Source organism: Musca autumnalis, unplaced genomic scaffold (assembly GCF_047663935.1).
Source record: "Musca autumnalis isolate F117 unplaced genomic scaffold, ASM4766393v1 scaffold_4, whole genome shotgun sequence".
NCBI lineage: Eukaryota > Metazoa > Arthropoda > Insecta > Diptera > Muscidae > Musca > Musca autumnalis.
In genome coordinates, this window is record NW_027411977.1 from 23,522,777 (window position 1) to 23,641,127 (window position 118,351).

Consider the following 118,351-nt stretch of genomic DNA (forward strand, 5'->3'; position numbering starts at 1 on the left):
TGATCCAAAAGTTATACTATGATCCACTAAAGTGACTAGTGGGCGCTATATCAATCGAAAAGAAATGAACCCCAACTTTCAAAATGGACTATGTCTGTCCATTCCTTCAAGTACCTCCTCCGCAACATTTTGAACTTTAATCCTTATCCACATTTTTGTCGGCAAGTTTAAATGTCCAAAAAGAGCCACAAAATTCTGTACATAGACGAAAGTTTCGATTCATATAGGCTGAGGGTATATCTCTGTCGGCAAAGCCGATTGATACTTTTTTTACTTGTTTATTTCCATATTTATGTCCTAAAATGGGATATTTTTTGTCGATTCGGAGGGAATATTCCATAATTAAATGATACTAATAGTTTTCAACGGGGTAGCCACCGTGGTGCAATGGTATGCACGCCCGCCTTGCACGCAGAAGGTCGGGGGTTCGATTCCCCGGCCAGGCAACATCAAACATTTTTCAACGGTGGCAAAATACCCCTCAGTAATGTTGGCGACATTTCCTGAGTATTTCAGCCTTGAAAAACTTCTCCACAAGTGGTGTCTTAAGACACGCCGTTCGGACTCGGCGATAAACAGTAGGTCCCATATCATTGAGCTAAATATGAATCGGGGTGCACTCATTGATATGAGAGAAGTCTCCCTTGTCCCGTATGGGATGTTGTGGAACAATGTTTTTGTTGTTTTGTTAATAGTTTTCAACGATTTAAAACATTGGTTTTAAATGAATTTAATTTTTTTAACATTATTTTCCGTGCGAAAAATTCCGAGGGAAATATTCATGATGGCCCTGTATATATAGTTTCGATTGTCTTAGAATCTGTTTGTGTTCTAGAAAGTTGTTTATTGAAATCTTAGGTACATTTTTGTAGTTGACTGTATCCTTAATTTTTGGGCCGTTCGGTATCTGTGGACCGGAATCGGAGAAAAAGTATAAAAATCTAATATTTTCAATTTAAGAACCGATCATAGATATTTCGTATGTTCCAGAAACTTGTTTGCTGATATATTTGCTACATTATTGTGGTCCATTGTTTTCTTGAGTTTTGAACGGTTTAGTATCTATGGAGCAGGAACCGAGAAAAGAGGATAAAAATCGCATTTGATTTGCTATTTTGACCATTAAGAACCGTTACTGCAGAGTTCGTATGTTCTAGAAAGTTGTTTACTGAGATCTAAGGTACATTTTTCTTTTTGTTTTTAATTATTTCCTCGTTGGAATCGAGCTTGATGATCAATGAATAATGCAAGTGAAAAAGGAAAGCCACTATGTGACATGACATGTTTCGAATTTGGTAAAGTCTCCTCAGACATATCGGATGTGCAGCGGCTTCGATGTCCTCGAACTTTTCTTCTTTCAAATGCATTTTGTTTTGTTTTTTACAACAACAACAATGGGGATTTTCCCATTTAGTTGTGCTTTCATGACAAACGCTTAGCGCTGCCTTTGAAAGTAATGAGTTTGGCTCTGAACGCTAACACGCTTGTTTGCTTCAATTTTGGTCGGTTTGATATCTGTAGACTAAAATCCGAGAACAAATTAAAAGGGAAATTTGATCTTGATGATTTTGACCTTGAAGGTGAGGTTGAATGGATTTTATGTATGAACAATTATTATTCTTTAAGACAAGAGCTACAACTTTTCTTCTACGAGTAAACCCAAATTCTTAGCGGTTTAGTCAAAACAAATATTTTTTATTTTTTATAAAATTGTATATTTGTTTATTTTTTTATTAATCTTAAAAATACAATAGAAAACATTATAAAACAATGATTAGATTCTCCATTTCTTTTTTACATTAACAAATAATGATAATAATACAAATACATTCATACATACAACAATTTTTAGTCAGGTAATACGGACTTAATGTGGTTAGATGGTGGCGAAATGGCAAGTGTTTTGTTTATTTAATGTTTTTTTACACGAAATATTTGGCTATAAATATAACAACTAAAACTAATGACAAGCTGCGAAGGAAAATATTCCTATGGACACTTCTATGACTGAGACTAGTTCCTGAGCTAGTTGTGGTTTCCAGGGCTGGTAGGCGGGACATGGCGGTAATTTGTTCTTCATTCAACGATGGACGATAATTCCAATCGATACGATTTGTTTTACAAATGTGAGCAAAGACACGGGCCGATATTTTTGGTGTACGTTTACGTTGGGGGTCGGTGAAATCGACATGATACAAACCGAATTTTTCACTAAGGGAAGAAAGGGTTAATAAATGTATTTAGTTTCCATTAGAGCAAAATTGGGTATTTTATCTGAGAGTAAAATAGGGTATTGTATAGCAACAAATCCAGGAATACGCATTAATTCAATTTTTGGATCCGTTACAATTTTTAAAAATGTAATATTTGGTGTCCAGTTGTTCGTTGTTATGTACAGAGAGCTTTCAACAAACACATATATTTTTGCAACAACCATATATTTTTTTTAAAGAATATATATTTACAATACCCTATTTTGCTTTCAAAGTGTAATTGTTTTAATAATATTCCATATTTACGTGTAGTTTTCTTAATACCCTGGTACTTACGTAAAGCCAGCCTTCCATTCATAGCTATCCATCAAACTCCATGCAATATAGCCCTGAACATTAGCACCATCTTCCAAAGCATCCAATACAAAATTCAAATATTGATTATAATAATCAACACGACCATAGTCTTCAAGGCCTCCACGATCACTGACACCACTTTCGGTTACGATAATGGGAGGATTATTGTATTCCTTTTTGACCCACATCAGTAGATTGTAGATGCCCTTGGGATATACCTTTAAAATAATCAAAAACAAAAAGATCATAATCTATAAACTACTGTTTTTGGAATTCCTCAAAATAACTTTGAAAAAAGTAATAAAATGATTGTACATATAACATTGAAAAGTAGCTGTACATGCTCTGCAGGTGTTTCCTAATTAAAAATATATGGTTGAAACAACATTATATATTTTCAGATTTTTAAAATACACTATTTTGTTCTTAGAATATGATTATTCCAACAATATCTCTTCTCTGTGTGTACCACCATCCAGATCTTAGTTGGGCGAAAACAACTCTCGCCTGTCTAGGCACATGTGCCTCTTCCGCTGCCACGGATAGTGGATGATCTCCAAGGACAGTATTCATGTGCCAGGCTCTTATAGCCTCGGCGACAGTACTAATATCCCTCATACCTGCCTAAAAAATTGTTGACCCTTATATTCTCATGAAGATCTGCCTGTGCGGGGGTACCTGTTCATTAAATGGTGATTTGGATGGCTCTGCCTATAACATCCAGCAAATATTGCATCGGCAATATCCTGTTGTGCCGACGCGCCGCAAGGATCTTAGAATCCTCTCACGTAACTAGTTCACTGAAGACATGAGGAGACATCCTGTTGCTATTCTCAGAGCTTCATTCACGCAGAGAAGAGATATTGAGGGAGCAATCGTATTCTAAGAGCAAAATTGTGTATTTTAAAAATTTGAAAACATATATTATTGGTGAAACAATCTATTTTGTGTCATTACGTTTCCTGGCACAAAATATATGGTCGAAACAACAATATATATTTTAAAATTTTTTAAAATACACTATTTTGTTCTTAGAATATAATTGCTCCCACAATATCCCTTCTCTGTCTGTTCTGGCAGGTTTGTAAGTATTCCGTATCCCTTAAGTGGCAAACCACACTGGCGCCGCATAGCTTCCCGCGAATCAGCCTTTCGTGTTGTATGTCCTTAAGAAGGTTTCTTTATTTCCCCAAGTGCTACCGGCTATGAACTTAAGGACCTTGTTCCTGCTTCTCATCTTGTCGTAAATAGCTGTTACATGCGCGGACGACTTGCACGTGCTATCGAATGTGACCCAAGAACTTTGGGGTAGTTTGTGATGGAAAATATTGACACATCCATATCCGGTGACTTAGTGGGAGATATTTTCATATTCCTCATGGGAGAACTCTACAAGATCAATGGGATAGGCGTTTAGCCGGACACAAATATTATCAATGGTTGTTGTTGTTGTAACAGTGTTTGTTATTATGTTTGTATGTTCGTTCTTTTGTTCAATCTGGCTCTGGGTCTATCTCCAGTTCCAGGAAAGTGGCTGCTTCGATGGGATGTAACCACAGATCCACTGGAGTTAGATGAGTAGGGTTTGCTGGGCAGTTGAAAAGATGTTTTGTGTCGTGCGGGCCCATGCCACATACCGGGCAGATGTCTTGCACGGCGCGGTCGATTTCCGCCCAATAAGAATTTAGGCGACTGCAATATCCCGAGCGTAGTTAAGGCAAAACTACTCTAGTTTGTCGTGGCAGCTGACGCTCTTCAGCTGCGATATATGGGGGATGTATTTCGAGTACTTTATTCACACTATATATGCTTAAGGCTTTGGCAACTGCATCCGTGTGAATACCATTTAAACCTGCTTGATACGCTTGTTGATCTGGGGATTCTCTCCTGTATCGTTGGACATCTCCCTCTAGAGCATGTATATACTTCCTGATCTGCGTGTATGTGCCGGGCCTACCCACAAGATGGTGATTGGGATGGCTCACACGGTAACATCCTAGCAGGTACTGCAACGAAAGCATCTCATTGTGTTGCTTTACTGGAAGAATCTTTGCCTCCTCATGTAGATGGTCCACTGAAGATTTGAGGAGGCACCCTGTTGCTGTTCTCAGGGTGGCATTCTGGCAAGTTTGAATCTTTTTCCAATTCGTATCACATAATCTCGGAGACCAGACTGGCGCCGCATAGCTTACCACAGACCGACCTATCGCGTTATATGTGGCCAACAAGGTTTCTTTATCTGCACCCCAAGTGCTGCCGGCTAGGGACTTGAGGACCTTGTTCCTACATTTCAGTTTATCGCAGATAGCTGCGGCATGCGTGGCCGACGTGAAAGTGGTGCCGAATGTGACCCCTAAACTTTTGGGGCAGTTTGTGGTCGGAATTCTGCTACCGTCGACCACGTCATTCAATTCTCTTCCAAACTGCGCTGTCCATGTGGTGAACAGAGTGGCTGTTGATTTTGTGGCGGAAATCTGCATATTCCTCGAATGGAAAAAGGTGGTAAGATCGGTTAAATAGTTGTTCAGTCTCTCACAGATGTCATCAGGATAGGTACCCGGCGCCAGGATCGTGCAATCATCCGCATACGTTACGATCTCGATGCCGTCTGGAGGGGGCGGAATACAGGAGAGGTAGAGGTTAAACAGTTCCGGAGATATCACCCCACCTTGGGGGAACTCCCTGTTTCACTCGACGGGGTTTGGACTTCTTGTTCCTGAATTCCACGTACGACTGGCGTCCACACATATAATTGACTATCCAACGTTTCAAACTTGGCCGGAGGGTTGTCTGCTCAATGTCCTCAAACAGCGTGGAGTGCCTGACTGTATCAAAGGCTTTTGATAAGTCAAGCGCCACCATCACTGTTCTATCGCACGGCCGGCAATGGTTGAGTCCTTGACAAATATGTGTGGTAAGGGCGTGCAGAGCAGTTCTCGTGCTGTGCTGCTTACGGAATCCATGCTGATGATCGGCAACTTGATAGCTATTTCTGATACTGGGGAAGACTAAGGCCTTAAGGGTCTTTGCTACGGGCGACAAAAGCGAAATCGGCCAGTACGATTCACTTTTGCTGGCATCCTTGCCGGGCTTCCGTAGTGGGACCACCCTGCCCATTTTCCAGACTTCGGGAACAATGAGGGTGCATAGCGACAAGTGGAGAACTTTAGTGAGATACTCCACTCCCGGCTCATCTAGCTGCTTCAGCATTACCATGGAGATTCCATCAGGGCCCAACGCTTTGGATGATTTAGCGTTCCTGATGGCATTGGCAACATCATCCATTGTGAACTGTGGTAGTTCCTCCTCGGCAGGAAGAGATCTAATGCAACGTAATACTCTTCTATTCGCCCTGTCACTCCTGGGGGTGCTCGACAAACTGTCGATTGAAATAACTTGCGCACCTCTTCGGGTCAGTCAACGTAACGTCGCCGAACGTGACTGAGGTCCTATCTTCCCTTCTTCCAGGGTTCGAGAGTGACTTAACCGTTGCCCATAATTCACCTATACCGGCTCCAATGTTGCAACTCTTCAAATGATTTAATCACTTGTTCCGCTTGTGCTCGCCGACCAGCCTGTTAACTTCCAGTGTCAGCTGTGATGATGTCTCGGAACGTCCTTTCCGCTACCCGAACATCAGAAGGATTGGGCAGTTCTCTGAAGCGGTGATTGGTGAACTCTCTGAAACCCGGCCAATCAGCTTTCTTATGATTGACGAATAGGCGGCGTTCAGAGGTAATGAAATCGGGTGGTCTGCTAATGGAGACAATTATGGGGAGATGGTCTGATCCAAAGGAAATGACGGGTTTCCAAGTAACGTCATTTGTCAGACAAGGTGACACAATGTTTATGTCTGGCGAGCTGTGACACTCTCCTCTAATTCTGGTAGGGGCATCCTCATTGACCGTGCAAAACGTAGAGCTGACAATCTGCTCAGCCGGCGCTGTACCTCTCAGGTCGTTTCCGAGGGCCGAATGCCACATCTCATGATGCACATTAAAGTCCCCCAGGACCAGACGATTATGACCTTCCAAAAGCGGGCTAACGTTAGGCACGTAATCTGAGATACAGCTATTTCTCGGCGGGATGTATACGTTCAGCAACTCTATCTCGGCAGTTCCACACCTGACTGCTACCCCCATACATTCCATGTACGGGTCATTAGAGACAGGCTCAAGCGAGATAGGTCTGTATTGGACAGACTGGTGCAATATTGGACTCACTTCAGGTGCGAACTTTCCTTAGCACATTGTAACCATCACAATGTTGTAAGCTACAGTTGTTGTTGAGCTTGGTTTCTTGCACCGCAGCGACCTTGATGTTCTTCCGACTCATGAAATCTACTATTTCCTCGATCTTACCTCGGAGTCTATTGCAATTAAATTGCAAAAAGGATGCATTCTCTGGATTGGGACAACAACGGCTGGTGTTAAAGGCTGCGCTTGCGGTTGTTGTCGAGGGGACTGCGGGGGAGTTTCGTAGTCAGACGAAGAGGGAGTTTAGTAATCCGACGACGACTCACTGGGGACTGTGTTCACGCAGCATGCAGCTACATAGTCCCTGTCGTAGTCCCTCACGTGGACAAGTCCAGAGCAACCCCTTAGATGCACCCACTCCTGACATCTATTGCTTCTCACCGAAGGTTGGATGTGGGTGAAGATGCGGATGTGACAAACTGAGCACAGATATATTGGTCCTGGGCTTTCCTCCGTCCCGGCACGGACCAAAAGAATTCGGAACAGGCATTCCGAGATATGCTGCTCCCAACACAGAAAAACGAAACAAATACAAACATACGTACACTGAGGTGGCAGCAGCTGGCCGGAACGATGATTTCGTGTTGTTCCGGGTCAATCCGGTACGAAAGAACCCGCTGCCGTGGGATTGATTGATTATCAATGGTGGGACCTGATGCCATGAGCGTGCAATCATTTGCATACGCAATGTACTCAATGCCATTGGAAGGTGGTGGAATTGTAGAAAGGTAGAGGTTCAACAGTTCCACAGATATCACCTCTCTTTGGGGACTCCGTGTTTAACCCTCGCATAACATCTGCAACATCACTCATTGTAAATTCTGCTGGTTCCTCCTCGGCTGGAAGAGACCGCAAACGACGTAAAACCCTTCTCTTCGCCCAGTCGATCTCGGTATGCTCAATAAATTGTCGGAAAAAGTAGACCCTGCATCTCTTCGCATCTGTCATAACCATGTCGGTTAACATGACAGATGTCCGATCATCTTTTTTGTCCACAATTTACTACTACCATTTCCATGATCCAGTACTTCAGATGCTCTAGCCACTTTTTCCGCTTGTGTTCACCGACTAACCTATTAACTGCCATTGTCAATTCTCTCTGAGGTGGCTAGGCCAGGCAAAGCTCATTCACATACCACGTCACCACTGTTGGGAAATTAGGTCTAATTTCAGGTATTCGACCAGCAGTAATATGGCGAGGAGAAGCGTTGGTTGGTGAATTCTATGAATACTTGGATTTTCCATGATTTAGGAACGTTCGGAGTTCAGAGGTTATGAAATCGGGTGAACCATGGATGGAGATGAGGATAGGGAGTCAAGTCACGATATTTGTCAGACCTGGTGGGTGCGTCCTCAGCCAGTGTTATACCTTTCTGCGCATTTAAATCTGCTAGGACCAACATTGGCGCATAACACGGACACAGCTATCAATTGGCGGGATAAACACATTTAGCAGTTTTATCTCGGCTATCACTATACCACTACCCCAACACACTGCAAGTATGAGCCACTAGAGTCGAGCTCAAGCGAGATAGGTCTGTACTGGACATATTGGTGCAATAGGATCGCAAGTCCACCACTACCACTTCTCGTACGATTCAAGCAAAAAAAGGTTGTATCCATATCGTTAGACTCATAAAATTCATGATCTTGCCCCATTGGAACAGCATCACGCGGTTTTCATACGGAGTTTAATAATCCGATGACGACAACAAAGACTCACTGGGGATCAAGTTTGCGCAGCACGAAGCAACAGAATCTCTATCGTTATACTCCCTCTGGAAGGTAAGGTCTGAACAATTCCTGAAATTTACCCATTCATCTCAACGACACCGACCTATTGTGGTTGAGATGGCAAATGTATAGTCCAGGGTTACTATCTATCCCGTTACTATCTCAGGTGCAGGCTTTCACCAACACGAACATGAAGTTGCTGTGGTGACGACCCTAGTCGAGATGGTGCCACTGCGGGATTGTCTAAAATTGGTAGTTTGGGCATACTTGGTAATGTAGTTCTTATGTAAAAATTATATCCAATAAAATGATTACTGAAGATGCTTTTAAACCGAACGGTTATTTGTTATTTTCACAGTCCTCGTTCAATTTTTTTCAACGGTTTATTTTTCTCCTACGCAAATTCAATATGTGTGTCTATCAGTAGTTAGCCAACAACCTCCAACAATTATCCAACAGCAGCCACCACCTGCATCAGAATTTATGATTACCAATCCATTTCGACTAACTTTGTAATTATTATTGCTATAGATGTTTTTGTTGTTGTAATTTCCATTAGTTATTAGACAGATTAATAAGATCGAACGGCTTATTTTGTTGTCGACATTAAAAATGTGGACAGACAGCCAGTGGTAACAACCTCCACCTTAACCTATAGTTAATGGCCCATTGGATTGTGCCTCGCGATTGAATAGGAAATTTATTGTGACATTTTAATAAAAACCAATAATCATAAAGTAAGGCGGATTGAGAGTATTCCGATATGGACGAGCATGTGAATAATGATGCGGAGAGAGAGCGGTGATATTTTAATTTAATCATTGTAGACTAAACAAGTGGTAATTTAGTGGCGTATTGACAGGTGAGTAGTCAGATTGGACCCTTAGACAAATAATAGCTATTAAAGTGTAGTGTAATTAGTTAACGATAGGGATGGCGTAGGGGATGGAAGATACCAAGAAACGGTCCTGACCGGATTTAACATGGCAAAGCCCAGGATTTATCTTGGTCCCTCCTGCATCTCAAGTGGACCCTGACCTCACCGTGGTGTCACCTGCGGAGCTGCCTTTAACACTCATTAAAGGTAGTGAGCTAACATGTGAAGCGCGTTCACCTATAAGAACGTTAAAAACTTGGGTTTGGGCGTCGGATTAGTAACCCCCCCTAGAAAAAACAGCCTACTATGAAAAAAAACTAAATAAAAGAAAAACAAACCCCCCTAAAGTTGACGAACCCCGCAAACGTTTTTAGGACCATGATCTGCAAATCTGCACCTGGAATGTTCGCACTCTTTATAGAGAAGGTGCAGTCTACGCATTGGCAGATGTACTTGAAAAGTACAAGGCCGACATTACTGCCATGCAGGAAATACGATGGATTGGGAAAAGCGTCACAACAACACCTAAAGGTGACGCAGTGTAATATAGCTTCCATGACACAAAGCATGAGTTTGGTTGCGGATTTGTAGTTGGTAGGAGGTTAAAACATCTGCTATCCAGCTTCATCACCCCAGTGAATGAAAGACTCGCTGCAATTCGATTAAAAGCAAAATTCTTCAACATCAGATTTATTTGCGCTGATGCTCCCACTGAAGACAAGGAGGAACAGACCAAATATATGTATATTTTACGAGCGCTTAGAAGAAACTTATGACCGCTGTCCTACCCATGACATTGAAATTATTCTAGGCGATTTTAATTCCAAAATGGGAAAGGAGAATATCTTTGGCCCAACAGTCGGGAAATTCATTCTCCACCGTGAAACATCAGACAATGGTATGAGGCTGATAGACTTTGCAGCTGCAAAAAAACATGGTAGTTAGCAGTACCAGATTTAATCATCTCGATATTCATAAGGGCACTTGGCTGTCTCCAGATCAAAGAACAAGTAATCAAATTGATCATGTTGTGATAGTTGGAGGACATTCATCGAGCGTGTTCGATGTACGATAGTTCCGAGAAGCAAACATAGATTTGGACCACTACCTTGTTGCAGCAAAGGTACGTACCCGTCCAAACGTTGCAAATAAAGCACGAGCAGATACAACGTGGAAGTTTTTACATCGGTAAGCTGCAAACACAACAAATAGCCACAGCATATTCCGCTCAACTGGCCCAATTGATTAATGAAACAGCCATACATCATCATCTGCAGTCACACAACACCATATAGTCTCATCCATAACATGCATCTCATCATACGTTCATCACACCATCATCATCTGTAATGCACATCACCATATAGCCACCAACCACACATCATCATCATCCGCAGTCACACAACACCATATAGACTCATCCATAACAAGCTCCACATCATACTTTCATTATACACTATCACCACCTGCATGCACACATCACCATATAGCCGCATCTACAATCACCTCATCCACAACCGACATCACATCCTACATCTCTTACACACCATCGTCGAATCAAAAACCGGAACACCTCTTCAAAAACACACATAACCACATTCTTCATCTACAAACAAATAATCCAATGCAGACACCATCACATAACAACAACATCATCATCTATACAATACACATAATTCAATAGTCATGATGATCACAATGGACCTCAAGGTCTCCTAGTGGAGTGGCTGCGAGCACGGCAGTTACGCATCCTAAACCCAACCTAATGAAAACATTGCTTTATGAAAATAATGCTCACTCCATGCAAACAGCCGCAATATCTATACTTGGATACCTCCACCAAGGAATCCATGGTATAATCAGGAGTGCCGTGCTGCTACCGAAGAGAAAAATGCAGCATATAGGGCAACTCTACAATCAGTAGCAACGCGTAGCGCACGAGAGAGCTATCGAGAGAAAAGGAGAGAGAAGAAACGTCTTTTTCGCAGGAAACAGAGAGAAATGGAAAGTCGGGAGTATGAAAGAATCGAGATGTACAGGAGCCAGAATGAAGTCCGAAAATTCTACCAAAGAGTAAAACATCAAACTGATGGCTTTGGTACAGGCACATCCTCCTGTAGAGATCAGCAAGGTAATTTGGTAACTGATACAGATAGTGTGCTCGGGATGTGGAAAGAATATTTCTCCAAACTGTTGGTATCCGATAGTAGCGAAGATACCACAGATCCAATCCCAGAATATGGTATTGAATGTATACTGCCCAGCCAAGCTGAACTAGAGACAGCAATAAACCGGCTGAAAAATAATAAGGCATCAGGAGCTGGTGGCTTACCAGCCGAGCTGTTCAAAACCGGAGGCGACACGCTGATAAGGTGTATTCATCAGACAGTTAGGACCATATGGCAGGAAGAACGAGTACCCGACGATTGGAACCTGAGCATCCTGTGCCCTGTCCACAAGAAGGGAGATAAGACTGTATGCTCTAACTATAGGGGCATAAGTCTACTCCCTATTGCCTACAAGATCGTGTCAGGGATATTGTGCGAACGACTAAAGCCAATGGTCAACGAGATTATTGGACCATACCAATGCGGCTTTAGACCTGGCAAGTCCACCATTGACCAGATATTTACCCTGCGGCAAATCCTGGAGAAGACCCAAGAGATGCAGATCGACACCTACCACCTTTTTGTCGATTATAAAGCAGCCTTCGACAGTCCGCTGCGCTCAAAGGTATTCCAAGCCATGTCTGAATTTGGTATTCCCGCAAAGCTCATCCGGCTTTGTAAAATGACTTTAACTGACACGAGGTCCTCAGTTAAAATAGGAAAGAACCTCTCCGAAGAGTTTGGTACCAAAAGAGGTTTCAGACAAGGAGACAGCCTTTCGTGTGACCTCTTCAACATCCTGCTAGAAAAGGTTATACGAGACGCGAAGGTCAAAAGAAGTGGAACAATATACACGACATAATGGGTCGATCGGTAAAGGAGGTAACGGAAAGGTGTCAGTTAAAAGGGAATCTGTTAAAGTGGGGCTGGTAAACAGCTAGAAGACCAATTTGATGGTGTCCACGCGCAATGCGTCCATAGAGATCAGGCCAACTTTTGAGGTTGGTTCCTATAATTTTGTGAAATACGAAGAAGAATAGTGTTGCCCAGCAGGTGCTACTTCAGACTGAGTAAGCAGTTTAGGAATAAAGCCACATCTCGTCAAACAAAAACCACGCTTTACAAAACACTGATACTACCTGTGCTGATGAATGGTTCCGAAGCCGGGGTACTTGCGCTAGCAGACAAGTCACTGCTTGGTATGTTTGAGAGAAAATATCGACGTCGTATGAACCACGAGCTGTATCTGTATACATTCAGTATAGATAAACGTATCGAGATGCAACGATTGCATTGGCTAGGCCATATCATAAGACTGAGCGATGATGAACCAGCTAAAATGTCGTCTAAATACGTGCCACATGGCGGTTTTAACGCTCCAAAAGTCGTGATCTCGGATCACTTGTTTTTTGGTTACAGGAAATTGATTATGTTTCATAAAATAAACTTAATTCAAAGAACTTTTGAATTAAATTTTAAATTAACGGCCGAACGTCATACACTAGTGCCAACTGGTATGACTACCACAGCAATGAACCCCCCTAGTGGGAACAGTGTTTTAACCTGAAGTTGGTCGCACTTGGTTGGCACAGCCACAACCGCCACGCTATAAAAGGAGATGCCTTGCCGTCACTCGGGACAGTTGTCTGTTAACCGCTGCTGAGTTAACTGGGGTATGATAAGTACCAATCTTTTAACTCTGTAGTGTAGTTATTGTAGTGAGTTAATTGGGGTACTGAGAGCAACCAACGTACCGATCTCTTAACTCTGTACAGCGGTTAATTGGGGTACTGAGAGCAATCGACGTACCGATCTCTTAACCTACTTCGACAATTGGAGATATTGACGTCATCGCCCTCACGAATGATTATTAAGCCATGAGCATATGATAGTGATTCGCCAAACGGCCTAGCTGCCGTCGGAAAATAAGAATGACTCCCATACCTGTGGACAATTAAAACTACGATTGAACTGTGGCTAAACAAAACTAAATAAAAGATTTCGATAAAGTGTTTAATGAAATGTAGTGTGAAGTGTTTTTTTGTATTAAATATTATAACGTTTATGAAAAAATTAATCTTGTGTTTTCTCTCTCTCTAAAAGTTCTGAACAAATAAATTCATGTGACTACCCTTACCCCCACTGAACTACCTCAGCTTCAAAGTGAAAAGACGTCGTCACACGGTGCACGCAGAATTGGCAGGCCTAATCTTAGATGGAGCAATCAAGTGGATGAAGAGATGATAAGGCGCAGTATTCCAGAAAGCGAAGCAGTAAACAGAGAGAGTTTGAGATATTTTCTTAGTTCGGCTTATGAAACAAATGTTCTGTAATGGGCCAGCTAAGTAAGTAAGTATTAGTTAACGATATATTGTTATATGTGAACTATCCTAATATTGATCAGCTGGCTTAACAGCTGTAGTTTTTAAAGGATTGCAAATTGTATTTTAAAATAAAAAGATTATGTTACGAGTTTGTGTTGGGACGGCTCACAGAGCACACATTTTTTTGCGAAGCACGCCTACGGGCTATAAAGATTTTATTCAAAATTGCAGATTGTTAAGCATTCCTTTAACAAACAGGTTTTTTTTTTTTGTTAACAAGGATATAATCCGCAAAATATTACGTTTTCTACGCAGAAGAAGATTATTCAACGAATTTTAAGGTATTAACCAACGCAAAGGCGAGAATTAAATACAAATTCGATCGGATCAACAGAGAGACATAGAAAGTCTACACATTTCATGGGGTTGTACCAACAAATTCCACCATTGTCTATGGCTTTATGGTGATGGCGTGAGCTAAGGTTTGAAGAAAGAAGTAAAGGCCAAAGATTATTTAAACAAAATTTAGGGTTAAGTACCGTTATGTTTTATATGTAATGGAATTGAAAATTTAATCAGAAAATTCTAAACTTAAATATAAAAGTAAAGAATATTGTCCTAACTTCCTTTATCAGAATGAAATTTCGAAAAAGTTGAAAAAAAATCAAAATATTTCTTTCTTACCTTAAGCCACACTGATCCCGAACCCGTCCAGGTGGGATCCTGAGACTCCACCACACCCATATCGTGATTGAAAGAAGGTATTGGGAATTTCGCGGAATTATTGTGATCATTACTGGTAACCAGCGAGGTAGTATAGGTGTTGAGGCCAAAGAAATCGGCTGTGCCACGGATGCGTTGAATTTCTTCTTTGGTAAATTCGGGTAGACGAGAGCGACTAAAGCCCTGTTCCTTACTTAAATTGCGTATGCGATCTATCATGGTGGCAGGGTAGTTGCCGTGGGCGGAGAATATGGGATGGCCAAACCAGCCAATCTTTAAAAATCATACAAAAAATTAAAATCTTACCTTAAAATAAAACCTCCCCCCGCCATAACTTACATAAAATTCCAAAGCCCTCTGTGAAGCCTCACGATCTTCGGGAGAATTTGATTTTGGCTCCATCCACGATGAATCTAATGTAATACCCATACGGCCACCTTGCCGTTTCTTATATTCCGCCCTATACATATGCACTACTTCAGCGTGGGCCTTCAAAAGATTATGGCCACACAAATATGCTGGTATTCCAGGGTAATTATATGCTGGGGCCATATAATCTACACCATAACCATGTTCACACACATGCCATGGTTCATTGATGGTAGTCCAAATTTTTATGCGATCACCAAACATTTCCAGCAGTAGGCGAGCATAGTCTTTAAATAGGGGTATAATTTCAGGATTTGTCCAACCACCAAGCTCTTGTAGCCGTTGTGGCAATTCCCAATGATACATGGTAACCATGGGTGTTATATTGTAGTGCAGCAGCTCATCAATCAATGCACTGTAGTATTTTATACCCGCGGTACTCACTTGATTCATATAGCCGCCAGGCATAATGCGTGGCCATGATATTGAAAAGCGATAGGTTTTCACATGTAGCTCACGCACCATTTGGACATCACGACGCCACTAAAATGAAATATCATAGAAAAGGAAAATTATTGAAATATATTATTTTAATATATTTTCTTTAAAAACTGTACGCTTTTGAAAAAAACATTTGAAAACTCCAAGCTTATGAAAAAATATTTAAAAAATATATTATATATGGAGTTTCCACCCGTATGAAAAAAGAAAAATATTTTAAAAATATTATTTAAAAACTCCGCGTTTGTGAAACAATTTTTTAGATATTATTTCACAACTCTACGGCTACGACAAAAAAAAATACTTTAAAAACTCTACTTTTATAAAAAAAAATATTCCTTAAAAATACCACGGTTATAAAAAAATATTCTTAAAAACTTCACGCTTATGAAAAAAATTATATTATTATATTTACAAAATAATATATAAAAATTATAAAAAATATTTTTAAATTCTCTTTAAAAACTTCATATTTAAAAATTATGAACAAAATAAATATTTTTAAAAATAGTCTTTGAAATCTTCTCGCTTATAGAATATATTAAAAAAAATCAAAAAATAATTATGAAAAAATATTTTTGAAAATGCTATTTTAAACTCCACGCTTATAAAAAAATATTTATTTTTTTAATATTCTATAAAAACTCTCCGCTTACGAAAAAAAACTAAAAAAATAATATTTAAAAATTATTAAAAAAAATACTTTTTTAAAAATTCCACGCTTAAAAATATTGCAAAACTTATATTTAAAAATTACTACTTACTTACTTTACTGGCCCATTGCAGAAAATTTGTTCCATAGGCCGAACTAAGAAAAGATCTCAATTTCTCTATTTCTATTTGTTGCTTCGCACTCTGGAATACCGCGCCTTTTCATCTTATCATCCACTTGTTTGCGCCATCTATTCCTTGGCCTGCCAATTCTGCGTGCACCGCCAGCGGTCCGTATTTATACGCCTTTTTAGCGGGTTCATCATCGCTCATTCTTATTATATGGGCTAGCCAACGCAATCGCTGCATCTCAATACGTTTAACTATATTGATGTCGTTGTATAGCAGATACAGCTCGTGGTTCATGCGACGTCGATATTCACCGTCAACGCAGATTGGTCCGTAGATCTTTCGAAGAATTTTTCACTCAAACACACCAAGCACTGCCATGTCTGCTTGCGCAAGTACCCAGGCTTCGGAGCCATACATCAGCACGGGTAGTATCAGTGTTTTGTAGAGCGTTATTTTTATTTGACGAGATGTGGCTTTGTTTTTGAACGGCTTACTTAACCCAAGGTAGCATATGTTGGCCAATATAATTCTTCTTTTTATTTCACTACTAATGTCGTTTGTTGTGTTTACGGAGGTGCCGAGGTAGACGAAGTCTTTTACTACCTCAATATTATAGGAACCAACTTCCACAGTCGGTCCGAGCTCAATAGACGCATTGCGCGTCGACACCATCAACTTGGTCTTCTCACCGTTTACCGCCAGACCCACTTTAGCAGATTCTCCTTCGACCTTCATAAAGGTATCAGTTATTTCTTTTACTGATCGGCCTTTGATGTCTATATCATCGGCATTAGCAAGTAACATGTGGCTATTGGTGTATATTGTGCCACTTCTTTTGACGTTTGCCTCTCGTAAAACCTTTTCCAGCAGGATGTTGAAGAGATCACACGAAAGGATGTCTCCTTGTTTGAAACCTCTTTTGGCACCAAACTCTTCGGAGAGGTTCTTTCCTATTTTAACTGAGGACCTCGTGACAGTTAAAGTCATTTTACAAAGCCGGATGAGCTTTGAGGGGATACCAAATTCAGACATGGTTTGGAATACCTTTAAAACGCAGCGGGCTGTCGAAGGCTGCTTTATAATCGACAAAAAGGTGGTAGGTGTCGATCTGCATTTCTTGGGTCTTCTCCAGGATTTGCCGCAGGGTAAATATCTGGTCAATGGTGGACTTGCCAGGTCTAAAGCCGCATTGCTATGGTGCAATTATCTCGTTGACCATAGTCTTTAGTCGTTCGCATAATATCCCTGACACGATCGTGTAGAGCATACAGTTTTATCTCCCTTCTTGTGGACTGGACCCAGGACACTCAGGTTCCAATCGTCGGGTACGCGTTCTTCCTGCCAGATGGTGCTAACTAGCTGATGCATACACCTTATCAGCGCGTCGTCTCCGGTTTTAAACAGCTCGGCTGGTAAGCCATCGGCTCCTGCTGCTTTATTATTCTTCAGCCGGTTGATTGCTGTTTTTGCCTCATCTTGGCCGGGCGGTATACATTCTATACCATCTTCTGGGACTGGATCTGTGGTATCATCGTCTTCGCTACTATTGGATACCAGCAGATTGGAGAAATGTTCCTTCCATATCCTGAGCACGCTATCTGTATCTGTTACCAGATTACCTTGCTGGTCTCTACAGGAGGATGTGCCTGTACCAAAGCCATCTGTTTGATGTTTCACTCTTTGGTAGAATTTTCGGACTTCATTCTGGCTCCTGTACATCTCGATTTTTTCACACTCCCGCTTTTCCATTTCTCTCTTTTTCTTGCGGAAAAGACGTTTCTCTTCTCTCCGTTTCTCCCGATATCTCTCTCGCGCGCTACGCGTTGCTACTGATTGCAAAGTAGCTCTATATGCCGCATTTTTCTCTTCGGTAGCAGCACGACACTCCTGGTCATACCATGGATTCCTTAGTGGAGGTATCTGGTATCCAAGTACTGATTTTGCGGCTGTTTGCATGGAGTGGGCAATGTTTCGCCATTGTCCTGATATGTTATCGGGACGAGGGGTGCTTTGATTAAGCATATGGGCCAGTTGAGTGGAATATGCTGTGGCTATCTGTTGTGATTGCAGCTTACCGATTTCCAACTTCCGTGTTGTGTCTGTTCGCACTTTGTTTGCTACGTTTAATCTGGTACGTACCTTTGCTGCAACAAGGTAGTAGTCCGAGTCTATGTTTGGACCTCGGAACGATCGTACATCCAACACGCTTGATGCATGTCTTCCATCTATCACAACGTGATCAATTTGATTTCTTGTTCTTTGATCTGGCGACAGCCAGGTGCCCTTATGAATATCGAGATGCTTAGATCTGGTACTGCTAACTACCATGTTTCTTGCAGCTGCAAAGTCTATCAGCCTCATACCATTGTCAGATGTTTCACTGTGGAGGATGAATTTCCCGACTGTTGGGCCAAAAATATTCTCCTTTCCAATTTTGGCATTAAAATCGCCTAGAATGATTTTAATGTCATGGGCAGGGCAACGGTCATATGTTTCTTCTAAGCACTCGTAAAATATATCTTTGGTCTGTTCGTCCTTTTCTTCAGTGGGAGCATGAGCGCAAATAAAGCTGATGTTGAAGAATTTAGCTTTTATTCGAATTGCAGCAAGTCTTTCATTCACTGGGGTGAAGCTGGATACCAGATGTTTTAGTCTCCGACTAACTACGAATCCGCAACCAGTGCGTCACCTTTAGGTGTTGTTGTGACGCCTTTCCCAGTCCATCGTATTTCCTGTATGGCAGTTATATCGGCCTTGTACTTTTCAAGTACGTCTGCCAATGCGAAGACTCACCTTCTCTATAAAGAGTGCGAACATTCCAGGTGCAGATTCGCAGATCATGGTCCTTAAAACGTTTGCGGGGTTCGTCTAAAACTCCACGTTTATGAAAAAAGTATTTAAAAAAAATATTCTTTAAAACTCAACATTTATGAAAAAAGTATTTAAAAATATTCTTTAAAGGTCCACGCTTATGAAAAAAATATTTAAATATAAAAAATATTATTTATTTTATTTATTTAAATATGTATTACAATTAAAAATTATAATAAACTTATAGTCAAAAGCACTAGCGACTACTGCTATCGGCTTAAAAAATATTAAAATATAATGAAAAATAAGTATTTTAAAAAGTACGTATATGAAAAAATTGTTAAAAGAAACAATTCTTTAAAACTCCACGCTTATGAAAAAAAAACTAAAAACAATACTTCTTTAACATCTCCACACCTTTAAAATATATTAAAAAATAAAATTTAAAAATTATGAAAAAAAATAAATATAAAAATAACCTTACGAAAAAATTATTAATAAAACATTCTTTAAAACTCGACGCTTATGAAAAAAATATTTTATAAAAGCTTCACGCTTATAAAAATTTTTTCAAAATTATGAAAAATAAATTTTTAAAAAATGTTCTTTAAAAACTGCACGCTTATAAAAACAATAATAAATATTTAAAAAAATAGAAAAAAAATATGAAAAAAATATTTTTATAAATATTCTTTAAAAACTCCACGTCTATAATAAAATAATAAAAATTATATTTAAAAACTATGAAGAAATATTTGAAAAGGTATTCTTTAAAATTTCATGCTTGTGAAAAAATATTTAAAAAATATTCTTTAAAATCTCCACGCTTATAAAATATATTAAAAAATAATATTTCAAAATTATGAAAAATAAGTATTTTAAAAAATATTCTTTAAAATCTCTCCGTTAAAAAATAATATTTAGAAATTATGAAAAAAGTATTTTAAAAATATTCTTTAAAACTCCGTGCATATAAAAAAATATTCTAAAAACCCCATGGTTATATAAAATATTAAATATTAATTTTTAAAAATTATGAAAAACTAAATATTTTAAAAAAAATGTTCTTAAAAAACTCCAGGCTTATACAAATTATTAAAAAAATATATTTAAAAATTTAAAAAACAATATTTTAAAAACTATTCTTTAAAACTCCGCGCTTATGAAAACATAATCTTTAAAAACTTCACGACTATGAAAGTAAAACGTATTTGAAGAAATATTTATTAAAATCTTCACACATATTAAAAAAAAAACTTCTTTTAAAATTCCACGCTTATGAGAAAGTATTTAAAAAATATTCTTCAAAAACTTCACGATTATAAAAATAAAAAAAATATTAGAAAAATATTAAAAAATCTTCTTAAAAAATTTTTCAATTGAGACTGTGATAGTAGGTCAAAAATACATATGTTCATTGTATTGTATGTATATTGTACTGTATGTATGTTGTTGGCGCTAAAAATCCTCTAAATATGCATTCATTTATTCAAGGGAAATTTTCAAATCTGGTTAATGTTTTGATTTCCTTGATTTAATTGTATTCTTCGTCATGGTCGGTCATTAGAAATATGTAGCTGTATATTTATTTGCTTCAATAACTAATTCAGATTGCTATAAATGTTTCAATAATTAAATCAAGCCAGTCTGGTCTGAGTGATCCGTCGGTCACTCACTCACTCAACATTCCTACAACAACTTCCACTATGCAAATACTCGTAGTTTTGTGTGGAAATTAGAAGTGCGAATATGACATATGTGTGTTCGTTCTATCCATCCAACAACCCAACAAAAAATATGCAATTTTAAAAATCTTATTGAATTATGACGTTTCTGTGGATACAATAAACTTGTTAATGGAGGTCATTACAAAGCTTTGTTTTGTTTAGTTCGCCTTTTTTGCATTTTCCACATTGTGCTTCTTTTTTCAAAAAAAAATAATAATCAGCAACAAATCAAGTTTATTGAAACACCAATCGGAATTTAGTTAGAGTCATTTTTCACCATTTAAACACGTTAAGTGCCAACATCTGTCAAATAATCTACATTGTCAGTGGTGGTCGGCGGTCGTCTGTTCATTCAAATAATGTTCAGTCTCCATCTCCCCCATTCTCTGTTTACAACGTGTTTATGAATTAGTTAAACGACTGCTGATTCGCCCAATTGACCTTATCGTATATAATTAAGATGCATTAGATTCGAGCTAAAAAGTATTCGTCACGTTTCTTTTGGTTTCTATAAAGCCGGCTTTTTATTTAATCTGACTGAGCATGACCAGTTATTGATTCTATAATTAACTACTTTCTAATTAAGCGTTCCGTTCTAGTTATTAATTTTAAAAAATCCTACACCTGAGCAGATTATAGAGGCGCGGCGAAATTGCTGGTAGCTCAGAAATGTTTATATGATTTATGCAATTTCCTCCGAGAAGCTGATTACCGCGATAATTTGTAAGTTACTCCGTACGTTTTATAACGCTCTTAAGTGTCTAAGGGTAATGTCATAATATGGTCTATATGACGCTTACTTTTATTACTTACTGTTTATGTTAAACCTGAGCGCGTGGCAAGATAAATATCTATGTTCTGTTCTGTCTGTCTTGTTTTTACAAGATAACACCGACAATTGTTTTGCGAATACAACAAAAACAACTAACGTCGGATGATGTTAATCTGTTTGACTTCTGTTAATTTTGCAGCGATTTGTCAGTAGCAAGCAATTTGTGCAAAACATGATTGAAATCAAAGACATTAGGGTAACCACTAAGCGTGGATTTTAACCGTGTATTTTTAAACAATATTTTTGCCTCCACTATCACCGCCATCCGAGTCATAGGCGTGTTTTTTTAACAAAATTTTTGCCTCCACCATCCGAGCCATAGGCGTGGATTTTTTAAACAATATTTTTGCCTCCACCATCCGAGCCATAGTCGTGGATTTTTTAAACAATATTTTTGCCTCCATCCACTATCAGCGACCATAAGCGTGGATTTTTTAAAAAATATTTTTTCCTCCCTCCTATAAGCGTGGATTTTTTAAAAAATATTTTTGCCTCCCTCCTATAAGCGTGGATTTTTTAAAAAAAAATATTTTTGCCTCCCTCCTATAAGCGTGGATTTTTAAAAAAAAAAAATATTTTTGCCTCCCTCCTATAAGCGTGGTTTTTTTTTAAATATTTTTGCCTCCCTCCTCTAAGCGTGGTTTTTTTTAAATATTTCTGCCTCCCTCCTCTAAGCGTGGTTTTTTTAAATATTTTTGCCTCCCTCCTATAAGCGTGGATTTTTTAAAAAATATTTTTGCCACTCTCCTATAAGCGTGGATTTTTTAAAAAATATTTTTCCTCCCTCCTATAAGCGTGGATTTTTTAAAAAATATTTTTGCCTCCCTCCTCTAAGCGTGGATTTTTAAAAAAAATATTTTTGCCTCCCTCCTCTAAGCGTGGATTTTTTAAAAAATATTTTTGCCTCCCTCTCTAAGCGTGGATTTTTTAAAAAATATTTTTGCCTCCCTCCTCTATGCGTGGATTTTTTAAAAAATATTTTTGCCTCCCTCCTCTAAGCGTGGATTTTTTAAAAAATATTTTTGCCTCCCTCCTCTAAGCGTGGATTTTTTAAAAAATATTTTTGCCTCCCTCCTCTAAGCGTGGATTTTTTAAAAAATATTTTTGCCTCCCTCCTCTAAGCGTGGATTTTTTAAAAAATATTTTTGCCTCCCTCCTCTAAGCGTGGATTTTTTAAAAAATATTTTTGCCTCCCTCCTCTAAGCGTGGATTTTTTAAAAAATATTTTTGCCTCCCTCCTCTAAGCGTGGATTTTTTAAAAAATATTTTTCCTCCCTCCTATAAGCGTGGATTTTTTAAAAAATATTTTTTCCTCCCTCCTATAAGCGTGGATTTTTTAAAAAATATTTTTGCCTCCCTCCTATAAGCGTGGATTTTTTAAAAAATAGTTTTCCTCCCTCCTATAAGCGTGGATTTTTTAAAAAATATTTTTTCCTCCCTCCTATAAGCGTGGATTTTTTAAAAAATATTTTTGCCTCCCTCCTATAAGCGTGGATTTTTAAAAAAAAAATATTTTTGCCTCCCTCCTATAAGCGTGGTTTTTTTTAAATATTTTTGCCTCCCTCCTCTAAGCGTGGTTTTTTTAAATATTTCTGCCTCCCTCCTCTAAGCGTGGTTTTTTTAAATATTTTTGCCTCCCTCCTATAAGCGTGGATTTTTTAAAAAATATTTTTGCCACTCTCCTATAAGCGTGGATTTTTTTTATTTTTGCCTCCCTCCTCTAAGCGTGGATTTTTAAAAAAAATATTTTTGCCTCCCTCCTCTAAGCGTGGATTTTTTAAAAAATATTTTTGCCTCCCTCCTCTATGCGTGGATTTTTTAAAAAATATTTTTGCCTCCCTCCTCTAAGCGTGGATTTTTTAAAAAATATTTTTGCCTCCCTCCTCTAAGCGTGGATTTTTTAAAAAATATTTTTGCCTCCCTCCTCTAAGCGTGGATTTTTTAAAAAATATTTTTGCCTCCCTCCTCTAAGCGTGGATTTTTAAAAAATATTTTTGCCTCCCTCCTCTAAGCGTGGATTTTTTAAAAAATATTTTTGCCTCCCTCCTCTAAGCGTGGATTTTTTAAAAAATATTTTTGCCTCCCTCCTCTAAGCGTGGATTTTTTAAAAAATATTTTTGCCTCCCTCCTCTAAGCGTGGATTTTTTAAAAAATATTTTTGCCTCCCTCCTCTAAGCGTGGATTTTTTAAAAAATATTTTTGCCTAACTCCTCTAAGCGTGGATTTTTTAAACAATATTTTTGCCTAACTCCTCTAAGCGTGGATTTTTTAAACAATATTTTTGCCTAACTCCTCTAAGCGTGGATTTTTTAAACAATATTTTTGCCTAACTCCTCTAAGCGTGGATTTTTTAAACAATATTTTTGCCTAACTCCTCTAAGCGTGGATTTTTTAAACAATATTTTTGCCTAACTCCTCTAAGCGTGGATTTTTTAAACAATATTTTTGCCTAACTCCTCTAAGCGTGGATTTTTTAAACAATATTTTTGCCTAACTCCTCTAAGCGTGGATTTTTTAAACAATATTTTTGCCTAACTCCTCTAAGCGTGGATTTTTTAAACAATATTTTTGCCTAACTCCTCTAAGCGTGGATTTTTTAAACAATATTTTTGCCTAACTCCTCTAAGCGTGGATTTTTTAAACAATATTTTTGTCTCCCTCCACTATCAGTGACCATAAGTGTGGATTTTTTAAACAATATTTTTGCCTCCCTCCTATAAGCGTGGATTTTTAAAAAAAAAATATTTTTGCCTCCCTCCTATAAGCGTGGTTTTTTTTAAATATTTTTGCCTCCCTCCTCTAAGCGTGGTTTTTTTTAAATATTTCTGCCTCCCTCCTCTAAGCGTGGTTTTTTTAAATATTTTTGCCTCCCTCCTATAAGCGTGGATTTTTTAAAAAATATTTTTGCCACTCTCCTATAAGCGTGGATTTTTTTTATTTCTGCCTCCCTCCTCTAAGCGTGGATTTTTAAAAAAAATATTTTTGCCTCCCTCCTCTAAGCGTGGATTTTTTAAAAAATATTTTTGCCTCCCTCCTCTATGCGTGGATTTTTTAAAAAATATTTTTGCCTCCCTCCTCTAAGCGTGGATTTTTTAAAAAATATTTTTGCCTCCCTCCTCTAAGCGTGGATTTTTTAAAAAATATTTTTGCCTCCCTCCTCTAAGCGTGGATTTTTTAAAAAATATTTTTGCCTCCCTCCTCTAAGCGTGGATTTTTTAAAAAATATTTTTGCCTCCCTCCTCTAAGCGTGGATTTTTTAAAAAATATTTTTGCCTCCCTCCTCTAAGCGTGGATTTTTTAAAAAATATTTTTGCCTCCCTCCTCTAAGCGTGGATTTTTTAAAAAATATTTTTGCCTCCCTCCTCTAAGCGTGGATTTTTTAAACAATATTTTTGCCTAACTCCTCTAAGCGTGGATTTTTTAAACAATATTTTTGCCTAACTCCTCTAAGCGTGGATTTTTTAAACAATATTTTTGCCTAACTCCTCTAAGCGTGGATTTTTTAAACAATATTTTTGCCTAACTCCTCTAAGCGTGGATTTTTTAAACAATATTATTGCCTAACTCCTCTAAGCGTGGATTTTTTAAACAATATTTTTGCCTAACTCCTCTAAGCGTGGATTTTTTAAACAATATTTTTGCCTAACTCCTCTAAGCGTGGATTTTTTAAACAATATTTTTGTCTCCCTCCACTATCAGTGACCATAAGTGTGGATTTTTTAAACAATATTTTTGCCTAACTCCTCTAAGCGTGGATTTTTTAAACAATATTTTTGTCTCCCTCCACTATCAGTGACCATAAGTGTGGATTTTTTAAACAATATTTTTGCCTAACTCCTCTAAGCGTGGATTTTTTAAACAATATTTTTGTCTCCCTCCACTATCAGTGACCATAAGTGTGGATTTTTTAAACAATATTTTTGCCTAACTCCTCTAAGCGTGGATTTTTTAAACAATATTTTTGTCTCCCTCCACTATCAGTGACCATAAGTGTGGATTTTTTAAACAATATTTTTGTCTCCCTCCACTATCAGTGACCATAAGTGTGGATTTTTTAAACAATATTTTTGCCTAACTCCTCTAAGCGTGGATTTTTTAAACAATATTTTTGTCTCCCTCCACTATCAGTGACCATAAGTGTGGATTTTTTAAACAATATTTTTGCCTAACTCCTCTAAGCGTGGATTTTTTAAACAATATTTTTGTCTCCCTCCACTATCAGTGACCATAAGTGTGGATTTTTTAAACAATATTTTTGCCTAACTCCTCTAAGCGTGGATTTTTTAAACAATATTTTTGTCTCCCTCCACTATCAGTGACCATAAGTGTGGATTTTTTAAACAATATTTTTGCCTAACTCCTCTAAGCGTGGATTTTTTAAACAATATTTTTGTCTCCCTCCACTATCAGTGACCATAAGTGTGGATTTTTTAAACAATATTTTTGCCTAACTCCTCTAAGCGTGGATTTTTTAAACAATATTTTTGTCTCCCTCCACTATCAGTGACCATAAGTGTGGATTTTTTAAACAATATTTTTGCCTAACTCCTCTAAGCGTGGATTTTTTAAACAATATTTTTGTCTCCCTCCACTATCAGTGACCATAAGTGTGGATTTTTTAAACAATATTTTTGCCTAACTCCTCTAAGCGTGGATTTTTTTAAACAATATTTTTGCCTAACTCCTCTAAGCGTGGATTTTTAAACAATATTTTTGCCTAACTCCTCTAAGCGTGGATTTTTTAAACAATATTTTTGCCTAACTCCTCTAAGCGTGAATTTTTTAAACAATATTTTTGCCTAACTCCTCTAAGCGTGGATTTTTTAAACAATATTTTTGCCTAACTCCTCTAAGCGTGGATTTTTTAAACAATATTTTTGCCTAACTCCTCTAAGCGTGGATTTTTTAAACAATATTTTTGCCTAACTCCTCTAAGCGTGGATTTTTTAAACAATATTTTTGCCTAACTCCTCTAAGCGTGGATTTTTTAAACAATATTTTTGCCTAACTCCTCTAAGCGTGGATTTTTTAAACAATATTTTTGCCTAACTCCTCTAAGCGTGGATTTTTTAAACAATATTTTTGTCTCCCTCCACTATCAGTGACCATAAGTGTGGATTTTTTAAACAATATTTTTGCCTAACTCCTCTAAGCGTGGATTTTTTAAACAATATTTTTGTCTCCCTCCACTATCAGTGACCATAAGTGTGGATTTTTTAAACAATATTTTTGTCTCCCTCCACTATCAGTGACCATAAGTGTGGATTTTTTAAACAATATTTTTGCCTAACTCCTCTAAGCGTGGATTTTTTAAACAATATTTTTGTCTCCCTCCACTATCAGTGACCATAAGTGTGGATTTTTTAAACAATATTTTTGCCTAACTCCTCTAAGCGTGGATTTTTTAAACAATATTTTTGTCTCCCTCCACTATCAGTGACCATAAGTGTGGATTTTTTAAACAATATTTTTGCCTAACTCCTCTAAGCGTGGATTTTTTAAACAATATTTTTGCCTAACTCCTCTAAGCGTGGATTTTTTAAACAATATTTTTGCCTAACTCCTCTAAGCGTGGATTTTTTAAACAATATTTTTGCCTAACTCCTCTAAGCGTGGATTTTTTAAACAATATTTTTGTCTCCCTCCACTATCAGTGACCATAAGTGTGGATTTTTTAAACAATATTTTTGCCTAACTCCTCTAAGCGTGGATTTTTTAAACAATATTTTTGTCTCCCTCCACTATCAGTGACCATAAGTGTGGATTTTTTAAACAATATTTTTGTCTCCCTCCACTATCAGTGACCATAAGTGTGGATTTTTTAAACAATATTTTTGCCTAACTCCTCTAAGCGTGGATTTTTTAAACAATATTTTTGTCTCCCTCCACTATCAGTGACCATAAGTGTGGATTTTTTAAACAATATTTTTGCCTAACTCCTCTAAGCGTGGATTTTTTAAACAATATTTTTGTCTCCCTCCACTATCAGTGACCATAAGTGTGGATTTTTTAAACAATATTTTTGCCTAACTCCTCTAAGCGTGGATTTTTTAAACAATATTTTTGTCTCCCTCCACTATCAGTGACCATAAGTGTGGATTTTTTAAACAATATTTTTGCCTAACTCCTCTAAGCGTGGATTTTTTAAACAATATTTTTGTCTCCCTCCACTATCAGTGACCATAAGTGTGGATTTTTTAAACAATATTTTTGCCTAACTCCTCTAAGCGTGGATTTTTTAAACAATATTTTTGTCTCCCTCCACTATCAGTGACCATAAGTGTGGATTTTTTAAACAATATTTTTGCCTAACTCCTCTAAGCGTGGATTTTTTAAACAATATTTTTGTCTCCCTCCACTATCAGTGACCATAAGTGTGGATTTTTTAAACAATATTTTTGCCTAACTCCTCTAAGCGTGGATTTTTTTAAACAATATTTTTGCCTAACTCCTCTAAGCGTGGATTTTTAAACAATATTTTTGCCTAACTCCTCTAAGCGTGGATTTTTTAAACAATATTTTTGCCTAACTCCTCTAAGCGTGGATTTTTTAAACAATATTTTTGCCTAACTCCTCTAAGCGTGAATTTTTTAAACAATATTTTTGCCTAACTCCTCTAAGCGTGGATTTTTTAAACAATATTTTTGTCTCCCTCCACTATCAGTGGCCATAAGTGTGGATTTTTTAAACAATATTTTTGCCTAACTCCTCTAAGCGTGGATTTTTTAAACAATATTTTTGTCTCCCTCCACTATCAGTGACCATAAGTGTGGATTTTTTAAACAATATTTTTGCCTAACTCCTCTAAGCGTGGATTTTTTAAACAATATTTTTGTCTCCCTCCACTATCAGTGACCATAAGTGTGGATTTTTAAACAATATTTTTGCCTAACTCCTCTAAGCGTGGATTTTTTAAACAATATTTTTGCCTAACTCCTCTAAGCGTGGATTTTTTAAACAATATTTTTGCCTAACTCCTCTAAGCGTGGATTTTTTAAACAATATTTTTGCCTAACTCCTCTAAGCGTGGATTTTTTAAACAATATTTTTGCCTAACTCCTCTAAGCGTGGATTTTTTAAACAATATTTTTGCCTAACTCCTCTAAGCGTGGATTTTTTAAACAATATTTTTGCCTAACTCCTCTAAGCGTGGATTTTTTAAACAATATTTTTGCCTAACTCCTCTAAGCGTGGATTTTTTAAACAATATTTTTGCCTAACTCCTCTAAGCGTGGATTTTTTAAACAATATTTTTGCCTAACTCCTCTAAGCGTGGATTTTTTAAACAATATTTTTGCCTAACTCCTCTAAGCGTGGATTTTTTAAACAATATTTTTGCCTAACTCCTCTAAGCGTGGATTTTTTAAACAATATTTTTGCCTAACTCCTCTAAGCGTGGATTTTTTAAACAATATTTTTGCCTAACTCCTCTAAGCGTGGATTTTTTAAACAATATTTTTGCCTAACTCCTCTAAGCGTGGATTTTTTAAACAATATTTTTGCCTAACTCCTCTAAGCGTGGATTTTTTAAACAATATTTTTGCCTAACTCCTCTAAGCGTGGATTTTTTAAACAATATTTTTGCCTAACTCCTCTAAGCGTGGATTTTTTAAACAATATTTTTGCCTAACTCCTCTAAGCGTGGATTTTTTAAACAATATTTTTGCCTAACTCCACTATCAGTGACCATAAGCGTGGATTTTTTAAAAAAATATTTTTGCATCCCTCCTCTAAGCGTGGATTTTTTAAAAAATATTTTTGCATTCCTCCTCTAAGCGTGGATTTTTTAAAAAATATTTTTGCATCCCTCCTCTAAGCGTGGATTTTTTAAAAAATATTTTTGCATCCCTCCTCTAAGCTTGGATTTTTTAAAAAATATTTTTGCATCCCTCCTCTAAGCGTGGATTTTTTAAAAAATATTTTTGCATCCCTCCTCTAAGCGTGGATTTTTTAAAAAATATTTTTGCATCCCTCCTCTAAGCGTGGATTTTTTAAAAAATAGTTTTGCCTCCCTCCTCTAAGCGTGGATTTTTTAAAAAATATTTTTGCATCCCTCCTCTAAGCGTGGATTTTTTAAAAAATATTTTTGCCTCCCTCATCTAAGCGTGGATTTTTTAAAAAATATTTTTGCCTCCCTCCTCTAAGCGTGGATTTTTTAAAAAATATTTTTGCCTCCCTCCTCTAAGCGTGGATTTTTTAAAAAATATTTTTGCCTCCCTCCTCTAAGCGTGGATTTTTTAAAAAATATTTTTGCCTCCCTCCTATAAGCGTGGATTTTTTAAAAAATATTTTTGCCTCCCTCCTCTAAGCGTGGATTTTTTAAAAAATATTTTTGCCTCCCTCCTCTAAGCGTGGATTTTTTAAAAAATATTTTTGCCTCCCTCCTCTAAGCGTGGATTTTTTAAACAATATTTTTGCCTAACTCCTCTAAGCGTGGATTTTTTAAACAATATTTTTGCCTAACTCCTCTAAGCGTGGATTTTTTAAACAATATTTTTGCCTAACTCCTCTAAGCGTGGATTTTTTAAACAATATTTTTGCCTAACTCCTCTAAGCGTGGATTTTTTAAACAATATTTTTGCCTAACTCCTCTAAGCGTGGATTTTTTAAACAATATTTTTGCCTAACTCCTCTAAGCGTGGATTTTTTAAACAATATTTTTGCCTAACTCCTCTAAGCGTGGATTTTTTAAACAATATTTTTGCCTAACTCCTCTAAGCGTGGATTTTTTAAACAATATTTTTGCCTAACTCCTCTAAGCGTGGATTTTTTAAACAATATTTTTGCCTAACTCCTCTAAGCGTGGATTTTTTAAACAATATTTTTGCCTAACTCCTCTAAGCGTGGATTTTTTAAACAATATTTTTGTCTCCCTCCACTATCAGTGACCATAAGTGTGGATTTTTTAAACAATATTTTTGCCTAACTCCTCTAAGCGTGGATTTTTTAAACAATATTTTTGTCTCCCTCCACTATCAGTGACCATAAGTGTGGATTTTTTAAACAATATTTTTGCCTAACTCCTCTAAGCGTGGATTTTTTAAACAATATTTTTGTCTCCCTCCACTATCAGTGACCATAAGTGTGGATTTTTTAAACAATATTTTTGTCTCCCTCCACTATCAGTGACCATAAGTGTGGATTTTTTAAACAATATTTTTGCCTAACTCCTCTAAGCGTGGATTTTTTAAACAATATTTTTGTCTCCCTCCACTATCAGTGACCATAAGTGTGGATTTTTTAAACAATATTTTTGCCTAACTCCTCTAAGCGTGGATTTTTTAAACAATATTTTTGTCTCCCTCCACTATCAGTGACCATAAGTGTGGATTTTTTAAACAATATTTTTGCCTAACTCCTCTAAGCGTGGATTTTTTAAACAATATTTTTGTCTCCCTCCACTATCAGTGACCATAAGTGTGGATTTTTTAAACAATATTTTTGCCTAACTCCTCTAAGCGTGGATTTTTTAAACAATATTTTTGTCTCCCTCCACTATCAGTGACCATAAGTGTGGATTTTTAAACAATATTTTTGTCTCCCTCCACTATCAGTGACCATAAGTGTGGATTTTTAAACAATATTTTTGCCTAACTCCTCTAAGCGTGGATTTTTTAAACAATATTTTTGCCTAACTCCTCTAAGCGTGAATTTTTTAAACAATATTTTTGCCTAACTCCTCTAAGCGTGGATTTTTTAAACAATATTTTTGCCTAACTCCTCTAAGCGTGGATTTTTTAAACAATATTTTTGTCTCCCTCCACTATCAGTGGCCATAAGTGTGGATTTTTTAAACAATATTTTTGCCTAACTCCTCTAAGCGTGGATTTTTTAAACAATATTTTTGTCTCCCTCCACTATCAGTGACCATAAGTGTGGATTTTTTAAACAATATTTTTGCCTAACTCCTCTAAGCGTGGATTTTTTAAACAATATTTTTGTCTCCCTCCACTATCAGTGACCATAAGTGTGGATTTTTAAACAATATTTTTGCCTAACTCCTCTAAGCGTGGATTTTTTAAACAATATTTTTCCTAACTCCTCTAAGCGTGGATTTTTTAAACAATATTTTTGCCTAACTCCTCTAAGCGTGGATTTTTTAAACAATATTTTTGCCTAACTCCTCTAAGCGTGGATTTTTTAAACAATATTTTTGCCTAACTCCTCTAAGCGTGGATTTTTTAAACAATATTTTTGCCTAACTCCTCTAAGCGTGGATTTTTTAAACAATATTTTTGCCTCCCTCCTCTATGCGTGGATTTTTTAAAAAATATTTTTGCCTCCCTCCTCTAAGCGTGGATTTTTTAAAAAATATTTTTGCCTCCCTCCTCTAAGCGTGGATTTTTTAAAAAATATTTTTGCCTCCCTCCTCTAAGCGTGGATTTTTTAAAAAATATTTTTGCCTCCCTCCTCTAAGCGTGGATTTTTTAAAAAATATTTTTGCCTCCCTCCTCTAAGCGTGGATTTTTTAAAAAATATTTTTGCCTCCCTCCTCTAAGCGTGGATTTTTTAAAAAATATTTTTGCCTCCCTCCTCTAAGCGTGGATTTTTTAAAAAATATTTTTGCCTCCCTCCTCTAAGCGTGGATTTTTTAAACAATATTTTTGCCTAACTCCTCTAAGCGTGGATTTTTTAAACAATATTTTTGCCTAACTCCTCTAAGCGTGGATTTTTTAAACAATATTTTTGCCTAACTCCTCTAAGCGTGGATTTTTTAAACAATATTTTTGCCTAACTCCTCTAAGCGTGGATTTTTTAAACAATATTTTTGCCTAACTCCTCTAAGCGTGGATTTTTTAAACAATATTTTTGCCTAACTCCTCTAAGCGTGGATTTTTTAAACAATATTTTTGCCTAACTCCTCTAAGCGTGGATTTTTTAAACAATATTTTTGCCTAACTCCTCTAAGCGTGGATTTTTTAAACAATATTTTTGCCTAACTCCTCTAAGCGTGGATTTTTTAAACAATATTTTTGCCTAACTCCTCTAAGCGTGGATTTTTTAAACAATATTTTTGCCTAACTCCTCTAAGCGTGGATTTTTTAAACAATATTTTTGCCTAACTCCTCTAAGCGTGGATTTTTTAAACAATATTTTTGCCTAACTCCTCTAAGCGTGGATTTTTTAAACAATATTTTTGTCTCCCTCCACTATCAGTGACCATAAGTGTGGATTTTTTAAACAATATTTTTGCCTAACTCCTCTAAGCGTGGATTTTTTAAACAATATTTTTGTCTCCCTCCACTATCAGTGACCATAAGTGTGGATTTTTTAAACAATATTTTTGCCTAACTCCTCTAAGCGTGGATTTTTTAAACAATATTTTTGTCTCCCTCCACTATCAGTGACCATAAGTGTGGATTTTTTAAACAATATTTTTGTCTCCCTCCACTATCAGTGACCATAAGTGTGGATTTTTTAAACAATATTTTTGCCTAACTCCTCTAAGCGTGGATTTTTTAAACAATATTTTTGTCTCCCTCCACTATCAGTGACCATAAGTGTGGATTTTTTAAACAATATTTTTGCCTAACTCCTCTAAGCGTGGATTTTTTAAACAATATTTTTGTCTCCCTCCACTATCAGTGACCATAAGTGTGGATTTTTTAAACAATATTTTTGCCTAACTCCTCTAAGCGTGGATTTTTTAAACAATATTTTTGTCTCCCTCCACTATCAGTGACCATAAGTGTGGATTTTTTAAACAATATTTTTGCCTAACTCCTCTAAGCGTGGATTTTTTAAACAATATTTTTGTCTCCCTCCACTATCAGTGACCATAAGTGTGGATTTTTTAAACAATATTTTTGCCTAACTCCTCTAAGCGTGGATTTTTTAAACAATATTTTTGTCTCCCTCCACTATCAGTGACCATAAGTGTGGATTTTTTAAACAATATTTTTGCCTAACTCCTCTAAGCGTGCATTTTTTTAAACAATATTTTTGCCTAACTCCTCTAAGCGTGGATTTTTAAAAAATATTTTTGCCTAACTCCTCTAAGCGTGGATTTTTTAAACAATATTTTTGCCTAACTCCTCTAAGCGTGAATTTTTTAAACAATATTTTTGCCTAACTCCTCTAAGCGTGGATTTTTTAAACAATATTTTTGCCTAACTCCTCTAAGCGTGGATTTTTTAAACAATATTTTTGTCTCCCTCCACTATCAGTGGCCATAAGTGTGGATTTTTTAAACAATATTTTTGCCTAACTCCTCTAAGCGTGGATTTTTTAAACAATATTTTTGTCTCCCTCCACTATCAGTGACCATAAGTGTGGATTTTTTAAACAATATTTTTGCCTAACTCCTCTAAGCGTGGATTTTTTAAACAATATTTTTGTCTCCCTCCACTATCAGTGACCATAAGTGTGGATTTTTAAACAATATTTTTGCCTAACTCCTCTAAGCGTGGATTTTTTAAACAATATTTTTGCCTAACTCCTCTAAGCGTGGATTTTTTAAACAATATTTTTGCCTAACTCCTCTAAGCGTGGATTTTTTAAACAATATTTTTGCCTAACTCCTCTAAGCGTGGATTTTTTAAACAATATTTTTGCCTAACTCCTCTAAGCGTGGATTTTTTAAACAATATTTTTGCCTAACTCCTCTAAGCGTGGATTTTTTAAACAATATTTTTGCCTAACTCCTCTAAGCGTGGATTTTTTAAACAATATTTTTGCCTAACTCCTCTAAGCGTGGATTTTTTAAACAATATTTTTGCCTAACTCCTCTAAGCGTGGATTTTTTAAACAATATTTTTGCCTAACTCCTCTAAGCGTGGATTTTTTAAACAATATTTTTGCCTAACTCCTCTAAGCGTGGATTTTTTAAACAATATTTTTGCCTAACTCCTCTAAGCGTGGATTTTTTAAACAATATTTTTGCCTAACTCCTCTAAGCGTGGATTTTTTAAACAATATTTTTGCCTAACTCCTCTAAGCGTGGATTTTTTAAACAATATTTTTGCCTAACTCCTCTAAGCGTGGATTTTTTAAACAATATTTTTGCCTAACTCCTCTAAGCGTGGATTTTTTAAACAATATTTTTGCCTAACTCCTCTAAGCGTGGATTTTTTAAACAATATTTTTGCCTAACTCCACTATCAGTGACCATAAGCGTGGATTTTTTAAAAAAATATTTTTGCATCCCTCCTCTAAGCGTGGATTTTTTAAAAAATATTTTTGCATTCCTCCTCTAAGCGTGGATTTTTTAAAAAATATTTTTGCATCCCTCCTCTAAGCGTGGATTTTTTAAAAAATATTTTTGCATTCCTCCTCTAAGCGTGGATTTTTTAAAAAATATTTTTGCATCCCTCCTCTAAGCGTGGATTTTTTAAAAAATATTTTTGCATCCCTCCTCTAAGCTTGGATTTTTTAAAAAATATTTTTGCATCCCTCCTCTAAGCGTGGATTTTTTAAAAAATATTTTTGCCTCCCTCTTCTAAGCGTGGATTTTTTAAAAAATATTTTTGCATCCCTCCTCTAAGCGTGGATTTTTTAAAAAATAGTTTTGCCTCCCTCTTCTAAGCGTGGATTTTTTAAAAAATATTTTTGCCTCCCTCTTCTAAGCGTGGATTTTTTAAAAAATAGTTTTGCCTCCCTCCTCTAAGCGTGGATTTTTTAAAAAATATTTTTGCCTCCCTCATCTAAGCGTGGATTTTTTAAAAAATATTTTTGCCTCCCTCCTCTAAGCGTGGATTTTTTAAAAAATATTTTTGCCTCCCTCCTCTAAGCGTGGATTTTTTAAAAAATATTTTTGCCTCCCTCCTCTAAGCGTGGATTTTTTAAAAAATATTTTTGCCTCCCTCCTCTAAGCGTGGATTTTTTAAAAAATATTTTTGCCTCCCTCCTCTAAGCGTGGATTTTTTAAAAAATATTTTTGCCTCCCTCCTCTAAGCGTGGATTTTTTAAAAAATATTTTTGCCTCCCTCCTCTAAGCGTGGATTTTTTAAAAAATATTTTTGCCTCCCTCCTCTAAGCGTGGATTTTTTAAAAAATATTTTTGCCTCCCTCCTCTAAGCGTGGATTTTTTAAAAAATATTTTTGCCTCCCTCCTCTAAGCGTGGATTTTTTAAAAAATATTTTTGCCTCCCTCCTCTAAGCGTGGATTTTTTAAAAAATATTTTTGCCTCCCTCCTCTAAGCGTGGATTTTTTAAAAAATATTTTTGCCTCCCTCCTCTAAGCGTGGATTTTTTAAAAAATATTTTTGCCTCCCTCCTCTAAGCGTGGATTTTTTAAAAAATATTTTTGCCTCCCTCCTCTAAGCGTGGATTTTTTAAAAAATATTTTTGCCTCCCTCCTCTAAGCGTGGATTTTTTAAAAAATATTTTTGCCTCCCTCCTCTAAGCGTGGATTTTTTAAAAAATATTTTTGCCTCCCTCCTCTGAGCGTGGATTTTTTAAAAAATATTTTTGCCTCCCTCCTCTAAGCGTGGATTTTTTAAAAAATATTTTTGCCTCCCTCCTCTAAGCGTGGATTTTTTAAAAAAATATTTTTGCCTCCCTCCTCTAAGCGTGGATTTTTTAAAAAATATTTTTGCCTCCCTCCTCTAAGCGTGGATTTTTTAAAAAATATTTTTGCCTCCCTCCTCTAAGCGTGGATTTTTTAAAAAATATTTTTGCCTCCCTTCTCTATGCGTGGATTTTTAAAAAAATATTTTTGCCTCCCTCCTCTAAGCGTGGATTTTTTAAAAAATATTTTTGCCTCCCTCCTCTGAGCGTGGATTTTTTAAAAAATATTTTTGCTTCCCTCCTCTAAGCGTGGATTTTTTAAAAAATATTTTTGCCTCCCTCCTCTAAGCGTGGATTTTTTAAAAAATATTTTTGCCTCCCTCCTCTAAGCGTGGATTTTTTAAAAAATATTTTTGCCTCCCTCCTCTAAGCGTGGATTTTTTAAAAAATATTTTTGCCTCCCTCCTCTAAGCGTGGATTTTTTAAAAAATATTTTTGCCTCCCTCCTCTAAGCGTGGATTTTTTAAAAAATATTTTTGCCTCCCTCCTCTAAGCGTGGATTTTTTAAAAAATATTTTTGCCTCCCTCCTCTATGCATGGATTTTTTAAAGAATATTTTTGCCTCCCTCTTCTAAGCGTGGATTTTTTAAAAAATATTTTTGCCTCCCTCTTCCCTGCGTGGATTTTTTAAAAAATATTTTTGCCTCCCTCTTCCATGCGTGGATTTTTTAAAAAATATTTTTGTCTCCACTATCAGTGACCATAAGAGTGGATTTTTTAAACAATATTTTTGCCTCCCTCCATTTTCAGTGACCATAATCATGGATTTTTTAAACAATGTTTTTGCCTCAACCTAATGTCCAACAACACCTAAAACACTACTTCATTCTCTTGCTTTCATTGCATTCAATTCAATTATGTTGTCACCCCAGCCAGGCAGCCACACTGACACCCGACATGATAGAATTCAACAATTAAACGATATGCTTAATTTAGATTAATTTAATCATAAATATTTTTGTGAACAATGCCATCGTGTTTGGTGGAAATTATTAACAAATACCTTTGAGTGTAACTAGATATGTATCTCCTTTTGTGTAACCTCCTTTCAAAGGAATTCTCCATCAATCCGTTGCTAGACAAACCTACCAACCAACATTGTTTGATAAGCTTCTGATTTACGGTTAATATAACAAGTTATTGTTTAATTATTTCGATTTGTTGTTATTGTTTCTCAAAATTAATTACATATCAATGACGACAACAACAACGACAGCAACAAGAATCAATTTGCATGCCAGCAGCACCACCACCTGCTAACTGGTTGGCAGCAGCAATAGCAGAAAAAAAAACATATTATTTTGAACACTAATAAATGGCAAAAAAATGACGAAATGGTGGCAAACTGCTAACTGCTGGTCAATGATTTTTTTCTTGGCTCTTTTTTCTAGCCTCAAAGACAAGTTCAATGCAAGTTTGTTTTGTTTCTTTGACTGATATTTTGTCATTTTCACTTGACATTTACAATTTTTTGTTTGGCGATTTTTAAGGCCATACTCACCTGATGATAACTGTCCGAACTTATATCGCCATTGGAGCGATCAGCAATCTTCTCCGGATGATTGTGGGTCATATAATCCCATATTGATTCACCCTTGTCATCAGCATTCCAACCGCCTTCTATTTGATATGACGATGACCCCACTCCCCAGAGGAAATCTTTGGGAAAATGACGAGGATTTAAGTCGAACGATGAGGTACTGTAAATGAGAAAAAAGAAGATGGAGAGTTATTACAAATGTGGGCATTTGAAAGATTCGTAGGATCAACAAAAGATCACAATAGTCCTCGATTTTGTAAACATTTTATAGAGCAACCAACAACAACAATATAGGGAATTTTTATTTTCAAGATCTTAGCAGTAAACTCAAAATAGCCACTGAAATAGCAAAAATTCCCACAAAGCTAAATTTTTGTGGAGAGCTAGGGCTTGTCATTAGAAGCAATGTCCTAAAAGTTCCCATTAATTCCATGTAAGCAAAAACAGTTATTTGGGGAGAGAAAAATTTAAGGATTTTTCTCTTGAAAAAAAGTATCAGTCGACATTGCCGACAGATCTATACCCTCAGCCTATGTAAATTGAAACATTAATCTACGAACAGGTCGAATGATTTTAGGGATTTTTGAGAATTTTGTGGCCGTTTTTGGACATTCTAGCTTGCCGACAAAATGTGGATTAGGATAAAAGTTCAGAAGTGTTGCGGAGGAGGTACTTAAACGAATCGATCGACATAGTCCATTATGGAAGTGGATCTTATTTTGGGAGTCATATATTTTCGATTGGGTGCCACCGTAGTGCAATGCAATGGGTTCGATTCCCAGGCCAGGCAACATCAACATTTGGGTGCCACCGTAGTGCAATGCAATGGGTTCGATTCCCAGGCCAGGCAACATCAACATTTTCAACGGTGGCACAATACCCCTCAGTAATGTTGGCGACATTTCCTGAGTATTTCAGCAATGTAAAACTTCTCTATAAAGTGGTGTCGCAAGACACGCCGTTCGGACTCGGCGATAAACAGTAAGTTCCATATCATTGAGCTAATATGAATCGGGGTGCACTCATTGATATGAGAGAAGTCTCCCTTGTCCCATCTGGGATGTTTGTGGAACAATTATTATATTTTTGATAGATATCGCGCTCACTAGTCATTTCAGTGGGTCATCGTATAACTTTTGGACCAGTATGCCAGGACTTGTCCACGAAAAACATAATATGGCTGTAAAATAGGACCACAACGAACAGCATCGGAATACATTTCCAAAGGATCTTCGAACAGACCTAAAACTGTACTTAGACACAAATGTTGAACTTTTGTGGGGGAGGTACCCTGGGGTGAAGATCAATATGGGCTATTTAAGAAGTTAAACTAAATTTGGAAAAAAATTAGGAGATCCAAAGTTTGGACCACATTAGTTGCCCCTTTTAAGAGATATCGTTCATACCATTTTAGTGGCATTTTTTATATATTGGAAGGAAGTACCGGAAGTTGTGGACCTTATTGCCCATATTCGAACTGAAACAAGTAAAAAAGTATCAGTCAGCTGAGCTGACGGAGATATACCCTCAGCCAACCCTCAAAAAAAAAGAAACAAACACATTAATTATGCCATTTTAGAGTTATCTTGCACAACAGCCATTTTAGTATGTGCCGGGAAGGTTTCGGAGCTTGGACCATTTTCTCAGGAAGTATTGACTTACTGCGAATCAAAACGAGAGGAGCTCTTAAACTTCCTTTTTTCGAATTTTGTGTGAAAGGTATCGGAAGGAGTGGACCGATATAGTTCATATTCCAACCTGATACATGACTGGATGAAATAATATGATGTACAAAGTCTGCACCAATCAGAAAACTCCCTGCGAGAATTATCTTGCGGATTTGCCATTTTGGTTGGTGCGGTCAAGGTTTCTTGGAACATTTAGGCCAACATCTTAGGAAGTATGAACTTGCGCAAGAAAAAAATTGTGCCGTTGTAAAGGGAACTGCAAGGACAAACTGCTGAAAAAAAATCAAGACGATCCTAGAGGAGCTCTTAAACTTCACTTTATCCGAATTTTGTGTGGGAGGTACCCGAAGGAGTGGACCGATATAGTCCATATTCCAACCTGATACATGACTGGATGATATAATATGATGTGCAATGTCTGCACCAATCAGAAACTCCCTGCGAGAATTACCTTGTTCGAGAGTTGTCGGGCGCATCAGCCAGACAGACGCACAGAAATGGCTAAATCGACTCCAAATTGTCTGAAACGAATTTCGTCCAAACATACTTGGGGTCTTAAACCGTTATTTCGATGAGACACATTTTTGGTCGTATCAAAGTGTATATACCCTTTCTAGCCTAAAGGCTGAGGGTATAACTAAGTTTGGACAAAATATGATGACGGCCAAATTTTGGACCAAATCGGTTGATCAGTTCGTGAGATTTCTCCAGCGATTACATATGGCGCCATAGGGGTTTTTACACCTTTCGGGCTATTTTGTCATGAATTATATGCTTGCCCCTTAAAAAAACATTTACCGTCGTACTTGAGGCAACGAATGCAAGTTGCTTCAACAGAAATCAAAGTGATTCGAGAGCAGGTCTTAAAGTGAACTTATTCGAAATTTTGTGTGGGAGGTACCCGAAGCAGTTGACGTACATAGTCCATAATCGAAATCTCGTAGAAATGTTACGATGTGCAAAGTATGGATTAAATCGGTTACTACTGGTTGATCTTTTGTGGGGGAGGTACCTGAAGGAGTGCACCGATATGGGTTATCTTCGAACTTAAACTAAGTTTGAACAAAATATTACGAAGGCCATATTTTGGACAGAATTGGCAGATCCGTTCGAGAGTTATCTTGCACACCAACCACTACACACGGTGTACTAGGGCTTTTTTTGCACCTTTTATGCTATTTTCTTGCTCCAGATGAAATTTGTACCGTCTTATGGGGGCAGTTAATACATGTTGTTACAACAAAAATCAAAGCGATTTGAGAGCAGTTAATAAAGCGAACTTTTCCAAAATTTTGTGTGGGAGGTACCCGTACGAGTGGACCGATTGAGTCCATATTGGAGCCTCATCTAAGTCTGGTAGAAATTTTACGATATGCAAATTATGGACCACATCGGTTACTTCCTTCAAGAGTTATCGAACATTTTCGAACTTTTGTTGGGAAAGTACCGGAAGGAGTGGACCGCTATAACCCATCTTCGAACTTGAACTAAGTTTGGACAAAATTTTACGAAAGTCAAATTTTGGACCGAATCGGTAGATCCGTTCGAGAGTTATCGTGCGCTCCAGCCAACCAGACAGACAGACTGGCGGACATTGCTAAACCATTATTTCGATGAGGTACATTTTGCCCGTATGAAAGTGTATATAACCTCGTTAGCACAAATACTGAGGATATAAAAGCTGACTAGAGCAAGTCTTGTAGCCAGAAAAATTCTCTACATGTTTGTTCTTAATATTTTTCACCTAAAAGGAACCATTCTTGAGATATAGCGGTTCTAAAAACGCACCATTTATATGCACTTATAAGGGAAATAAGCACATATTCAGATGAAACGGCTAAATTAACCGGAGTCCCCCCAAAAAAGTTATGTTTCCTTGAAGTGCAAAACTATATCTATCTTTAAAAAATTCCACCCACATGTGTAATCGAAAGCTTAACGGGAAAGAGCTCAACGAAAACTCTCCGATTTTTTGAATTTTTGTCAAAAGATGGGGTTTGTTGCCTGTTTGGCTGCCACCGTGGTGCAATGGTATGCACACCCGCCTTGCACACTTAAGTTCGTTGGTTCGAATACCTCTCAGTAATGTTGGCGACATTTCCTGAGTATTTCAGCCATGTAAAACTTCTCTTCAAAAGTGGTGTCTTAGACACGCCGTTCGGACTCGGCGATAAACTGTAGGTCCCATATCACTGAGCTAATATGAATCGGGGTGCACTCATTGATACGAGAGAAGTTTCCCTTGTCCCATCCATGGGATGTTTGTGGAACAATTATATTATTATGGGGTTTATTGCGCTGATTACGGAAATGTATAATATTCACGGGCGGCGGATCCGGTTCGGCGGTCATTTGATCCGAAAAACTAGATTTATAACCTGGTTCTACACGCAGAGAAAAAAATATGATTGATCCAACAATATTCGAAGAGCAAAATATGTATTGTAAAGATATTGTTAAATTCCAAATGTAGTATTGTGATTCCAACAATTGGGTTTTGTTAAATCCAAAAATTGTTTTTGTCAACTGGACAATAGTTCTCTCTTTTCTTCGACAATTTTTTCTCTTCTCTCGCTATTCGATGTTGTGTTGAAAAAAAACAATTATGGTGAGTTTTGTTTGTATGACATGATGCCTTTATCTTTGTTTTTGTGTGTATGTATACCAACAAGGAGACTCTTGTTTTTATTTGTTTCTGTTTTGTTTCATTCTTTTATCTTCATTGTGCTTTGAGGTTTGGTGTTATACCGGAGTTTGTTATGGTGTTTAATTATTCCTTATGTTGTGGTGGGTGCTTGTGGCTTTTTGTTTGTAGTTGTCAACCAATGCAGCAAACCATGTATTGTGTTCATCAATGATTGCAATATTATACGCGACATTTATATCCAAGTTATGCGAAAAGTGTATATGAGAAGTATATACACTCAAATCAAAAATTTCTGGGCTGGTTTTCTGGGTTGACAATACTTTTTGTAAACAAAATTAGATTATGATAGTTCCTACAATCGGTATTGTTAACGATTTTTACAACATTGCGGAAATTCGAAAGTTGTTTTGTTTTCTATGTTTGGAACAAAAGATGGTATTTTTGGATTTGGATTACAATGTTTGAACAAAACAAATACATTTTTGGAACCAAAACAGATATTTTTGTTCCAAACCGAAAGGTGGGTATCGTTTGAAAGCTTATGGAAATACCTAACACATGGCGTTATTTAACCGGTCCGCCTCAATTTGACACCTATATCACGATATCTCAAAAATGGTGACTACTATTGAAGATCATTCTTGTAGACAACTTTTATGCCTACAGCTTTTACTTTAGTCGATTTCTGATAGCCTTACTGTTTTTGAGAGAAAAAAAAAACTAAATAAGACCTCCAAAAAATTACCTTTGATCCTGAATAACTTCGCTTGCGCACGTGGAATCGATGGGGACTTTAAGGACGTTAGTTTTAATGGCAAACCCCAACTTTCCACCAAAATTTAGCTTTTTGGGAATTTTTGATATTATACGCATGTCTATTTTGACTGGACTATATACACTTTGATACGACCAAAAATGTGCCTCGAAATAATGGGCTTAGACCACAAATATGTTTGGACAAAATATGTTTCAGACAATTTGCAGTCGATTGAGCAATGTGTGTCCGTCTGTGCGGCTGGTGCGCACGATAACTCTAGAACTAACCAACTGTTACGACAAAAATTCGTCCCTCATTTTGGCTACACAGGCAATACGCCTTTTTAGTATCCATTCACATATTATTTTTGTTTTTATATGGATATTAATTGAAAAATTGAATATATTTGAAAATGTTGCATTTTCCATAAATATTATGAATTTTATAATAATTTCATTAATAACAGTCATCACCATAATCAATAGTCATAACAATAATAATGAGAATTATTGTTTCTTGAAAATAGTGATAGGTACAGTTGTGTTTATTAAATGTAGTTAAAAAATCAGAGAAGTTCGAAATTATGTAGGCAAAAACAAGTTCCCGTTACCATTACCATAAATTGTTTAAACAAGTTTTCATTAATCGAGAAGCCACGTGGTCGGCGCAGCAGCAGAGAAGCGGCGTCGGGAAGTCTGCTGGAAGTAGCCTGGAAACCGCTGCCGAGGGTATAAAAGGCAGAGACAAACGAAGCTGGGGAGTCAGTCGGAGACCTTTAAACCGGTAAGAACGAGGAAACGATCAGTTAGTGCTCAGCGATCGACCTGGATACCAGACCGAAGAGGTAAAGCGAAGAAAACAAGTGATTTTAACCAGATTTAAACGATAAGAATTTTAGTGATTTTAAAAGATCCTCCTCTCGAAGTTCAGCAACTGACGTTGATCTGAACTTAACGATTTAAGCGATTGTAATAGATTTTCTCCGCAAAGTTCAAGAACCGTTTTTGGTCTGAACTTATGAATTTAAGTCATTTTAATCGATTTTTTTAAGATAGCGTAGCACATTGAGTTGTTCAATGAAGTCTAACCTCAGAATTTGTAACCAACACTTTCTTTCAGTCACTTCAATATAAATTTTCTGTGACGAACCCTACCCTCGTAAGTCTATCCCAGCAACGGGAGGAAACTTGTCGTTACACAACTGATCGGGTCCAAAATTTTGCACTTCGTAATATTTTGCTCAAACGTAGTTTAATTTCAAAGATGAGCCATATCGGTCCACTTTTTCGGGTACCTTCCCCACAAAAGTTCAAATTTTTTTCTGTAAAATGGTAGGATAACTCTCGAAGGGAGTAACCAAATTGGTCATAACTCTGCATATGGTAATACCACGTACAGGCACACATTAGGTTCGAATATGGATTATATCGGTCCACAGCCACTAGCACCTCCCACACAAATTTCGAAAAAAGTGAAGTTTTAGAGCTCCTCCCGGACGGTTTTGAAATTTCTTTCAACAGGTGGTAATTTTTAAAATTTTTTTTCGAGGCCAAATCCGTCCAACCTGAGCTAATGACTTAAAACGTGATGTTTATAAAAATTTCTCTCGGATCGTTTCGACATTTTTTCAACAGGCCTAAAAGCTTCAAGAAGCCTTGACGGCACCAACTAAAATGGTATGTTTCAGGTTAGAATGTAGACTAAAAAACCTCTACTTTTTTCCAAATTTTGTGTGGGAGGTACCCGAAGCTCTTACACAAAATTTAGAAAAAAGTAGAGGTTTTTTATTTTGCAAATTTATGCTAACGAGGGTATATACACTTTCATACGTGCAAAATGTGCCTCATCGAAATAATGGTTTTAGACCCCAAGTATGTTTGGACGAAATGTGTTTCAGACAATTTGGAGTCGATTGAGCAATGTCCGTCCGTCTGTCTGTCTGTCTGGCTGGCTGGAGCGCACGATAACTCTCGAACGGATCAATCCATTTGATCCAAAATTTAGCGTTCGTAATATTTTGTCCAAACTTAGTTTAAGTTCGAAGATGGGTTATATCGGTCCACTCCTTCCGGTACCTCCCCCACAAAAGTTCGAAAATGTTCAGAAAATTTGTACGTACGATAACTCTTGAAGGGAGTAATCGATTTGGTCCATACTTTGCAAATCGTAAAATGTCTACCAGACTTAGATGAGGTTCTAATATGGAGTCAATCGGTCCACTCCTTCGGGTACCTCCCACACAAAATTTCGGAAAAGTTCAGTTTAGGACCATCTCTCGAATCGCTTTGATTTTTGTTTTAGCAGCTTGTATTCACTGTCCCCCATACGACGGTACAAGTTGCATTAGGGGCAAGTCCATACTTCCTGAGAAAATAGCATGAAAGTTGCAAAAAATCCCTATGGCACCGTGTGAGGTGGTTGGAGCGCAAGATTACTCTAGCACGGATCTGCCGATTCGGTCCAACATTTTGCCTTAGTAATATTTTGTCCAAACATAGTTTAAGTTCGAAGATAAGCCATATCGGTCCACTCCTTCAGGTACCTCCCCCACAAAAGTTCAAAAATGTTTGGAAAAATTGTCCGTACGGTAACTCTTGAAGGGAATGGCCGAATTGGTCCATACTTTACACATCCTAATATATCTATCAGATATAGATCAGATTCAAATATGGACTATATTTGTCCACTCCATCCGGTACCTCCCACACAAAATTTCGGATAAGTTCACTTTAAGACCTGATGTCGAATCACTTTGATTTTGGTTGAAGCAACTTGCATTCGCTGCCTCAATTACGGTTGTAAAAGTTTTTTTTCAGGTGCAAGTCCATACTTCTTGAGCAAGCAGCCCGAAGGGTGCAAAAACCCCATAGGCACCAATGTAGTGGCTGGAGATCCACTTCCATAACGGTCAATGTCGATCCATTCCTTTAAGTATCTCCTCCGCAAAACTTTTGATCTTTAATCCTAATCCACATTTTTGTCGGTTCATCCATCCAAAAATACATAAGTTTTTTTTGGGAAAAATTGTTTCAATATACACAGGCTGAGGGTATATCTCTGTCAGCAAAGCTGACTGATACTTTTTTACTTGTTCATAGTAATTTGTATGGGACCAAAAGTAAATTTTTCCGAAAATTCTCTAAATTCGCATATATGGTACAATCGATAAAAACGAATCCTGCAAGCAATTTTGAAAATCGGATGTGATTTCGATATAGCTGTATTGGGTCCAAAAATACCTACAATCGGCATATATCAAAATCCGATCCGATTTTGATTTTTTTTTTTTTTTTTGTAAATTATGTTTTTTAGCCACAATAAAGGTGTGGTAAATTCTTTTTCATCGATTGGACCACCATTATAGTGAAAATTCATCTTTGGTCCCATACAAATTACTATGGAAATAAAGATCGCTAGGTTGGCATGGTTTAACGTTAACCGATCGCCATTAAATATCATATAAAGGGAGTTTTTTTAAGCTAGATAGAACTTTAAATTGTAAAAAGTAACACAAAAAATTAAATTTTGATGAAACTTTTTTTTTATTTGTTTCAGTATACTCTGACAAATCATCATGAATAGACTCACGCTTGAACAACGCTACGAAATTATCCAAATTTACTTTGAAAATCAGTCGTCGATTCGCGCAACTTATAGACGACTTCGTCATTTGTATGGCGTACATAATCGTCCATCTGAACAAGCGCATTTTTGGCTTAACGGGTTTGTTAATAAGCAAAATTGCCGCATATGGAGTGAGACCAATCCACAAGAGACCCTACAGACTCCATTACATCCAGAAAAATGCACCGTATGGTGCGGTTGTCACGCTGGTGGCATCATCGGACTTTATTTCTTCAAAAATGAGGCCAGAGCTCGCGTTACGGTCAATGGAGATCGTTACCGCACCATGATCAATGATTTTTTGTTTAAAAATATGGATGACATTGATCCGGATGAGATGTGGTTTCAACAGGATGGCGCTACGTGCCATACGGCGAACGCAACCATCGACTTATTGAAATCAAAATTTGGCGATAAGTTGATTTCGAGAAGTGGACCTGTCAATTGGCCTCCAAAGTCGTGCGATTTGACACCTCTCGATTATTTCCTGTGGGGCTACGTGAAGTCACTGGTTTATGCTGATAAACCAGCAACAATTGATGCCTTGGAGGCCAGCATTGTTCGTGTTATTCGTGACATACGGCCAGCAGTGCTCGAAAAAGTGGCCAAAAATTGGACGTCCAGAATGCACTTCGTCAAGAACAGCCCCATATGCCCGAAATCATTTTCAATTTAGTCTTATATCCATATTTCCTGAGAAAATGGCCCAAAAGCTCAAAAAACCTTGCCGGCACATTCTAAAATGGCTAGAGTGCAGGACAGCTCTCCAACTGTTTAAAAATTAGTTCCAAGCCTAGTTTAACGTTACGTACTATTTTGTGGGTGCCACGGTGGTGCAATGGTATGCACACCCGCCTTTCACGCAGAAGGTCGTGGGTTCGATTCCCCGGCCAGCCAACATCAAAACATTTTTAACTGTGGCGCCATTTCCTGAGTATTTCAGTCATGTAAAACTTCTCTACAAGTGGTGTCTTAAGACACGCCGTTCGGACTCGGCGATAAACAGTAGGTCCCATATCATTGAGTGCACTCATTGATATGAGAGAAGTCGCCCTTTTTCCTTCCGGGATGTTTGTGGAACAATTATTATTACTACAGGTCCATAAAACGGTACCTTCCGATTATATTAAATGTATCGGTCATCAAAAACTTTAGCTAAAATCTGCAAAATACCTTAAATCGGGAGGTCCCGTTGTATGTGGGTCTATACCAAAACGTGGACCAATCTCCAGCATTTTTGGTGCAGAAGTTTTTTGACATCTTAAAACGCCAAGTGTCGTATTGATGTCAATTTGGGCGGAAAATGTAGCTAAAAGCCACAAAATACCTTAAATCGGGGGTACCGTTATATGGACACCTCCAAATAATAGTATGCTAAGTCTAAAAAGTGAGTTTTGCAGGAGAAGCTCTCAAAGTGTGGAAATTTTTTTGAACATCAGTACTATGCTAAGCCAATATTTGTTTTTAACTTCTGTTCGGATTGACCGATCATTACCAAAATTTGACAGAATTTAAGCTAAAGGACGTTCGACACCTCCAAATAATAGTTTGCTAATTCTGAACAGTGAGTTTTGCAGGACAAGCTCTAAAAGTTTGGAAATTTCTTTGGCCTTCAGTACTCTTCTAAGTAAATATTTGTTTATAACTTCTGTTCGGATTGTCCGTTTATTACCAAAATTTGACAGAATTTAAGTTAAAGGACGTTAAATATAAAAATGTAAAGAACTTGAAAACATGCTAAGTCGACTTAGCATACTATTATTTGGAGGCGTCGATATGGGGGTTGTTCCAAAACATGGACATGGATTGAGAACCTCAAATGTCAAATTTCAGCTAATTCGGTCAGAAAACGGTACCTCCCGATACCATTATATGGGGGCTATACGAAAACGTGGACCTATCTGAATAATATTTGTATAGACGTTTTTTTTTGTCATTGGGAACATCAAATGTCAAATTTCAGCTAACTCGGTCAGAAAATGTAGCTACTTTAAATACTTTAAATCGGGAGATACCGTTATATGGGGACTATACCAAAACGTGGATCGATCTTGACAATTTTTAGTGGAGAAATTTCTTGGTCATTAGGAACCTCAAATGTCAAATTAAAGCTAGTTCGGTCAAAAATATACCAATACGTGGAGCTTGACCTGCCTATAGAAAAAAGACCCTAACAGACGGCTAGATCATCTTGGAATTTTATCCTGATCAATAATATATCTATATACTTTATATGGTCGCAAATGATTAGTTCGATATGGGTGGTACAAACAGAAAAACAAACTTAAAATACCATCCACACTATGGTGGAGGGTATAAAAAAATGAAAGTCAAAATGTGAAATCTCGATTTTCACCGTAGATGTGAACTTTTTACTCAGTGAACTCCCAAGAATCAAAATCGCGAAGTCCCAATTAAGATTTGTTTCCTTCCATACTAATCTCTCCACCCTAATGTATAACCCTTGAGCCCAATCTTGTTAATGAAAAATTTTTCATAAAAAAGACAAATAAAAAACCTATAATTTTGTATTATCATGGACCAATTATCACCTTTTCTTTACTAATAACACCACACAATTACGCGATACATATATTAGAAATGGAAAATTATTTTCATTTTCTTATCTCAAAAAATAATTTATCCATAAATAATAAAAAAAATAAGTGTTTCGACTACAGCCCGGCCGGTCGGCCTATTACGTGTTGATGGAAAATCACCCAGCCTATCGACAATTTGATTATTTGATTGTACAATCATTCATTTTTGATTCAAATTAGCAGACCTGTGTTGTGTGTCTATTTGAAATGGAGAAAAAATGTGAATTACCCTTCGGATTGAAGCCAACATTTCAATCCGTTGTTGATTGCTGTACAACTAATTTTGCGGTTTGAAGCAACGAATTAAGTGTTTTTCTTATAAATATTGATTTAATTGCTCAGTTTGGTGAAATGCGAAAACTTATAAAGATACATATGTATGTACATTAGGGTTATGACTTTGATGAGTTTTTACCTAAGATTATATAAAATCTTACTTATAAGGTGATTCGATAAAAAATTTTCAAGCACAGAGTCATTTGAAAGTTTTTCTATATGAGCCTTTCCGACAAACTTTTAAAGTCACTTTAAACAGATATATAACTGAAAATAAGCTTAGGAGCCACACGACATAACCAAAATGGCATAAGCTTTTGTTTCTCACTAAATTTATCATCATATCAGTATATATATGCCATTATATATAATATATAATTTTATTTCATATATAACATCAATTAAAAGGGGTTTGTGCGGAACCTTTTCAAAATTTAAATGGAATAAAAGTTATTATAGCCAGTAATAGGCAAAATGGCATTTAGCAGGAAATATTTTGTTGAGAAAAAATTTTCTCATTTCATAGTATTTTTTCAAAAAAAATCAAAGTGGTTTGTGCGTGACATTTTTTTAATATTTAAATGGAATAAAAGTTATATTAGTCATTAATGGGCAAAAGTTCATTCATTGCCGCTACAGGAAATCATTTTTGAGCAAAAAGGGGCAAAAAGTCATAACCCTAATATACAGTTATAAACACGCCAAACGACAGGTGTTTTCAATAAATTCTATAGGCAATTAATTGTGCTTTGACATATTATAAATAAAATTTAAAATTTGCTAAGACTAATGTCAACATTGACATTTTCCGGGGATTTTTCTTTCTTCAAGTTTTTTTAGAAGTCGTTTTAAAGTAATAGTTTAACATGCTAAAGTCTCTTCATCAATATGTCAAACAAATAATTTCCGACTTTTTACATTTTCAGCTTTTTGTTTATCATTCGATTTTTATTTTAATGAGTGCGGCCAGTTACATTTTGTTTTAATTAAATATTAACTAAGTGTTTTTTTACAGCCAAACAGATCGTGTTCATGTTTATAATTTATTTTCGTAACTCTTCACAATAGACTAATATATAAATAGTAGCGAAAGTCATGAGTAAGATGTCATTTCTTAGTGTTCAAATCAGGGATGGAAAGAAAGGCTGCCACAATTTTCAAAAGTACGAAAGAAGACATTTAGTCCCAAGTAAACCTATTCTCAGGGGCCTATAACAAAACGTTTGTCCTAGAAGCCGTGCCTCCATTCAACTTATACCAAATTTATGCTACTTTCCTCCTTTACTTTAGTAGAAGTTTTGACCTTCGGCCGTCTGCTTTATTTGTAATGTGTAAAAACTTAACTATGTCATTGTTGGTGTTGTTGGCGATTCATAGGACGTGATTATTAATTGATGTTTTTTGACCAATTTTTGGTAACTTTTGAATGAAACGTGATAATATAGTAAATTTTTTGTTTAGCAGTTAACAACATGAGCATAGATTCTAAGTGGTTACTCAGGAATTTAAGGTAAAATGTTATAAATTTTTAACAGATGATGGTATAGGTAGGTAGATATATTTTTATCACAAAAAAATAATGTTTAAAAATTTAAAATTTAAATTTGCAAAAATAATATTTTCAGATTTTTGTTTTTAATTTTGTCTACTAGGGCGCAGATGATTTTCCACGGTGCTCTTAAATCAAATTTATAGGTGCTTACACCTGGGAAGTTTTTGCGGATTCTGAAACTACATTGTTCATAGATGAGAAAAATCAAAAAACAAAAAAAAAATCGCCGGAGCGCTTTTTAAATAAATCGCGATTCAAGTTGACCTTTTTTAGGGGTTGTTTAGGTTTTCACGATTTTACTTAGAAACCGCAAGTCCTATCAAAATGATATTTAAACAATTTTGTAGCTATGAAAATTCTCTACAAGATTGACCTTAACGATATTTTCGTAGGTTTTACCATTTTTGAGATATTGAAGTTCAAATTGTAACAATGCACTGACTGTATCGCCCCCTTGTAAAACAATGTCATGAAGGGTGCGCCTTAACTTTTAATGAAAACCGCTTACAGTTTGAATTCTGAAACAGCAATGTTCATAGACGAGAAAAATCCAAAAACAAGAAAAAATCGCTGTAGGTATTTTTAAATAAATCGCGGTCAAAATTCACATTTTAGGTGTTTTTTAGGTTTTCACGGTTTTACTTGGAAACCGCAAGTCCAACAAATAATGGAGCTAAAGACAATGTTGTAGCTGTGAAAATTCTCTACAGATTTGACGTTCATGATTTGTTCTCAGGATGTACCATTTTTTGAGATAAAGAAGCTCAGTTTACATTTTTAGGTTTTTTTGTTTTCGATTGCTTGAGTGGAGTATTCCCCCATTGGCTCAACTTCATTTATTACCCTCTATTACAGAGAGTAATGTTTTTCAAAAAAAAAATGACAGTGTTGCAAAATTTTACTCATCGCTACCAATATCATGATTTCATCCCGGCGAAGGGAATTATCAATTGGCTTCTCAGTTTTTGAAATGATGCCTTTTTAGCGAAAAACCGAACTCTTTTTTGTTAGGGTTTCGCGATTACGTCAAGTCTTATCAGTATGGGACCTGAGAAAATTTTATAGCTGTGAAAATTCTCTACAAGACTGGCTTATGTAATTTTTCCTAGGTTGTACCATTTTTTTAAAAAGTTGTAAAACCTACGAAAATATCATTAAGGTCACTCTTGTAGAGAATTTTGAATGTTGTAGGCATTTTCTTTATTCCTATTTTGATAGAGCTTGCGGTTTTCAAGCCAAATCGCAAAAACCTAAACAACCCATAAAAATGTCAACATAAATCGCGATTTATTTAAAAAGCGGTCCGGCGATTTTTTTTTTTTTTTTTGTTTTTTGATTTTTCTCATATATGAACATTGTAGTTTCAGAATCCGCAAAAATTTTCCAGGTGTAAGCACCTCCCATTTAAATTCGATTCAAGAGCAAAGTGTTTCACAACAATTTTTATAGCCTCAACATTTATGCTAACGAGGGTATATACACTTTCATACCGGCAAAATATGCCTCATCGAAATAATGGTCTGAGACCCCAAGTATGTTTGGACGGAATCCGTTTCTGACAATTTGGAGTTGATTTAGCCATGTCCATCCGTCTGTCTGTCCGTCTTTCTGGCTGGCTGGAGCGCACGATAACTTTCGAACGGATCAACCGATTTGGTCCAAAATTTGGCTTTCGTAATATTTTGTCCAAACTTAGTTTAAGTTCGAAGGCGGGTTATATCGGTCCACTCCCCCAAAAAAGTTCGAAAATGTTCGGAAAATTTGAAAGGAATAACCAATTTGGCACATCGTGAAATTTCTACCAGACTTAGATGAGGTTCCAATATGGACCCAATCGGTCAACTCCTTCGGGTACCTCCTACACAAAATTTCAGAAAAGTTCAGTTTAGGGCCTGCTCTCAAATCGCTTTGATTTTTGTTGTATACAAAGGTACAAGTTTTATCAGGGGCAAGTCAATACTCCCCGAGTAAATAGCCTGAAAGGTGCAAAAAACCGTATATAGTGGTTGGAGCTCAAGATGACTCTCGAACTGATTATAATATTTTGTCCAAACTTAGTTTAAGTTCGTAAATGGATTATATCGGTCCACTCTTTCCGTTACCTCCGGTCTCGGTCTACTCCTTCGGGTACCTCCCACACAAAATTTTAGAAAAGTTCAGTTTAAGACCTGCTGTCGAATCGCTTTGATTTTTGTTGTAACAACTTGTACTCACTGTCCCCAATACGACGGTACATGTTTTTTGGGGGCAAGTTCTTACTTCCTGAGTATATAGCCTGAAAGTTGTAAAAAACCCCCTTGAACTGTTCAACCGATTTGGTCCAAAATATGGCCCTCGTAATATTTTGTCCAAACTTAGTTTAAGTTCGAAGATGGACAATATCGGTCAACAAATTCCGGTACCTTCCCACCAAAAATTAAAATAAAATGGTACACGCTATATCTGTTAAAGAGAGTAGCCGATTTGGTCCAAACTTTGGATCTCTTAATATTTTGTCCAAATTTAGTTTAACTTCGAAAATGGTCCATATCGGTTTTCTCCTTAGGGTACTTCTCCCACAAAAGTTAAACATTTTTATTTAAGTGTAGTTTAGGGTCTGTTCGAGGATCCTTTGGAGATTTACACCGATGCTAGTGTTCCAAAAGCTCTAAGTTATACGCTGTCCAACTGAAAGGACTAGTAGACGCGATATATATATATCGAAAAAATAAGATCCACTTCCAAAATGGACTATGTCCATTCCAACCTGATACCAGACTAGATGAAATAATACGATGTGTAAAGTTTAGACCAGTCAGAAACTCCCTGCGGATTTGCCATTTTAATTGGTGCCGTCAGGGTTTATTGGAGCTTTTAGGGGATTATCTCAGGCAGTATGGACTTCCCCCGGAAAAAATAGTGTTGTAAATGGAGCCGCAAAGACAACATGCTGAAAAAAATAAAAAAGATCCGAGATGAGCTCGTAAACTTCACATTTTTCGAATTTTGTGTGGGAGGTGGATCGATATAGTCCATATGGCAACCTGATACATGACTGCATGAAATAATACGATATGCAAGGTTGGAACTAATCAGAAACTCCCTGCGGGAGTTATCTTTTAGATGGTGCCGTCAGGGTTTCTTGGCTTTTGGATTTTAGGCCATTATCTCAGAAAATATAGACTTGCAACAGAAAAAAATTGTAAAGGGAGTCGCAAGGACAACCTGCTGAAAAACAAGTGAGAAAGTATCAGTCAGCTGTGCCGACAAAGATATACCCTCAGCCGTGGACCTAAAGAAAAGAAGTTAACACAATACGTCTGACGTCGATAGAGTTTTCTTGAATTTTTGGGCCAATTTCACAAGAAGTATGGATACAAACCATGTTGCCATACATTTAAAAACGATCCCAGACGAGTCCTCAAACTGCACTCTTTCCAAACTTTATGTGACGAGACGAGATGTTAACCTGTACTTTTTCCTAATTTTGTGTGGGAGGTACACAAAGGATGGGACCGATGTTGGCTTGGTGTACTATTGGAGAAAAAATTAAGATGTTCAAAGTTTCGTCCTAATCGTGCTCTTCAGTTGTCTTTGTCTTCTCATGGAAGTGGTCAGTAGACTCTACTGGTGTCTAGAGGAGGAAACATGATGCAGTACTAATGGCGTCATTCTGGCAGGTTTGAATATTCCTCCAATGCGTAGCGCTAACATTTACATACCACACTGGCTCCGAATAGTTTACCTCAGACCGGCCTATTGCTTTGCAAGAGTTCAACTAGGTCTCTTTGTCTACACCCAAAGTCCTACCGATCAGCGATTTGAGGACCTTGTTCCTACTTCCAATCTTGTTGCACCCAAACGTAACACCCAAAATTTTGAGGTAGTTTGTTATCGGAATCAGAACAGATTTATCCGATGAAAGAACTGCACTAACTCAGCTATGTAGATATTTCATCTATCACATATCTCATCGACGATAGGACCCAACGCCAAGATCGCAAAATCATCTCTATATATTTCGAATCATATGCCGTCGGGAGGGTGTGGAATTTCAGAAAAATAGAGGTTAAAATTCCTGAGATATGATCTCGCCTAGGGGAACTCTATAATTCGTTTTACGGACCTTCGACTTGTTATCTCTGATTTTCACAAGCGATTTGCGTCCACACCTATACAGTATAATCGCGATAATTCGTACCTCGATAATTCGTAACAAACTGCCGGTCCCTTGAAGTCATTTCCCTCGCATTTTAGCCCCGCTAATTCGAAATCCTCGATAATTCGTGGGAAATGGCCGGTCCCTTGGATACGAATTATCGAAGTTCTACTGTAGCTGATTATCCAAAATATCAAACACGGCTAGAGGGAAGTCTTCTCTATGTACTTTAACTGACATGTTCGATTCGCCTTTCCTGGCCTTCTTGCCTGCCTTCAGTAGCGGGACCATATTTCCAACTATCAGGGTTTTAGTTGTCAAATTCTCAACTTCGGGTTCAACCAGTGGTTTAAACATGACGATTAATATTCCGTGTGGCCCCAACGCTTTGGATGATTTTGCGTTTCGTATAACATGGTGAAACATCGCTTAAATGGTACATCCTCAGCTGAGTGGGTTCTTGGCATGCTTCTCGGTTAAAATAAAACGCGCAACGCTGATCTGTAACTGCCACACCGTTGAAACTAACAGCCGTTCTATCATCACTCCTCTGTCAATGCGCAATGCTTCAGGTGGTCTAACTTCTTTTTCTTCTTATGCTCGCCTACCATTCTGTTGACTTCAAAAGTTTCCTAACACTTGGGTCTTCAGGATTCGTAGGACGAATCTGATCACGCTCATTTGCCTCAGCTGGGAAATTTAATCTAATTTCGGGTATTCGACCAGCAGGTCTGTAGAAATTGGCGGTAGCTGTCATTATGTCCCGGAAAATTTTCTCAGCTACCCGAGGATCTGAGGGAATGGGTAGCTCTCTAAAGCGGTGGTTGGTAAATTCTCTGAACCCATGATTCAGAAGTGGAGGTCAGAGGTTATATAGTAGGGTGATTTTTTAACGGAGACGATGATCGGGTGTCACAACAATGTTGTCTGGCGAACTTTGGTTATCTCCTCTTATCCTTGTAGGAGCGTCAAAATGTGAAGTTATCAATTCTGCGTGCACCGCCATGTGGCTCGAATTTATACGCTTTTTAGCGGGTTCATCATCGCTCATTCTTATTATATGGCCTAGCCAACGCAATCGCTCGCTGCATCTCGATACGTTTAAGTATATTGATGTTACAGATACAGCTCGTGGTTCATACGACGTCGATAATCACCGTCAACGCAGATCATCCGTAGATCTTTCGAAGAATTTTTCTCTCAAACACGCCAAGTACTGCCTTATCTGCTTGCGCAAGTACCCAGGCTTCGGAACCATACATCAGCACGGGTAGTATCAGTGTTTTGTAAAGCGTTATTTTTGTTTGACGAGTTGTGGCTTTGTTTTTAAAGTTCTTACTTAAGCCAAAGTAGCATCTGTTGGCCAATACAATTCTTCTTTTTATTTCACAACTGATGTCGTTTGTTGTGTTTACGGCGGTGCAGAGGTATACGAAGTCTTTTACTACCTCAAAATTATGGGAACCAACTTCAACAGTTGGTCCGATCTCAATGAACGCAATGCGCGTCGACACCATCCACTTGGTCTTCTCGCCGTTTACCGTCAAACCCACTTTAGCAGATTCTCCTTCGACCTTCATAAAGGTATCAGTTCTGATCGTCCCATGATATATATATCATCAGCATAAGCAAGTAACATGTGGCTATTGGTGTAGATTGTGCCACTTCTTTTGACGTTTGCCTCCCGAATAACCTTTTCTAGCAGGATGTTGAAAAGATCACACGAAATGTGAAACCTCTTTCGGTACAAAACTCTCCGGAGAGGTTCTTTCCTATTTTAACTGAAGGTCTTGTGTCAGTTAGAGTCATTTTACAAAGCCGAATGAGCTTTGCGGGGATACCAAATTCAGACATGGCTTGGAATACCTTTGAACGTAGTGGGCTGTCGAAGGCTGCTCTATAATCAACAAAAAGGTGGTAGGTGTCGATCTGCATCTCTTGGGTCTTCTCCAGGATTTGCCGCAGGGTAAATATCTGGTCAATGGTGGACTTGCCAGATCTAAAGCCGCATTGGTATGGTCCAATTATTTCGTTGACCATGGGCTTTAGTCGTTCGCACAATATCCCTGACACTATCTTGTAGGCGATAGTGAGAAGACTTATGCCCCTATAGTTGGAGCATAAAGTCTTATCTCCTTTCTTATGAACGGGACACAGAATGCTCAGGTTCCAATTGTCGGGTACGTGTTCTTCCTACCAGATGGAGCTAACTAGCTGATGCATACACCTTATCAGCGTGTCGCCTCCGGTTTTAAACAGCTCGGCTGGTAGGCCATCAGCTTCTGCTGCCTTATTATTCTTGAGCCGGTTTATTGCTGTCTTTACCTCATCTTGGTCGGGTGGAATACGTTTAATACCATCTTCTGGGATTGGATCTGTGGTATCTTCGTCGACTTCGCTACTATTGGATAACAACAGTTTGGAAAAATGCTCTTTCCATATCCTTAGCACACTATCTGTATCAGTTACCAGATTACCTTGCTGATCTCTACAGGAGGATGTGCCAGTTCCAAAGCCAACAGTTTGATGTTTCACTCTTTGGTAGAAGTTTCATTCTGTCTCTTGTACATCTCGATTTGTTCACACTCCGCTTTTCCATCTCTCTCTTTTTCCTGCGGAAAAGACGTTTATCCTCTCTCATTTTCTCCCGATACCTCTCTCGTGCGCTACGCGTTGCTACTGATTGTCAGGGATGCCAACTGTTCCGAAGTAAAAATCGCTACAGCCACATACGCACCATAGGTCTGTAGCGATTTTTACCTTAAAACAGTTGACATTCCTTCTTAAACAGTGTTTTTTGTACGTCAAAAAACACCAAAAGTAGCGAGAAAACCATCAACTTGGCACCCCTGCTGATTGTAAAGTAGCCCTATATGACGCATTTTTCTCTTCGGTAGCAGCACGACACTCCTGGTCATACCATGGAGGTCTCTGGTATCCAAGTATGGATTTTGCGGCTGTTTGCATGGAATGGATAATACTTTGCCATTGTGCTGATATTCGAGACGAGGAGTGCTTTGATTAAGCAGTTGGGCCAGTTGAGTGGAATATGCTGTGGCTATCTGTTGTGATTGCAGCTTATCGATGTCCAACTTCCGTGTTGTCTCTGTTCGCACTTTGTTTGCTACGTTTAATCTGGTACGTACCTTTGCTGCAACAAGGTAGTGGTCCCAGTCTATGTTTGCACCTCGGAACGATCGTACATCCAACACGCTTGATGCATATCTTCCATCTATCACAACGTGATCAATTTCATTTCTTGTTCTTTGATCTGGCGACAGCGAGATTCTAAAATCGGGTACTGCTAACTGTCATGTTTCTTGCAGCCGCAAAGTCTATCAGCCTCATACCATTGTCAGATGTTTCACTGTGGATACTGAATTTCCCGACTGTTGGGCCAAAGATATTCTCATTTCCAATTTTGGCATTAAAATCGCCTTGTATAATTTTAATGTCATGGGCAGGGCAACGGTCATAAGTTTCTTCTAAGCGCTCGTAAAATATATCTTTGGTCTCTTCGGCCTTGTCTTCAGTGGGAGCATGAACTATTCTTAAAAATTTATATTTTATTTTTATTTATTTTTTTCTCGAAAATATCTTTACAAATACAACAAATTGTATTTTTTTGATTCTGATTGTAATTCCCAAAAATCCCGTCATAAAGCACCTTGGCTACAGTTGGAATTTTGCTGTTTCGCAGCTTTTGATTTCATTTAACGATAACATTAACTTTCACTTAAAATAAATAAACAAAAATAACCGAAAAAAACTGCAAATCAGATGATCTGTGTCCCTGCCTTTGTTCGTCGTGACGGCCACACACATTGAATGCGGCCAAAAAATAAAAATGTTTTATCTAAATTTGATTATCTCAATTTGGCCAACGTTTTGGGTGGCGGCTCAGCTAACATTGGATTATGGCTAATTGCTCGTTTTTTTTTTGTACGTCAGAAAGCCGCAAAGACCTTTTAAATGTTCAGATTTTCCATGATATTGGACTTGTCATGGTGTCGCGTAACAACCAAAAGCAACGTAAATAACAATGAAAAGGTGATATCTCAATACCAGTTAAGAATTTTAAAATTAATTCAAACCAAAGTTGTAATTAGCCATACTAACTAACAGGCTGGCTGTCCGGTGTACCAACCAACCACGTATAGCCAGGCCAGCCTATAAACGCCAAAAGGTATGTGGTTTACCCCCACATGCAACAAAACAACTGACGATCAACAGCAACAACAACGACAACTAAAAAACAATATCAATGACAAAAGATTAGCGTAGTTTTGACATTCTTTAAAGTCACTTGGAAAATAAGTTTTTTTATTTCGCTTCAAGCCTGGCTGCCAACTTTATGTCAGAACTGCCATCATCTTGGCCTTGACAAGGCAAAGAAGAATCTTGAAGAACTTAGGTGCAATGTACGCACAATGAAGTGGGAATATCCAAATGACTGTATTTTACAAATAAAGAGTTAGGTCAGTAAAACCAGTTTAATTATTTTAACAGCTCTACGAAGAGCCAGGGGAAATTCCAACACCTTTACCATGAAGTTGTCAAAAGGAATTTTTGAGATCCTAATAGTAAGTAAACTATACATTCACATGTTTATCCGCAAATAATTTATGACAGCTTTAAATGATGAGTGACTCACTCATTATCAACGCCTAAACGAAATGACTAAAGCAAGAATATGGAGTATAGTTAGTGGTGAAGATGTATTAAAGGTATGCCAGTAAACATGGACTTTTCCACGGAAAACATAATATCGCTGTAAACAGGACCACAACGAACAGCATCGGTATACATTTCCAAAGGATCTTCGAACAGACCTTAAACTGCACTTAGACACACATGTTGAACTTTTGTGGGGAAGGTACCCTAAGGTAACTCCACTTTAAAAGTTAAACTAAATTTCGGCAAAATATTAGGAGATCCAAAGTTTGGATCAAATTTGTTCAAGAGTACCGGAAGTAGTGGACCGATATTGCCTATATTCGAACTGAAACTATTGCAAAATATGACGAAGGCCAAATATTGAACCAATTCGGTTGATCAGTTCGAGAGTTATCGTGCTCTCCAGCCACTACATATGGTGCCATAGGGGTTTTTACATCTTTCGGGCTGTTTTTTCAAGAAGTATGAACTTGCCCCTGAAAAAAACTTTTACCGTCGTAATTGAGGCAGCGAATGCAAGTTGCTTCAACAAAAATCAAAGTGATTCGAGAGCAGGTCTTAAAGTGAAGTGCATTTATCCGAAATTTTGTGTGGGAGGTACCCGAAGGAGTCGACAAATATAGTCCATATAAGAACCTGATCTATATCTAGTAGTTATATTAGGACGTGTAATGTATGAATCAAATCGGCTACTCCCTTCTAGAGTTATCGTGCGCACAATTTTTCTGAACATTTTTGAACTTTTGTGGGGGAGGTACCTGAAGGAGTGGACCGATATGGCTTATCTTCGAACTTAAACCAAGTTTGGACAAACTATTGCAGAGACCAAATTTTGGACCAAAACGGTTGATCCGTTTGAGAGTTTTCTTGCTAGCTAAAACCCTCAAAATACCGAAAATTGGGAGGTTCTGTTATATTGCGGCTACACCAAAATATGGACCTACATATATTTACAATTTTTGGTTGGGAAGTTACGTGACTGCAGAGAACTTCAAATGTAAAATTTAGGATAGTTCCGCCAAAAAATATTGGCAAAACCCTCAAAATATAGGGCCGATACCAAAACATCGACCTATATTGACAACTTTTGTTCAAGAAGGGTCGTGCGCAATAGATCCTTTATATACCAAATTACAGCAAATTCTGTCATGAAATAAAGCTCAAATTCTCAAAGACAGAAATCGGGAGGTATGTTAAATGGGGCCTTTACCAAAAAGTGGAACTATATTGAAAACTTTCAGTGAGAACGTTTTGTGACTACTGTGAATCTCAAATGTCAAATTACTGGTAGTTCCGTCAAACATTGTAACACAAATCCTTAAAAAATACCGAAAATCGGCAGGTACAGTTAAATGAGGGGCTATACCAAAACATGTTGACGATTTTTGGTAGAGAAGTTTCGTAACCACTGGGAACCTCAAATGTCAAATTACAGCTAGTTTGGTTAAAAATTTCCTCAAATTCTCAAAATACCGAAAATCGGGAGTTACATTTATGTGGGGGCTATACGAAAACATGGACTTATGATGACAATTTTTCGTGGGGAACTTTCGTGACCATTAAAAAACTTTAAATGTAACACTACAGCTTGTTCGGATAATAATTGTAGCTAAAACACTTAAAATACCGAAAATCGGGATGTACCGTTGTATAGGACCTATGTTGACAGATTTTGGAGGAGTAGTGTTGTGACCCCTATGTTGAACGTTTTTGGTGAAGAAGTTTTGCGACTCATAAGAACCTTAACTATTTCCCATAAAATTTCTTCATATCAAGGACATGTAACCTCATCCAAGTCCGAACGACGTGCCGCACACTAAAGCACCACTTACAGAGGTGGTATAACATATTAATGTGTGGTATTTTGTTAAATTTGGAAAAAATAAAGCCCTAATAAACATGTACCTTTTGATTTCAAAAACAAAATGCTGAAACAGTTTCTCATTTTTCAATGAATTTCCAGCGATTCCAAACATTTTTGTAAGAATTCTACTTTCTGCGAGAAATTATCCATTTTGTGGAATGATATGGAAACATTCAAACTGAAATTATAACGAATTTTCATTGATGTTTTTCAAAATAATTAATGAAATCACATTTCAAAAATATTAATTATTTAAATTCGCATAATTTATAGACATTTCCTTCTTCTGTCTGAAAGCTCGTTGAGTCCCTACAATGGATCCTATAAACAGAGATCCAAAACGGACTATGTCGGTCCATTCCTTTAGGTACCTCCTTCAAAAAAGTTCAGTTCCTTTTGCGTTTAAATCCAGTTTAAGCCACTTGTCGGATCGTGATGAAATTGTGATAGCAGATTGTCTTTACAACAACAATATACATACATCTGTATACCCCCAGCCTTTAGGCTAACAGGAGTATATAGGGGTTTAGACCCCAAATATATTTGGACGAAATTCGTCCGTCTGTCTGTCTGGCTGATGCGCACGATAAGACTCGAACGGATCCACCGATTCGAAATCTTGCACTTCGCAGTATTTTGCCCAAACATAGTTTAAGTTCGAAGATGGGCCATATCGGTCCTCTTCTTCGGATACCTCCCCCACAAAATTTCCAAATTTTTCTGTAAAATAGTGCGTAGGATAACTGTCGAAGGAACCAAACGATTTGGTCCAGACTTTGCACATCATATTATTCCTTCCACTCTCCCGGGTAACTCCCACACTAAATTCGGAAAAAAATAAGTTTAAGAGCTCCTCTCGGATCGTTTTGAATTTTTTTTTTTTTTTGGGTGCAAGTCCATACTTCTTTAGATAATGACATAAAATCTCCAAGAAACCCTGACGGCGCCATTAAAAATGCCAAATCCGCAAACTAACTCTAGCAGTGAGTTTATGATTGGTCCAAAGTTTGCACATCGTATTATTTCAACCAGTCTTGTATAAGGCTGGAATATAGACTATGTATATCGGTTCGGTCTTTCGAGTACCTCACATACAAAATTTGAGAAAAGTGGAGTTTGAGGACTCGTCTCGAATCTATTTGAAATTTTTTGCAGAAGGTTGTTTTCACGGCCCCTATTAATAATAATATATAATAATTGTTCCACAACATCCCATAGGGACAAGGGAGACTTCTCTCATATCAATGAGTGCACCCCGATTCATATTAGCTCAATGATATGGGACCTACAGTTTATCGCCGAGTCCGAACGGCGTGTCTAAGACACCACTTTTGTAGAGAAGTTTTACATGGCTGAAATACTCAGGAAATGTCGCCAACATTACTGAGGGGTATTTTGCCACCGTTGAAAAGTGTTTTGATTTTGCCTGGCCGGGGAATCGAACCCACGACCTTATGTGTGCAAGGCCGGTGTGCATACCATTGCACCACGGTGGCACCCGGTCCCTATTACAACGCTACAATTGTTTTCCTGAGTAAGTCGGTACTTTCTGAGATAATGGCCCAAAAGCTCCAAAAACCCTGCAGGCGCCTACTAAAATGGCTATAATTGTTTCTATATATGTACTTCTTTCGGAATTGGGCCGAATGTTGAAAAACCACGCCCCAAGGGTGCAGCAGCATTATGTTTTGTGTATACTGTGCTAATTGAACGTCTAAGGTCCAACTTTTTAAGATACATACTCCTGGAATCGGAACGTGAATCTTTGTTCACCGATTTTAGTGAGGAAATTTGTTGACCACTAGGGAAAATAAATATCAAAGTAGGGTTAAGGCTTTCAGCAAATATATTTATATTTTATATTCTTAATAATATTTTAAGTTCGAAGATGGGCCATATCCACTCCTTAGGGTACCTCCCCCACAAAAGTTCAACTTTTTCTGTAAAATGGTGTGAACGCTAACTCTCGAAGGAACCAAACGATTTGTTCCAAACATGGCACATTGTATTATTCCTTCCACTCCTTCCACAAAAAATTTCGGGAAAGTTCAGTATAAGACCTGCTCTCGAATAGCTTTGATTTTTGTCCGAAAGCTGAAAAAACCCGCTATGAACCATGTGTAGTGGATGGAGCGCACGATAACTATCGAACGTATAAACCAATTTGACCCAAAAATTGACAGTTTTAATATTTTGCGCAAGATTGAAACAGGTTCTAAGACGGACCATATCGGTTCACTCCTTCGAGTACCTCCCCCACAAAAGTTCAAAACTTTTTGCTAAAATGGTGCGCACGATAACTCTCGAAGGCAGTAACCGATTTGAATATGGACTATGCATGTCAACTTCTTCCGTTACCTCCCACACAAAATTTCGAAGAATGACAGTTTAGGACCTTTTCTTGAATCGTTTTGATTTTTGTTGTCAGCATGTGTTGTGTCTGGTGCGGTCGACAACTATCGAACCTAATACTGCGTTTATCCACACTTTGCATATCATAATATTTCTTCGAATATTAGGTGAAATTCGAAGGTGTTGCTTTTGGGTCCACTCCTTCTGGTACCTCCCTCACAAAAGTTCGAAAATATTTGCTAAAATGGTACGCGCGATATCTCATAAACGGTGCAACCGATTTGGTCCATACTTCGGATATCGAAATATTTTGCCCAAACATAGTTTATGTTCAAAAGTGGGCCCTATCGGTCCACTCCTTGGGAGCTCCCACACAAATGTTCAACATTTTTGTGCGAAGGTACTTCTAGTGGCCCTGTTTACAGCGATATTATGTTCTTCGTAGTACATGTTATCTGATATAATGGTTCAAAAGATCTTAATTATATGGTGACCAAGTGAAACGATAGATGGACGCGATGTCTGTCGGGAGGAATGACTCCCAAAATAAGACCCACTTCCAAAATGGATTATGGCGATCCATACCTTTAGGAACCACCCCCGCAAATTCTAATCCATATTTTTGTCGGGTAATACGCCCAATATTCTGGAAACCCCCTAAATATAAAAGTTTTTTTTGGTCAAAAAGTCTTTAAATTCACACAGACTGAGTGTATGTCTTTGTCGGCAAAGCCGACCTGATACTTTTTTACTTGTTTTCCAAACATTTCATTAATATTTTTCCAAGTCAAATTTCAACAATTAAACATTTAAATTTTAAAAGTTATATTAATGTTGTTTTTCATTAGTTTTTTCTACTATGTACATATATTGCATAACTTCCCAGCAAAAAGTTTGCCTCCAAAGAGGCAGTTAAATGATATGTACAAGTGATCTGGAAGTGCATCAAATTATGCATTTTCACTCATGATTTTTACAAGAGCGTGACTACTGAAAGAGGCACTCCATTGCACTGCATTTTAACTGACCCTTTGGCACTGCATTTTAACTGACCCTCTGGCACTGCATTTTAACTGACCTTTTGGCACTGCATTTTAACTGACCCTTTGGCATTGCATTTTAACTAACCCTTTGGGGTAGAATAGGAGGCAGTCCAAAGCAAGTGTTTTGATACAGGTATTCTACGGAAATTGTGCAAGCCATTACAAAATATGCCAGAACAAATAAAATGCATTTATTATTTGTGTAAAACATAAATATTAAGAACTTTATTACATTAACACAAATTATGAAAATTTTCAATTGAATTCAATCGCAAACATGCGTGTTTCCTCCGCCCTCCATTTGTTCCAAGCTGAACTGTTTTTACTTCATTTGCTAAAAGGGGTTGCCTTCCCATCACCAGTTAAGATTTCGACATGTACTCCAACAGCACTCCATTCGGAAATTTTCTTCTCGTGAGTTACCGGAAAAATGTTCACAAATTAAATATTATTTAGTTTGTATTAACAAATGTTTGGAAATGTTAACACGCTTATCTCTTTTTGGAAAATGTAGAGATGTACAAACTGATTTATGTACATGTAGGGATCTCTAACAACTGCTAATAAAATGTAGCGAACGGAGTGCCTTTTTCACGACTCCGTTTGGACTGCATCTGGATGCTGTTAAATTGTGAGGAATTGCAGTGCCTTTTTCACGACTCCGCTGAACTGCATCAGGATGTCGTTGAAATGTGACAAGTGGATGTGATTCTTTGGATTGCATCCAAATGCGGTTAAAATGTGAGGACTGGAGTGCCTTTTTCACGACTCCGGTTGAACTGCATCAAAACATGCCGTGACAGAACTAGTCCACATTGCACTACTTCCAATTTATTTTGCTGGGTTGTGTATAATTAATTTAAAATATGTGCAAAATTCTTCACCTGCCTTATGTCAAAACATCTGAGTAACATAACTGTTTTTTTAAGAAACAATCTTCATTATATCGCCAAAAAATGCAGACATTGCCCTACAACCATTGTTTTTATTTCTTTTGTCGGAAAAAATAATAATAATGCAAAGGCCATGGGAATCGGCATCAAATTACATACCGACAATTGTATGTATGAAACATGTAGCTTTTTCAAATCTTTTTGATGTATTTTTTTTTAATAAAAGTACCTACTGTTGATGTTGTGTTAGTGCGGTTCCAGTAAGAAGAATTAAAAAATGAATAGTTGAATCATGTGGGTCGATAATAGACCAAACGGAGACAAAACAGTTAATATCTTATCTATGGCTTCGCACATATATTGAATATTTTCTGCAAGCAGTATATAGTAACAGATACATCAGGTTAAAGAGAGATGAATTTTTCAATCTGTTGTTTTCAAGAGGTAGAGATGATGAAAATGACACAGAATGTACACTAGGATTATGAATTGTTGACTTTTTTCTCAAAAATGATTTTCTGTAGCGTGATGAATGAACTTTAAACTATTAATGACTAAAACAACATTAATTCTATACAAATATTAAAAAAAGGTCATGCGGAAAAATGGTATGAAATGAAAAAAATATTCTCAAAAATGTATTTCCTGTTGCACGAATGGTTGACCTTTTGATAACTGCGTAGGCTAACTGAATAATCGGGACAGGCCGACAAAACAAGTAAAAAGTATCAGTCGGCTTTGCCCACAGAAATAAACTCTCAGCCTGTGTAACTCGAAACTCTTTTTTCCCCTAAATAATATGTACATATTTATAGGGTTTTCTGAATTTTGTGGTCCTTTTTAGACATTTGAACTGGCCGACAATTATATGAATTTTGGTTACAGCTTCAAATTATTGCGGTGGAGGTACCTGAAGGAATGGACCAAAGTGTGTCTTATTTTGAGAGTCATTCCTTTCGATAGATATCGCGCTCACCAGTCATTTCAGATGGTCACCGTATAAATTAAAGCTTTTGGACCATTATATCAAAAGCAGGACCACAAAGAGTAGTTACAAGAGTAGGACTTAAAAAAAATTTTGAACTTAAACTTAAATTAAGTATGGACAAAATAGAATGAGATCCAAAGTTTGAACCCAAGAGATTGCTCCGTTTATGAGATATACGCCATACCATGTTAGCGAATATTTTTGAACTTTAATGTAGGAGGTACCGGAAAGAGTGGAAGGAGTTTGCAGAAATATTACGATATGTAAAGTTTGGAACGTCGTGGTGCAGTGGTATGCACACCCGCCTTGCACACATAAGGTCGTGGGTTCGATTCCCCGGCCAGGCAACATCAAAACACTTCTCAACGCACAGAGGGGAAATTTGTGTTAAAAGTTGATCAAAAGCCCTAGAAAGCTCATTTATAGTCCGATTGATATAAAATTTTGCACAAAGAATATCTTCTGTATAAGGATTAATCCTATAGAAAATAATGAAAATCGGTCCAGATTTGGATGCAGCTTCCATATATATTCGCATCTGATATGAGCCAAAATCACTGAAATTTTACATATGCAACCTGAACAAGCCTAAAAAAACATTGAGCCAATTTTCAAACAAATCGGTACAGATGTATATATAGTCCCATATGCATATATATCATTCCAAATTTTATTTTTTGAAACTTACTTAAATTGAATTTTTCTCAATTCACATGAGAAAAACCGTGAATGTTTCTGAATAATGCAAACATATTTGAAAGGTGTTGGTTTAGTCTGATAAATAAGAGTGTGAGTAAACCTTGCAATTCCATATAAAAATATTTCATATTTTAGTTGAGAAAAATTAGATTTTTTCGGAATGGCGCAAATATGCGCAACTTTTTATGATTGAATCTCATATTTGAGACTCAAGCGCATAAAACATTAGAAGAAACTAGGGTCGGGAAACGACGGGGAAATAGACTTTTTCACTATTGAAATTGTAGTAATCTTAAAAATTATCATAAAAAAGATTCATAAAGAGGATATGTATCACCATTATTAAAGAGCAAAGATGTAAAATCAATCTGAAAATTTTAAATGCTAATCTTGTTCGGAGACTGTACAAAAACAATAAATCTTGAAAAATAAGAAATTTCGCGAAAATAATGTCATTTTAATGTTCACCTAATTTCTTAGTTTTCGAAAATTTACTTTTTGTTTTCAGTATGGCTGAGTTCAATCGACTGCTGCATTGGATTGGTTAATCTTACAAAGTCGAGGATGGTTATAGCAAATGTAGAAAAGAGTCTGGTTGCCGTTTATCAACATTTTTTCATAAAAAGCGATTTTCATATTTTGAGTTTTGAGCAACTTTAGGCCTATGTTTCCCCTCTGTGCAACGGTGGCAAAACACCCCTCAGTAATGTTGGCTACATTTAAGGAGCATTTAAGCCATGTAAAACTTCTCTATAAGTGGTGTCGTTAGACACGCCGTTCGGATTCGGTCCCATACCATTGAACTAATATGAATCGGGGTGCACTCATTGATATGAGAGAAGTCTCCGTTGCCCCTACAGGAAACAATTATTATTATTATAAAGTTCGGATATAATAAAGTTATTATATCCGTTCGGATGTTGTCGTACGTACCAATCACTACATATTTTTAATTTGCTCACGAAGTAAGGACTTGCACCTGAAAATGTTTGTTTGTATCTTCGTAACGGAGGCCCCGTGCACAACTTGTTGCAAAAACAATCAATAGAATTCGAGAGGAGGACTTAAACTGCACTGACATGAGCTATGGACCAAATCGGTAACTCCCTTCGGGGGTTATCGTTCGCACAATTGTAACTAATAATTTTCAACTTTTGTGGAGGAGGTACCAGAGGGAGTGGATATGGTCCATCTTTGAACCTGATCTAAGTTTAGATAAAATATTGCGAAATCCAAATTTTGGACCGAATCGGTTGATCCGTTCGAGAGTTGTTGTTGTAACAGTTTTATTATTATGTTTCTTCTGTTCAATCTGGCTCTGGGTCTATCTCCAGTTCAAGGAAAGTGGCTGCTTCGTGGGATGTAACCACAGATTCAGTGGATCGTGCGCAGCAGCCAGACAGACTGGCGAACATGGTTAAATCGACTACAAATTGTCTGAAACGGATTTCGGGGGTCTAAATCCATTATTTCCATGGAGCACATTTTGGTCGTATGAAGGTGTATATTAGGGTTAAGACTTTTTTACAATCTTGTATTTTGATGAATTTTTACCTAAGATTAAATAAAATTTTAATTATAAGGTTATTCGATAAAAAAAGCTCAGACACAAAGTCATTTGAATTTTTATACCCTCAGCATTTATGCTAACGAAGGGTATATTGTAAATTTCAAATTTCCTTTACAATTACATAGAAAAAAAAAATTAAAAACTTTTTTGGCGAACACATCCGCCATTTTTGGTACATGGGTTACGAAAAAATCGTGGTTTCAAATCTGTTCGCGTTCACAAAATTGGATGCTGCACTCAAAAGTTATATGCGGTTTTACTCTCTTGTAAAGAAAAAATATTTAAAAATTCCTATTTTGTTGTAATAAGAGCATGTATGTATGAATCGTTAGCAGCATTTGATATCTATCCGTAGATGCTAAAATAGTTGCTAAATTTATTTTTATTTTCGCGGAAAATCAAAAAATATTGAAGAAATCTTGGAATAAATTTTATTTATTCTAAATCAGAGTCCAAAAAATCTCTAAAAAATAATTTAAAAATACGTACAGATTCTAGACAACGCGTAGAAAAATGTGAGACCAAAATTATAAAGATCGCGTTTATAACTTGCATATTACAGCAACAACAAAGAACGGAAACTTATTATTGGAAATTATTTTAAAAATATATTTTTGGTTAAATACGGAAAATTTGAAAAATAAATGTTGGGAGTTATTCTATTATTTCGCTAAATTTCGATCCAAATCCTGAAGTATTTTGCTTAAATTTCTACGATAAAAGTAATTAGTCATCGTGAAAGTATATTTGCTTTCTATGATAAGCAATAGAAATAAGAAGTAGATAGTATTATTGAAATTACAATCAAAGAAAAAAACATAGAAGTTAAAAACCGTATAATTCGCGAATTGGTTTAAATCTTTTGAGGTGCATGTGCTTTTTGGATACAGGGAGTCCATGTCTATCAATATGCATGGATTTTCCCATGTTTCATTCAGCGGCCAAAGTGTGCCATCAGTTGCATCTTACTATTCAAAAAACCTTCAAGTGGGCAAAAATTACGCGATGTGCATATGATTATAAGGTGCATCCGATTTCAATGGCCCCCTATTAAAAATATGTCAATATAAATTATTTTAGACAGATTCGTCAAGAACTGCGGATGTGCCACTGCATTCTATTTTGAGATAAATAGGGATATTACTCCTCAATCTTTGTAATTTGTGACACACCTTTTTGGCAAATATTATAATCACGTATTTATGTAAAAATAATCAAAGAAAATCGCGGTTCAATTCGCGGAATTGCCAAAATATATTTTTGCAGATTTTCCTACTTTCAAGGTATCTATATCCGGCGTTTTAGTGGATGGATTCGAACGCGGAAGGGCTTATTAGATCCCGCACGTAAAAAAAACTAAAATCATGCGGGGTTCAGGGGTACCTGTACGACAATTGTAAATTTTAAAGCCAAAAAATAGGTTTTCTCAGAAAATTTACGCACCAAATTTTCGCCTTTGGACTCCTATTACTAGGAAGCTGTACGGAGCACATCGAACGACGTGGAATAGCGAGTTCTACAATCCTATATACTAGTTTCGATTATTATCTAGTTGCACCCTCTAATTATAGGAAAAATTCGAAAAACACTGAAATCAAAATTGTTTAGTTCTTTCTTTGAGCACAGGTTCGAATTTTGCGTGGTTTGGCCAGAAATAAAAAAAGAACACAAAAAAACATGTTTACTTCAACACATTTTTCCCATTTTTTATATTACCACCAGCACAGCTTCCACGAAAATTATTTCTTATGGTCCATATTATGAGATCGTGGCTAAAACACTTCAATTAATATAAATATATTCATATTTTATAAAATATATTAACAGTTCGCAACTTATTTAATGGTGAACCTCAACTTCAACAATTGAAAAACTTTTTTGAATATTACCATATACACTTTCATACGGGCAAAATGTGCTCCATCGAAATAATGGATTTAGACCCCAAGTATGTTTGGACGAAATGTGTTTCAGACAATTTGGAGTCGATTGAGCAATGTCCGTCCGTCTGTCTGTCTGGCTGGCTGGTGCGCACGAACCAACCGATTCGGTTCAAAATTTGGTTTTCGTAATATTTATATCGGTCCACTCCTTCCGGTACCTCCCCCACAAAAGTTCGAAAATGATCGGAAAATTTGTGCGATAATCCTTGAAGGGAGTAAGCAATTTGGCCCATACTTTGTACATCGTGAAATTTCTACCAGACTTAAATGAGGTTCCAATATGGACTCAATCGGTCCACTCCTTTGGGTACCTCCCACACAAAATTTCGGAAAAGTTCGGTTTAGGACCTGCTCTCATATCGCTTTGATTTTTGTAGTAACAACTTGTATTCACTGTCCGCCATACGACGATACAAGTTTCAGCAGGGGCAAGTCCATACTTCCTTAGCAAATAGCCTGAAAGGTGCAAAAACCCCTATGACACCGTGTGTAGTAGTTTGTCCAAACATAGTTTAAGTTCGAAGATAAATCATATCGGTCCACTCCTTCAGGTACCTCCCTCACAAATGTTCAAAAATGTTCGTAAAAATTGTGCGCACGATAACTCTTGAAGGGAGTGACCGATGTAATCCATACTCTGCACATCCTAATATATCTGCCAGATATAGATCAGGTTCGAATATGGACTATATTTGTCTACTCCTTCTAGTACCTCCCACACAAAATTTCGGATAAGTTCACTTTAAGACCTGCTCTCAAATCACTTTTTGTTGAAGCGATTGGCATTCGCTACCTCTATTACGACGGTAAAAGTTATTTCAGGGGCAAGTCCATATTTCTTGGGAAAACAGCTCGAAAGGTGTAAAAAACCCCTATGCCACGATAACTCTCGAACTGTTCAACCGATTTGGTCCAACATTTGGTCTTCGTCATATTTTATCCAAACTTAGTTTCATGGGGCAATACCGGACCACAACTTCCGGTACTTCTCCCCCAATAAAATGTCACTAAAATGCTAGGACGATATCACTTGAATTGGTCAGCCAATTTGGTCCAAACTGTGGTTCTCCTAATATTTTGTCTAAATTTAGTTTAACTTCTAAAATGGCCCATATCGGTCCTCCCTAAGGGTACCTCCCCTACAAAAGTTCAACATTTGTGTCTAAGTGCAGTTAATTCCTAATCCGCATTTATGTCGGCAAGTTCAAACGTTCAAAAAGGGCCACAAAATTCTGAAGAGACCTAAATACATTCGATCTGTCCGTAAGTGAAAGTTTCACTTCACATTGGCTGAGGGTATACATATATCTGTCGGCAAAGCCGACTGACACTTTTTTACTTGTTGTATATTCTGTATATGCGAACAACCAATAAATAACGAATAAACAAAAACACAAAACATAGTTTTTTCTGAGCCAAAACAGGGTACATGTCGAAACTGACCATGAAAACGTACCATTTTTGCAGAACATGTCGGACGAAAAGGACATTAAAGGAAGCGAGTTACAAGGTCGAAATGCTCTACGAAAATAATCCTCATTCGATTTGACTGAAGACATGTCATCATATAAATAAGCTAAAACAACAGTTGACAAAGACATAACGCTAATTTCAGATGCCTTACAAGGTCTTCAGCAGAAACTTCATCATGCCATAACTCTGAAGTTCGACTCACGGCGGATCTGTCCTTCGGGATTCTTAATATACTCACCAAGCGCTTTCATCCCCAAAAGAAATTATCTCTGCCCCAAATGTTCACCTCCATGTTGTGTCACAGTGTAATAGGCAAAAGTCATTCATTCTGGCATCAGGAAATCATTTTTTGAGGATTTTTTTTTTCATTTCTTAAAATTTTTTCAAAAAAAAATTTTTCAAAGTAGTTTATGCGTCACCTTTTTTAATACTTAAATAGAATACACGTTATTTTAGTCATTAATAGGCAAAAATTCATTCATTCCCGCTTCAGGAAATCATTTTTAGAAAATTTTCTGACATAATGTCCCGAAAGCTCTAAAAATCCTACGTTGTCCAACTAAAATGTCTGATATGCACTTTAACTATTGCTTGGAGTTACTCCCAAAACTTATATCAAATTCCAATCTCGACAATACCTCCTCCACAGAAGTTCAATATTTTTGCGCTTTAAGGTCAATTTTCCAATCATGCCATAATTATACCCTCAGCATTTATGCTAACGAGGGTATATACACTTTCATACGGGCAAAATGTGCCTCATCGAAATAATGGTTTTAGACCCCAAGTATGTTTGGACGAAATGTGTTTTAGACAATTTTGAGTCGATTAAGCAATGTCAGTCCGTCTGTCTGTCTGGCTGGCTGGAGCGCACGATAACTCTCGAACGGATCAACCGATTCGTTCCAAAATTTGGCTTTCGCAATATTTCGTCCAAACTTAGTTTAAGTTCGAAGATGGGTTATATCGGTCCACTCCTTCCGATACCTCCCCAAAAAGTTTGAAAATGTTCGGAAAATTTGTGCGCCCAATTAATCTTGAAGGGAGTAACCGATTTGGTAACCGATGGGCTCAATCGGTTCACTCCTTCGGGTACCGCCTACACAAAATTCAGAGAAGTTCAGTTTAGGACCTGTTCTTGAATCGCTTCGTTTTTTGTTGTAGCAACTTGTATTCACTTCCCCCATACGACGGGACAAGTTTCATCAGGGGCAAATCCATACTTCCTGAGAAAATAGCCTGAAAGTTACAAAAAACACCTGTGATGGCGTGTGTAGTTGGTGAAGCTCAAGATAACTCTCGAAATGATCTGCCGATTCGGTCCATAATTTCGCCTTCGTAATATTTTGTGAAAATATAGTTTAAGTTCAAAGATAAGCCATATTGGTCCACTCCTTCAGGTACCTCCCCCACAAAAGTTCAAAACTATTAGGAAAAATTATGCGCACTATAACTCTTGAAGGGGATGGCCGATTTGCTCCATACTTTACACATCGTAATATATCTACCAGATATAGATCATGTCTGAATATGGACTGTATTTGTCCACTCCTTCGGGTACCTCCCACACAAAATTTCGGATAAATTCACTTTAATATCTGCTCTCGAATCACTTTGATTTTTGTTGAAGCAACTTGCATTCGATGTCTCCATTACGGAGGTAAAATCTTTATCAGGGGCAAGTCCATAATTTTTGAGAAAACAGCCCGAAAAGTGTAAAAAATCCCTATGTCACCATATGTAGTGGCTGGAGATCCACTTCCATAATGGTCAATGTCGATCCATTCCTTTAAGTATCTTCTCCGCAAAACTTTCGATCTTTAATCCTAATCAACATTTTTGTCGGTTCATACGCCCAAAATTTGTAAAACCCCCTAAATCATACGTTTTTTGGGAAAAAACTTGTTTCGATATACACAGGCTGAGGGTATATCTATGTCGGCAAAGCCGACACGGTGCTCTTGAAACAATTTTAAATGGAAGGTGCTTACACCTTGGAAGTTTTTGCGGATTCTGAAACTACAATGTTCATAGATGAGAAAAATCAAAAAACAAAAAAAATCGCCGGAGCGCTTTTTAAATAAATCGCGATTTAAGTTGACATTTTTAGGGGTTGTTTAGGTTTTCACGATTTTGCTTAGAAACCGCAAGTCCTATCAAAATGGCACTGAAGAAATGTTGGAGCTATGAAAATTCTCTACAAGATCGACCTTTATGGTATTATCGTAGTTTTTACCATTTTTGAGATATAGAAGTTCAAATTGGGACAATTCAAATTCAATTCAATTCTGTATCGCCCCCTTATAAAACAATGTCATGAAGGGTGCGCCTTAACTGACTTTTGATGAAAACCGCTTACACAAGGAAAGTTTTTGTGAATTCTGAAACAGCAGTATTCATAGATGAGAAAAATCCAAAAACAAGAAAAAATCGCTGTAGGGATTTTTAAATAAATCGCGGTCAAAATTCACATTTGTAGGTGTTTTTTAGGTTTTCACGATTTTGCTAGGAAGCCGCAAGTCCAATCGAAATGGAGCTAAAGAAAATGTTGTAGCTGTGAAAATTCTCTAGTGGGTTGACGTTTATCATTTGTTCCCAGCCTGTATCATTTTTGAGATAAAGAAGCTCAGTTTACATTTTTTGGTTTTTTTGTTAGGGTTTCGCGATTTTGCTTGAATACGGTAAGTCTTATCGATATGGGACCTGAGAAAATCTTAAAGCTGTGAAAATTCTCTACAAGACTAGCTTAAGTAACCTATCCTAAGTTGTAACATTTTCTTATATATGTGAGTTTAAGTTGGGAATTTGCAGTCATGACATTGTTTTATAAAGGGGCGATACAGAATTGGATTGAATTTGAATTGTCCCAATTTGAACTTCTATATCTCAAAAACGGTAAAACCGACGAGAATACCATAAAGGTCAATCTTGTAGAGAATTTTCATAGCTACAAAGTTATCTTTAGTCCCATTTTGATAGGACTTGCGGTTTCTAAGCATTATCGTGAAAACCTAAACAACCCCTAAAAATTTCAACTTAAATCGCGATTTATTTAAAAAGCGCTCCGTCGATTTTTTTTTGATTTTTGATTTTTCTCATCTATAAACATTGTAGTTTCAGAATCCGCAAAAACTTCCCAGGTGTAAGCACCTTCCACTTAAAATTGTTTCAAGAGCACCGTGCCGACTGATACTTTTTTACTTGTTTTGTAGGGAAGTTCATACGCCCGAAATTTTGAAATCACCCTAAATACATACGTTTTTTCGAGAAAAAAGTATTTTAATTCGCACAGTCTGAGGGTATATCTCGGTCGGCAAAGCCGACTGAAACGTTTTACTTGTTTTCAATATCGGAACACTTCTCGCATCACGTTGAAATATTCACAACGGGCCAACGGGGGAAACCAATATTTCCTGAGAAATGGTTCACGAAATGCGCCAAAATTTAGGGCTTCTCCTTCATACTCCACCCACACAAAAGGGCAATTGTTTTTAAAATGAGCGATCTGTGAAACATTTATTTGTCATTTAAACATTTAGTTTATTTATAGTAACTTTTCTAACAATCTGAAGAATTATTTGATATGTTGCCAAAAAATGGCTTGTATATTAAACTTGAAATGCAGAATAAAAATATTTTAAGGATATTATTGAAAATTAAAGAGTTTGCTCTCTTAAAAAATTTTACACATATGCATGCATTTACATATTTTTATTTTTTTGTATTAATTAAATTTACATTGCCGTGTTTCTTTATATCCATTATTTGAAACACTTTTCTTTCGCTCGAAGGAGTTTTATATACATAATCTCACAATTTTTTTTTACTATGTATTATTTTTAATTCATTTTCAATTAATTGTTTTAAATTTAACATTTTTACACCTTATCCACATTACAGTTTTGCTTCCATAGAATATATTTAAATTTAATTTATGTTTATTATAGTTTTTTTATTTTAAAATGTTTCTCGAACTTACACTGTGTTAAAATTATTTATTAATACACCTATTTGTAGAATTAAACTTATTCGTATAAACTGTTTTAATAACATTTTGATTTATCCTTTTTTCTCCTTAATTTATTTAAATGAAACGCCAACTTTTTGTTTAGTAGATTTTTCAAATGTTAACTTCCTTTAAACAAATGTTTTGCGTTCACAATTAGCTTTTTGGGAGTGCGACTACGTTCAACGACGCAAGTTAAAATGCGCGCGCGTTTTCAACCTTTTTTTAGTGAATAGAATTTCACACTCGCCAACAGACAGAATGTTGGCAAAAATTCGGAGTACGCTTTTATATCCTCAACGAGATATAGGCATCGACGAACTAACCAACCAACTAACTCGGCCCGACGACTATATTGGTAAGACACAACAAATACCAACAAAAGAAAAGAACAGCTGAACATTAAAACCAGCGAACCAACAGCACCACTGCTACAACTCAAAACAGTTAACAGCTTTATGATGAGAGTGTTTATCTTTGTTTAGCAAGCGGCTTAATCTCATAGAGGAGATAGAGAGCTGGCTTATTATTATTATTATTTTTTTTTTTGTTTTTTTTCAGTTAAATGATCAACAAAAGCCAAAAATAGATTAAGAACAAAGCTTGCTAGAACTACTACACACATCCAGTTATATGTATGTAAATGCGTTGAAGCCTATACCTGAAAGCCACGAATCTCCGACTAGCTACTTGTCTACATTATTATGTGTGGCAATGTCAAGTTTATAACAGATGGTTTTCTCGAAAGACTCTTTGCAATTTTTGGGGAAACCCGAACAAGCTCAAGGACACGATGGAACAAATTTTAATAAATATAATGCATATATTCTGTTGGGAATCGCTCCGATAAAATGGACTTACCTCAGCTTTTGTGCGGAAGTTTATTAAGGTGTGGCACTAAATATATATGGGGCACTAGCAAACCCTGGTCCGCGTTGCTGACCCGTCGTAATGAGTTTTAATGACAACTGTATATGGACTTTATGCTTGACAATTCAAAAATAAGTATTTTCTACCTCACTTCTTCGCTCCATTGTCTCTTACGGGCTATCGGATTTGTTTGCCCATTGATGCTGTTAAGGATTTATTATCGTCCATGTCCCCCGTCTTTATCCTAAAGCGATCTAATTATAAAAGTTTAAAAAAATGGTTTAGTCGAATTCTCCCGCTTATAGAGACTTATATAGGATGACGTACCGGATGAAAGATAAAAAGGAACGGTCCTGATCGGCTTTAAAATGGCAAAGTCCATGATTTATCTTGGTCCCTCTCTCATCCCAAGTGGACACTGACCTCCCCGTGGTGTCACCTGGGTTAGCTGCCTTTAATATCCATTAAAGGTAGTGAGCTAAAATGTGCCGCGCGTTCACCCATAAGAACGTAACCCGGGCGCCGGGTTAGTAACCCTCCCCTAGAAAAAAGCAGCCTACTATGAAAAAACGAAAGAAAAGAAAAACAAATCCCTCTAAAGTTGACGAACCCCGTAAACGTTTTAAGGACCATGATCTGCGACTCTCTTTGAGACTCGTACTCTTTATGGAGAAGGTGCAGTTTACGCACTGGCAGATGTACCTGAAAAGTTCAAGGCCGACATTCCCGCCATACAGGAAATACGATGGATTGGGAAAGGCGTTACAACAACACCTAAAGGTGACGCACTGTATTATAGCTGCCATGACGTAAAGTATGAGTTTGGTTGTGGATTCGTAGTTAGTCGGAGGTATAAACATCTGGTCTCCAGCTTCACCCCAGTGAATGAAAGACTTGCTGCAATTCGATTAAAAGCAAAATTCTTCAACATCAGCTTTATTTGCGCTCATGCTCACACTAAAGACAAGGACGAACAGACCGAAGAAATATTTTACGAGCGCCTAGAAAAACGTATGACCGCTGCCCAGCCATGACATTAAAATTATACCACGCGATTTTAATGCCAAAATTGGAAAGAAGAATATCTTTGGCCCAACAGTCGGGAAATTCTGTCTCCACAGTGAAACATCTGACAATGGTAGGAGGCTGATAGACTTTGCAGCTGCAAAAAACATGGTAGTTAGTAGTAGCAGATTTAAGCATATCGATATTCATAAGGGCACCTGGCTATCGCCAGATCAAAGAACAAGAAATCAAATTAATCACGTTGTAATAGATGGAAGACATGCATCAAGCGTGTTGGATGTACGATCGTTCCGAGGTGCAAACATAGACTAGGACCACTACCTTGTTGCAGCAAAGGTACGTACCAGATTAAACGTAGCAAACAAAGTGCGAACAGACACAACACGGAAGTTGGACATCGGTAAGCTGCAATCACAACAGATAACCACAGCATATTCCACTCAACTGGCCCAACTGCTTAATCAAAGCACTCCTCGTCCCGATAACATATCAGGACCGTGGGAAAACATTGCCCACTCCACGCAAACAGCCGCAAAATCTGTACTTGGATACCAGAGACCTCCACCAAGGAATCCATGGTATGACCAGGAGTGTCGTGCTGCTACCGAAGAGAAAAATGCGGCATATAGGGCAAAGTGCGGCATTAGCAAAGCGTAGCGCACGAGGGAGGTATCGGGAGAAAAGGAGAGAGGAGAAACGTCCTTTCCGCAGAAAAAAGAGAGAGGTGGAAAAGAGGGGGGAGTGTGAACAAATCGAGATGTACAGGAGACAGAATGAAGTTCGAAAATTCTACCAAAGAGTGAAACATCAAACTGATGGCTTTGGAACTGGCACATCCTCCTGTAGAGATCAGCAAAAGGTAATCTGGTAACTGATACAGATAGTGTGCTAAGGATATGGAAAGATCATTTTTACAAACTGTTGGTATCCCATAGTAGCGAAGTCGACGAAGATACCACAGATCCAATCCCAGAAGATGCTATTGAATGTATACCGCCCAGCCAAGATGAGGTAAAGACAGCAATAAATCGGCTGATGGCTTACCAGCCGAGCTGTTCAAAACCGGAGGCGACACGCTGATAAGGTGTATTCATCAGCTAGTTAGCACCATCTGGCAGGAAGAACGAGTACCCGACGATTGGAACCTGAGTATCCTGTGTCCCGTCCGTAAGAAAGGAGGTAAGACTTTATGCTCCAACTATAGGCACATAAGTCTTCTCTCTATAGCCTACAAGTTGGTGTCAGGGTTATTGTGCGAACGACTAAAGCCCATGGTAAACGAAATAATTGGACCATACCAATTCGGCTTTAGACCTGGCAAGTCCACCATTGGCCAAAAATTTACCCTGCGGCAAATCCTGGAGAAGACCCAAGAGATGCTGATCGACACCTACCACCTTTTTGTCGATTATAAAGCATCCTTCGACAGCCCGCGATACCAAATTTAGCCATGTCTAAATTTGGTATCGCCGCAAAGCTCATTCGGCTTTGTAAAATGTCTCTAACTGACACAAGATCTTCAGTTAAAATAGGAAAAAACCTCTCCGAAGAGTTTTGTACCAAAAGAGGTTTCAGACAAGGAGACAGCCTTTCGTGTGATCTTTTCAACATCCTGCTAAAAAGGCTATACGAGAGACAAACGTCAAAAGAAGTGGCACAATCTACACCAATAGTCACATGTTACTTGCTTATGCTGATGATATAGACATCATGGGACGATCAGTAAAAGAAGTAACGGATACCTTTATGAAGGTCGAAGGAGAATCTGCAAAAATGGGTCTGGCGGTAAACGGCGAGAAGACACCAAGTTGATGGTGTCGACGCGCAATGCGTCCATTGAGATCGGACCAACTGTTGAAGTTGGTTCCCATAATTTTGATGTAGTAAAAGACTTCGTATACCTCGGCACCACCGTAAACACAACAGACGACATCAGTTGTGAAATAAAAAGAATTGTATTGGCCAACAGATGCTACTTTGGCTTAAGTAAGCAGTTTAAAAACGAAGCCACATCTCGTCAAACAAAAATAACGCTCTACAAAACACTAATACTACCCGTGCTGATGTATGGTTCCAAAGCCTGGATACTTGTGCAAGCAGATAAGGCAGTGCTTGGCGCGTTTGAGAGAAAAATTCTTCGAAAGATCTACGGACCAATCTGTGTTGACGGTGAATATCGACGTCGTATAAACCACGAGCTGTATCTGCTATACAACGACATCAGTACAGATAAACGTATCGAGATGCAGCGATTGCATTGGCTAAGCCATATAATAAGAATGAGCGATGATGAACCCGCTAAAAAGGCGTATAAATTCGAGGCACATGGTGGTGCACGCAGAATTGCGCCATCAAACAAGTGGATGAAGAGATGACAAGGCGCGGTATTCCAGAAAGCGAAGCACAGAACAGAGAGAATTGGAGATCTTTTCTTAGTTCGGTCTATGGAACAAATGTTCTGTAATGGGCCAGCTAAGTAAGTAAGTAGAGACTTATATGTTTTAGTTTTTCATGGCTGATGGACCGTTGAACCTCACCATTTAAGGAAGTTTGTAGATATATCATTTTTCTAAACGGGGCGCAACCACCTTTGTCTAGAAAATTAATTTGCAAGTCGATGCACTCATAAATTATCAAATATAGGGATTATGAAAACATCCCGCAATTCGTCTACATATAGCTATATACACAATATATAGCATTTTGGACCACGGGACATTCCTGAAAATTTTCTGAAAATTGCATAAAATTAGGTTTAGTAGTTTTGGAAAAATAATGTATTGAATAGAGTGGGCGTTGTCATCAGTTTTCAAAATATAACATACTTAAAAATTTGGGCGTGATCCGGTATTTTGGATCCAAATATGTACCTAGGGTTCACACAACCCCACTGCCGCCCAAAATTTAAGCTGAAACCGATATAATCTTAAGTTTGTCTTATACATATAGCGTTTAAAAGAAAGACATTGGGAAGGTACCCAACCTCCTCCGAAATTCATAAAATATACATAACAACGGTAAACATTGAGCTTTTGCTGCAAGATTTGACGGAAATCGGTTCAGTAATATTGGAGATATAAATTTTAAAACAAGTAAAAAGTATCAGTAGGCTTTGCCGACAGAGATATACCCTCAGCCTATGTGAATTAAAACTTTCATCTACGGAAAGATTGAATGTATTTAGGGTATCTTGTGACCCTTTTAGTTGGATATTTGAACTTGCCGACAAAAATGTGGATTAGGATTTAAGATAAAAAGCGTTGCGAAGGAGGTACTTAAACGAATGGAAAAATATGACTTCAAAAATAAAATCTACTTCCATAATGGACTATTATGGAAGTAGATCTTAAAATAAAATCCACTTCCATATTGGACTATTATGGAAGTGGATCTTATTTTTGAAGTCATATTTTTTTGATAGATATCCCGCCCACTAGTCATTTCAGTGAGTCATCGTATTACTTTTGGACCAGTATGCCAGAAAGCATAAACATGGAGAACATATATAATATATATTTCCAAGGGACCTTCGAACTGCATTTATACACAAATGTTGAACAGGTCAATTTTAGATGTTAACCTAAATTTAGACAATATATTAGGAAATCCAAAGTTTGGACCAAATTGGTTCAAGAGATATCGTGCATAAAATTTTAGTGATATTTTTTGAATATTGGGGGTAAGTACCGGAACTGAAACTAAGTTTGGACAAAACATGAAGAAGGCCAAATTTTGGACCAAATCGATTGGTCAGGTCGAGATTTATCGTGCTCTCCAGTCACTACATATGATGCCATTGGGGTTTTTACACCTTTCGGGCCATTTCCTCAAGAAGTATGGACTTGCCCCTAGAAAAACTTTTACCGTCGTAATTCAGGCAGCGAATGTAAGTTGCTTCAACACAAATCAACGTGAATTTGCCCGAAATTTTGTGGGGGAGGTACCTGAAGGAGTGGACCGATAGAGCTCATCTTCGAACTTAAACTAAGTTTAGACAAAATATTATTAACGCCAAATTTTGAACCGAATCGGCAAATGCGATCGAGAGTTATCTTGCGCTACAACCACTACACACGGTGTCATCGGGAATTTATGCAACTTTCAGGCTATTTGTTCAGAAAGTGTGAACTGTATGGCATGGTGGGCAGTGAATACATGTTGTCACAACAAAAATCAAAACGATTCGAGAGCAGCTCCTAAACTGAACTTTTCCGAAATTTTGTGTGGGAGGTATCCGCAGGAGTGAACCGATTGAGTCCATTTTGAAACCTTATATAAGTATGGCAGAAATTTCACAATATACAAAGTATGGACCAAATCGGCTACACCCTTTAAGAGTTATCGTGCGCACAAATTTTCAGAACATTTTCAAACTTTTTTGGGGGAGGTAACGGAAGGAGTGGAGCGATATAACCCATCTTCGAACTTAAACTAAGTTTGGACAAAATATTACGAAAGCCAAATTTTGGACCGAATCGCCCCAAAGAAGTGCTTCATTGTAGATTAATTCGTAAATTTTTAAACCGATACATGCGTAGTTCTTGCAAATATAGCGTTTATATTTTAAAAATATCGCATAGGGGAGATACCCCGCCCCCTCTAGAATTCAATAAAATATGTAGCCTGTGTTCGTGGGTCATCCCTGTACATTCCCTGACAATTTGAGAAAAATCGGCTGAGTAGTTTTTGCAGAAAAACTTTAAATTGAAAATTTCCATAAAAACCTAAGTTGGGTTATGACGGCATTTGATTTGTATTCAAAGGGAAGTACCCCGCCGCCTATGAATTTTACAAGAGAGCGCGCAGCTAGGTGAGAGTGTATAAAATTCTAAGAATTTGCTATAAAATAAAGAAATAAAAACATAAGTTTCGAACATTTCTGCGGTAATTCACGAGACGGAAATTTTTAATGGAGTACAGTTAGAGTCCATGTCGAAAGCTTAACTAGTGATGGGAAGTCAACATAAAAAACCTTTAGGATGATGAAGCAAAATCAGATGCGCTTGGATTAATTGGAGAACGGAGAAAGTAAACTCAAATGTGATTGAATTTAATGGAAACTTTTTGTAATTTGTGTTTATATAATAAAGTTCTTGGCTTGCATTTTTATTGCATCCTAAGACTGACTAAAAATGCAATCCGAAGAGTGCCTTTAAATTCAATCCAAAACAGCTGTGATTTGGATCGAAAATGGAGTGCATCCTAGTTGTGGAATGCAAACTTTTTGCTGGGTTTGTGATTCATCGCCCAGCACTCCAATTTCGATCCAAATCACGGCTTTTGATGCAGTGCTTTGGATTGAATTTAAATGCATTTTTCGGATTGTGTTTTTAATTAGTCTAAAGATGCAATCAAAATGTAAGCCATTGCGAAATATCCCAGAATAAATAAAATGCATTTATTATTTGTGTAAAACAAGAATACAAAGATCTTTATTATATAAACACAAATTAACAAAAGTTTTCATTAAAATTAAATTAATGCAAGCGCATCTGATTTTGCTTCATCATGCTAAAGATGTTTTATGTTGCCTTCCCATCACTAGTTCAGATTTCGGCAAGGACTCCAACTCCACTAAATTAAAAATGTCCGTGTCGTGAATTACCCCAAAAATGTTCGCAACTTAAGTTGTTATTTCTTTATTTTATAGCAAATTCTTAGAAATTTATACACTCTTGTTTTGTTTTTAGATGAAATGATTTCGCCAGCGGCGGGTGGTAATTAGCAAACTGGCTTTTAGCAAGTGCTTACAAAATGTATCCAACGGAGTGCATTTTTCATAACTCATACATCTGATTTTCGATGTAGTGAAAAACGGGCTTTCTTGGCTTTCAAACGAAATTAAGCGTCGAGTGGAGATGGCCAGAAACGCCTTTTTTAAATACAAAAACACACTTACCAACCACGAAATAAGTCTCGCAACCAAGATTAGATTTGTAAAATGCTATATTTGGTCTATATTACTATATGCTGTAGAAACTTGGACCTCAAAAGTGCAGATCAAAAAAAAAAAATTTGAAGCTTTTGAAATATGGGTCTATCGAAGAATTCTAAAGGTGCCCTATACATCGCACACTTCAAACCAAGAAATTCTAAGACTTATGCATCTCGACAGACAACTCTTCCACACTGTCAAATCAAGAAAAACCGCATACCTTGGACACTTGATGAGGAATTGGATGGTTGAGCAAGGTGCTGCTGCCACTACCAGTACTGTAGGAGGCGGAGGACTTAAAGGCGTAATAGCTGGCGGATAACAGGTGGCATTGAAATCTGTATAACCTATGACATATATGTCAAAACTCAGTTGCAGTTGTATGAGAAGGTATGTTGACAATAAATTGATTGGTACACATTTCTAAGTACTTGCCCTAAATGGTTTTAAGGAACGCGAAAGAAATTCAAAGGCATCGTGGATTGTGTCCGACAGACGGTCAGTCAAAGGGCTATTAGCGGTTATTATCGGGGTCTAAGCGTTCTAATATACAGAAGCATACCCAAATCGGCAGCTAGGTTTGTATGTAACATTTTTTGGCTTTTGATGTAAATATTCGCAATGGTTCATAGATTTGGAGCCTTCGAAAACCTCAAAAATGTCATGAACAATGAGCAAGGACAATTAAATAGCAGTGCCGGAGTGTGTGAAGCTATCTTTGCTGTAACTCCAATGGAAACCATCAAAGTTAAATTTATAAATAATCCTCAATACAAAGGTTTTGCCCATTGGGTTGGATGCATTATAAAGGCAGCAGGTAAGTGAGATATGAAGTATACCTTCTTACATATGGATATAAATTCGTCATATGTTATTACAGGCATTGGTGGCATTTACAAGGGTTTGACAGCTACTGTTCTTAAGCAAGGCTCCAATCAAGCTATCCGCTTTTATGTTCTCCTGTCGCTTAAAGACTTTATACGGGAAATAACAACAATAAGTCAGTACCAAAACCTCTTGTGGGTATTTTTGGTGCCATTGCTGGCGCTGCTTCGGTTTTCTTTACACATCACAGTTTACCAGAAAACCAGAAATGCACAAACGCATATCAGAGATGGGCGACAGTGATGTCACTGCAATGTCCTTGCACATTTGGTCAGATTTAAATATGCGGAGACAGTATATAAAACTTGCTTTACATTTTATAAACAAACAACAAGTGAGCAAAGGCTATAGTCGGGACGGGGCCGACCATGTGATACCCTACACCACTACCCCTGTGCATAAGCTTTTCACTGGTAAACATTTATTTTAGGGAACATAATCCGACTTCCAACAAACATATTTTGGTTTTTAATCAAAAAAATATGCCTCTTTCTCTCTGGGACCCACATAAGCAACCAAAATTTTGTGACCATCCGATCAAAATTTCGACCTGTAGAATGGAAGAATTGGATGCATTACCGACTATTGTGGTATATCCCTTGTTTGACCACCTTCGCCAACCTACTTTACACTAATGTACAGGTAATATTTTCTTCTTCCATTGACAGGCTTTGCCGTTGAAATAACCCTACTAGAAATCGATATATTCACAAAGAATACAATTTTAAATTTGTCTCCACATGAGTTTTTCCCCATTCCGATCCTCAAATATTATCCGACTATCACCAAAATCAATAGGCATCTTCCTCGGTGGGGCCCCATCAACCCCCATATATTTTATAATATATTTCGCGATATCTCGGTTGTTTGCCCACTTACTCCAACATACTTTACGTCAATGTAAAGGACATATTTTCTTCTTCCATTGGCGGGCTTTCCTTTTGGAATACTTCTACTAGAAGCGGAAATATTCTCATAAGAAAAAAAACGTTGACTTTTCTCCACATAAGCTTTTCGCTTATTCCGTCTCCTGACTATTATCCGACCATAACCAAAATAAATAGGCTTCTTCCTCTGTGGGACCCGCATAAAATTCCAAAAACTTCGTGACGATCCGATCAAAATTGCGACCTGCAGCGTGGTTACAAAAAATCGGAAAATGGGATGCATTAACGACTATTGTGATATCTCTGTTGTTTGAGCAGCTACGACAACCTACTTTACATCATTGTAAAGGTAATATTTTCTACTTTCCTTGTCAGGTTTTGCTTTTGTTACACCTCTTAAACAAGCAGAGATATTGGCTTTGAAATAAAACGTTGGCCATTCTCCAAATAAGTTTTTGCCCATTCCGACCCCTTAATGTTGTCCGACCATCATTAAAATCAGTAGGCTTCTTCCTCTATGTGACCCCCATTAACCCCCAAAACTTCGTGACGATCCGATCAAAATTGCGACCTGTGGCGTGATTACAAAAAAATCGGAAAATGGGATGCATTATCGGCTATTGCCATATCTCTGCTATTTTACCACCTTTCATCGTTGTAAAGGTGATATTTTCTACTTTCCTTGCCAGGTTTTGCTTTTCATATACCTCTTAAAGAAACAGAGATATTGACTTTGAAATAAAATGTAGACTTTTCTCCAAATAAGTTTTTTGCCCATTCCGACCCCTAAATATTATCCGACCATCGCCAAAATCAATAGGCTTCTTCCTCTATGAGACCCCTATTAACCCTCAAAATTTCGTGACGATTCGATCAAAATTGGGACCTGTAGCGTGATTTCCAAAAAATGGATAAATGGGATGTATTACTGACTATTGCGATATCTCCGTTATTTGGTTACCTACGCCGACCTAGTTTACGTCATTGTAAAGACGGGATCTTCTACTTTCATAGGCAGGCTTTGCTTTTGGAAAATTTTTAACCAAAGCTGTGATATTTGTCAATATAATTAAAATCGCAAAAATTAAAATTGGGGGTTTATTTGCTACTATTGTGATATCTTCGTTGTTTGATCACCTACGAGCACCTACTTTACATCAGTAGAAAGGTGATATTTTCTACTTTCATTGTCATGTTTTGCTTTTGGTATCCCCATGTAGAAACTGAGATATTCGCTTTGGAAAAAAACGTTGTCTTTTTATCCACCTAAGTTTTTTGCCCTTTCCGACCCCTAAATATTATCCGACCATCGCCAAAATCAATAGGCTTCTTCCTCTATGAGACCCCTATTAACCCTCAAAATTTCGTGACGATTCGATCAAAATTGGGACCTGTAGCGTGATTACAAGGTTTAGATGGACAGACGGACAGACGGACGGACGGACGGACTGACGGACGGACACACATAGCCAGATCGACTCAGCTCGTCGAGACATTCATTTTGGTATATATAAGTATGGGTCTACGACCATTATTTCGATGCGTTACAAACTTTTTGGCCAAAACCAACTTATAATACCCTCCCCACATAGTGGTGTAGGGTATAACAATTAGTTGAAATAGTTTTGCCATAATTCCCATGGATATTGATGAATATAAAGTCGAGATTTTAAAACAATATTTAAGTAATGTTTTGGAAAAAATCAATTTGAATATCAACAAACACAACTCCTTGGTTTGTGTCATGCCCAATGAAGACATTATCCATCAGCGCCAGCTCCTTGTTTCACAAAGTTTTGGATTCAATTTGGGCATAAGTTGAATATACGGACTGGATTCGGATCGATGAAAAAAAATTTCGATTTAAAGGAAAATTCTGTTCGCGTTAGCCGAGATTTGTCCCTGTCCATAGGAGAAAGTCTTAAATCCCCGGCCGAAGGCCGGCTATATATGAAAAAAATTCGATATAAACTAAACTTATCGTCAAAACCAAGGTAATTTTTGAACTTTCGGAGCCTATATCTCGGGAAGTATGGACTTCCTGCCCATGATATATATATATTGGCGTGATCAGCACTGCAAGCCCTACCTGTGATAAAAATTTCAGATCGATCCGAATCCAGTCCAAACATTCATCCTGGTCCTCAATTTGTCCGCCAACAAAGGAAGCAAACACGTTGTATTTTATTGAAAATAAAAAGAAAATGAAACAAAAAAGTATTTTCCACTTTACAAATTTGTCCATAAAACAATAAAATTTGACTATGTTATTTCCACAATAAAATTGTTTTTATTGTTCACAAACATAAATCAACAACAAATTAAAAACAGATGATTGAGGAAGAAGTTGCTGCTAGAAGAAATTTGTCCAGCAGGCATTTGCAAGCTCTCAGTGAAAGAACTGTCAAAATATCTCTCTCGAATCGCTCTCTTTTGCTGGTTTTTTGTGTTAACAGACGAACAGACGACTCGAATTAAGATTTCATACTTTCGTAATAAGTCGAATTAAGATTTCGTAATAAGTCGAATTTCATAATAAGTCGAATTAAGATTTCGTAATAAGTCGAATTTCATAATAAGTCGAATTAAGATTTCGTAATAAGTCGAATTCATAATAAGATTTCGTAATAAGTCAAATTAAGATTTCGTAATAAGTCGAATTTCACTCACTATGTATCTATAGGTCTGTTCGATAACTTCACATGTAAAAAATATTTGCAAGTTCTTGCGAGTACTTGCAACTGCTTCTCCTTTCACTTTTATTGAACAAGTTTGTTATCAAACAGCATTTTGTAAAAGGTTGTGCAAATTTGTACAAACTTTTGTGTTATCGAACAGACCTTATGTCATGGATAGGCAATATCCGCTTACTGAGAGCAAGTGAGCATATTTCAATGCATTTTACATTGAAGTTTTCGCTCACTTGCTCTCAGTAAGCGCACATTACCTATCCATGATCTATGCATACGTACGTTCATGGCCTAATTATTCAGGTACAAAAACAAAGGTTTGAGGCGAATTTCTTTATTGCCAATTAAGGTAGATGCATACATAACATTTTCCGAGAAAGAGTTGTTGACGCAGTTATTTTTGTTTGACGAAACAGAAAATACCAGCTGATCGATCTTTTACTGCCAAAATAAGTTATTGTAAATTAAATTCTAATGCAAAATACAACAAATGTCGACAAATGTGCGACTTTTGATGCAGCATCACCACGTTTTGGTATAGCCCCCATATAACGGTGCCCCTCATTTACGGTATTTTGACGTTTTTAGCTAAATTTTCAGACCAATGTAGCTATAATTTGACATTTAAAGTTCTTAAATGTCAATAAACTTATGTAACAAAAGTTGTGGACATAGGTCCACGTTTTGGTATAGCCCCCATATAACGGTACCCCCGATTTACGGCATTTTGACGTTTTAAGTCACATTTCTAGACCGAATTAGTTATAATATTACCGATTTTCGGTATTTTGAGGATTCTAGCTAAAATTTTTAACCGAATTAGAAGTTATTTGACATTAAAGGCTCAAAAACTATCAACATAGGTCCATGTTTTATTAAAACACCTCCCAATTTATATCCCACCAAAAATTGTCAACATACATACTTATATATAGGCACCATAAAAAAGGGCCTCCCGAATGAAGCATTGTATGTACATTATCTGACATTTTAACGTTCATGGTGGAGGGTATGAAATGCTTCTTTACTTGTTTTATTTTATTTTATTATTTATAATGTGATAAAAATTAAAGGACTAAACTTCCTCTTTTATTTGATAAGTATGTTGTTAGTTTTTTATTAAAAATTGAATTTTTGAATTGCTTGTGTTCCAAATATGTTTATAAAACATTAAAATGCGAATTGCAAAAAAAGAATTTTTTTAAAGTTTTTGCATCGAAATCATAACTTCACATATCCAACTTCGAAAATTTTATGCTGAGAATGTAACAAACGGCATTAAAGCAAATTTAACGAACACATTGGTTTTGTGTTAAATTTTAAGCGTAATAAAAGTTACTAATATCTACCACTTTCATATTGAACGAAATTCAATTCGGTGCATTTTTCTTGACATATAAATTGAAATTTTTCCCTTATCATAGTTGAATAATTTAGATTTAAATTATTGTTTGTTAACAATGGGTTAACACATTTGAGTCCTTAAAGGGTTAACCTCGTTTAGATCTGTCAACGTCACTGTCAACAGATTTCAACGACTGGCGAATGGCGCCAAAGCCGCCACCTTCCTTCATGTTATGATCGTTGACATTTACTTATTCTCGTCTCTTCTATCTCACGATACGAAGTCCACGCCAGTATTGGTAAAAGGCCGATTAAGAGTTGTTCTCTCTGGGGGAAGGGCAGCCATAAATTGATTACAAGCCCGTTTCTTCAACAAAAGGCACACTTTGCAACGCCGAACAACCAACCGAACCAAATTTTTCATACGAGGAATCCAATATTCCAATCTCAAAGTTCGCATCATTAACTGAATATCACCATGAACACATTTTTGGTGAATATATTCTACCAACCGTAGAGCAAAGACACTCCTATAGGGGACAATAATAGGATTACGTTCCGAAGGTGCAAGTGTAGGCGAATATACCAGTCTACCATTCATTCGCATGACGCCATTGTCATCTACGAAAGGATTTAAAGGAGCCAACAAACTCTTACTATCTAACGGCTTCTTGTCTAACAAATTCTTATAATCGTTGGCGAAATATATTTTTTGAGCCGTAATTGCACAATAATTACGTGCGTCAATAATATCTGCCGAAGAAATGCGTGTAGAAGGATAGTAGTAATGGTTTCTATACCGGGGATGCGTTTGACGAATGAATCTAAACGCGTATACAATGAAGTGAAGAGCTCTACGCAAACAAGAAAAATCTTCCAAAATCTCTTTAAATGTCGACGGAAAAAAAGAGAAGTGACATTTAACCGGGCGCATTTCCATTTCAGTACTAATCGGAGCCAGATCACGAATAGACCATTCCGATTTAGTTTTACCTAGCCAACTAGGGCCGTTCCACCATAGGGGGGAGGCAGACAATTCTACCGGAGACAAACCACGACTTCCTAAATCCGCGGGGTTCTCTTCTGATTTGACATGGTACCAATTGTAATTGCCAACATTTTCTTGGATTCGACACACCCTATTGGCTACAAAAGTCGTCCAAGTAGAGGGGGTTCTTTTCAACCAAGCAAGAACTATCGTCGAATCTGTCCAACAATAAATTTGATTAAATTCCAGATCTATTTCCCGCACAATAGTTTTTAATAGATCTGATGCTAAGACTGCTCCACAAAGTTCCAAGCGAGGCAGCGAAATTGATTTTAACGGGGCGACTTTTGTTTTGCACGATAGCAAATTAACGAAAATGTTTCCATCTGGGGACTCAACACGTATATAGACTACCCCCGCGTATGCCTTTTCCGAGGCATCGGAAAAGGCATGAAGTTCAGCAGAAAATCCTGGAACATATTGAACCCATCTAGGTATCCTAATCGAGTTAACATGGGGATATGTTTCAACAAAACTTCTCCATTCAGCCTCAGTAGCTGCCAGAAGTGGATCATCCCAACCAATGTTGTCCAGCCAAATCTTCTGCATGATCATTTTCGCCCTAACAATCACAGGGGCCAACCATCCGACGGGGTCAAACAATTTTGCAATTGCCGAAAGAACTTCCCTTTTAGTGAAGTGTTTATTAACAATAGGACTCACTTCGAAGAAGAAACAATCTAAACGCGCATTCCACCTAATGCCCAAGGGTTTAGAACTACTAGCTTCTACAAACGATAAAAGTTGAGCATCTACCAAATGCTCAGGGGGGAAACGATTCAAAATAGCTCTACTATTCGCTGTCCATTTTCTCAGCTCGAACTTTGCCGACGATAGTGCCCTAATCAACTGGTCCCTAGCTGCCAATGCAGTCTCGATGTCGTGAGCTCCGGCTAAAACGTCATCAACGTACATACATTTTCGCAATATATGTGCCGCGAGGGGAAACTCTGACTCAGTATCATCTGCCAGTTGAAGAAGCGTCCTAATCGCTAAGTATGGTGCACAATTTACACCGAACGTCACTGTCTGTAGTTCATAGTCTTGGACTTGTTTTGTTGTTGAATCCCGATACAAGATTCTCTGAAGAGGCGAATACTTTGAGTCCACACGAACTTGCCTATACATTTGAGTAATGTCCGAGTTAAACACGAATTTGAAGATACGCCAACGGAGGATCAAAAGAACTAAATCTTGCTGTAACGTTGGACCTACGTGCAATATGTCGTTAAGACTCTGCCCATTCGAAGTTTTATTTGAGGCATTAAACACTACTCTAAGTTTCGTGGTCGGTTTTTCAAGGTTTATCACGGGGTGATGGGGTAGATAACAAGAAAGGACATCCATTGAAGTATTTGCGGATACCGGTCTCATGTGGTCAAGTTCCAAATATTCCGATAATACTTGGTCGTAAACTAGTTTTATTTCAGGCTTTTTCATTAGAGAATTCTCGTTCCGAAAATATTGTTTGAGGACGTTTGTGCGGGACTCTCCCAAGTACCCGATAGCGCTAATCTCAGATTTAATCGGCAGCGTAACAATATACCTACCCTCTGAGTCCCTACGAGTAGTTCGGACGTAATTCTCCTCACAAAAACGGTCCGATGGGGATAATATTTTGCGTTTGGGAGTCTCCTCGATTTCCCAGAATCTCAAAAGGGTCTGGTTGATTTTGTCTTCCTCTGCTACCTCAACAGTAGTGGCAAAAGTTCGAACTTGTGCTGCAGGGACAGGACCCGTAACAAGCCAGCCAAATACAGTATTTTGAGCCAGTAGTGCTCCAGACAAAATGGGACGTCAACCATCTAGCAATATTTTGGGATACAGATCAGCACCTAACAGCAAATCGACAGGACGAGATTCAAAAAGGTTAACATCTGCCAAGCGAAGATCGGGAATTTGCGACCTTAAGTCAGAATTAACCATAAAAGAGGGGAGATTTCCTGAAATGGTACGCAAAACTAAAACGTTGGTTTCTAATTCCAGAGAAGGGTCGAAGGGACTGCTAATTTGAATACGACAAGCTTTACTAGCAGTGGCCGAGAGTGAACAACTAACTCCTGAAATTACAGCATTCGCAGAACGAACAGGAAGCTTCAAACGAGTTTGGAGTCGCTCGGAAATAAAAGAGGACTCTGAAGCAGGATCTATCAACGCCCTAGCAGGGTACGAAACACCTAGATGAACAATATTCACCATTGCGGTACCCAAAAGTACAGCTTTGTTCTGCGCGGCGTGAAACACTTGTCGGGGCAAGCAACCAGCGGACGTGGATGGTGCGCAATTTTCCGAATTAGGGGGGACAGTCGAAGAAGTAGTACTAGAATTTTGGGGGACATGGCTAGTCACGGTGGAACTTCGAGTTGAATTATTCGATGTAATATCCTCCCGATGCAACAAAGTATGGTGGGTCTTATTACACTTCGAACACCGACGTTTGCTATCACAATTCTTTACTTCATGATCGTTCCTAAGACAATTAATACAAAGATGATGACGTTTCATCACTTTGTACCGATCTGCGGGTTTAAGACTCTTAAAGCGGGGACAGTCATACAATTTATGACGCTGATTTTGACAAATTATACAATTTGAACCTTTCGAAGCGCGGGGAGAACGCGGCGGCTCTGAAACTCTGGTATTCGAATGATGCGCTTGAACTTTACTATTATTTGACCGCTTAGACTGATCTGTACCACGCATATCATGAAGGCACATGAGTGTACGAATTCGCTCAGTGAGAAAGGTATCCAAGTCTTTCCATGACGAAAGAGAGGATTTATCTTTAACACTCTGCTCCCAAAGAGTCTGAGTGATTTTTGGCAATCTCTGGAGACACAAAAATACTAATATCGGATCCCAATTTTCTGTGTTGACATCATACACGGACATCGACGATAGGCATCCGTTGATACCACGTTGGATCGACTTTAATCCCGAACTAGTCTCACTATAGAGGACCGGAATATCAAACAAAACTTTCAATTGGTTGTGAACCAGAAGCCGGGGATTATCATAAGTTTCGACTAGTGCCTTCCACGCGAGCTCGAAACTACGATTAATTAAGGGGAACCTCGATACAATCTCGCGAGCTTCACCAGAAGTCTTCCTAACGAGATGACAAAGTTTTTCTACGTCGGTAAGACGACCATTAACAATATATATAGCCGTAAACAAATCCCTAAAGGTTGGCCACGAATGGAAATCGCCTTCAAAAATGTCCGTATCGCATGGCGGTAGGGCAAGGTTGTGGACACAATCCAAATGAGAAACCTCATCCATAGTCCTAAAACTGGCACTATTATTTCTCGCCATAGAGGAAAGCGGAGTTTCTATCTGCGAATGATTTTCGCGAGAAGCATGAGTCGAAGAACTCAAATTGTTGTGCGTTGCTTGCGGGTTTTCTTTAGGCGACTTAGCTAAATTCTCTCCTGGCGTTTCTATCAACGAAGCAACCGAACCACAAATACTACCATTAATAGAGGAGGTACGATATTTCTTAAATTGCCCTAGTTTCCTATTAATTGCTGACTGGCAGTCGACATAAATTTGAAATGACGAATTGTACTTCTGATCGACCGCATCGATAACCTCTTTCGTCGTCTCTACTGACGACATCATAAAATCACAGCACCTTTCAAATTTTTCCTGTGCTTGTGTCCAAAGTTTTTCTAATGCACTAAGATGAGACTGTAGCGCATGAATATAAAGCTGCTCATCACGCATCGTATTGAAACGAGCATTAAACTGGATGACCGCATCCGAAGTTCTAGTGAACATATCTATTGGGGTGAATGGCATTTTGAACAAGTTTCCCGAAATCTGTACTACAACAAGCAAGAAGGGAAGGACTAAAACACGATTTGCTCTTATAATGTATCCAAAAACCAAGAATTAAACTGATTCTACTTCGCACGATATACGAAGAAACCACAAAAGGATCAAAAAGTTATCCACAAACTCCAAAAGTTTCAAAAAATTGACCGAATTTTTCAAAGGTCCAAGAAAAACACCAAAAGCTTCCGAAAATCTAACGAAACCGCACTATAGGGCCAAAGAAATCGAAAATGTTCGCGAAATAAATGCCTTGAACCTCTCACACAATAGTGAAATATCAAAAAATTGGTCTATAATCACCAAAATTATAATCTGCGATGAGATATTTAGCAACCAAATGCAAAGATAAGACGCAAAATATGTGAAAATTTTCGAATAAATAATAAAGATTTCAAATATATTCCAACAAAATATCAAAAAATATATAAAAATGGTTAGTTTTTATTAAATTGTATATTTTTCCCGGTAATTTTCCAAAAACCGTATTTTCGCGCACAAAAAATTCAAAATATTTTAATTTTTATATTTTCTACCGAAAATATTGAGATTTTATAACTTTTATTTCCACAGTATACCTACTATTTAGGCAATCGAACTACCGAATGTAGCGTATTTTCCAAAAATAAATATTAAAAAATAAAAATTTTAATCAAAAATCTACAAGAGTAATTAAAAGTTTCAAATTCCGCACGAAGAATATCAAGTTTAACACTTTTTTATTTTAAAAAAGTCGTATTGACCGATCGTAGGGTGTACGCGTTATTAATTTTTTCAAAAACGTCGTTTTCTAACACCCAATTATCACTCAATAATCGAAAATAAAATTCAAAAAATTTTAATATTTTATGTTGGTTCCGTTTATCGAGGGTCACCTGTATAATATGTTACGTTGCGTATATCGAGGGTCACCTGTAACACAACAGACAATACCAAACTTATGTATGTATATGCGTATCAAGTGGCAGACCGACTAGGCAACGATATTAGCCGTATGATTTCTATGGCGTTTGTGTGTAGGTACACCTATTACTGATCACTAGTGGACGAACGAACAAACAAACCAATGCAATTGAAGTGCGTGTATTTTTTGGGGGTGATTTATGAATAATATTTTAATTATTAAAAATGCGATTGTTGTTGTTTTCACACAATTTTTACTTCGATATTTCTTTTTAAGAATATTATTTATTTAATTTCACCGGCACTTTTTTCACTGTACGTACCTGTTTGCTTTAAATGTAAACAAGATGATGGTGATAATGAGATGATGTGGGGTGGACTGTATTGATGGTGATGATGTTGATGCTTTGCAAAAAAAAAAGAAGAAAACAATTACTTCTTTGACAACAGCTCGTTCGTAATCCGGCTCGAAGGACCAATGTTTGCGCCAATGCGGGGAAATATGCAAAGCCCAAATCGATAAATAAATAAAAACACAATAGTGGGGTTTTAGTTTTAAATAATAATGGCAAAGGCCGAGTTTATTAATAATAATAATAAATAAGGGTTGGTAAGACAGATTACCTGGTTTGCACAATAGCGGGGGAGCGCGACTTCGTATCGTGAGATAGAAGAGACGAGAATAAGTAAATGTCAACGATCATAACATGAAGGAAGGTGGCGGCTTTGGCGCCAGTCGTTGAAATCTGTTGACAGTGACGTTGACAGATCTAAACGAGGTTAACCCTTTAAGGACTCAAATGTGTTAACCCATTGTTAACAAACAATAATTTAAATCTAAATTATTCACATTAATCATGTCATCACTTGTTTTTTTTTATGAATGTAAACAGACAGCCTACAACGACAAAAACCCATGCAACTTTGTATTGACAAACGTATCTTAATTGTAATTGTTAAGTAATTAATAAAATTAAATAAAACTATTATTAGAAATGGCGCTGCAATTAATCGGTTAATAATTTTAAGAAATACGTTTATTTGTAGTTATAGTGGAAAAGCGAATTATTACTTTTGTTCCAATATAAAACATACATACATATGTACAAATCGTCGCATTGTTTCTCTTGGCGGATGTTGTTTTGTTTGTAACGTATTTTTTCTTCATTAACAAACTATAATGTCAACTATTCACCGACAGATGTCGCTGACAGAGAAAAGAATTAAACATGGGAAAATGAGACTACTACTATGTTTACATTTACGAAATCCACTCGATTTCAACTGTCAATTCCATTGCTCAAACGTCCAATGAAATCCAATCGATTCCAGATGAGTTTTCATTTGACGTATACGTAAAGGAATTGACAGTTGAAATCGAGTGGATTTCGTAAATGTAAACATATGCTACGTTTATCTTGACTCACATTTATGCTAGGTTTACATTTACGAAATCCACTCGATTTCAACAGTCAATTCCATTGTTAAAACGTCAAATGAAATCCAATGGATTTAATTTCAGTTTTTATTTGACGTATACGCAAAGGAATTGACAGCTGAAATCGAGTGGATTTCGTAAATGTAAACGCAGTATTACTCTTTAAATGATTATATGGTTAACCTTCATTATGAGGATATATTTGACGTATAAGCAATGGAATTTAAAGTTGATAGTCAACGAAATCAATCTTAGTGTAAAATGATTGCTTCACAAACATCCCAGAAGGGACAGAGGAGACTTCTCTCATATCAATGAGTGCACCCCGATTCATATAACTCTAAAGCTACACGCTGAAATTTTCATACGAAACTTTCAAATTATTTTGGCGTTTATAGATCGACCTAAGAACGCCAAAATAATGAAAGAGTTTCGCATGAAAGTTTCAGCGTGTGGCTTTAGTGTTATGCTAAGTTTACATTTACGAAATCCACTCGATTTCAACTGTCAATTCCATAGCTATTATATAATAGATTTCTTAGAAATTTATACACTCTTTTTTGTTTTTGGAAAAAATGATTTCGCCAGCGACAGGTAGGGATTAACAAACTGGCTTGTTTTGTAGGGATCATTAAGCAAGTACATATAAAATGTATCCAACGGAGTGCATTTTCATAACTCGGTGTGGATTGAATCTAAGGAAGTAGTGAAATCATAACTCCACAAGCCCACCATTCCAATTTTTTTACTGCGATTAGCCTGTGTTGAAACTAAGACTTGCCGCAAAAAAAAAATCCGTTGGAGGCAATTAAAAAAGGGAACAAACAAATTGTCGAAAGGAAAATCGCCTAATATAAATTGGGACTCACTTTTTTGATAGATTTATACCCTAGACAGACGGCAGCGTTAATTTGCATTAACTGCCTTAATTCAAATTAATTCGTGCATTATCCACATTCTTAATGCACAAAATCAAACTGAATTAAAAAAGCATTTAGGTATTTCAATATGGCAATGCTGTTGAAAATAAATTGTCTTTTGTCAAATTTCCATGTTTAGTCCCGGGCCACACTACAGTAATTTCACTGAAATTTTGATATGAAATTATGCGTCTCTAGATCGACGTCCATAGTAGAGTAAAATCATAAAATCATTCGATTTAAGAACACCTAATTTCATGCATTTTTTTAATGAAATTCACGCTAGTGTGGACCGGGACTTATGAAAATAAAAAAGGAAAACAAATCAGCAATTTTGGCGTTTCTTTCAAATAAGTAAGCTAATCGTTTTTCGCGCCTTCCATCAAATCTATTTTTAAAATTGTTATTTTCATAAACATTTCATTACCCACCATAACAATTCCAACGAAATTAATATCTTCTTCAAACGTTTCTTTACAGTGTTACGACATTTTTGTGATATTAAAAAGGTTCAAAAATATCGCAAATAAATTAAATATATTTTTGCTTTATCGTGGTAAAAAGGTCAATGACAGAAAGTATATTTGTTTCGCATATTTTGGCGAACTTTTGTAAAACTTTATGAAATGGTCTTCTGGGTACAAACAAATAACACAAACAACTGTTTCATAACTAGGCGTTTACACCAGACAGTTTGTCTTCAAATACAACTCTGATATAATAACACATACATACACTTGTCGGCTGTCTTCCAGCTGTCCAGTTGTTAACAGTCGGGTTAACAAATTTTTGACATTTTTGTGGAAAAGAAGAGAGATGATAATTCACATGTGCTGAAAACAAAAGAATATGTACAAAAAGAAAATATGTGAATGGAAAACGAAAAGAAATCGATGATTTTCATTAATAATTTTACAACTGTTTTTGCAGTTGTATGGACGCCTACGTCACACAGGCAAGTTTTGGATTTTTGACAATCAATACATGAACTCAACTGTCCTGCCATGTGTAAACGCAAGGTAAACGCAGAAACTATCGTCTGTCAGGGTGAAAATTTAATTCAAATTAAGGAATGCCAATTAACTCTGCCGTCTGGCTAGGGTATTACATATTTTCCTTTATAAATTTAAATTCTTTACTTGTTGCTTACGTCCATGTAAAGTGAGTACCCCTATTGTGTGCCGTTAGAAATACAACTCTGCATTTGTTTTGATTTTCAAAATCAAACAGAGTTACCGTTGCTTTAGTATTTGTAATTGGCGATTTTTACTCTCCCATTGCCAATCGTTGGCAACTCTCTCTCAAAACATGTGCGTTATTATTTGGAAATTGGCGATTTGTTGACTGTTTCGTTTATAGAGGACGTAAAAATGGAACTATTTGCTGTAAATCGGTAAATTTTAACAAATTCTGAGTGAAATATTGTAAATTAACTCACCTCCTTCTAGATATGATGTGGAACTGGACAAGAAGCAGAGCAACGAAGATGAAATTCTACAAAAACTTCTGAAAAAGGTGGAGAAACGAAAACGTAAACATTCAGAGACAGAGAAAAAGAAACCAAAACATGAGGTAACTAAAACTAAAGAGGCGGAGGAGGAGGAAGTCACCCCAAGAGAAGATGGAGCCGATATAATTAGTAGCCCACCGCCTGTGGAAGAGGATCTAATCAATGCTGGTAGTCATGATAGGGAGGAATTGGATGAAACACCTGCCTCGGCCTTTGAGGTTTTGGGTGAGGATGTCAATGCTAGAAAGCGTATAGAAGTCCAAGCTGTTTTGCCTGCATGGTTGGCCCATCCCAATATCATATCAACAAGTGTGGCCGCCACTAGCGAAAGTGAAGATAGCCTTGCAGAATGTTCATTTTTATCACCTCAAATACGTGGAGCCCTTAAAGAAATGAAAATATCACGCCTGTTTCCTGTACAATCTGCTGTAGTGCCATGGATTTTGGATGCCCACACTAAACCTGCACCGTTTAGACCTCGCGATGTGTGTGTTTCAGCTCCCACCGGTAGTGGTAAAACATTGGCATTTGCCATACCAGTTGTGCAAATATTGGCACAACGGACCGAACGTAAAATTAGAGCTTTGGTCATACTACCCGTAGCAGAGTTGGCCCTACAGGTTTATAGAGTCTTCAAGAAATTGTGTGAAAAGACCGATCTTAGTGTTTGTTTACTCTCCAATCACACACCCCTGCCATTGGAAAAGGAAAAACTTGTGGAATTGTACAAAGGCCAGTGGTATTCCAAAGTGGATATTGTGGTAACAACGCCTGGTCGTTTGGTGGAACATTTACACGGCACCGAAGGTTTTTGTCTGAAAAATCTTAAATTCCTAATCATTGATGAAGCCGATCGTATCATGGATGCTGTTTTTCAAAATTGGCTGTACCATTTGGATGCCCATGTGCGAGCTACATCGGATCAGTTGCTCTCGGGACAAGCGGCACCTTTGTGTTACAATGAATTGGAATTAGCCTATGATAGGCAACCACACAAATTGTTGTTCTCTGCAACATTGTCACAGGATCCAGAAAAGTTGCAAAACCTAAGACTCTTCCAGCCAATATTGTTTACCTCAGTATTGGATAATCTTAAAGAGCTGCAAGATAAATATGCTGAACAGGCATTGAGCAAACCCAAGTCTGGGGAATTTATTGGTAAATATACTACCCCCGCAGAATTGACCGAGAAATTCTGTTTGACGCAAACCAATTTGAAACCTTTGACTTTGTATGCCTTGATTAAGGAGCACAAGTGGCAAAAGTTTTTATGCTTCACCAATAGTGTGGAGGCATGTGAGAGGTATGTCCCCATAAGAGTATGAATCTTGATGATGAATCTAAAGTATAATCTAAATTCTCGTTACAGATTGACGTTTGTCTTGAAAGAACTATTTGCTGGGGATGAGGAAAATATACAAATTGATGAGCTAAGCGGCAGTCGTACCAAAAATAATCGTTCCGTGGTATTATCCAGATTTAGCAGAGGTCAAGTTAATGGGTAGGTTTTGTAATTTTTGGCCAAATTTTAGGTATCTTTTTAAATGAACTTCTTTACTTATGGGGAAAATAGTTTGGTCTGCTCAGATGCCTTGGCCAGAGGTATTGACGTACCTGGTGTAGACATAGTTATATCCTATGATCCACCCAGACACATTAAAACTTACATACATCGTATTGGTCGTACGGCCCGTGCCGGTAGGCCTGGTACAGCCATAACCTTGGTATCCCCACAGGAACAAGATAAATTCAATGTAGGTCGCATAACTTATTTTTTAAATAATTTTTTTATTAAAAATTGTTTTACTTTATTCCGCAGAAACTTCTCAGTGAAGTTGGCAAAGTTGTCACTGACGAACAAGTCACCTCCCAAGCAATTGAAGAAGCCAATGCCAGGCAATATCAAACCATATTAGGAGAATTACGTGAAAAACTGATCCGTGACAAACGTAAGAAGATCCTGGAAATGAATCGTGCACGTGAAATGAATGAATTGAAATCACAAGATTTGTCCAAGTTGACACCCATGGAAAAATTACAAATGGAAGCTACTCTTAAGATCCACAATACTGCAAAACCCGAAGACCAAAATGAAATTTCTAAAAAGAAAATAAAAGAATTGAATAGAAAATTCAAGAAAAAGGCCAAGGCAAACGAGAAAAAGGCACAAGCGAAAATAAAACTTGGACCTAAGAATAAAAGAGCAAAGTCTCGCAAAACCAAGGCGAAAATGGCGCATAATACAGCTTCGAATGTGAACACGACGAATAAGTTCAAACAAAAGAAAACAGAGAAGTGAACTAAGATTGGCTGACAGAATAAATAGGGCAAATTATTTCTTTGTAAAAAGAAGAGTTTCTTTATAAAAACTTTAGTTTTATAATTACTACTACTTTGTGTTAAAAGTAGGGGTATATACCACAATACACTATGCTTTAATGTTGAATAAAAATAAATTTTTATGTAACATATTATACAAGTTTTATTAATTTAAACGGAAGTTGCAATCACATGCATTTTAGTATCGACAATCGGGTTGTCAAGGAGTCCATATATTGTGTCTTTGGATACTGCTTTAACAAATTCAGGCTTATTGTGGTATTTGGTTGCTCCTAAATATTCTTTAAAAAATCCACGTTAAAATCTTTTAAAATCCACGTTTATTGTGGTCTTTGATGGTTCCTAAAATTCTTTAAAAAATCCACGTTAAAATCTTTTAAAATCCACGTTTATTGTGGTCTTTGATGGTTCCTAAAATTCTTTAAAAAATCCACGTTAAAATCTTTCAAAATCCATGTTTATTGTGGTCTTTGATGGCTCCTAAAATTCTTTAAAAAATCCACGTTTATTGTGGTCTTTGATGGCTCCTAAAATTCTTTAAAAAATCCACATCTATTGTGGTCTTTGATGGCTCCTAAAATTCTTTAAAAAATCCACGTTTATTGTGGTCTTTGATGGCTCCTAAAATTCTTTAAAAAATCCACGTTTATTGTGGTCTTTGATGGCTCCTAAAATTCTTTAAAAAATCCACGTTTATTGTGGTCTTTGATGGCTTCTAAAATTCTTTAAAAAATCCACGTGTATTGTGGTCTTTGATGGCTCCTAAAATTCTTTAAAAAAAAACCCAGTTTATTGTGGTCTTTGATGGCTCCTAAAATTCTTTAAAAATTCCAAGTTTATTGTGGTCTTTGATGACCCCTAAAATTCTTTAAAAAATCCACGTTTATTGTGGTCTTTGATGTCTCCTAAAATTCTTTAAAAAATCAACTTTTATTGTGGTCTTTGATGGCTCCTAAAATTCTTTAAAAAATCAACTTTTATTGTGGTCTTTGATGGCACCTAAACTTCTTTAAAAAATCCACTTTTATTGTGGTCTTTGATGGCTCCTAAAATTCTTTAAAAAATCCACGTTCATTGTGGTCTTTGATGGCACCTAAAATTCTTTAAAAACCCCACGTTTATTGTGGTCTTTGATGGCACCTAAAATTCTTTAAAAAATCCACGTTTATTGTGGTCTTTGATGGCTCCTAAAATTCTTTAAAAAATCCACGTTTATTGTGGTCTTTGATGGCTCCTAAAATTCTTTAAAAAATCCACGTTTATTGTGGTCTTTGATGGCTCCTAAAATTCTTTAAAAAATCCACGTTTATTGTGGTCTTTGATGGCTCCTACAATTCTTTAAAAAATCCACGTTTATTGTGGTCTTTGATGGCTCCTAAAATTCTTTAAAAAATCAACGTTTATTGTGGTCTTTGATGGCTCCTAAAATTCTTTAAAAAATCCACGTTTATTGTGGTCTTTGATGGCTCCTAAAATTCTTTAAAAAATCCACGTTTATTGTGGTCTTTGATGGCTCCTAAAATTCTTTAAAAAATCCACGTTTATTGTGGTCTTTGATGGCTCCTAAAATTCTTTAAAAAATCCAAGTTTATTGTGGTCTTTGATGGCTCCTAAAATTCTTTAAAAAATCCACATCTATTGTGGTCTTTGATGGCTCCTAAAATTCTTTAAAAAATCCACATCTATTGTGGTCTTTGATGGCTCCTAAAATTCTTTAAAAAATCCACGTTTATTGTGGTCTTTGATGGCTCCTAAAATTCTTTAAAAAATCCACGTTTATTGTGGTCTTTGATGGCTCCTAAAATTCTTTAAAAAATCCACGTTTATTGTGGTCTTTGATGGCTTCTAAAATTCTTTAAAAAATCCACGTGTATTGTGGTCTTTGATGGCTCCTAAAATTCTTTAAAAAAAACCCAGTTTATTGTGGTCTTTGATGGCTCCTAAAATTCTTTAAAAATTCCAAGTTTATTGTGGTCTTTGATGACCCCTAAAATTCTTTAAAAAATCCACGTTTATTGTGGTCTTTGATGTCTCCTAAAATTCTTTAAAAAATCAACTTTTATTGTGGTTTTGATGGCTCCTAAAATTCTTTAAAAAATCAACTTTTATTGTGGTTTTGATGGCTCCTAAAATTCTTTAAAAAACCCACGTTTATTGTGGTCTTTGATGGCACCTAAACTTCTTTAAAAAATCCACTTTTATTGTGGTCTTTGATGGCTCCTAAAATTCTTTAAAAAATCCACGTTCATTGTGGTCTTTGATGGCACCTAAAATTCTTTAAAAACCCCACGTTTATTGTGGTCTTTGATGGCACCTAAAATTCTTTAAAAAATCCACGTTCATTGTGGTCTTTGATGGCACCTAAAATTCTTTAAAAACCCCACGTTTATTGTGGTCTTTGATGGCACCTAAAATTCTTTAAAAAATCCACGTTTATTGTGGTCTTTGATGGCTCCTAAAATTCTTTAAAAAATCCACGTTTATTGTGGTCTTTGATGGCTCCTAAAATTCTTTAAAACAACCACGTTTATTGTGGTCTTTGATGGCTCCTAAAATTCTTTAAAAAATCAACGTTTATTGTGGTCTTTGATGGCACCTAAAATTCTTTAAAACAACCACGTTTATTGTGGTCTTTGATGGCTCCTAAAATTCTTTAAAAAATCAACGTTTATTGTGGTCTTTGATGGCTCCTAAAATTCTTTAAAAAATCCACGTTTATTGTGGTCTTTGATGGCTTCTAAAATTCTTTAAAAAATCCACGTGTATTGTGGTCTTTGATGGCTCCTAAAATTCTTTAAAAAATCCACGTTTATTGTGGTCTTTGATGGCTCCTAAAATTCTTTAAAAAATCCACGTGTATTGTGGTCTTTGATGGCTCCTAAAATTCTTTAAAAAATCCACGTTTATTGTGGTCTTTGATGGCTCCTAAAATTCTTTAAAAAATCCAGGTTTATTGTGGTCTTTGATGGCTCCTAAAATTCTTTAAAAAATCCACGTTTATTGTGGTCTTTGATGGCTCCTAAAATTCTTTAAAAAATCCACGTTTATTGTGGTCTTTGATGGCACCTAAAATTCTTTAAAAAATCCACGTTTATTGTGGTCTTTGATGGCTCCTATAATTCTTTAAAAAATCGACGTTTATTGTGGTCTTTGATGGCTCCTAAAATTCTTTAAAAAATCCACGTTTATTGTGGTCTTTGATGGCTCCTAAAATTCTTTAAAAAATCCACGTTTATTGTGGTCTTTGATGGCTCCTAAAATTCTTTAAAAAATCCACGTTTATTGTGGTCTTTGATGGCACCTAAAATTCTTTAAAAAATCCACGTTTATTGTGGTCTTTGATGGCTCCTATAATTCTTTAAAAAATCGACGTTTATTGTGGTCTTTGATGGCTCCTAAAATTCTTTAAAAAATCCACGTTTATTGTGGTCTTTGATGGCTCCTAAAATTCTTTAAAAAATCCACGTTTATTGTGGTCTTTGATGGCTCCTAAAATTCTTTAAAAAATCCACGTTTATTGTGGTCTTTGATGGCTCCTATAATTCTTTAAAAAATCGACGTTTATTGTGGTCTTTGATGGCTCCTAAAATTCTTTAAAAAATCCAGGTTTATTGTGGTCTTTGATGGCTCCTAAAATTCTTTAAAAAATCCACGTTTATTGTGGTCTTTGATGGCTCCTAAAATTCTTTAAAAAATCCACGTTTATTGTGGTCTTTGATGGCACCTAAAATTCTTTAAAAAATCCACGTTTATTGTGGTCTTTGATGGCTCCTATAATTCTTTAAAAAATCGACGTTTATTGTGGTCTTTGATGGCTCCTAAAATTCTTTAAAAAATCCACGTTTATTGTGGTCTTTGATGGCTCCTAAAATTCTTTAAAAAATCCACGTTTATTGTGGTCTTTGATGGCTCCTAAAATTCTTTAAAAAATCCACGTTTATTGTGGTCTTTGATGGCTCCTAAAATTCTTTAAAAAATCCACGTTTATTGTGGTCTTTGATGGCTCCTAAAATTCTTTAAAAAATCGACGTTTATTGTGGTCTTTGATGGCTCCTAAAATTCTTTAAAAAATCCACGTTTATTGTGGTCATTGATGGCTCCTAAAATTCTTTAAAAAATCCACGTTTATTGTGGTCTTTGATGGCTCCTAAAATTCTTTAAAAAATCCACGTTTATTGTGGTCTTTGATGGCTCCTAAAATTCTTTAAAAAATCCACGTTTATTGTGGTCTTTGATGGCTCCTAAAATTCTTTAAAAAATCCACGTTTATTGTGGTCTTTGATGGCTCCTAAAATTCTTTAAAAAATCCACGTTTATTGTGGTCTTTGATGGCTCCTAAAATTCTTTAAAAAATCCACGTTTATTGTGGTCTTTGATGGCACCTAAAATTCTTTAAAAAATCCACGTTTATTGTGGTCTTTGATGGCTCCTAAAATTCTTTAAAAAATCCACGTTTATTGTGGTCTTTGATGGCTCCTAAAATTCTTTAAAAAATCCACGTTTATTGTGGTCTTTGATGGCTCCTAAAATTCTTTAAAAAATCCACGTTTATTGTGGTCTTTGATGGCTCCTAAAATTCTTTAAAAAATCAACGTTTATTGTGGTCTTTGATGGCTCCTAAAATTCTTTAAAAAATCCACGTTTATTGTGGTCTTTGATGGCTTCTAAAATTCTTTAAAAAATCCACGTGTATTGTGGTCTTTGATGGCTCCTAAAATTCTTTAAAAAATCCACGTTTATTGTGGTCTTTGATGGCTCCTAAAATTCTTTAAAAAATCCACGTGTATTGTGGTCTTTGATGGCTCCTAAAATTCTTTAAAAAATCCACGTTTATTGTGGTCTTTGATGGCTCCTAAAATTCTTTAAAAAATCCAGGTTTATTGTGGTCTTTGATGGCTCCTAAAATTCTTTAAAAAATCCACGTTTATTGTGGTCTTTGATGGCTCCTAAAATTCTTTAAAAAATCCACGTTTATTGTGGTCTTTGATGGCACCTAAAATTCTTTAAAAAATCCACGTTTATTGTGGTCTTTGATGGCTCCTATAATTCTTTAAAAAATCGACGTTTATTGTAGTCTTTGATGGCTCCTAAAATTCTTTAAAAAATCCACGTTTATTGTGGTCTTTGATGGCTCCTAAAATTCTTTAAAAAATCCACGTTTATTGTGGTCTTTGATGGCTCCTAAAATTCTTTAAAAAATCCACGTTTATTGTGGTCTTTGATGGCACCTAAAATTCTTTAAAAAATCCACGTTTATTGTGGTCTTTGATGGCTCCTAAAATTCTTTAAAAAATCCACGTTTATTGTGGTCTTTGATGGCTCCTAAAATTCTTTAAAAAATCCACGTTTATTGTGGTCTTTGATGGCTCCTAAAATTCTTTAAAAAATCCACGTTTATTGTGGTCTTTGATGGCTCCTAAAATTCTTTAAAAAATCGACGTTTATTGTGGTCTTTGATGGCTCCTAAAATTCTTTAAAAAATCCACGTTTATTGTGGTCATTGATGGCTCCTAAAATTCTTTAAAAAATCCACGTTTATTGTGGTCTTTGATGGCTCCTAAAATTCTTTAAAAAATCCACGTTTATTGTGGTCTTTGATGGCTCCTAAAATTCTTTAAAAAATCCACGTTTATTGTGGTCTTTGATGGCTCCTAAAATTCTTTAAAAAATCCACGTTTATTGTGGTCTTTGATGGCTCCTAAAATTCTTTAAAAAATCCACGTTTATTGTGGTCTTTGATGGCTCCTAAAATTCTTTAAAAAATCCACGTTTATTGTGGTCTTTGATGGCACCTAAAATTCTTTAAAAAATCCACGTTTATTGTGGTCTTTGATGGCTCCTAAAATTCTTTAAAAAATCCACGTTTATTGTGGTCTTTGATGGCTCCTAAAATTCTTTAAAAAATCCACGTTTATTGTGGTCTTTGATGGCTCCTAAAATTCTTTAAAAAATCCACGTTTATTGTGGTCTTTGATGGCTCCTAAAATTCTTTAAAAAATCCACGTTTTTTGTGGTCTTTGATGGCTCCTAAAATTCTTTAAAAAGTCCACGTTTATTGTGGTCTTTGATGGCTCCTAAAATTCTTTAAAAAATCCACGTTTATTGTGGTCTTTGATGGCTCCTACAATTCTTTAAAAAATCCACGTTTATTGTGGTCTTTGATGGCTCCTAAAATTCTTTAAAAAATCCACGTTTATTGTGGTCTTTGATGGCTCCTAAAATTCTTTAAAAAAATCCACGTTTATTGTGGTCTTTGATGGCTCCTAAAATTCTTTAAAAAATCCACGTTTATTGTGGTCTTTGATGGCTCCTAAAATTCTTTAAAAAATCCACGTTTATTGTGGTCTTTGATGGCTCCTAAAATTCTTTAAAAAATCCACGTTTATTGTGGTCTTTGATGGCTCCTAAAATTCTTTAAAAAACCCACGTTTATTGTGGTCTTTGATGGCACCTAAACTTCTTTAAAAAATCCACTTTTATTGTGGTCTTTGATGGCTCCTAAAATTCTTTAAAAAATCCACGTTCATTGTGGTCTTTGATGGCACCTAAAATTCTTTAAAAACCCCACGTTTATTGTGGTCTTTGATGGCACCTAAAATTCTTTAAAAAATCCACGTTCATTGTGGTCTTTGATGGCACCTAAAATTCTTTAAAAACCCCACGTTTATTGTGGTCTTTGATGGCACCTGAAATTCTTTAAAAAATCCACGTTTATTGTGGTCTTTGATGGCTCCTAAAATTCTTTAAAAAATCCACGTTTATTGTGGTCTTTGATGGCTCCTAAAATTCTTTAAAAAATCCACGTTTATTGTGGTCTTTGATGGCTCCTAAAATTCTTTAAAAAATCCACGTTTATTGTGGTCTTTGATGGCTCCTAAAATTCTTTAAAAAATCAACGTTTATTGTGGTCTTTGATGGCTCCTAAAATTCTTTAAAAAATCCACATTTATTGTGGTCTTTGATGGCTTCTAAAATTCTTTAAAAAATCCACGTGTATTGTGGTCTTTGATGGCTCCTAAAATTCTTTAAAAAATCCACGTTTATTGTGGTCTTTGATGGCTCCTAAAATTCTTTAAAAAATCCACGTGTATTGTGGTCTTTGATGGCTCCTAAAATTCTTTAAAAAATCCACATTTATTGTGGTCTTTGATGGCTCCTAAAATTCTTTAAAAAATCCACGTTTATTGTGGTCTTTGATGGCTCCTAAAATTCTTTAAAACAACCACGTTTATTGTGGTCTTTGATGGCTCCTAAAATTCTTTAAAAAATCCACGTTTATTGTGGTCTTTGATGGCTCCTAAAATTCTTTAAAAAATCCACGTTTATTGTGGTCTTTGATGGCACCTAAAATTCTTTAAAACAACCACGTTTATTGTGGTCTTTGATGGCTCCTAAAATTCTTTAAAAAATCAACGTTTATTGTGGTCTTTGATGGCTCCTAAAATTCTTTAAAACAACCACGTTTATTGTGGTCTTTGATGGCTCCTAAAATTCTTTAAAAAATCAACGTTTATTGTGGTCTTTGATGGCACCTAAAATTCTTTAAAACAACCACGTTTATTGTGGTCTTTGATGGCTCCTAAAATTCTTTAAAAAATCAACGTTTATTGTGGTCTTTGATGGCTCCTAAAATTCTTTAAAAAATCCACGTTTATTGTGGTCTTTGATGGCTTCTAAAATTCTTTAAAAAATCCACGTGTATTGTGGTCTTTGATGGCTCCTAAAATTCTTTAAAAAATCCACGTTTATTGTGGTCTTTGATGGCTCCTAAAATTCTTTAAAAAATCCACGTGTATTGTGGTCTTTGATGGCTCCTAAAATTCTTTAAAAAATCCACGTTTATTGTGGTCTTTGATGGCTCCTAAAATTCTTTAAAAAATCCAGGTTTATTGTGGTCTTTGATGGCTCCTAAAATTCTTTAAAAAATCCACGTTTATTGTGGTCTTTGATGGCTCCTAAAATTCTTTAAAAAATCCACGTTTATTGTGGTCTTTGATGGCACCTAAAATTCTTTAAAAAATCCACGTTTATTGTGGTCTTTGATGGCTCCTAAAATTCTTTAAAAAATCGACGTTTATTGTGGTCTTTGATGGCTCCTAAAATTCTTTAAAAAATCCACGTTTATTGTGGTCTTTGATGGCTCCTAAAATTCTTTAAAAAATCCACGTTTATTGTGGTCTTTGATGGCTCCTAAAATTCTTTAAAAAATCCACGTTTATTGTGGTCTTTGATGGCACCTAAAATTCTTTAAAAAATCCACGTTTATTGTGGTCTTTGATGGCTCCTAAAATTCTTTAAAAAATCCACGTTTATTGTGGTCTTTGATGGCTCCTAAAATTCTTTAAAAAATCCACGTTTATTGTGGTCTTTGATGGCTCCTAAAATTCTTTAAAAAATCCACGTTTATTGTGGTCTTTGATGGCTCCTAAAATTCTTTAAAAAATCGACGTTTATTGTGGTCTTTGATGGCTCCTAAAATTCTTTAAAAAATCCACGTTTATTGTGGTCATTGATGGCTCCTAAAATTCTTTAAAAAATCCACGTTTATTGTGGTCTTTGATGGCTCCTAAAATTCTTTAAAAAATCCACGTTTATTGTGGTCTTTGATGGCTCCTAAAATTCTTTAAAAAATCCACGTTTATTGTGGTCTTTGATGGCTCCTAAAATTCTTTAAAAAATCCACGTTTATTGTGGTCTTTGATGGCTCCTAAAATTCTTTAAAAAATCCACGTTTATTGTGGTCTTTGATGGCTCCTAAAATTCTTTAAAAAATCCACGTTTATTGTGGTCTTTGATGGCACCTAAAATTCTTTAAAAAATCCACGTTTATTGTGGTCTTTGATGGCTCCTAAAATTCTTTAAAAAATCCACGTTTATTGTGGTCTTTGATGGCTCCTAAAATTCTTTAAAAAATCCACGTTTATTGTGGTCTTTGATGGCTCCTAAAATTCTTTAAAAAATCCACGTTTATTGTGGTCTTTGATGGCTCCTAAAATTCTTTAAAAAATCCACGTTTATTGTGGTCTTTGATGGCTCCTAAAATTCTTTAAAAAATCCACGTTTATTGTGGTCTTTGATGGCTCCTAAAATTCTTTAAAAAATCCACGTTTTTTGTGGTCTTTGATGGCTCCTAAAATTCTTTAAAAAGTCCACGTTTATTGTGGTCTTTGATGGCTCCTAAAATTCTTTAAAAAATCCACGTTTATTGTGGTCTTTGATGGCTCCTACAATTCTTTAAAAAATCCACGTTTATTGTGGTCTTTGATGGCTCCTAAAATTCTTTAAAAAAATCCACGTTTATTGTGGTCTTTGATGGCTCCTAAAATTCTTTAAAAAATCCACGTTTATTGTGGTCTTTGATGGCTCCTAAAATTCTTTAAAAAATCCACGTTTATTGTGGTCTTTGATGGCTCCTAAAATTCTTTAAAAAATCCACGTTTATTGTGGTCTTTGATGGCTCCTAAAATTCTTTAAAAAATCCACGTTTATTGTGGTCTTTGATGGCTCCTAAAATTCTTTAAAAAATCCACGTTTATTGTGGTCTTTGATGGCTCCTAAAATTCTTTAAAAAATCCACGTTTATTGTGGTCTTTGATGGCTCCTAAAATTCTTTAAAAAACCCACGTTTATTGTGGTCTTTGATGGCTCCTAAAATTCTTTAAAAAAATCCACGTTTATTGTGGTCTTTGATGGCTCCTAAAATTCTTTAAAAAATCCACGTTTATTGTGGTCTTTGATGGCTCCTAAAATTCTTTAAAAAAATCCACGTTTATTGTGGTCTTTGATGGCTCCTAAAATTCTTTAAAAAATCCACGTTTATTGTGGTCTTTGATGGCTCCTAAAATTCTTTAAAAAATCCACGTTTATTGTGGTCTTTGATGGCTCCTAAAATTCTTTAAAAAATCCACGTTTATTGTGGTCTTTGATGGCTCCTAAAATTCTTTAAAAAACCCACGTTTATTGTGGTCTTTGATGGCTCCTAAAATTCTTTAAAAAAATCCACGTTTATTGTGGTCTTTGATGGCTCCTAAAATTCTTTAAAAAATCAACGTTTATTGTGGTCTTTGATGGCTCCTAAAATTCTTTAAAAAATCCACGTTTATTGTGGTCTTTGATGGCTTCTAAAATTCTTTAAAAAATCCACGTGTATTGTGGTCTTTGATGGCTCCTAAAATTCTTTAAAAAATCCACGTTTATTGTGGTCTTTGATGGCTCCTAAAATTCTTTAAAAAATCCACGTGTATTGTGGTCTTTGATGGCTCCTAAAATTCTTTAAAAAATCCACGTTTATTGTGGTCTTTGATGGCTCCTAAAATTCTTTAAAAAATCCAGGTTTATTGTGGTCTTTGATGGCTCCTAAAATTCTTTAAAAAATCCACGTTTATTGTGGTCTTTGATGGCTCCTAAAATTCTTTAAAAAATCCACGTTTATTGTGGTCTTTGATGGCACCTAAAATTCTTTAAAAAATCCACGTTTATTGTGGTCTTTGATGGCTCCTAAAATTCTTTAAAAAATCGACGTTTATTGTGGTCTTTGATGGCTCCTAAAATTCTTTAAAAAATCCACGTTTATTGTGGTCTTTGATGGCTCCTAAAATTCTTTAAAAAATCCACGTTTATTGTGGTCTTTGATGGCTCCTAAAATTCTTTAAAAAATCCACGTTTATTGTGGTCTTTGATGGCACCTAAAATTCTTTAAAAAATCCACGTTTATTGTGGTCTTTGATGGCTCCTAAAATTCTTTAAAAAATCCACGTTTATTGTGGTCTTTGATGGCTCCTAAAATTCTTTAAAAAATCCACGTTTATTGTGGTCTTTGATGGCTCCTAAAATTCTTTAAAAAATCCACGTTTATTGTGGTCTTTGATGGCTCCTAAAATTCTTTAAAAAATCGACGTTTATTGTGGTCTTTGATGGCTCCTAAAATTCTTTAAAAAATCCACGTTTATTGTGGTCATTGATGGCTCCTAAAATTCTTTAAAAAATCCACGTTTATTGTGGTCTTTGATGGCTCCTAAAATTCTTTAAAAAATCCACGTTTATTGTGGTCTTTGATGGCTCCTAAAATTCTTTAAAAAATCCACGTTTATTGTGGTCTTTGATGGCTCCTAAAATTCTTTAAAAAATCCACGTTTATTGTGGTCTTTGATGGCTCCTAAAATTCTTTAAAAAATCCACGTTTATTGTGGTCTTTGATGGCTCCTAAAATTCTTTAAAAAATCCACGTTTATTGTGGTCTTTGATGGCACCTAAAATTCTTTAAAAAATCCACGTTTATTGTGGTCTTTGATGGCTCCTAAAATTCTTTAAAAAATCCACGTTTATTGTGGTCTTTGATGGCTCCTAAAATTCTTTAAAAAATCCACGTTTATTGTGGTCTTTGATGGCTCCTAAAATTCTTTAAAAAATCCACGTTTATTGTGGTCTTTGATGGCTCCTAAAATTCTTTAAAAAATCCACGTTTATTGTGGTCTTTGATGGCTCCTAAAATTCTTTAAAAAATCCACGTTTATTGTGGTCTTTGATGGCTCCTAAAATTCTTTAAAAAATCCACGTTTTTTGTGGTCTTTGATGGCTCCTAAAATTCTTTAAAAAGTCCACGTTTATTGTGGTCTTTGATGGCTCCTAAAATTCTTTAAAAAATCCACGTTTATTGTGGTCTTTGATGGCTCCTACAATTCTTTAAAAAATCCACGTTTATTGTGGTCTTTGATGGCTCCTAAAATTCTTTAAAAAAATCCACGTTTATTGTGGTCTTTGATGGCTCCTAAAATTCTTTAAAAAATCCACGTTTATTGTGGTCTTTGATGGCTCCTAAAATTCTTTAAAAAATCCACGTTTATTGTGGTCTTTGATGGCTCCTAAAATTCTTTAAAAAATCCACGTTTATTGTGGTCTTTGATGGCTCCTAAAATTCTTTAAAAAATCCACGTTTATTGTGGTCTTTGATGGCTCCTAAAATTCTTTAAAAAATCCACGTTTATTGTGGTCTTTGATGGCTCCTAAAATTCTTTAAAAAATCCACGTTTATTGTGGTCTTTGATGGCTCCTAAAATTCTTTAAAAAACCCACGTTTATTGTGGTCTTTGATGGCTCCTAAAATTCTTTAAAAAAATCCACGTTTATTGTGGTCTTTGATGGCTCCTAAAATTCTTTAAAAAATCCACGTTTATTGTGGTCTTTGATGGCTCCTAAAATTCTTTAAAAAAATCCACGTTTATTGTGGTCTTTGATGGCTCCTAAAATTCTTTAAAAAATCCACGTTTATTGTGGTCTTTGATGGCTCCTAAAATTCTTTAAAAAATCCACGTTTATTGTGGTCTTTGATGGCTCCTAAAATTCTTTAAAAAATCCACGTTTATTGTGGTCTTTGATGGCTCCTAAAATTCTTTAAAAAACCCACGTTTATTGTGGTCTTTGATGGCTCCTAAAATTCTTTAAAAAAATCCACGTTTATTGTGGTCTTTGATGGCTCCTAAAATTCTTTAAAAAATCCACGTTTATTGTGGTCTTTGATGGCTCCTAAAATTCTTTAAAAAAATCCACGTTTATTGTGGTCTTTGATGGCTCCTAAAATTCTTTAAAAAATCCACGTTTATTGTGGTCTTTGATGGCTCCTAAAATTCTTTAAAAAATCCACGTTTATTGTGGTCTTTGATGGCTCCTAAAATTCTTTAAAAAATCCACGTTTATTGTGGTCTTTGATGGCTCCTAAAATTCTTTAAAAAACCCACGTTTATTGTGGTCTTTGATGGCACCTAAACTTCTTTAAAAAATCCACTTTTATTGTGGTCTTTGATGGCTCCTAAAATTCTTTAAAAAATCCACGTTCATTGTGGTCTTTGATGGCACCTAAAATTCTTTAAAAACCCCACGTTTATTGTGGTCTTTGATGGCACCTAAAATTCTTTAAAAAATCCACGTTCATTGTGGTCTTTGATGGCACCTAAAATTCTTTAAAAACCCCACGTTTATTGTGGTCTTTGATGGCACCTAAAATTCTTTAAAAAATCCACGTTTATTGTGGTCTTTGATGGCTCCTAAAATTCTTTAAAAAATCCACGTTTATTGTGGTCTTTGATGGCTCCTAAAATTCTTTAAAAAATCCACGTTTATTGTGGTCTTTGATGGCTCCTAAAATTCTTTAAAAAATCCACGTTTATTGTGGTCTTTGATGGCTCCTAAAATTCTTTAAAAAATCAACGTTTATTGTGGTCTTTGATGGCTCCTAAAATTCTTTAAAAAATCCACATTTATTGTGGTCTTTGATGGCTTCTAAAATTCTTTAAAAAATCCACGTGTATTGTGGTCTTTGATGGCTCCTAAAATTCTTTAAAAAATCCACGTTTATTGTGGTCTTTGATGGCTCCTAAAATTCTTTAAAAAATCCACGTGTATTGTGGTCTTTGATGGCTCCTAAAATTCTTTAAAAAATCCACGTTTATTGTGGTCTTTGATGGCTCCTAAAATTCTTTAAAAAATCCACGTTTATTGTGGTCTTTGATGGCTCCTAAAATTCTTTAAAACAACCACGTTTATTGTGGTCTTTGATGGCTCCTAAAATTCTTTAAAAAATCCACGTTTATTGTGGTCTTTGATGGCTCCTAAAATTCTTTAAAAAATCCACGTTTTTTGTGGTCTTTGATGGCTCCTAAAATTCTTTAAAAAGTCCACGTTTATTGTGGTCTTTGATGGCTCCTAAAATTCTTTAAAAAATCCACGTTTATTGTGGTCTTTGATGGCACCTACAATTCTTTAAAAAATCCACGTTTATTGTGGTCTTTGATGGCTCCTAAAATTCTTTAAAAAATCCACGTTTATTGTGGTCTTTGATGGCTCCTAAAATTCTTTAAAAAATCCACGTTTATTGTGGTCTTTGATGGCTCCTAAAATTCTTTAAAAAATCCACGTTTATTGTGGTCTTTGATGGCTCCTAAAATTCTTTAAAAAATCCACGTTTATTGTGGTCTTTGATGGCTCCTAAAATTCTTTAAAAAATCCACGTTTATTGTGGTCTTTGATGGCTCCTAAAATTCTTTAAAAAATCCACGTTTATTGTGGTCTTTGATGGCTCCTAAAATTCTTTAAAAAATCCACGTTTATTGTGGTCTTTGATGGCTCCTAAAATTCTTTAAAAAATCCACGTTTATTGTGGTCTTTGATGGCTCCTAAAATTCTTTAAAAAATCCACGTTTATTGTGGTCTTTGATGGCTCCTAAAATTCTTTAAAAAATCCACGTTTATTGTGGTCTTTGATGGCTCCTAAAATTCTTTAAAAAATCCACGTTTATTGTGGTCTTTGATGGCTCCTAAAATTCTTTAAAAAATCCACGTTTATTGTGGTCTTTGATGGCTCCTAAAATTCTTTAAAAAATCCACGTTTATTGTGGTCTTTGATGGCTCCTAAAATTCTTTAAAAAAATCCACGTTTATTGTGGTCTTTAATGGCTCCTAAAATTCTTTAAAAAATCCACGTTTATTGTGGTCTTTGATGGCTCCTACAATTCTTTAAAAAATCCACGTTTATTGTGGTCTTTGATGGCTCCTAAAATTCTTTAAAAAATTCACGTTTATTGTGGTCTTTGATGGCTCCTAAAATTCTTTAAAAAATCCACGTTTATTGTGGTCTTTGATGGCTCCTAAAATTCTTTAAAAAATCCACGTTTATTGTGGTCTTTGATGGCTCCTAAAATTCTTTAAAAAATCCACGTTTATTGTGGTCTTTGATGGCTCCTAAAATTCTTTAAAAAATCCACGTTTATTGTGGTCTTTGATGGCTCCTAAAATTCTTTAAAAAATCCACGTTTATTGTGGTCTTTGATGGCTCCTAAAATTCTTTAAAAAATCCAATTTTATTGTGGTCTTTGATGGCTCCTAAAATTCTTTAAAACATCCACTTTTATTGTTGTATTTGATGGCTTCCGAAAATCGTTAAAAAATCCACATTTATTGTTGTCTTTGATGGCGCCCAAAAATCTTTAAAAAATCCACGTTTATTGTGATCTTTGATGGCGCCCAAAAAGACCGATCCACAATCCAAGAAAAATCCACGTTTATTGTTGTCTTTGATGGCTCCTAAAATTCTTTAAAAAATCCACGTTTATTGTGGCCTTTGATGGCTCCTAAAATTCTTTAAAAAATCCACGTTTATTGTGGTCTTTGATGGCACCTAAAATTCTTTAAAAAATTCACGTTTATTGTGGTCTTTGATGGCTCCTAAAATTCTTTAAAAAACCTACGTTTATTGTGGTCTTTGATGGCTCCTAAAATTCTTCCACGTTTATTGTGGTCTTTGATGGCTCCTAAAATTCTTTAAAAAATCCACGTTTATTGTGGTCTTTGATGGCTCCTAAAATTCTTTAAAAAATCCACGTTTATTGTGGTCTTTGATAGCTCCTAAAATTCTTTAAAAAATCCACGTTTATTGTGGTCTTTGATGGCTCCTAAAATTCTTTAAAAAACCTACGTTTATTGTGGTCTTTGATGGCTCCTAATATTCTTTGAAAAATCCACGTTTATTGTGGTCTTTGATGGCTCCTAAAATTCTTTAAAAAATACACGTCTATTGTGGTCTTTGATGGCTCCTAAAATTCCTTAAAAAATTCACGTTTATTGTGGTCTTTGATGGCTCCTAAAATTCTTCCACGTTTATTGTGGTCTTTGATGGCACCTAAAATTCTTTAAAAAATCCACGTTCATTGTGGTCTTTGATGGCTCCTAAAATTCTTTAAAAAAACCACGTTTACTGTGGTCTTTGATGGCTCCTAAAATTCTTCCACGTTTATTGTGGTCTTTGATGGCTCCTAAAATTCTTTAAAAAAAATGTTTATTGTGGTCTTTGATGGCTCCTAAAATTCTTTAAAAAATCCACGTTTATTGTGGTCTTTGATGGCTCCTAAAATTCTTTAAAAAATCCACGTTTATTGTGGTCTTTGATGGCTCCTAAAATTCTTTAAAAAATCCATGTTTATTGTGGTCTTTATGCCTCCTAAAACTCTTTAAAAAATCCATGTTTATGTGGTCTTTGATGGCTCCTAAAATTCTTTAAAAGAAACACGTTTATTGTGGTGTTTGATGGCTCCTAAAATTCTTTAAAAAATCCACGTTTATTGTGGTGTTTTATGGCTCCTAAAATTCATTAAAAAATCCACGTTTATTGTGGTGTTTTATGGCTCCTAAAATTCATTAAAAAATCCACGTTTATTGTGGTGTTTTATGGCTCCTAAAATTCTTTAAAAATCCACGTTTATTGCGGTCTTTGAGGCTCC

The 118,351-nt window shown here is 36.5% G+C and overlaps 3 protein-coding genes across 5 annotated transcripts; 2 read left to right on the forward strand and 1 right to left on the reverse strand.

Annotated features, from left to right (window-relative positions):
- Positions 1–1,691: 1,691 nt before the first annotated feature.
- LOC141403572 (myrosinase 1) lies at positions 1,692–96,584 on the reverse strand. Of its 2 annotated transcripts, none has more exons than XM_073986176.1 (6): positions 96,312–96,584; positions 37,625–37,823; positions 14,932–15,504; positions 14,554–14,865; positions 2,550–2,788; positions 1,692–2,211 (listed from the first exon to the last, which is right to left on the reverse strand). In XM_073986176.1, the coding sequence occupies exons 2-6, from the start codon at positions 37,694–37,696 to the stop codon at positions 1,923–1,925; spliced, it is 1,485 nt and encodes a 494-aa protein (XP_073842277.1). In that variant the 5' UTR covers positions 37,697–37,823; positions 96,312–96,584; the 3' UTR covers positions 1,692–1,922. The 2 variants fall into 2 exon arrangements, with proteins under 2 accessions (XP_073842277.1, XP_073842276.1); XM_073986175.1 differs by lacking the exon at positions 96,312–96,584 and adding an exon at positions 76,427–76,936.
- On the forward strand, positions 84,667–88,340 carry LOC141401559 (putative tricarboxylate transport protein, mitochondrial). Of its 2 annotated transcripts, XM_073981863.1 has the most exons (3): positions 84,667–84,862; positions 84,917–85,101; positions 85,165–88,340. In XM_073981863.1, the coding sequence occupies exons 2-3, from the start codon at positions 84,948–84,950 to the stop codon at positions 85,410–85,412; spliced, it is 402 nt and encodes a 133-aa protein (XP_073837964.1). In that variant the 5' UTR covers positions 84,667–84,862; positions 84,917–84,947; the 3' UTR covers positions 85,413–88,340. The 2 variants fall into 2 exon arrangements, with proteins under 2 accessions (XP_073837964.1, XP_073837963.1); XM_073981862.1 differs by having other exon boundaries at positions 84,809–85,101; positions 85,165–85,482.
- A 2,915-nt stretch (positions 96,585–99,499) lies between the features above and the next one.
- Positions 99,500–102,214, forward strand: Dbp73D (putative ATP-dependent RNA helicase Dbp73D). The gene is made up of 5 exons (XM_073981865.1): positions 99,500–99,626; positions 99,682–101,046; positions 101,113–101,244; positions 101,317–101,497; positions 101,563–102,214. The coding sequence occupies exons 1-5, from the start codon at positions 99,604–99,606 to the stop codon at positions 102,040–102,042; spliced, it is 2,181 nt and encodes a 726-aa protein (XP_073837966.1). The 5' UTR covers positions 99,500–99,603; the 3' UTR covers positions 102,043–102,214.
- Positions 102,215–118,351: the final 16,137 nt, after the last annotated feature.

Excerpts from the sequence above, each read along its gene's own strand:
- Dbp73D (XM_073981865.1), top strand. The coding sequence starts at position 99,604 with ATGGAACTATTTGCTGTAAATCG. Across the intron at positions 99,627-99,681 it reads GAACTATTTGCTGTAAATCG|ATATGATGTGGAACTGGACA; the intron begins GTAAATTTTAAC and ends ACCTCCTTCTAG. Across the intron at positions 101,498-101,562 it reads AGGAACAAGATAAATTCAAT|AAACTTCTCAGTGAAGTTGG; the intron begins GTAGGTCGCATA and ends TTTATTCCGCAG.
- LOC141401559 (XM_073981862.1), top strand. The coding sequence starts at position 84,906 with ATGGTTCATAGATTTGGAGCCTTCGAAAACCTCAAAAATGTCATGAAC. Across the intron at positions 85,102-85,164 it reads ATGCATTATAAAGGCAGCAG|GCATTGGTGGCATTTACAAG; the intron begins GTAAGTGAGATA and ends ATGTTATTACAG.
- LOC141403572 (XM_073986175.1), bottom strand. The coding sequence starts at position 76,500 with ATGTTATTAAAACAGTTTATACGAATAAGTTTAATTCTACAAATAGGT. Across the intron at positions 2,789-14,553 it reads CGGGATCAGTGTGGCTTAAG|GTATATCCCAAGGGCATCTA; the intron begins GTAAGAAAGAAA and ends ATTATTTTAAAG. Across the intron at positions 2,212-2,549 it reads GAATGGAAGGCTGGCTTTAC|TGAAAAATTCGGTTTGTATC; the intron begins GTAAGTACCAGG and ends TTCTTCCCTTAG.